We start from the raw sequence: 126774 nt of genomic DNA, 5'->3' as shown, positions 1-126774 counted from the left end.
AGGAGAAAAGGTCAGCCTCAAGGGAGTGTCTCCAAACTAGATCAAAGGTCTCCAGAAGAAGGCAAAGTTTTTTTTAAATTAAAAAAAGTTTTTATTAATTTGTATTGGGTTACAAAAGTACATACGGCATCTATGCTTTCAGTTCAGAGTTCTTTCTACAGATAATTCATATTCCGTGTGAGACACTGGTGTTAGACAGTATAAAGTTGTAGGAGAAGAAAGAGAGGTGAGGAGAGAGAGCGGTGGGGGGGGGGAGAACTTTCATTCTTCTACATAGTGTATGTGTAAGTTTTTTTTGTCAGTGTCACATGGGTAGGTTCTATTTCTATTCATTTATTTGTTTTTGTTGGCGGCGAGAGGCATTGGTGGGGGGGCAGGGCATGATTAGCTGCCCTTACAGTACAGTGGTACCTCAGGTTAAGTACTTAATTCGTTCCAGAGATCCGTACTTAACCTGAAACTGTTCTTAACCTGAAGTACCACTTTAGCTAATGGGGCCTCCTGCTGCCGCCACGCTGCTGGAGCAAGATTTCTGTTCTCATCCTGAAGCAAAGTTCTTAACCTGAAGCACTATTTTTGGCTTAGCGGAGTCTGTAACCTGAAGCGTATGTAATCTGAGGTACCACTGTAGTTGACTGTAATGAGTTTTGTTTGAGTGTGTGAAGGGGAGGGGGTTGTTGGGTCAACTTAGTCATATTGATTCATATACTGTTGGTGGGTTTCTCTTGTTGTCTTGTTGGGCTGTGTATGTAATAAAGGGGAGCCACACTGGGGTGAAGTCGTCCTCTTTTGTTTGTCTCCATGCTGAGAAAACAGCAAAGCTGAGGTTCACATTTAAATGTAGAAATGTATCTTGGATTCGTGTGTTATGCATATCCAATATACATAGAAATTTGAATTCTGCATTGTCTCGCACAAAAATCTTTAAACTACGCAGTTTGAATTGGTTGAGTCAGCATTTCTCATAGATATATTCCAGTGGTCCCCCCAATTTCCAATTTTCATGGGCCTTTACACCTCTAGTCAGGGGCTAAGGAGAAGGAGCTCCCAGGACTCAAACCTACACTGCAAATGTCAGAGAGCAGGCTAGTTTCAGCAAGCCATTGTCATATCTATGGTCTGAAGGTGACTTTGTTTGAAACCAACCCGAATTGTGGGTTCCACAATTCTCGTGGACATCCGATCAAGCTGCATGTTGGAAGATTCAGGAGAGATAAAAGAAAGAACTTCTACACACAAGCATAGTTAAACTGTGGAACTCACTTCCACAGGGGGCAATGACGGCCATCAAACTTTGAGCTCTTCAAATGAGGATTAGACAAATTCATGGATGAGAGTGACATCAATGGCTACTAACCATAACTGCTATGCTCTGCCTCAGTACTGGAAATGGTGATTCTTCTGAAAACCAGTGGCTGGAAACCACAAGACGGGAGACTACTGTACTCTTGTGTTCATGTCCTGTCTGCGGTTTCCTACAAATATCTAGGTAGCCACAGTGAGAACAAGATGCTGGACTAGATGGGCCATTGGCCTGATTCAACAGGCTCTTCTTATGTTTAGAAGCATAAAAACAAAAAGCTTCTAAGCTCCCATCTCCTCCCACCATGTGGGTGAAGAGTGAGGAGGGGGAAAGCACACAAGCCCAGGAAGGAGGCATGGGTAATTCACATAGCAGCTAAACAATGGTTTGGTGTTACACCTAAAGGCAGCCAGAGATGATTCTGCAGTTTAGGTGATTGCATACATTCCACTTGAAATGCTTCGCTTCAGTGATGTATCATAGCAGGATAATGAATGAATGAATGTTAGGTTAGTTAGTTAGTTAGTTAGTTAGTTATATTTATTTATTTATTTATTTTATTTTATTTTATTTTATTTTATTTTATTTATGTATTACCTGCCCTTCATCCTAGGGTGTGTTACAGCACTATAAAATAAAACATTAAAACCAGTTTAAAGCAAATTTAGTTATTTCTATTTTGGAATAGGAAATAAATCAATCCATCTGCTTTTGATGAAAACTATACCGGCACGCTGTCCCTCAGCTGAAGAGTCTGGTAGCAAAATATTGAATAAAACATTTCTAGGAATACTTTGCCATGTGCTAAACTGAGCACCTGCTGGAAGAGTTTAACAAATTTCCTCGACATGGTTATAAATGAGTAGGCTTCTTGCATAAATACATATATGTATTTGTGTAGATTTAGCAATTAGGAAACTCTTTCGTTCATTTCATGATTCACGTGTTCGCAAACAAGTAATTAAAGAGGTTGACAAATCCTAATGATTAAGCATGGATAAGTTCAGCTATAACAAGAGTTGCATCGTTCTATTTAAATATTTCCCCTTTACCTTAGGCTTTCATTTCCTCTTTCTTGCATAATGCTTTGATTCATGACTTAATAATTTCCCTGGCACCCTTCTCTGACATAATTATATTGAAAAAGAGGATATCAAGCATTAAAGTGAATTGGGAACATACAGATTAAGGTTTGACAGATGTTGGATCCAAAGAGAAAGTTGCTACATGCCGCAGGATAAAAAACCTCAAGGATGGGCCACACACAGTGGGATTGAAATGTTTAATTCAGCAGAGATTATTACAATATAAGCATTTCTAAACACCTGCAGCTTCTTGACTTTCAAAGCAGCAGAGCCTGGGTTCAGTATGATAAACAAACTGATATTGTTTATATATCATGCTAATAAAAGGCAACACATTAAATACTTCCTTGCACAATGTACACTTAACAGCAGGAAGTCATTGCCCCAATATTTATTTTAAAGTATTTATATGCTGCCTTTATGAATAAAAAATCATCTAGGGCAGATTATGTTTTATTATTTATCTATTAATTACCTGTCCTTTACCCTAAGGTCAAAGGGCGGGTTACAGCATTAAAACACAATATTAACAACAAATTAAAACAAATTGCAACCATAAAAATAACATGGGTCCTAAAAACATATACCTTGTATGTCAAAACAATATAGCATTCTCCAAAAGCTATATTTATTGGAGATACCAGATGTAATTCTGTGGAGAGGCAGTTCCACAGTTTAAGGCCGTCACACCCCCCCCCCCCCGCCAGATCTGAGGACAGAGGAACTACCAAGAGGGCCCCTGCTGTGCTCTCTTATTTTAAAACAATAGTATATCAACTAACCTAATAAAATACCTTCCACAAAACCTCCTAAAGAACAATAAAACAATTTCTAGTTCATAAATGCATGGTTCATAACAATATTGGCCAGAATCCAGAGAGCCACTTTCGGAGCTGTTAATAGCTTCACATGCCTACTGGCATTTTTGGCTGCTTTTCCTTTGTCTAGCAAAACCTATCACTCCATACCGCAAACTGTTTCTAACAGGTTCAAAAGCACTTTGTCATGTGACATGAAGGCCGATTGCTTCTGTCCAACAAACACTGGTTCAAACCTCCCATGGGAGTACAAAGTTAAGTTTCAGAGAGCTTTAGATCCTAGCTATTGCATGTAGTCGCTTTTTCATCTCAACAGGAACAAAACAAAACAAAAAAAAAGCACAGAAACAAAAGGAAACACTAAACATTCTTCATGATTGAAGTATTAAGCCACAAGTATTTTTGTGTTTTTTAAATACCATATTGTTCGTGTATAAGACGCCCTCCATTTTGGGGGAATCAAAATTAAGAAAATACACTATGCACTTACACTATGCCCTATCTGTGTATAAGACGGCCCCTTATTTTAAACTTCAAAGATGTAGGGGAAAATATAATCTTATACACAGAAAAATACGGTACATTAATACGCATATTAGCAACTCTTCACATTTGCAGCATTCAAATAGTAATGAAAACATGAGTTTCCACATTGTACCAATGCTATAATAAGTTTCTAACATGTTCTGTATTTACTTCCCTACTGCCACTGTAAAAAAGAAGCTGAGCCAGCTTTTCCAGAAGTTTGTACTTCTTCCTTCTATACATTTAATGCAACATTCAGTTTCAAAATAATTAAGATCACCTTTTTATATTAGCTTAAAATATTCTTCTGCAGACAGAAAAACCATCATTCCTAAATGTCCAAACTCTTTTCATTATGTCTAAAAGAACTATCATTGAATTGTGTAACCCACTATGAATGACTTTCTTAATAGCATTCTTAAAAAATACTATCATCACCACTGGGCATAGTCATCATGTGATTGTACTACAGCATTTGCCATCTTTCCATTCAGGCATTTACCGTGAAACAATTTGACACTGCTGTGGCTCTCGCAGTACATTGTTAAACATATTTCTAGAACAATGGAAGGGAGACCAGTTTAACACTTTAGCTCTGCTGTAACAATTCTAACACGGATTAAAAAATAAATAAATTATAGCACACATGCAAGGGATTTTCCATCCTTCATAAAACTGGTCAAGTTAATGTTTGCTTTTCGAAAGAGGTCATAATGTATTGCTGAAGTCGAACAATTCAACATTGTGATTTATTTATTCCTCCCAAAACAATAACAGGTTGCTGAGTAACGCAACACAACAAAGGCTGATTAGGTGTCCCAGGCAATAGTCTTCAATTCTGAATGTGTCTGTTCTTGCTCAAAAGCTGTTTCTCATACTTTAGGTGTTTATGTTACAGATAGGTAGCCGTGTTGGTCTGCCATAGTCAAAACAAAAAAAAATCCTTCCAGTAGCACCTTAACTTAGTTGGTCTTTAAGGTCTTTAAGGTGCTACTGGAAGGAATTTTTTTGTTTAGGTGTTTATGAAAGTGTTCCTGGATGACACTGAATATCTGGAGCCACTTCAATCTGGGTTTAGACCTGGTTTCAGGACTGAATTGGACTTGGTCACCCTAATGAATGATCGGGAGAGGGACAGGAGTACAACCTTGTTACTCCTACTTGATTTATCATCAATTTTTGATACCACTTACCGTCATGGTATCCTTCTGGATCAAGTGATTAGATTGAGTATCAGAGGTACTGTACTACAGTGGTTCTGTCCCTATCTGTATGGTTGAGTCCAGAGAGTAGTGTTTGGGTAATGCTCTGGCAGGGCATAATTTTGTCCAAAGTGTTATTTAAACATCTGTGTGACGCTATTGGGAGCCAGGGTGGATAAAAATCAATGATTATTTTTTTTAATCAGTTTTTTAAAATTTAAAAATTTAAATCTGCTTTTTTTTATTTAAATCAGATTTGTAAAGTGCTTTTGGAGGAAAAATCTTTCTAAAGATAGTTTTCTATTTAAGTTACATTATAGTCCAAAAGCTATTCATCAGGAAATAAGGATTTGTTTTAAGTTTTTCATGTGTGCTAAAACTCAGTCTAAGTTTTTTATTTGAAAAAGTTTAACCACACCAGTTAACAAACATGGATACATATGCTATAATGTTATTGTTTTAGTTAAATAAGTTGTTTAAATTGTTATCAAGGAAATGATTATTTTTCTCCTTCCAATAAAGTACAGCAGAAAAGTGGTCCAAATATAAAGTTAACTTATTAAACCTCACAATAATTGCATAATTATCTGTCTATGTATTTCTAATAGTATAACAAAATCAGCAATTTTTGATATAACTGTAAAAACTACTCTGAAAAATTATTATTCAAAAATTGAAACCTTCATCTGGTTGTAAATATATTAAGATTACACCAGCAAGAATGAGTCTTTCTGGGAAAAAAAAGATTTAAATCAAGTCTTACTGACTAGTGATTTAAATCAATTTGATTTAAATCAAATCCACCCTGCTGGGAGCTGTCATTAGGAATTTTGGAGCATGGTGGCATCAGTATGCTGATGACACACAGTTGTGTTTCTCCATAACATCTGTATCAGGAGAGGCTATACAGGCCCTGGATCAATGCATTAATGCAGTGCTTGACTGGAGAAGGACCAGTAAACTGAGTTTAAACCCTGCGAAGGTGGAGGCTTTGTGGGTGAGATGGTTCCTGTGCCCAGTATAGGCCAGTTGCCTCTTCTGGACAGGGTTAAAGGTAAAGGTAAAGGTACCCCTGCCCGTACAAGCCAGTCTTGACAGACTCTGGGGTTGTGCGCCCATCTCACTCAAGAGGCCAGGGGCCAGCGCTGTCCGGAGACACTTCCGGGTCACGTGGCCAGCGTGACATCGCTGCTCTGGCGAGCCAGAGCCGCACACGGAAATGCCGTTTACCTTCCCGCTGGTAAGCGGTCCCTATTTATCTACTTGCACCCGGAGGTGCTTTCGAACTGGTAGGTTGGCAGGCGCTGGGACCGAGCAGCGGGAGCGCACCCCGCCGCAGGGTTTCGAACTGCCGACCTTTCGATCGGCAAGTCCTAGGCGCTGAGGCTTTAACCCACAGCGCCACCTGCGTCCCCTGGACAGGGTTGCACTCCCACTAAAGGAGGTGGCGTATGGTTTGGGTCTATTCCTGGAGACATCTTGTATCTTTTGAGGCCAAAGTAACATCTGCAACAAGGATTGTCTCTTACTAGTTTCGTGTGGTATGCCAGCCATGGTTGTATATGGATTGAGATAACAACGGGCTTATACCAAACCAAGCAATTGTATATAATTTATTCTCATGTTTTATACATATGAAATGTAATAAATAATTAAAATACAATCTATGGCCTTTTAAACTGTGTATGTGGGTTATTGTTTTTGCTCGTTTATTATGCTAAATATTTTTGTGTTTTTATATTGTAAACGACCCTTGAGCTTCGGATGGAGGTATAGAAATTTAGTAACAATTTTTCACTGATAGGGTTATCAGTTCCCAAGTTACTCTGCTGCTCCCAAGTTTCTGCAATGATCTACGCCCCTCAGCAAGGATTCAGGTGAGAGCCAGTGTGGTGTAGTGGTTAAGAGCAGTAGTCTTGTAATCTGGTGAACTGGGTTCGCGTCTCCGCTCCTCCACATGCAGCTGCTGGGTGACCTTGGGCCAGTCACACTTCTCTGAAGTCTCTCAGCCCCACTCACCTCACAGAGTGTTTGTTGTGGGGGAGGAAGGGAAAGGAGAATGTTAGCCGCTTTGAGACTCCTTAAAAAGGGAGTGAAAGGCGGGGTATCAAATCCAAACTCTTATTTCTTCTTAAAAAAGGAACTACTGCAGGAGAACCTGTAACTTTAAATAAGTCTGTATATGATGGGCAGCAACAGCATTGGTATGTGAGAGAGAAATCAATATTGTCATTTCCATCAGCAGGATAAAGCATACTTACAGTGGTGGCTATTTCTTAATTTTGTGTTATGCCACACTCTCCATACAGGCATTTTGTGTTATACCATGCCTCTCATGGCCTATTCTGTGACTAGTGCCCCCAGCACATACTCAAAATTCACAATGTGTACACTAGTCCAAAAGGTTGGTATTTCAGTAAACTAATGAATTTTGTTCTAACTTTTTTCCAAAGTCCACATCCAATCTTATTAGCTTATCACTGCCGAAATCATTAATATAGACCATGGGTAGGCAACCTAGGGCCCGGGGGCCAGATCCAGCCTACGGATGGTCCGGGAATCAGCGTGTTTTTACATAAGTAGATTTTATTTAAAATGCATCTCTGGGGCATAGGAATTCGTTCATTCCCCCCCTCCAAAATATAGTCCAGCCCCCCACAAGGTCTGAGGGACAGTGGACTGGCCCCCTGCTGAAAAAGTTTGCTGACCCCTGATATAAACCAAAGGACAGAAGTATTTAAATGCTATATTTAGCATACAGCATATGACACTTTGTTGTTCTTAATTTTTGACACTTCACATTTTATAAAGTTCATATAATAAAATAAGAAGAAACATGATAAAAATGTTTCATGATTCTTTCTGGATGTTGGAAACTGAAACCTAGATTTAAAAAATGAACAATGAAAACTTATAAAAATATAGTTTTCTGTCAAACAATTTGCTAACACCACAATGAGCTCTGCAATGTGTGTTATAATATGTTTCTATATAGACATTTTATGGGATGTAGAAACATATTTCAGAATAAAGATTGAACAAGGTTATTATTTCAGCAAAGAAGAAAACTGTTTCAGTGCCTCTTATTTTTATTAGAAAAATATTTTGTAAAATCAGTACAAAAGATTAGAAGTTGATTGCCAACAGCTGAAATTTTCTTTAAAGATCAGGATAATAGATACTAGATACTAAATACTAATGTTTAAAACATGCAAATGTTTGCCATAAGGCACAGTGTAGACAGGCACACAATGTAGGCACACAGTGTAGACAGGAGGATTCCCCCCTCCTGTTCAGGTGGGAACAGATGTTTACAAATAGTCACCTTTATCCAGCAGCAGCAATTTATGCACTGAACACAAACTCCAACATATGGATCTGCTGTTACATTGGATAGTAAGCTGTTGTGTGGGCAATGAAAGACTGAAATGACCCCCCCTTTCCACCTGAGATTATTAGTTCTATCAGCAGTTCAGTTCTAAATATTTGGCAAGGATAAATTTCACCAAGAAAAAGATATCAGCACCAATTTTCAAACCCAAAAACAAACCTCAAAGTGAAAACATTGCTTCATTTGCAGTAGCACTCCTGTTTTATGTCATACCTAGCTTGTTTGACTATAAACCTTTTTATCAGGCTGTAGCCACCTCCTTTCCCAAAGGTAAGGAAACTAATCCCCTTCTTCTACAATTAAGCACAAACAATATGATATTTTGGGGAAAATAAATAACTATTGTCTGAACAAGAGGTTATGGTACACTCAAAATGCATTAGACATGCCATTCAATTGCTGTACTTTTTTCAAATAAAACTATTTTCTTTAGCTTCCTTTGCGGTTCATCTGCTTTTTAGGCAGTATGCAGTTGCCCTTCTTCAGCTTCCTCCTTTCATATACAGTGGTTCCTCGGGTTAAGTACTTAATTCGTTCCGGAGGTCCATTCTTAACCTGAAACTGTTCTTAACCTGAAGCACCACATTAGCTAATGGGGCCTCCCGCTGCTGCCGTGCCGCCGCGTGATTTCTGTTCTCATCCTGAAGCAAAGTTCTTAACCTGAGGTAATATTTCTGGGTTAGTGGAGTCTGTAACCTGAAGCGTATGTAACCCGAGGTACCACTGTATTTTGCATCACGTCCATAAGGGCAGTCGTCACTATAAAACTCATCTTTGTCCTTGAGTGAGAGAACTTGAGAGCTGCGCATAGCAGAGAACAGGGCTTTCTGAATTTAAACATCATAAAATTGTCGATTTGGAAGGGACCACGAAAGTCATCTAGTCCAACCCTCTGCAATGCAAAAATCTTTTGCCCATGCTCAGGGGCAAAAGAAGAGTCTCATGAATGACTGTATCCCAGCAGTCATTCATTATTTTTTGAAGGTTGTGGCACAATTTGACAGGGGTTTGATCCATCAACTTTACTAATACAAATTGATTATTTTGCTGCAAGGCAAAAGTAGGCCCCTGAATGACTGCTTCAGTTATTTAAACATTCCATGATTAAGAGCTACAGAGAAAGTTTCTGAGTAAGGTAGTAGACAGAAAGGTTAGTACAGTGGTACTTTGGGTTAAGAAGTTAATTCGTTCTGGAGGTCCATTCTTAACCTGAAACTGTTCTTAACCTGAAGCACCACTTTAGCTAATGGGGCCTCCCGCTGCCGCCGCGCCGCCGGAGCACAATTTCTGTTCTCATCCTGAAGCAAAGTTCTTAACCCGAGGTACTATTTCTGGGTTAGCGGAGTCTGTAACCTGAAGTGTCTGTAACCTGAGGTACCACTGTATTTTTAAATAGTAAAAAATGTATTTACTGGTTTGTGAAACTGACCCAAAGGATTGTAACAACAACAGAAAGAACTGGGCAAGGAGGAGGAGCTGCTCAAACAATGGAACCTGGCGAGCAGAACTTTGGGCAACAGGTTTCTGTTTCCAAATCCCATTGTACAAAAATGGTGCTCAACACAAAGGAATGAAAATTTCTGTACTTAGCACTTGGCGCTGAATATGAGAGTTCCCAACACTTCACTGGGAACCATGTTCACAGAGAACTGGGAAATCAGCCCTCTTAGCCTTAAGAGCATTACTTACTTGGGAAGTAAGAGTGACTCTTCAGCCTTTCAAAGAGGGAATAAGCCTGACAGTACTGATAATTTGTTAAGCAGTTAGGAATGTGTGTGTTATGTGCACACACCAGCAAGCAGGCAGGCTGTTACATAAACCTAATTATCACAATCGTACTTTCAGACACAACAGATTCACATTTACAAGAAGCCAACATCCAAATTAAAAGCAAAAAAATAATCAAGCAGCAAAAGGAAACACTCAAATTGCATTTATATATGATCAAGGAGCAGGAACATAAAAGTACAAAATTTACATAAATGAAGTAAAAGCTTAAAATTTGTTCAAGATAACGGCCTGTCTCACACACAATGCTAAAATATGTGGGGAAAAGGAAGGAGTCCAAGTACAGTGGAACCTCGGGTTGCAAACGTGATCCATGCAGGAGGCACGTTCGCAACCCGCAGCGCCGCGTCTGCGCGTGACGTGATTCGGCACTTCTGCACATGTGTAAAGCACGATTTAGTGATTCTGCACGAGCGCCGAAACTCAGAAGTAACGTTCCGGTACTCCTGGGTTTGGCGCGTCCGTAACCTGAAAACGCGCAACCCACTGCATTCACAACCCAAAGTATGACTAAAGCCTTGGGTTTAAGCACTCATTCTTCCCTTCCCTTCCTATGGGCCTGAAAGAAGGAATATATTCTAGCATATACTTTTTGTTTCCATTAACCCAGACTTCTTGTTAATAGCAAATGAAAAACTTGTTTAAAATGCTGGTTAGTTAAACAAGCCAGCTTCATAATGGTTTGAAGATGGCTTGTTTCAAAAACTTATCATAGTTTTAATCCACAGTCTCTGATTCTCAATGGCAAACGCAGATTATCTGGAAACCAAAGTCCCCTCAGCTGCATGAGGGGAGGGGAGAGGCACAGAAAGCCAAGGCTTTGTTCAATCTTGTTCCAGCTTGTGCAAATAGCAGTAAACCATGGTTTAGCATTATGTGCCAGTCAGCCCAGTAATAAAATTTCACAAGATTTAAAAATTCATTTCACAGCAGAATGTTTATACAATTATGGCAATAAATAAATATAAAAAACCACTGAACTAAAACCTTACAAATAAAGTCCCCCTAAGCATTCCAATTCATAACTTTGTCATAATCTTGAATTCTCTGTTTTATGTGAGAAAGCTTTTTCTTTAGATATTCACAACGTTCTTTTTTCTCAAGAAATGTGGGATCCTGCAATACAGAGAATAAACAGATCAGTAATTTATTTTGTGGAAGCCTGCAGAGGTAGGTGGGTCAAGTCACAAAGGGCAATTTCAATAAATCTCATGAAGTGTTATTTTGTTTTGCTGGGTTTATTTTATATTTTGTCAGCAAACCTTAACATTTGAGATGGGGAAGCAATACATTTAAATGTATACATGCAATGAATATTTTTTAAAAAAAAATCCAATGCCAGAATAATGAAAACTTAAATCTAGGGCAAGTTCTTATCCTGGAAGGTCATGTTAACCACATTGTGGATGGAAACTAGTATTTGAATGGAAACCCACTTATGACTTTCAGCCTTGTTAATGGAACTGCCTGCTAGAACTGAGTGATACCCCCTCTTTTTCTGATGCCCCTTCCTCAAATTCTCTCTCAAAATCCACCTTTTATGTGAAGACTTTTAAGCAAAGTCCTCATCTCCAACCCAAACAAAGCTGAAGTACGTGCAACTAATATGGACACATGGTCTCCCTGTTGACCCTCCCCTTCATTCTTATTCCCTACCTCTCTGCCCTTTGCCTTCCTTATGCCAAAAATTGCTATGTAAAACAACTCAGGGCAGGGGTATTTTTGTTACTGCTCTGTTAAAACATTATGCACATTAACAATCAGTAATTACATAAATAAGTAGATATGAGAACTCACATTCTTTTTCTTTCTATACTGTTGCAAAACATTTGCAATTCTGTCATGTTCCTGTAGAGGGGGAAAAACAGCATTTCAAAATATCATGTCTATTATATCCACAAATAACATATTAATTTTCTTCTGTCCTAATATTTTTTTATGTAACCATAGTACAAGTTCAGAATACCATTTCTAGAGAGGTCATCTGCTTTGCTAGGTTGAAACTGCAGGAGCTGAACAACAGCAAAACCCTATAACAACTAAGCTATATTAATCCTAAATATTGCTACTTCAGTTCAAAAATTGGTGGTCCTTCTGGTTTTGAAGGGAATGGGACAAAAGGGAGCATGTGGTGGTTACTAGTAATCTACTGTATTTTTCGCCCCATAGGGCGCACCTAGGTTTTTTTTTGGGGGGGAATAAAGGGGAAAAAATTATTCCCCCCCCCAAGCATGGGGCGGGGGAAGCCTGAGCTTCCCCCACCCCAGCCCCCAGAACAGGCTGCTGTCCGCAGGGATGTAGGCAGCTCTCCTGTGCAGAGCTGCGCGAAGCCCGAAGCCTGGGGCGTGCTGAGCTCAGTGCACCCCAGGCTTCGGGATGCAGGCAGCTCTCCGCAAGCCGTAGGAGCCCGGCGGGAACTCCCGCGGGCTCCCAAGGCTTGTGGAGAGCTGCCTGAAGCCTGGAGAGCGAGAGGGGTCAGTGCACACCGACCCCTCTCGCTCTCCAGGCTTCAGCGAAAGCCTGCATCCACCCCATAGGACGCACACACATTTCCGCTTCATTTTTGGAGGGGGGAAAGTGCGTCCTATAGGGCGAAAAATACGGTAATAATTCCACAGCTAGATGACTGACAGTAAACTACCAAGTGCTTTTCGCTGCTATCTCAAGCAACAATTTTCTGCAGCAACCAACTAAAATGTCTTTGGCTTGCTAAATGTAAAGGATTGTGGTGATCCAATGTCTAGGTTGCCATGTGACTCCAGCCAAAACTGCTTATAAATGCAATTTTTAAATCCATGCTCAATTATGGTAAGTACTTACAAGAGTGTTTCCAGGCTGCTGAGGAAGTTTCTGCATCAACGCATCTAGTTCATCAAATTTCTTTAAGACTGCATGAACCTCAGCAGAAAGCTCTTTATATTCAGAAAACTGATCATTAAACACAGCTTTATATCGGTCTCTTTCCTCATCTGAACGAATTGCTGGGTATTTCCTGTAAGAAACTATAATTAGTCCTACAGGATCAACCATCTATGTAAGCTTCAAATGTATGCATTATGGATTTTTGAAAAGACAAGAAAACCTTGTAAAAGTGTATTGCCACATGAAAATTGTGACTCAAATTAGAAAAGACTACAACTATCTTAGATTACCTCCCACCCTCTGTAGAGTACAACTTGGTTTGTTTAGTCAAATCCCAAACAATTTCATTGGTTATAACCTGGATGGCAGGCTAATTGCAGACTCTGCTTTAGAATAGAGGTTTCGGCTTGGCAATATGTCAACAATAAAATTGTTATTGGCACTTGATACTAAGTGATTCAAACTCAAACGTTCAAAGAGAACATTTTTTTAATTAACAGAAATCAATATGTGAAGTCTCCTTTGCATGATGTAATTTGAAATGCTTTATAGCTAAAAACTATGCACTCAAAATCAATATCTGCAAGAACAGAATGGAACCACTGCTGTACAAGGCATTGATTTCCTGATATAGTTCTAATATGAAAATATAATTAGGTGGTTAAAAGTCAGCAATAATATAGAAACAAACCTTTTTCCACCAAGCACAAAGTCACCTAATTTAAGCCATGGTTAAACCAAAAAGTCCTTCATTATTCATGGTTTCCTGTTTCATCCAAACTGGAAAATGATGATTACCGTCTTCAGAACATGCCATGTTATCACACCAACTTCAAACCAATGTTTAATATCCTGACTTGTTCCAAAGCAAGTAAATGTAATTCCCTAGTTTGGATGAAATGAAAAATTATGACTAGCTGAAGACTTCCTGGTTTGTTTGCCAACGCTGTGAAGGCAGGAGCAAAAGGCTCACATCTCATTTCGTTCATATATTATTAAGCCAAGATGTGATCATCTGTAGTCGGTCATTGGGATTTATCACTCCAAGAGAAAGCTTCAAAAGGAAGGTTGCAGAGAGACTCACGCTAAGTAGTCTGGCATCACTATAGGTTTAGGAATATGTCCTGCAGGTATATGGCCATTGAGTAGTTCAGGTTTCAGTTCCACAGACTTGAAGTTCTTTGCGTTTGTTGCTACTTTGGGACTGCCATCTTCATACTATGTAAAATGGATATTAACAGTCAATAACAGTCAGTAAATCCACTTTAAACAGCACTAATTTAGCATGGAGTAGAGTGATCAGAAATAAGAGTGCAATTCTATCACATACACCTCATCCCCAGGTTGATGGGAGAGGCTTATGATAGTTGCCTCTCTGGTGGCCCCTGTTGTCAGCGTGTCTCAACCTTTACCTATTTTATCCGAATTCTTGTTGAAACTAAAGTAGTTCAGGCCCTGAAAGTACCCAGCATTTGAATATAGGAAAAAAAGTGTTGTTCTTACCATCCTTTTGGGGGCAAAAGATTGCGTCGTTATCATCTAATAAAAAACCAAAAACATCATCATTAAGTGTGCAAATGTAGACAATAAAAGCCTTAACATGCAGACATCGGGGGCGGAAAAAAAGGCAAAAAGAGATTGCGCTTCTCCCTAAATACAACCAGTGGAAAGAGGTGCATACTGTTTCTATCCTTCCTTGGAACCTCACCGGTAGTGTCTGCTGATATAGTTCCTCTTCATCTTTCTTTGAAAATGTCCCAGCTATTCTGGATTTTCAGGAAAAATGAAGGAGAAGAAGCTCTGTCCTGCTCTTCTTTCCCCTTCTGACAGAATTAGGGAAGAGGAAAGGACCAAAAGATTCCCCTGTCTGTTTTTGGTGCTAGGCCATCTGGAAGCAGCAATGGTATATTTTGACTCTCCTTTGAAAGTAGGAAGCAGAGAAACTTGGGAGGAGGAGGTGCTCTCAGATCCTGGAATGTTGCAAGGCAGCAAAGTTTAATCTCTGGTCAAAAGCACCGATATATGTCTCCACAAGACAATGTAGTATCAGTGTAGTTAGCACTGCTGAAGGTATGCTAACAAGTATTGTTTTTGATTAGGTGCATACGCAAGCAAACTCCATCTATTATACTGACATTATGTGGTCACATACACAGAACAGAAGCAAGTACAACAGTAAGGAGACATAACATCTACATAGTGGGCTGGTTCAGATGTATTTATCTTAGCTGATTAAGCCAAATTCTGCACAAGACTTGTGCCTGGGTCTCTGTTTCATGTTGCCCCTCCCTTCCTCCTTTTTTTGGCATGCCATAATTCAACAATCAATTCAACTTGTTTTTATTATTGCTGGCCTTGGCGGGGTATAAATAAAAATTATTCTTATTATTAACAATCCCTGGATTAGGGAAATATGGATTTCCTTTGCTTTCCAATAGTTTCCAATAGAAGCAGGCAGTTTATTTCAGTCCTGGTTATCGAAGTTTCCTCCTTGTACTGCAACAGGATTTTTTTGGTTACTTTGTTTACTTACACAAAGGAGGGATGGGGTAGCAAGGGGACAAAAGACACAAGCACATGGTTTTAGGACACCTTGGCTTTAGTAAATTGAGATTTATGTGTCTGATCCAGGCCAGTGAATAAATGACAGTACCTACCAGTATTTTACAAACTAAATGTATGGTAGGAACAACTGTTTTCTACAGAACTTACCTCTTGTTGCATAAGCTCTCGCTGTTTCCGTGCACTTTCATGCCTCCATAGTTTTAGGCAAACGATTGCGCCAACAAGATAGATTATCATTGTTACAAACAAGAAGATAATTGCAGCTGTCTGCCCCCCTTCTATACGGCAAAACATTGCGTTCATTGGCGTATTAAATAATGGGTAGTAGCAAAGTCCTCCTCTGTTAGCATCGTTCACATAGACTATCGCAGCTGACATATACAAAATAAACAAGGCAACATTAATTCCAAACTCGGTTAAAGGCCACCAGTGGGAATCTAGAAGAATTGTCCTGTAATACATGGACATACCAAGTACTAGAATTATAACAGTCACTATCCAAACAAGTGCTGCAAGAACAAGAACGAAAGGGGTTTTAGGCCCACTGTAGTAATAGCCTCCATACATGCTGCTTCCCCCTCCATATCCATACATGCTGCTTGCCCCATGTGGCTGAGAGTAGCCATACAAGTTGTACCACTCATTGTCCTTGTGAATGTAAGCTGTAACACAGGCAAACACAGCTGCACCCAACAGCAGTTCGGCAACTCCGAGGATCCTGAGCAAGCCGGCCCAAGATTTCATGTAAGAGTATCTCAGATTAAAGGCTTCTACTTTCTCACTGTATGCTAGAACAGTTTGTGTGTGCCTGTCTAGGGAGCCGTAGGGATCTTGTGGAAGCATAGCTTCAGCTTCTTTCCGTGAATTGTAGGTTCCCCCCGATCCTCCATAAGGATCCTGGTATGAGCTTGGAACTGAAGTATTGCCTGGCTTCACCGGAGTAAGTGTTGGAGATGATGGTGGAGAGCATTTAGCTCCACCAGAAATTGCAGCTACTGGCTTATTCCATTCAGGGCCGTCTCTTTTCCCTTTGAAGAAGTTTTTCCACGAGTCTGGAATGAATTTTCTCACTGGTTTAAGATCAGAGGCTCCAGCAGTTTCTTCGCTGTCACTTGGATAAAATTCAGGGCCAAAGGGTGGCTGTAGTGGAAGAGGTGGTGGCAAGGGATCTGTGTTAAGTATGTGTCCAGCATCTTGAAAATCCCTTTCAGCATCTTCTTCTGAAGAATAATCCACATTCACTTCATCATAATGGACTGACCGACTGTGTTGTCCTGGTCTGCGCTCTGACGATGCATTCCTTGAAGACATTTGTGGTCCTTTCCCCTGTTTCAGAAATCAAAAGAGTGAAAAGATTCCTTTTCATTTCCTGGTTTCACATATACTGTGCTTGACAAAAGGAAAAGCAAACTGAATTCCTGCTTTGAGAGTCTGCAAAAAAAAACAAACCCCAACATCTTCTAAAGTCCTTAAATCTTCTAAAGAAAACAGCTGATATATTTTTCTTCTTCTATCATTATAATTTAAAAAAAACCAAACCAAACCAAGCCTTTTAATCGGTTTTTGACTGGACTTCTAAACCAAAACCAAGGCATGTGAATCTATTAACAGAGTACCTTTGACTACATGAAGAATGCTAGCACTATACACAGGATTAAGAGTTAAGGCTTCCCGAGCAGAGGGCAAAACGTTAACTATACTCACAGTTCCACCATCTTACAGAAAATCATAAATATGTGTGCACAGGAAGCAGGAGTCACGCACATAACGGGTATCAGCGTCAAGCCACCTAAGAAAACAATGGCTAGCTAGTCGGTTACACCATTACCCCACCCCTTTCCCTTGTTTTCCCTATACACAAGGAGGCCCAGCTTCGCCAGAAACTTTGCTGCGTGCAGCCAAAAGAAAACTACGCCCCGCGTCTCTCACCTACATTTATGAGGGTCGCAGCCTTCAAGCTGCGCTTCCGCGATTCCAGCTCGGCGCCCACTTACCTGGGAGTAAGTCTCTCTCAGTGGCTTCACAAGGGGACTTCTTTCTGAGCAGCCAGATATTGGAGCGCACTGGACGCCTCTCAGAAATGGGAACTCCCGGACTCTTCAAGTCCCGCTTTTCGCCCGGGCACTTTTCTCCCAAGGCTCAACCAACGACCACAGCACCTTCCTGCCGCCGCCGCCTCACTCGCAACCACACCTCGCGGGCGCCCTGCGCTCCCACAACCACCGGGAGCGGAACCAAGAAGGCGCCTTTTTCTTTCTGGCGCAGCGCAGCCTCACCGCGCTCAGCCTTTCTTTACGCAGCTTTCCTGCCCCAGAAGAGACTTGCAAGCTGGCTTCAGGCGGGGAAGGAATGCGCAAAAATCCCGGGAATGACGAGGTTCCTTCTTCCGCCTTCCCGGCGAGGTTTCTTTCCCTCAGCGGCTCTACCAAAGAGAACCGTCCCCTCCCGCGCGTCATGCGCTCATGTCCTAGTCGCGAGTGAGGCGCAGCCTACCTGCCCGCCCGTCCGCTCCAGGTAGAGCGGCTCTCCTGCTAGGCTGCCCCCACCGGCTGAAATGGTTGCTGCTTCCGCTTGACGAAGATTTTGCTCCACGCGAGAGGCGCTTCCCCGCCCCCCAATCTTTTGTATCCCCCACCCACCGCCTGGAAGGTCTAGAGTGGGCCCTCAACTCAAGTCTCCAACCTGTTAACCCCTACAAAGTTGAAGTCAATTCATTGACCAGCTGGGCGAATTTATGGGAGAGTAAATACCACAGTTTTGTTTAGACTTGCAGATTATGCAACTGGGCAAAGAAGCAGGCACTGTATGGTGGGGGCAGGGAGATAGCCTTTTAAAGGTCCTTTGGGCCAGTTGCACTTTTTGGATGCAGTTGAAATGACTTGTGGCCCAAAGGCAAGTTTGTCTAACACACGCTGTACCCGCTTCAGTTTTATAAACATCAAAAAATCACAAAGCATACAAGGAATTCAGAAATTTATTTACATCTTAAATAATACACAGCCCAGAACTTAAATGCTTTGTACAGGTTTTCTATCACTGCAGGTAAAGGTTACTTTTGTGAAATTCTAACAAAACTATTGACAGTGTCCCTCCAAATATCTGTAAGAGGCATGTAAATCAGTGCATTTGTCTCATAATACTGATTTCCACACCACCTCTCGGACTGGGACCAAAATTTTGAACTGAAGTGCACACCATCGAAGCTTTACAGTGTAGAGTCAAATAGGACTGGCGAAATCCAGTACTCAGATATCTTGTGTATCATTTATTTCTCTGGAAATGAAGCTGCGTGAAACTCTGGCAAAGTAGTAATAGCTCAAAAAAATAAGTTGAAGTTATCAGTAGTAGCACTCTCAGTACAGTTGGCTAAGACTGCTTATAAAATATGAAACCTAAAATTATGTTAAACACTATCACAGCTTTGGGGTTGCCATTTCACACCGTCTAGTCACTGTCATATTCCTCTATGATTAGTTCATTTTCCTCTATGATTGCTTGTGCTAAAATTGGCTGAGGTTGACTGGCTGGTAGTTCATTTCCACTAGATTGGCTGGAAGGAAGAGGACTTTCATATGGTTCATTTTTCTCACTGGTTTTGTTTTTCTCCATTTGGGTAAGCACATTTGTGGACTGCATCTCAGCAAAATCCCCTTCATCGTCACTGTCTAGGACCTGTATTGCCGAGTCTTTATCAGTAAGAGCTTCAAGCTTCAACCTGTTGTGGAATGAAAGTAATAAAAGTTCAGAAACATTTTATGCTTTTGCAGAGAATTACTGAGGAATTCAGGTATGCAAATAACAGATAAAAACTAACATCTGTTTCGCCTTTTCTCTCATTGCCTTTCGAAGTTAAGCTTATAAAGCTGCATTCTTAAAGTGAGCAACAGGTAGGTGTGTGGACACACGAGAAGAAAATAGTTTTGTATGCCTAGTTTGTAATACACCTAAAAAAACCTTACAGTCCAGATTTCCAAACTGTGTGTATTGACAGAGGATTACATGATTTGCTGTACCACTTTCTTCCTGTTGACTTTCACAACAGATTGTGACCCCTTAAAAACTACTGAAAAGGAGGAGAGATTGCAAATGCCTAGTTGCTATTAGCCCAGTTTTTGCATTTAAACACAGAAAGCACAGTTAGTTGCCTTATAGGACAAATCTCACAGTGTATAATTGTAAATTTAAAACCAACATGAGGTTTTACACTTCTTAGTAATATCTCATATATGCAGACTATTCCCTCTCCCAACATAGCCCAGGGTATGGCCTTGAAGACATATAAGGCCTCCACTTTGCTGAAGGCAAGCAGGTCTGGGCAGTATATGGATGGGAGACTGCCTGAAAACTGTACATATTCTGGTTTGGGTTGCATGTAGAAAGCTAGGATATAAATAATAAAAGAATAAATAATAAAACACATAGAGTCCTTGATATGGTCAGAGTGACATATCAAGTTGATTGTTACTTTTCCCACCTTATAGATTGAGAAATAACCAATGTAGTCAAAGTGCTATATGAAAGTATATACTGATATATCGAGCAAACATATTCCAATTTGCGAAAGAGCCACAGCAGGCATTTACCTTCCAAAGTGTTTCTTTAAAGGAAGCCTTCCAATGTCCTGAATAAAAGTAATCTGAGCTGAGAAAGAATACACAAAAAATATTCCTTAGAATTGTGTTAGAACTTGAATTTGTTGTGTATCCAGAGTACACAATCCCATTTTAAGCTAAGACTGTTTTGCAATACTTCCTCCACTCCTGATTTAGACCAGAGATAGATAGATAGATAGATAGATAGATAGATAGATAGATAGATAATATTAACATACCATCTAGGGTTTGCTTAATCATTACATTATTTTCCATGGCCAAAGGCTTTTCTGCTCTAAAGCTTCACCCTCCATATCCCAATCAATACATTTGTCATGCTGCTGTAGGAAAAACTGAATGAGTGCAATTTTAGCAACTGCCCTTGCTCCTAAAAAATGAGCGTCTATAGAAGCCCTTTGGCCCAAGTATGCAAACATGCTACAGGCAGCACAATGAGAAAAACAATGTTGAAGCAATAGGGCAAAGCATCAGATGCAGTTGTGCTGACACAAACGCTTAGAGAACTGACATTACAGAGCATGATCAACATCTCCCATGTGGTGTTAAACCAAGGTTAAGAGTAAATTATCAGTACTAACTGCTTACCATCAGAGTTTGGCTAAGAACTTCCAATACATTTTCTGAAAAAAAGAGTTTGTTTGTTTTTTTAAAAAGTACCTTGGTTTCTCATTGGATTTGTCAGCATGGCAAGATAAGGTAACAGCTGGGTCTGAAGGCACAATGGTGGTAAACAGAAACTTGAAAAGAGGGATTTTGCAGCACTGCAGTTTTCCTGAAACTATAAGGAGGCAGAACGAAGAAGTCTAATAGTAAAATATATTATCTACAGTTAAAGCACAAAATTTCTCTTCCCTCTCTCTACCAATTATAAATATCAGGAGGTTATTTTGCCAGAACTTCCATGCCTTAGAAACCCAACATTAAAACAAGCATGCAGCACTATCCAGGAAATAACTATTGAGATCTGGTGTGATACATCACCTAGACAGCTGCAGGAGCTTAAAGCATCAAGTTATTTCTTTCCATTTTGATTTTCCTATTTATTTTTTTCTGGAGATAGCATAAATTGAAGGTCTGTCCATTTTTACTCGAAGCTGCTACACTAACAATCCAAGAGGTACACTTCTTTATTCCTAACCATGTTACAGAGTATGTTGAAATGTATTTTTCCCAGACCAAATGCTAGTTTGTGGTAGCCGCTAAATATATTTCTTCTTAGGTTGTTTGTGTAGTCAAACTGGTCCTAGATGACACTGCAGGAATGATTCATCTAAGATATTTTCCTTGGCTAGATGGCACAAGGCAATCCTTTAATTAAAACTTAAACTGAAACCTTAATCTTATTAAATAACTCTTTAATCTTGTAATGAATATGCTTATCAAAAACATGCAAGCTAAGGCAATCTTACAGCATTATTAACCTATACCACAAATCAGATGAGAATGAGACTAAGAAAGCTGAACTTAACTTACTGTTTCTATTTTATGTTATGATTTGCAATAAATGTAAAACGTTTTACAATAAATGTTGAAATAAAAAATATCATTTCAAAATAATTACCTTTTTGTTTATTAGGAACCACTGTGGTTTATGAAGGGGTCGAAAGCCCATTCCTCCTTTGCTTTGAGCAGAGGCTCTGGATCTGTTTGAATGCATTACGCCCCTTGTGGCTATGGATGCACTATATTCCCGGAGTGTAGGTCTTGCCTACAGGAAATGATAAAAACAAGATCAAGGTGAAAGGGGAACATTTCTGGCAGTCAAGTTTTCACCTAGTTGCAACTGAGCATTTATTTGAGGTAAGTATTTTAAATTCCCAGGTTTTTCTAAATTGGTTAAAATCATTTGATGATTTGAACTTATCAGTTTCATATGGTGAATAATGAGCAATGCAACCCCCTCACACTTGCAACAGCTGGTATTTTTCCATGCCATGTAGTCTGTTGGTTCAAACACACGGGAGCAAATTTAAAGGATGTCTGTTGGATTGTGTCATGGATATCCACTCCTGCTTCCTCTCCTCTACCCATAGCCCCTCACAACTCCAAGATAGACTCTAGGGGTCCCCCAATCTTCCAGAGCAAATTTGGTATGTGCATTAGAGGCTGTAGGGATGAGGAAAGGGAGATCAGCTGGGTGTCATTTATAAAAAAAGTATCTGAGACACGACAACTTTATCCAGACTATAGAAAGACTAGCTAGAAAATGGCACATGCTTTCTTCGGAACAATTGTTTGGTAAGGCAAAGCATGAACAGTAAGCTTTAAAGTTACATAAAACACACTCATACAAGAACAACAAGTCTAAGGGAGTGCACTAGGTAAATGTTGATGTCTGTTACAATTCTAAGCAGGGTGGGAGGTTATTGGTTTGTCTTTATTTTATGCATTTTGTTTTCATTTTGCGTTTTTATGTTGTGAACTGCCCCATGATCTTCAGATGAAGGGCGGTATTATTAATTCATAATAAGTAATAATAAGCAGAAACAGTTATGGTAATATATGAAACACAGAACCTACAAATTTAGCACACCCACTGAGGAATGGTGAAGCCATTCACTTTCCTTGGTTCAAAATGTTTATTTTTCCCTCCTCTGACATTTATTCTGAAGCCTTCATATTTCTATGTTTTGTTACTTTAACCTATTGTTACTTTTTAAAACTTACATCCCAGTTACTGCAAAGGAAGTCAGCAGTACTCAAATATTCACTGGCTCTCACAAGATCATCTATATCAGAGAAAAAGTCTATGTAGTTTTGATGAAGGTATAAATTAAATAAGTCCCCAGGCATGTGTGACTTTTCTACGACATCCTAAATAAAGGAGAACATACAGAATTAAAGTTATGCATCAGGAGGAAATGAGTTAGCATTATGACATATTAAGAATATCACTGTTACATCTACCACTTACATAGGATAACTAGCAGTATTTTTTCACTCAATTAATAGTAAACAGTAAATGTATTTACCTCAGGATGAACAAGCAAGGGATTTCGTTCATATTCTGTTAAATGAACAGGTAACCGAGGAAATTCCAAATCTGTTGCTGGTTCTCCTGTAAAAATAACACACACTACAGCTACATACAGTGCTACCTCGGTTTAAGAACCTAATTCGTTCTGGAGGCCTGTTCTTAACCTGAAGCACCACTTTAGCTAATGGGGCCTCCAGCTGCTGCTGCGCCGCCAGAGCACGATTTCTGTTCTCATCCTGAAGCAAAGTTCTTAACCCGAGGTAATATTTCTGGGTTAGTGGAGTCTGTAACCTGAAGCGTATGTAACCTGAAGCGTATGTAACCCGAGGTACCACTGTATAAGTTTGCATTAAATATGAGAAGCATAGAGTATTTGGATATGGAGACAGGTTACTGACCAGAGATGAGGGGATTGTCTACAACTCAAACTTGGCTAGTACTGGTTCACATGGCTTACAGCACACATAGACGTCCATGTGACCAAGGCTCCTGGTAGTGTGTGCAAGTTTTAATTGCATGGAAGCCTGCGCATGAGCTGGTATTCATGTTCAGTTTATGCCAAGGCATGGATCTATAGGACAGGGCTTGCTCCCAATAATTGTGCAATGCCCTCTGCTCACAATTCATATGTGACAGATTCCAGTTAGAAAAAACAATAGCTACTCATTCTTTATATTGTCTTAAGAGTCAGAAAAGTAAATGAATCAGTTGTTGGCAAATGTAGAAGCTGTCAATAATTGACATGACAATTCTTCCCCTCACACAAATAGAGTTAAGAATAATAGGTTAACGTGTTCTTACTTTTGCAGTAAAGTATTTTCCCCAAGGCATGGAACAGAAAGATGGAGGAATCTTTGGCGCCAACAGCTTGTAACTCCTGGTTACCAAATTTCTTTTTCTTCTTTACTTTAGATAATGTATCATATTTTAATGTGGAATTCCCCTTTTTCTGCGACAGAAAGTTGTTCTCTGATGAGCAGTCTGGTAATCAAAAACCAACAAAAGAACAAAGTGGTAGACTGTAAAACATGAAATCCAGATTTTTTTATTCAATAGAAAAATAAGGTTCGCTCATTATTTCACAAGCGGAGAGTTGTCTTTTCTGTTAATCTTTGGATCAGCACCACAGTATAAAAGCCCCATTTAACAACCAAGAGACATTCAATTCTTGTCTTGCATTGATAGCGTTCCCGCAAAGCTACCCCAACAGTGTTAAAATAAAAATGATTTCCACAAAACACAAACTTATATAAGCAGAAAAAGTTCCATACTTGCCTCTTAAAGAAGAAAACTGAAGGTTATTTATTGCACTCCTAATATCACCTGAACATCCTTTGCAAATCAACTCTAATGAAGATATGTCAGGGACATCGGTTTTTTCTCCATTCTGCAAAGAAAAGCAAAAGCATCTGTAAGGTCTTTAGTCTGCACAACAAGACTACTATTAGTTTGTGAGAGCCAGTGTGGTGTAGTGGTTAAGAGCGGTAGTCTCGTAATCTGGGGACCTGGGTTCGCGTCTCCGCTGCTCCACATGCAGCTGCTGGGTGACCTTGGGCCAGTCACACTTCTTTGAAGTCTCTCAGCCCCACTCACCTCACAGAGTGTTTGTTGTGGGGGAGGAAGGGAAAGGAGAATGTTAGCCGCTTTGAGACTTCTTTGGGTAGTGATAAAGCAGGATATCAAATCCAAACTTCTTTGTAGATAAACATTGGCCATAAGCTTTATATGATTTTATTAAACTGATGTTTGCAGCATCAAGTAACCTAAGAGATTAGACTTCCATTAGTTCTCACCTCTTTGCTCTCTCAATCAGTGTGCCACCTGGTATTAGTAATACTCAGAACACATTCACGGGTTTCCTTACTCAATGGTGGAACAATGCTGCATATGATACTATTATTTACATTTCTAAGTCACCTGTTAACTGAGCATAAACACATATCCATACACTACTAAACTCCTACAGCTCCTCTGATAGTAAAACAAATTACAAGTGCTATGTGTGGGGAAGCCATTTGTATACATCCATGTATTTCTGAGCTTCTTGTTTTTGTTTTATTTTACCTGTACTTTCCGTCAAAGGAGTTCAGAACACTGTATACGGTTGCCCACTACAGATCTGTGAGGTAGGGTAGTCTGAAAAATGCTGACAGACCTCAGTCATTTGGCAGCCACGTCTCAAACACAAGCCACGTTAAAAGTTATTCTATTTTTTTGGAAGGAGCAGACTAAATAACTCTCTCAATTGATACCTTCAGCTAACCTTTACAATATGACCATATTGCAACTGTCCCAGTGCTGCTTTAATTTGACCTACCGTCTTGAACTCTGCTCCAGCTATTCGATTTAGAACTTTCATCATCATCGTTGGAGCCACGGGGTTAAAACTGAGGAAATTAATGAGGCAGATGGTCAATATATATTTAATAATGAATCCTCAGTTGCAACCAATGCACTCAATGATCATTTTACCTAATGTTAGCTATATGTAGTTCCTCCTGAATCTCCTTTGGAAATAGAGACCTTTGGTTGCTGGCTCCACTGAAGGCATCTGATATTATAAACACAAGAGGACATCTGCTTGTCCGCACAAACCTTCTAAAATGAAAAATGAAAAGAGAAAGTCCCAAGTTTAAAGGCAAGTGTTGATCTACGGTATTTTTCGCCCCATAGGACGCACCGGCCCATAGGACGCACCTAGTTTTTTGGGGGGGAAATAAAGGAAAAAACTTTTATTTCCCCCCCAGGTGCGCTGTGCTAATCCCGAAGCTTGGGGCGTGCTGAGCTCAGTGCGCCCCAAGCTTCTGGGTGCCGGCAAGGTCTCCGCTAGCCGTGGGAGAGCTGCGCGGCTTTCCCAGGGCTAGCGGAGCGCTGCGCTAATCCCAAAGCTTGGGGAGAGCGGAGCTCAGCGCGCCCCAAGCTTCTGGGTGCCGGCAAGGTCTCCGCTAGCCGTGGGAGAGCTGCGCGGCTTTCCCACGGCCAGCGGAGCGCTGCGCTAATCCCGAAGCTTGGGGAGAGCGGAGTTCAGCGCGCCCCAAGCTTCTGGGTGCCGGCATGGTCTCCGCTAGCCCTGGGAGAGCCGCGCGGCTCTCCCAGGGCTAGCGGAGTGCTACGCTAATCCCAAAGCTTGCGGCGTGCTGAGTTCAGCGCGCCCCAAGCTTCTGGGTGCCGGCAAGGTCTCTGCTAGCTGTGGGAGAGCCGCGCGGCTCTCCCACGGCTAGAGGAGCGCTGCGCTAATCCCGAAGCTTGGGGAGAGCGGAGGTGAGCGCGCCCCAAGCTTCTGGGTGCTGGCAAGGTCTCTGCTAGCCCTGGGAGAGCTGTGCGGCTCTCCCACGGCTAGTGGAGTGCTACGCTAATCCCAAAGCTTGCGGCGTGCTGAGTTCAGCGCGCCCCAAGCTTCTGGGTGCCGGCAAGGTCTCCGCTAGCTGTGGGAGAGCCGCGCGGCTCTCCCACGGCTAGAGGAGCGCTGCGCTAATCCCGAAGCTTGAGGAGAGCGGAGTTCAGCGCGCCCCAAGCTTCTGGGTGCTGGCAAGGTCTCTGCTAGCCCTGGGAGAGCTGTGCGGCTCTCCCACGGCTAGAGGAGCGCTGCGCTAATCCCAAAGCTTGCGGCGTGCTGAGTTCAGCGCGCCCCAAGCTTCTGGGTGCCGGCAAGGTCTCCGCTAGCTGTGGGAGAGCCGCGCGGCTCTCCCACGGCTAGAGGAGCGCTGCGCTAATCCCGAAGCTTGGGGAGAGCGGAGTTCAGCGCGCCCCAAGCTTCTGGGTGCTGGCAAGGTCTCTGCTAGCCCTGGGAGAGCTGTGCGGCTCTCCCACGGCTAGAGGAGCGCTGCGCTAATCCCAAAGCTTGCGGCGTGCTGAGTTCAGCGCGCCCCAAGCTTCTGGGTGCCGGCAAGGTCTCCGCTAGCTGTGGGAGAGCCGCGCGGCTCTCCCACGGCTAGAGGAGCGCTGCGCTAATCCCGAAGCTTGGGGAGAGCGGAGTTCAGCGCGCCCCAAGCTTCTGGGTGCTGGCAAGGTCTCCGCTAGCCCTGGGAGAGCTGCGCGGCTCTCCCACGGCTAGCGGAGCGCTGCGCTAATCCCGAAGCTTGGGGAGAGCGGAGTTCAGCGCGCCCCAAGCTTCTGGGTGCTGGCAAGGTCTCTGCTAGCCCTCGGAGAGCTGTGCGGCTCTCCCACGGCTAGCGGAGCGCTGCGCTAATCCCGAAGCTTGGGGAGAGCGGAGTTCAGCGCGCCCCAAGCTTCTGGGTGCTGGCAAGGTCTCTGTTAGCCCTGGGAGAGCTGCGCGGCTCTCCCACGGCTAGCGGAGCGCTGCGCTAATCCCGAAGCTTGGGGAGAGCGGAGTTCAGCGCGCCCCAAGCTTCTGGGTGCTGGCAAGGTCTCCGCTAGCCCTGGGAGAGCTGCGCGGCTCTCCCACGGCTAGCGGAGCGCTGCGCTAATTCCGAAGCTTGGGGAGAGCGGAGTTCAGCGCGCCCCAAGCTTCTGGGTGCCGGCATGGTCTCCGCTAGCCCTGGGAGAGCCGCGCGGCTCTCCCATGGCTAGCGGAGTGCTACGCTAATCCCAAAGCTTGCGGCGTGCTGAGTTCAGCGCGCCCCAAGCTTCTGGGTGCCGGCAAGGTCTCCGCTAGCTGTGGGAGAGCCACGCGGCTCTCCCACGGCTAGAGGAGCGCTGCGCTAATCCCGAAGCTTGGGGCGTGCGGAGCTCAGCGCGCCCCAAGCTTCTGCGTGCCGGCAAGGTCTCCGCTAGCCTTCGGAGAGCTGGGTCTCCCACGGCTAGTGGATAGCTTCCTGAAGCCTGGAGAGCGAGAGGGGTCGGTGCGCACCGACCCCCCCTCGCTCTCCAGGCTTCAGGGAAAGCCTGCATTCGCCCCATAGGAAGCACACACATTTCCCCTTCATTTTTGGAGGGGAAAAAGTGCGTCATATAGGGCGAAAAATACGGTAGATATCAATCTGTAGGAGTCTATTCTAGCAATAAGCAACTAGAAGCCTCTGGCCCAAGAATGCCTCCCACCTCAAAATGTTTACATTCCACCCCCAGACACAAAAAATTCAGAATAAATTGAATGATGTGAAGGTTTCCATTTGTGTTCGTGGAATTTTATAGCACTTCAGCCGTATTCCTCAAAGTGGCCCTTTGATAAAACAAACTGCTAACCATGGCTTTATACTCACCTCAAGATTTCATGTAAACAGCTATGGTCACGGTAAAAATGGTTTGGCATATCCTATAAAAACCAAATACAATACTGTTATTCCAGCTTTTTTCCATTATCATTGGAGTTACACTGTTCAAACTGTTCAAACTGTTAAGAGAAGTCTTATGTCATGACAAATGCAGCTAATCCTCTCCTTACCTTATATTAGCGCTTCACAATATTCCTATTTTAGCATCTCTGTAGCATTAATATTGTGGGTGACCATTAAGACTATAATATGAGTCATATGCTTATTTTACTTGACATTTATAATAACAAACTGTTTACATTAAAGTGCTACTTTAGATAAACCCAAATGTTCCTGTGCTCTTAGTAGGCTCACTGTGACAAAATTTTCAAATCATTCCGTGAATCACCCCATACGATTATACTAACTCCTATCTTGCATTATTTACTTATTTATATACTGCTTAATATTCAAAATCCCTAAGCAGTTTACATAAAACAGAGTCCTTTAAAATACAAGAAAAATATATATAAGGTTTTAACTTGAATTAGTCAGTCAACTATTTTTACTCACTTCCACAAGAATAAGTCTTCTGTCAGTTTCCATGGATTGTCCAACCATCTGAAGACTGGCATATTTGTTTGCTCTTAATAGAAACTCTTGAAAGAGAGCTGTCTGGCTCTGATAAGGAAGTATCTGAAAATCAGACTCTGAACAGGAGAGTTTATTTTACAGTGTATACCTTATAAATAACAATAATATGAACATGAAGATTCAGTATCCTAGGACCCATCTGCTTTGAATTTGGTGTTTTAGAGCAACAGGCCATTTTTTGCCTGCTGACAAATAGCACAGGCTAAAATCCACCAAAGGTGTAGATTACGGGAACTGGATGGGTGGTACAAGTATACCACATCTTTGAAGAAAAAGAGTGCAGATATGATCTTTATAGTTTCTATTTTCCATCAGCGGATAAAGGTATCTGCCTTAACTTAGAAATCCCATCCACCTTCATTTTAAGAGCTTCAGTTGTTGTACAAATCAGTATACTCTACAGAAAAAGCAGCTCTGCAAGCTTAAGAACCAATTTACTGAGGGGGGAAAGGCCAGCCCCACTGTTCCCTTCCCATTACTGCAAAACTATCAGTTTTGAATTGTGAAAATGTTTGAAACCATGGGGTGAAAAGAGGGTCTACTAGTGAAGATCTGAGTATGTATCTAAAGTATCACACTATTAAGTAGAAATGAGACTCATTAATTCCAATGAAACTTAGAACAATTTGATGGACATCAGATTGTGATATTATGACAAATACACAAACCTACCAAATATATTCTAACTGCTTGACTCAAAAAGTCTTCAATTAAATGCTTACCATGGCTCAAAGAATCTATGACGTCGTCTTTCTTGAAGTCTAGTGATACAGGATTTATCCATTCTTGCACTTGAATGCCAAGATCTTTGGCTAATATTTCCACAGTTGCAGACTTGCCACATCCTGGAGGACCAGTTAATAATAAAATAGAGCCTTCCTACAAGACACCATATAATAAACCAACTTGCTATATTAGAAGGAAAAAGCAGGATAAATTGTTAATTCCCCCCCTCCCCACACTTTCTGTTAGCACAGTTTCTGTTGTTAAATTACAAATTACAATCCCAATGATTCACTATTTCACCACACTTATACAAGTGTAAAATTAATTGCTTATTAGGTAATCATATATACTGCAAAGAATTGGAAGCAGCAATAAAATGCTACCAAAACAAAATATTTGGCAAATTCTGTTACTACCCCTAATACTAGTTTTTATTTGAATTAGGACGACAAAAAAAAAAAAAAGCTAACAGCAGTTTGGATCCCATCCATATCCGCCACACACACACACACAAACAAAAACCTGTGTGGAAGGGAACTTGCCAGCAATGCTCTTCTGAAAACACTTGTGCAAGAGGAAGAATATATGCAGACTTTTCCCATGCAATGATTTAGCTCCAAGTATAACACTGCAAACGTCGGCACCTTTTAATTCATCCCTGTATGCCCCTCTGTTAACATACCAGAGTATCGCAGCATTTCTCAGGTCACAATGCAGCAAAGTCCACCAGGCAATGTGGAAAAACTTAACATGCATGCAGAATAACTTTTTTGAGTGACATGCAACTAGTTTTCATTTGGAGCAGACCCATTTGAATTACTGAACATGGCTAAGTTGCATCCAAAAATTTCAGGGTGCCTACTCTGAGCCAAGCTTACTCCTTGCCATTCACTCCTCTCAAAAGAAGCTGTAGCTCAGTGGTAAAGCATTGGCTTTGCATGAAGCAGCTCCCAGGTTCAATAATCGGCATCTCTAGGTAGAGCTGGGAATATCAGCCTCAAAATCAGGAGAACTGCTGCCAACAGACAGTACTGAGCTACATGGAAAACCAACTGTCTGATTGGTATGGATCTACTTATGTTCCTCTCCCCAGGTTGCAAAGAAGCAAACAGTTAAATGCATATCTAGCAGTTCAGAAAAGGAAGGGGAAAGGCCATCAAATGATGCCTATTTCCCTATGGTATGTCAGTCCACATGTCAAAAAGCTACAGTTTATGTTAACTTTGTTTTCAAGTGCACCGTATTATATTTCCTAAGAATTTATTTTGCTGCTACAAACTTCTAGAAAATTACTGTGCCAAATCTCAAAAGCAGATTACTGCTGCAAAATGAAATATCATGCAGGATTTGTGTTATTTTCTCACCTCATCTCTGAAGAAAATATAATCTGTTGAACATTTCCCAGTAGGAGTCTTAAGTTACACAAAGCCTTCAAAACAAACTTAGTGGCAGGTAAAGCTACTAAGTAAATATATGCTACCTGTCTGAGTGGCCTTTGAAATGTGTGATCTTTTAACCATGCTTCAACTTCTTCAATTTTCTTCTTGTGTATGGCAAGCTCATTCTAATGAGAAAAAGAATTAATAATATATAGTTCAGGCAAATAATTTTACAGTAGAATTAAATACTGCGAAAGAACACTGATGTAGCATATCCTCTTGGTACCTGTAACAAGTTAATTATTAGTGTAAGCAGAATAAAAATGGTTCTATTTTCACTGTGTTTCCGTAACTGGCCTGGCTCAGTTTGTCTTCCAAACTGGGATTCATTTTGGCCAGAATTCAGGCTATTAGGGTTCCAGCTATCTGGTGTCCATCTCCAAGCCCCGAAGTGTGGAGATTACATCACACACAGCAGAGTTCAGGGCCTGAGATTCAGCAGCAGCCTTCAGACTGCAAATAGTTCCACAGCCTACTAAACTAACTAAAACAGGCTTCCTCAACCTCAGCCCTCCAGATGTTTGGAGACTTCAATTCCCATCATCCCTGACCACTGGTCCTGCTAGCTAGGGATCATGGGAGTTGTAGGCCAAAAACATCTGGAGGGCTGAGGCTGAGGCTGAGGCAGCCTGAGCTAAAATAAGGGGCATCTGCAGGAAGGGTCTGAAAGCTACCACAAGACCTCTGTCCTAATGAACTGGAATGTGATTACAGTACATAATTGCCACATATCGGAGCCAAGGGACTAGATCTGCATTAATTTTCAAGGCATTCAAAGGACATCCAACATATTTCTAGAAACGACCATACGTGGACAGAAGTCTTGCTCACATCTCTGTTTATTAAGCTGAAAGATGATCATCTAGACATAGTCAATATCATGACTCAATAACAAGTGCAAAAATATTCCATTGCTACTGCATAATATTCCAAACACTTGCTGACCATTTAAAAAGATCTATTTTAAATGAACAAATTTCCAAATGCACTTCAAATCAAAACATATATCTTATACTTTTCTATTAACCAAGTATACCTATGTTCTATCAACTTAATAAATCTATGAAACACTAACTATTTTTCCTTTTGGACACACCACTTCAGCAATACACATAGCTATTTGTTGTTTTTAAAGGAATTTTAAACTAAACTTTACCTGAGTTTTCGGTTTGTATTTATCCACCCAAGATTCGTTTTGGCCATGGTTTTGTTTTGAGAGTTTATATTTATATTGCTCATCTATAGAAAGTGGCTTTCTTTTTTTTCTTTCAGTCTTACAACTTTCTATCGGAGAGCAACGCTCTTTTTTCTTCCGACTGTGTTTGGTATCTGTTGATGGCTTCTTATGAAGAATTTCGGATGACAGAATTGTATCCTTACAGAAATCACTAAAAGATGGCTCCACCCAATCAGTCACCTGACAAAATATAAGTAAACAAAAGTTATTGCATGGTAGAAATGATTAATTCTTAAACCAACTAATATTTTACAGTAGGGTAGTCCAAGGTCTTAATAACAACAACTTTGTCATACTATTGGAAAGCACCCTTTCAACTTTTAAGATCTAATTGAACATTCAGTAACTTTGTTTTAATACAAGAAAGGGAGTCTGGAATCAGCATAAAATTATGAAAATAGTATGTCTTAAGTTTATATATATATATTTAGCCATGGTGTGTTCAACAGTTTTTATTTCCAGTAACTATACTTTGTCTGGAACATTTAACTGTGATTTCCAAACTACCATTGGCTGATGTTGTGAAAAGTGATAATAAAGGAAGCAATCCTTCTCTACATGAGTATAACAACTGTGCATAAAAGAATAATACAATCCAAAGTCTTTAATATTTTAAAGTAATCACTCACTTTGACTTCAGCAATCTTTCTTTTTGAATATTTTTTTGACATCATCAACCTTTGTAGTTTCCATCCGAAGCATATGACCAGCAGCCCTTTAAATTAAATGACCTAAAAAAGCGTAAAATATTTATGTAAACAAACTTTGCACAAATAGAATTTTAAAATGTCCAACTAGGCAAAACATCCAACTAGGGCTGCCTTGCAAATAATTAGATGAGGGGATAGCCCCAGGGAAGGAAGCTGCTATTTTCCTCCAAATGTGCTGTTTTTCCAAGTAAAGGTTCATTCCTAACCCTGGCCACTGCTCAACCAGTCTGTATGGAATGCCAGGCCACTTCTTCACACAGGGCCTTTTGGGTCTTCCTGCTGGATTTCAGTGGCAGAGATCTTACCGGCTTCCACTTTATCCACCCCCTTCCCAGACTGGTGCAAAAGGGATTGGGATTGTTTCTACCAACTCATGGTGGTGGAGAAAAACCTCAGAAACTAATTAGCAGCATGACTGTGAAACATATTCCTGCAATAATTTTTAAATATAGTGGTACTAGTACGTCAGGCAGTAGTAGGCAGATTTCAGTAACCTGTCACAGACAACTATAGGTTTCATCTATACAGCAGGCAAAAACATCAGAACTGGATATTCAGTCACAAATTTAAGCTGTCATACCATCCCCAAAGGCTACACAATATAAAGAGTACACTCACACACACAGACAGTTGTCCAAAAATATAAGCACGCTGGTGTTTGAGTTAAAACCATCCTCAAGGCAGCTTATGACATGAAAAGATTTGCATAATTACAAACATAACGGAAGTCATAAATAAAACACATCAAAAAGTACACAACCAAATTAAAACAATTTCCACACGAATCATAACATGATCTAGAAATAAAGATACAAAAATCAGCATCAGTATTATTATTTATTCAACTTCTACAGTACGAGCAACCAAAGAAACCTCCAAACTCTACCCCAGCCGAAGAGTCTGTTCAGCAGCTTTTGTAGCTGGGGTCAGTCAGGGACCCGCCCACCAAGGCCAGGTGGGAAAATAACGGCCACCAAGGCACGGAGGCAGATCTTCCAGGGCGAAAGGGAAGGCAGCCCAGCCGAACTCAGCGGGACTTACTTCTGACCGGACATGCTTCGGACTGCGCCGCTCCTTCAGGGATGTCCAGCCGAGGGACTTGTGGAGCGGCTCTGCCCGACTGTGTTGCGCTGACCCTTCTCCGCCGCTTCTGTAGCCCAGGCAGCGCCTTACTCGCCCTTCTCCATCACCAGGGAGACCTGCCGCGGTCCCGTAATACCCGCCGGAGGCGCCTTTCTCCTCCTGGGACTCAGGCTGCCTCCATTCAGGCTGGGGGCTTCCCACGCATGTGGGCGCCCAGCTGATGGCGAAACGCTAAGGCCTCACCCTCTGGCCCCAAAGAAAAGCCAAAAGCTCGCCGAAACGTACGTATGTATGTATGTATGTATGTATGTATGTATGTATGTCATGCGTGATTCTTACCTTACAGAGTCGCCTTCCTATTTACCAGAAGACGGGCGGAAGAAAGGGGGCCCCTGTGACGTTGTTATTATGCGCTGACTCGGGCAGAGTTGGGAAAGGTCCCCGCGAAGGATGAACACGTGTCTTCGTGACGCCTTTCCAGGCACTTGGATCGTCCCCCAAGCGAACATGAGGAGACCAAATATTCTTCTCACGGGTAAGAGCAAAACGGGTTGTGTTTGTATCTCATGCAAGTGCTTTAGAAACATAAGGTCCCGGGTCCAGTTTCTAGTGTTCTCGGATGAAGGCAACCAGTAACAAGGCTGGGAAAGATTCCCGTCTCAAATCCTATCCTGGAAAGCTGTGTGTTTGGGTCGACTCGGTGCGAGGCAGCTTCATGGGTTTTAACCTGATTGTGTGCCTCGGGAAATGTCACTTTTACCCTCCTATTTCTACTTCAAATATGAGGCCTGGGCTAACATGCAAGCAAACTATGTGATCGAATGGGCTATAACATTGTTTTGAATGCTGCTCCGTGTTTGTTTGTTTTATATAACATGCAAATACAAAACTTGTTCTTTGCCACATGCCATACAAGCTGATTGTAGACAATTTTTAATATAGAGAAGCGTTCAAAGTGTGATGCACACGCCTGCAGGATATTTTTTAAAATGGAAAGTCTTTGGCTATCTTGCGTGAACTAGGCCTGTCTGGGCCTTTAGTAGCAGTTTTCGTGTGGAGTTGATTACAGTACAGTGGTACCTCGTGTTACATATGCTTCAGGTTACATACGCTTCAGGTTACAGACTCCGCTAACCCAGAAATAGTACTTGAGTTTAAGAACTTTACTTCAGGATGAGAACAGAAATCGTGCTCCGGTGGCACGGCAGCAGCAGGAGGCCCCATTAGCTAAAGTGGTGCTTCAGATTAAGAACAGTTTCAGGTTAAGAACAGACCTCTGGAATGAATTAAGTACAGGTACCGCTGTATATGTTATTAGTTGCTACTATTGATTACTGTTTTGTTATGGCATATGCTGCTTTGTAGGTACGCCTGGTGTTGGGAAAACTACCCTAGGCAAAGAGATCGCTGCAAGAACAGATTTTACTTACATTAATGTGGGTGATTTGGCCAAAGAAGGTGAGTTTTTATTTTACAGAACTTAACACTTGAAAGTTGATGTAGAATTCGTATTCAAGTTATATACTGGTATGTAGGTATAGTTTCCCCTTCATGGATCACTGCCTTGCCGTGGCGAAGGGGCTTGAAGAACTCAGAGAAGCTATGAACTATGCCGAGCAGGGCACCCAAGATGAACGGGTCATAGTGGAGAGTTTTGACCAAACGTGATCCACCTGGAGGAGGAACCGGCAAGCCACTCCAGTATCCCTGCCAAGAAAACTCCATGGACAAAGACAACAGGCATATAAAAGATATGACGCTGGAAGATGAGCCCCTCAGGTCGGAAGGCGTCCAACATGCTACTGGGGAAGAGCGGAGGGCAAGTACAAGTAGATCCAGAGCTGATGAAGCGGCTGGGCCAAAGCCGAAAGGACGCTCAGTTGCGGATATGCCTGGAAGCGAAAGGAAAGTCCAATGCTGTAAAGAAAAATATTGCATAGGAACCTGGAATGTAAGAACCATGAACCTGGGTAAGTTGGAGGTGGTCAAAAATGAGATGGCAAGAATAAATATTGACATCCTGGGCATCAGTGAACTAAAATGGACGGGAATGGGTGAATTCAGTTCGGATGACCATCATATCTACTACTGTGGGCAAGAAACCCATAAAAGAAATGGAGTGGCCCTCATAGTCAACAAAAGAGTGGTGAAAGCTGTACTGGGATGCAATCTCAAAAATGATAGAATGATCTCGATACGAATCCAAGGCAGACCTTTTAACATCACAGTAATCCAAGTTTATGCACCAACTACTTGTGCTGAAGAAACTGAAATTGACCAATTCTATGAAGACTTACAAGACCTTATAGAAGTGACACCAAATAAGGATGTTCTTCTCATTATAGGGGATTGGAATGCTAAAGTAGGGAGTCAAGAGATAAAAGGAACAACTGGCAAGTTTGGCCTTGGAGATCAAAACGAAGCAGGGCAAAGGCTAATAGAGTTCTGTCAAGAGAACAAGCTGGTCATCACAAACACGCTTTTCCAGCAACACAAGAGACGACTCTACACATGGACATCACCAGATGGGCAGCATCGAAATCAGATTGATTATATTCTCTGCAGCCAAAGATGGAGAAGCTCTATACAGTCAGCAAAAACAAGACCTGGAGCTGACTGTGGCTCAGATCATCAGCTTCTTATAGCAAAATTCAAGCTTAAACTGAAGAAAGTAGGAAAAACCACTGGGCCGGTAAGATACAATCTAAGTCAAATCCCTTATGAATACACAGTGGAAGTGAGGAACAGGTTTAAGGATTTAGATTTGGTGGACAGAATGCCTGAAGAACTATGGATGGAGGCTCGTAACATTATACAGGAGGCAGCAACGAAAACCATCCCAATGAAAAGGAAATGCAAGAAAGCAAAGTGGCTGTCCAATGAGGCCTTACAAATAGCGGGGGAGAGAAGGCAAGCAAAATGCGAGGGAGATAGAGAAAGATACAGGAAATTGAATGCAGATTTCCAAAGAATAGCAAGGAGAGACAAGAAGACCTTCTTAAACAAGCAATGCAAAGAAATAGAGGAAAGCAATAGAATGGGAAGAACCAGAGATCTGTTCAAGAAAATTGGAGATATGAAAGGAACATTTCGTACAAAGATTTCCACAATAAAGGACAAAAGTGGAAAGGACCTAACAGAAGCAGAAGACATCAAGAAGAGGTGGCAAGAATACACAGAGGAATTATACCAGAAAGAAATGGATGTCTCGTATACCCCAGGTAGTGTGGTTGCTGACCTTGAGCCAGACATCCTGGAAAGTGAAGTCAAAAAGCACTGCAAATAACAAGGCCAGTGGAAGTGATGGCATTCCAGCTGAACTATTTAAAATTTTAAAAGATGATGCTGTTAAGGTGCTACACTCAATATGCCAGCAAGTTTGGAAAACTCAGCAGTGGCCAGAGGATTGGAGAAGATCAGTCTACATCCCAATCCCAAAGAAGGGCAGTGCCAAAGAATGCTCCAACTACCGCACAATTGCACTCATTTCACATGCTAGCAAGGTTATGCTTAAAATTCTACAAGGAAGGCTCAAGCAGTATGTGGACCGAGAACTCCCAGAAGTGCAAGCTGGATTTAGAAGAGGCAGAGGAACCAGAGACCAAATTGCAAACACGCGCTGGATTATGGAGAAAGCTAGAGAGTTCCAGAAAGACATCTACTTCTGCTTCATTGACTATGCAAAAGCTTTTGACTGTGTCGACCACGGCAAACTATGGCAAGTTCTTAAAGAAATGGGAGTGCCAGATCACCTCATCTGTCTCCTGAGAAATCTCTATGTGGGACAAGAAGCTACAGTTAGAACTGGATATGGAACAACTGATTGGTTCAAAATTGGGAAAGGAGTACGACAAGGCTGTATTTTGTCTCCCTGCTTATTTAACTTATATGCAGAATTCATCATGCGAAAGGCTGGGCTGGATGAATCCCTAGCCGGAATTAAGATTGCCGGAAGAAATATCAACAACCTCAGATATGCAGATGACACAACCTTGATGGCAGAAAGTGAGGAGGAATTAAAGAACCTTTTAATGAGGGTGAAAGAGGAGAGCGCAAAATATGGCCTGAAGCTCAACATCAAAAAAACGAAGATCATGGCCACTGGTCCCATCACCTCCTGGCAAATAGAAGGGGAAGAAATGGAGGTAGTGAGAGATTTTACTTTCTTGGGCTCAATGATCACTGCAGATGGTGACAGCAGCCACGAAATTAAAAGACGCCTGCTTCTTGGGAGAAGGGCAATGACAGGCCTAGACAGCATCTTGAGAAGTAGAGACATCACCTTGCCAACAAAGGTTCGTATAGTTAAAGCTATGGTTTTCCCAGTAGTGATGTATGGAAGTGAGAGCTGGACCATAAAGAAGGCTGATCGCCGAAGAATTGATGCTTTTGAATTATGGTGCTGGAGGAGACTCTTGAGAGTCCCATGGACTGCAAGAAGATCAAACCTCTCCATACTGAAGGAAATCAACCCTGAGTGCTCACTGGAAGGACAGATTGTGAAGCTGAGGCTCCAGTACTTTGGCCACCTCATGAGAAGAGAAGACTCCCTGGAGAAGACCCTGATGTTGGGAAAGATGGAGGGCACAAGGAGAAGGGGGCGACAGAGGACGAGATGGTTGGATAGTGTTTTCGAGGTTACCAGCATGAGTTTGAGCAAACTGCGGGAGGCAGTGGAGGACAGAGGTGCCTGGCGTTCTCTGGTCCATGGGGTCACGAAGAGTCGGACACGACTAAACGACTAAACAACAACAACAACAGGTATAGTTTAGATATATGTGGTAGAGTTCAATGTTGTGCTATTATGAACATTCTCTCTATGCAAGCATTTCAGCTCATCATATGGAACAACCCCACCCCTCTCTCCTGACTCTCCCGGCCCCTTCCTGCCCAAACCAATTCTGGGAGGCATTCAGTGGGAGAAGAGGGAGAAAGCTCCATTGCATAAGCAGTAGTCCTTGCACAGAGTTTCTGCTGACAGGATGCCGAGATGAATCCTATCCATAGCTATAATGCTAAAGGGAATAAATTCTGTTTATAGACATGCTTGTTAAAAAAAAACTTTTAAACATACGTCTAAAATGCATAGAGTAAGCCTCATTGGACTTAGGAACTTATTTCTGAATAAAACCCATAATATTGGGCTGCGCACAGGTTTTTGAGAGACATATCTTAAAAAAGCAATTGACAGCAAACCATTGGAAACATTTTTTGTATTCTTACCATTTCTTCCTCATTATACAGGGGAGCTATACGAAGGATTTGATGAGGAATATGGATGTCCAATTTTAGATGAAGACAGGGTACGTTTACATTTAAAAACTAGCACAGTTGTGGGTTTTATTTTGTTACTAAGAATACATTTATAAGTTTATTTTATATGAATTCTCTTTTAGGTAGTTGATGAACTGGAAGAGAAGATGAGTGATGGCGGTGTAATAGTTGATTATCACAGCTGTGACTTCTTTCCTGAACGTTGGTTTAATATAGTATTTGTGCTTCGAACTGAAAACTCAGTCTTGTATAACAGATTGGAAAGCAGGTAAAATCAGTGCTACAAAATAGATGCAGTACCAGATTTGGTTTAGGATGAAGCCTCTTGTTAGTACATAGTCTTGTCTCTGTTTTTTAACCTAAAATGTGCTCCCAAATTATCTCAAGTGTTTTTGTCTTATCTTATTTTATTTTTTTAGAGGATACAAAGGAAAAAAGCTTCAAGACAACCTTCAATGTGAAATTTTTCAGATCATTTATGAAGAAGCCATGTCATCGTATAAGGAAGACATTGTTCATCAGTTGCCCAGCAACATTCCAGAGGACATGGAGAACAACTTAGATCAGATTATACAGTGGATCGAACAGTGGATGAAAGACAACAACTAGTAATTTAATATATAATATTAATAGACCAAACAGTCTTAGAAATAACTTAATTCAATAGCACTGGCTGACTGGTTCTTGTCAGTTACACTTGCTGTTTCAGTCATTGAGGAAACAGTAACAGTTACTTTTCTGTGAAAATAAAATTGGAGATAAATGAAATTCAGCAGATTTATGCTGCACTAATTATAGCTGGATTCATATGAGTGCAGAAACTGGACATAAGTTACAGACTTGGAAACTTTAAAAAACATGACATTCTGTGTCTTAAGATTCTTTTTGAAGATTTGGTTGACAAGGTTAATAACAAACTGCACTGGCTTGTTTAGGTGTTAGCATCTCAATTGCTGTGCAACTTCCTTTTTTTTTTGGTAATACGTTGAATTGTTCTGTGGAGGTTTTAATTTTTTAATGGTGGGGCTTGGTTTGTGACAATGTTCCAGGTTATTAAGTTATCGACATGCAATGTCCTTTAATATATTTGTGTGTGTATATATATTTCATTTACTAGCTCATAGTAAATGTTATCAGTCTTTCAAGCCTAAAAGCTTTCCCGGTGAAGTTACTTCTAATGCTATGGGAATATTGACCTGTCGTTGCAAATGTAATACATTGACTATACACAGTGCAACCTGAAGTGCAACCACAGGTCATGTTATTGATGTGAACACACATGCCAGTTCCACATAATAGGAAGCCCTATTTGGATAGCAGCTTCCCATAGCATGTATGTGTGTCAGATCTATGTTTTGTCTGTTGACTACCACAACGCATGTGCAAAATACACAGTACCAAGTGAAAGGTAGGTAGAAAATTGGTTATGCATGAATAAAGTATTAAGTCTGTTTGTAAGTATGTTTATTAGTGTCTCTTCTTTGTGTTAAAATATTTAGCTCCAGAGGTCTGATCTTTGAAATTTATAATGAAATTATAAAAATTGCAAAGGACACTGATTAGTATCTTAATAGGAAGCACATCTTCCTGTTGTCAGTTGGGAAAGGCCCACTTTGATTGCCCTGGTAGTTTTGTGGTAATTCAGCATATATAAAGCACTGATGTTTTCTTTTCTGGAACTAAAAAGGTTTAAAGGTATTCTTGAAAAGGAGCCTCCTTCTGTAGGAATAGGAGACTCCTACTGAATTTAAGCATATACTAACTTAAATGCAGCACCAGTACTTAAGATACTCCTAGCTGCACATTCTATGGTATAATGTAAATTACACAGTCATTCAGTGTGTATAGTACAACTGACACTTATGGCGGATACATATTGTCATGGCAGTGAACATGATAGGACTTTCCCGTTCTCCTCTTCCTCTTCACGCTTCCAGAAGGTTCCCCAATTGTCCAGAGTAGATTTTGAGGGGCATCAGTGTACAGGTCAGGGGGAAAGTCGCATTGCACAAGTGGCTGTCACTGTTGGGTGTTGCCCTTATCCATGGAGCATTTGATTTGTGCCTCTTATAACGTCATTGTATGTTTGTGTTTTGTATATATGAAAATGAAAATCCTCAAGTTTGCCATTTTCCTAACTAAGCTACTTTGACTTGAAACTTTTATTATTTACTAAATAACTATTGGAAATGACTTTGTACTTAATATAATTTTGATTTATGGGGAAATGGGTCTATAGTTTTGTAAGTTTCTTAATAAAAAGGAGTGCATTTAATGGTAAACATTTAGCTTTGCATTTATATACAGGTATGTCTATTAAAGTGCCTTCTATGATATGCTGTAAGCAATTTCTTTTAATGAATGTTTAAATACGTTGTTTCTATTCAACTTTTGTAGTAGCTCTTGCTGTGTTCAATAAATTTGCTTGTATTGATGACCAGTTAAGAAAACCATTTAACTTCAGACATGTATTGCAGCTAAATCTGTATCACACTCATCCTTTCCTGTTTGTCAAAGCTTAATAATCCTATAGTGCAATAGAGGATTTTGACATGTAGTAGCTACCTATGTATGTGGGAAGACCCTTCATGAAGTGGTAGAGCTCATACTTTGTTTAAGGCCAGAGGTTTAATAAAAAGGTTCCATGGTGGCAGGTCATCTATCTATCTATCTATCTATCTATCTATCTATCTATCTATCTATCTATCATCTATCTATCTATCTATCTTAATTTATCCTTTTTCAAATAAAATAAAAATAATTGTACATTTTCCAATTAACATTCAATTAGTATTACTTCCCCTCCACCACTCCATGGTTTCCCCAAGTATTGTAATATTGATGCATATTCTAATTATTCTATAACTTATCTCCTCCATAATATTCTCCTATATGTATTTTACTGCTGTTATTACTCCAAACCTACTTACGTTTTAACATGTTTACAATTTTTTTTTAATAAGCTGCAAACATGTTCCAGTCCTCCTTTAAAAGCTCATCTTGATCTCTAATTTTACTAGTTAAGCTTGCTAGTTGGCAGTTGAAACTGAAGGAATATGCTCAATCTTATAGGTCATTTATAAAATCTTGAGCTGTTGTCACTACATACTGATCTAGATGGACTAAAGATCTAATGGTGTAAGGCAGCTTCATACCATTAATTGCCTGAATTTAGATAATCTCCCTTAATTTTTTTTGCATGAGATTGCATTGTATGCACCTTTCAAATGCTTATTCGGAACCACCGTTCAAGGCACAACATGCAGATGAAAATGCCTGATAAAAAGCTCTTGAGGTGCCCTCTAGATATTGAAGCCTCTGACTCCCATCAGTCCCAGCTAGCATTTCCTGTAAGGGAAGATGAGAATTTCAGGATTGCACTGTACGGTGGTACCTGTGGTTACGAACTTAATTCGTTCCGGAGGTCCGTTCTTAACCTGAGGCACGCTTTTGCTAATGGGGCCTCCCACTGCGCGTGCGCTTCTGGCGCACGATTTCCATTCGCATCCTGGGGCAAAGTTCGCAACCAGGAGCAGCTACTTCCGGGTTAGCAGAGCTCGTAACCTGAAGCGTTCGTAACCAGAGGTACTGTACCGTGGTATTGGCACCAGTGCTGGATTTACGTATAAGCTAAGCAAGCTATAGCTTAGGGCCCCACTCTCTTGGGGGCCCCCCAAAAAAATAAAGGGAAAAAACCTGGATGTACTGGTACATTTCCAAAATATAAGATAAAATACTAAAACAAAACCTACATACAGCAACAGTGTTTTGTGTTGTGTAGGTCCATAAATTACCATATAGCATATATTCAACACAAAAAACATCAACAATTTGTTGTTGACAAAGGACAGCTGGACATACAAAGGGCCCCATCAAACCTAAATGCGACCCTGATTGGCACTGTATTGGACAGGAACATAGACACCAAATATGCCTCTCTGGGGAGGGTATTCCATGAGGACCTCCCAGGTAAACCACTTGCTGTTGGACTATGACCTGGGAGGCTGGGGTTCAAATCCCCACTCAGCCATGAAGCCCACTAGGGCTGACCTTGGGCCAGTCGCTGCCTTCACAGGGTGTTTGTTGTGAGGATAAAATGGGGAGAACCTTGTACTCCCCTTTGAGCTCCTTGGAGGAAAAAAGTATAAAAATGCAATGAAATAAATACACCCCCCCCCCCAAAAAAAACCACTGCCTCGCAGCAGACGGGTATAACTTAGTGTCAGGTACCATTTCTTCCTGCTGCAACGGCACAGAGGCTTGTGGGCGGCGCCTTAAAAACTAATGGGCCAGTTAGATGGATATTTGCAACAAGCTTATTATCTTACCGTGCCCACTCTTGACTCTGCAGGTTCCTCCTCTAGCTGCGGGAAAGGGAGGGCTAGTTGGGGTAGGCGGGCAGGTGAAGCCCTGCCCCGGAGGGAGGCCGGGAGGAACTGAGGGACGGACCGGGAAGGGCGACGGCTGGACTGGAGGGAAGGAGGAAGCCCTGCTCGCCTCGCCGGCCAGGTGGGTCTGCGGCGGGCTTGGCTTGTGCGCGGAGGCCCGCAGCTCCGGAAAGCCCGGCCCCGTGGGAGAGGGAAAGGGGGGCCGAGCCGTGGGGCGTCGGGGTTCTGTGCATGTGGCGCGAAGGGAAGCCCCGGAGGCTCGTGCTACGCGCTCTTTCGTGAAAGGAAATAAATAAAAAAAATTTAAAAATTGTCCTTAGAGACCAACTAAGTTTGTTCTGGGTGTAAGCTTTCGTGTGCATGCACACTTCTTCGTAAAGCTTCGCGTTCTCTTTTTAGTCAGAATTCGCGTTGGCGGGAGCTGCGTGCGCTCAGCTCAGGCGCCCTCTGAGATTTTGCGTTGCCCCTGCAACTCCGACGGGGAGCTTTCCTTGCTTTTCTTTCCTGTGCCTTTTAATATTGGTGGCAAAGGGAGACCTTCAGCAGACCACAGTTTTGCCCTGTATGGAGACGCCAGTGATGCTCAAAGCTGCACCTGTTGAATGTTGGTTGGGCATGCAGCTTTTTAAAGAAAAGGGGGGGGGGGACAGAAAAGAAAGCCCTGCTTAAGGTGTTGTCATAATTGATAGATAGAATCACAGAGTTGGATGGGACCCTGAGAATCATCTCGTCTAACCCCCTGCAATGCAGGAATATGTAGCTGTCCCTTAGGCAAGATCGAACACGCAACCTTGACATTGTCAGCATCACACTCTAGTCAACTGAGCTACCCATGAAAGAGATAATGAGAGGATAAGTTCTTTATTCTGGGAAGCCCTAAAATAAGTAAAGGGGACCCATTGTATGATAAGGTATGTTCTGTAATCTTGGGTCCATGCATTTCCGGCTTTTCTGCCAGCTACAACTGTACATAAATATGAAGAATCTTATAACTGTGTATATTATAAATATAAAATGCCTGTTGCTGTATAGTTATGCAGCAGTAAGGGGTGTTTTGCAATACAGTGGTACCTCGGGTTACATACGCTTCAGGTTACATACATAGTACCTCGGGTTAAGAACTTTGCTTCAGGATGAGAACAGAAAGCGTGCTCCGCCGGCACAGCAGCAGCAGGAGGAGGCCCCATTAGCTAAAGTGGTGCTTCAGGTTAAGAACAGTTTCAGGTTAAGAACAGACCTCCGGACCGAATTAAGTACTTAACCCAAGGTACCACTGTATTGGATTTACCATGGAATGTTAAGACATCAGGAAGCCGCCTTATAATGAGTCAGACAATGGGTCCATCTAACTCAACATTGTCTGCACTGATTGGGAGCAATTCAGGATTTCAAAGAAGCCTCTCTCCCAGCCCTACCTAGAGATGCTGGGGATGAAGCCTGGGATCTTTTGCATGGAAAGCAGATGCTCTATCACTGAGCCACAGCCACTTACCTGCTAGCTATATAAGTAAAGGTAAAAGGACCCCTGACCATTAGGTCTAGTCGCAGACAACTCTAGGGTTGCAGCGCTCATCTTACAATATAGGCCGAGGAAATTGGCGTTTGTCCCTAGACAGCTTCTGGGTCATGTGGCCAGCATGACTAAGCCGCTTCTGGTGAACCAGAGCAGCTCACGGAAACGCCTTTTACCTTCCCGCCAGAGCTGTACCTATTTATCTACTTGCACTTTTGGTGTGCTTTCGAACTGCTAGGTTGGCAGGAGCTGGGACCGAGCAATGGGAGCTCACCCTGTCATGGGGATTCGAACTGCCAACCTTCTGATCGGCAATCCCTAGGCTCTGTGGTTTATACCTGCAGATAAATATGCTTTGCTCATTGTGTACTTAATAAATATAAAATGCTTGTTGTTTCAAATATAAAACTAACTGTGTGGCATTCTAATGAGAAATGAGCAGTGCTTAATGCTTTTTGTTGATACAAGTGTGGTTCTGATAACCCTATGGTTGCAGGTTTGATCCCCGTATGGGACAGCTGTATATTCCTGCACTGCAAGGGGTTGGAGTGGATGATCCTCCAGGTCCCTTCGAACTCTACAATTCTATGATTCTGTGATTCTATGTTTCTAGATTCAGGTGGCAGCCGTGTTGGTCTGAGGCAGGCAAAATAAATTTTAAAAATTTAAAAATTGTCCAGTAGCACCTTAGAGACCAACTACTACATGTTAATGAACTAGCTTCCTTCCCTGGCACCCCAAATTAAGTGTGCCTAAATTGTAAGCATTATGGGACAATGTATACACAATGTTACTCATGACCTTGGTTCATACTGTGATATTTACACGGATGTGTAGAAGACAAGCTCTTCCTATCACTATATTTATGTCTAAATCAGTCTCTAAAGGGTAGGTGAACAGAAGTTCCATTTTATTTTCTTAAAAACAAGCAGCACACATTCAAAATGGTTTACTAAAGTTAAATGCCCGTGTGCAAAAAAAGCATAAGAAGACATTTTTAATGAAGAGAGGGTTTTCTATAAATGCTTCCTCTTAACATTATTTGCTATAAAAAAAAAAGTATTCAGAGTTCCTTTGTGAGGATGTTATAAATGGCTGGATTTTATTAAAGAGAACTAGGAAAGCAATAACATAGTGTAATATGCACGTCTCATACAAGAACTCAATTCCACATAGGTCTTGATGTGACTTTTGCAGTTGTTGGATTGTAAGTTAAACAATGCTTTCTTTTTTATTACATTTTAAAGTAAACAAAGTGGCTGGGTGTGTTTATGGTCCTGCCAGCAAGGCATAAGATTACACTGATATGCTTTTAAGTTCTTGGAATCTTATTTTGCAGTCGTGCTTTGAAATCAGTACTAACAATACATGTGTTTAATTTGCAGGAAATGCTTCCTGTAATTAGTAATCTTTTCGACAAGAAGCATGGGTTATTTAGGAAAATCTTAGTACAGTGTAAAAAAACTATTTGCTGCTCTCTAGAAATGGCGGAAGTGGCTTTTAAAGAAACCGAGACATCTTTAGTTTTGTTATAACATAATTATTCGTTTTTATTAATTTATTTTCCAGCACAACTTTCCCTGACGTGTTTGTGTTTAAACAAAGCTTTTGTATTTAAACAAAGGCACTGCTAGCTTGAAATAAGAAGCTATTTGTGTTGCCAATGAGTGAAGCAGTGTCATTGCAGAACAAACTGGGTATGACCTCAGAAGGTGAAGATGATGACATGGCATGTGGAGATTTGGGAAATGGACTCATTAGAAGGCAAAGTGATATGTATGAATCAGAAAGCTTCAGCGCACACCCAGGTATGCCTAGAAGAGGTTCAGCAAGGAAAAGCTTCAGTCCGTTTATGCTGCCAAAAAAAGGAGAAGAATGTGATGCAACAGTTTTTCGTTGCTCAAGGTGTAACAGTTTGAATGACACGTCAGTAAAAAGAATGGGAATCAATGCATTTCGTAGCTGCAACCGACAAAACAGCTCTGGTAAGGTTTTAGTTCAATCCAAACTTTTGGACCATTTAGTATTCTTCATACAGCACGTAAATGTTGCTATTAAGATACTTAATTCATAAACATCTCCAGAACCATGTAAGTACCACAGAACAACAAATATAGAGCAGCAGGCGAAACAGTTTATTGCACTACTAAAATGCTGGTTTCAAATTTTCAGTTATACTGAGCTTTTCACCTATTCCTGTAGGTGTTCAAAACAAAAATAAGGAATGTAAGATATATGTATGATGGATAGTGTTGACCCAGTTGTGTGTGCTTAAGCATGTTGACTTAAACAGAAGCTATAATAACTGAATTCAAAATATTAGACCTTGCATGTCTACTGTTTTACGAGTTTTCCTGTAAAAAATGAGAGATTCCAGTGTATCACAAGAGAGGAGAGGAGGCAGCATTTAAGGCTTTATATAAGTTGTAAACAGTGCTGTACAGGGGACTGGTGTATCAGTCAGCACACTAAGCACTTATTTGTTGACTCAGCCATTTGGGTGCTAGGCTTCTAATGATGTAGCCCAGCTTGTAGATTCCAAGCATGAAAGAGATTAATGTAGTCTCATTTTTCTCCAATGCCGCAGTGTACAGTAGCATCTCACTGGATTGTAACATGAGTGAGAGTCCATTTTTGAGAGGAAACTCGTTTTTCAAATATTCAAAACAATAACTGGATGTTGCTGAGGAAATACAATTTCCTTCTCCCAGAAAACTATTGCTTCCAGCGCAAGTTGGAGTTCTGTATGGATTATGACTATGCAAGTGTTGCAGGCAGTTATTTTGAAATTTGTCCTTTGAGTATTGCATTCCCTTGTTCCTTTTTAAAAGAGGTCAGCTGCTCTCTGATGTTTCACTTTCTTGCTTTGCCTTTTGGTGAACTCCCCTCCCCACCCAGTTTTACTTTTATTTTATTTTATTTTATTTTAAGGAATCTCCATTAGAGTGCATGTGTCCCAAGTTTTTCTTTTGTTTATACATCTCTTGAAACATAGCTCCACGCATGCATGGAGACATGGGTGGCTCATCCTGTTTTGCCACCTGAGTGAGGTAAACCGGAAATTGCCGCCTCCTGCCCCATCTGCTGAATGGGCTCAGCCCTCACCACTTCTGCTGCTAGAACACTGCAGCTCTCACCAAATTTGGTGGGAGCCAAGCTGTTCCGCAAAGCGTTCTCTGCAAACTACAATGCCTCCCTCTTGCCAGTGGTGTGTGTGTGTGTGTGTGTGTGTGTGCGCGTGTGGAAGCAGTAGTTTGGACAGAGAGCCATCTCTTTTTTCTTCATTGCCTGAGTCGAGTGCTTTACCGCACCTCAAGCTGGACAGCTCAACATGGAGACAAACAAATGTGTGGTTAGCCATTAAATAAGTTAGTGTTGATTTAACTTTACCTTTTGATCTAAAGTTCTTTTGCATCCTTTCCCCCCCCCTCCGCCATTGGGAGATGCCCACTGTAGGTTTTTTCTCTCCTTCCAACAATCAGATGCTATTGCTTGAAACTTAAGAAGTGGTCTATTAAATGCTTATTACATAAAAGTGCAAGGGGAGGGCAAATTACCATAGTTTTGAGAAACAGCTGGTGCTTTTCAAGTTGTTTTTTTAATGTTTTTAAAAAGCACTTAAAAATAAGCATGCCATCCTATTAGTTTCAAACCAGGACACTTTTTCTATTATGAATGCACACAGAATCTAACTCTGAGGCATCAAATGAAGAATTAATACAACACCTTCAAGAAGCTGAAGAGGTAAGTGCCTGTCTTGGCAAGACTTAATTTGGAACCTTATTTTTCTCATTACAGTGGTGCCCCGCAAGACGAATGCCTCGCAAGACGGAAAACCCGCCAGACGAAAGGGTTTTCCGTTTTGGAGATGCTTTGCAAAACGAATTTCCTATGGGCTTGCTTCGCAAGACGAAAATGTCTTGCGAGTTCCTGCGGGGTTTTTTCCCTTCCCCCCCCCCTTTTTCCCAAGCTGCTAAGCCGCTTAACAGCTGATCCGCTAAGCCGCTTATCAGCTGATCCGCTAAGCCGCTAATAGCACTAATCCGCTAAGCCGCTAATGGGCTTGCTTCGCAAGACGAAGAGACTCGCGGAACGGATTCTTTTCGTCTTGCGAGGCACCACTGTAATAGGATGTTCCTAGACCCAGAAACAATAGCAAATATGGGGCATGGTGTTGAGAGAATAGTAGAAGTCCAGCTTCACCCATATGTGGAGAAAGTGGATTTTCTGGATCCATTTCGGTCTGGCTTTAGGCCTGGTTATGGCACTGAAGCCACCTTGGTTGCCTTGCTTGATGGTTTAAGCAGGAGCCTCTCCTGCTGGCCAGGGAACCCTCCAGAACAGTGTGGGAGATGGTGTGGAGATGGGGCTGCAGCCTGAGGGAGAAATCCTTCCAATCACACAAGCGGGTGTACCATCCACACATAGCAGAAAGTCTCTGTATGATGCCAATATTTTTGTTTACTCAACGTGACTTTATTCATACCCAGGAGATAGAAGTTTTAAGAGTTGAATTGGAAGCATCTCAAAGACAACTTGAAGGCAAAGAGCAAGCACTAAAAATTCTGCAGAGCATGGTAACTTACTAATATATATGAATTTACATTAAATTGGTAATGTAGCGTTTTTCAAATTGTACATGTACTGTTATGCAAATGAGACAGCTGTTCTTCACTGTTAATGGTTTTATTACTTAAGTTGGTGACCGGTTCCTTAATTGATGCAGAGGCAGTTTTAGGGTAGCGGGACCAGTTCAGATGCACTGGGTTCTGCGCTGCAGGGGGACCATAACAGTGTCGTGTGAGAGGCAGTGGGGAGCCTCTGAAATTTGAGAGCTCAAAGTCTGCCACTGATTGAGACATATGTTTTCACTTTTAGTATGATCTGCGAGACATATTATGCGAGACATAATAGTTCAGCTTTTAAAATTTTTATTTCTCAGGCAGTGCTGGATAAAGCCACTTGTCATACTAAAGCGGTGTTTAAAAAAACAGAGCAGCAGAAGAGAGCTTTAGAAAAGGTAAGACTATACCTTATTCTTTCTCTGAAGAGGGGCAAAAATAGCTGAGATGTGTATGGGATTGCAGCCCTAAAGCAAAAATCCAAAACATACTTGATTTCAATGGACTAAGCATGCTTAAGACTACAACCCTTACGGGGCAAAAAGGTCCACTGAACACTGCAATTTACTTCTCAGTAAATACGCATGGCACTGCACTGCACATCTTTGTTGAATTGTCTTTTATTTACAATATTTTATTTAGTATAGTTGTAATAGTTTGCTGGAATACTTATTGGAAAAGATGTGTCTGGATAATTCGGAGATTTCAGAGCACAGAGTTTTTATTCCATGGGAAGAACTGTTTGATTCTTCTCTTTTAGCGAACACTGTGCCCACAGATTTTCAAGTTTTTCTCCACAGTAGTGAAAACTAGAAAATCGATTTTCACATTAATGCAGTAGACTGATGGCATGAATGTGTGGATACATAGAACATTCCTAGACATTTTGTCTTTCATCAGTAGTTATCTAAAGTTGCTCTCAGTATTTTTAGACAAACAATTGGCTGCAGTCCTAGATTTCATCAGGAAAAGTGAACAGGAGAGCACTAAGTCCACAGTCAGGGGTGTTTGGAATGTACTTACCGCCCAGCAGAACAGGCAAGCTGGCTTGTGGTTGGCTTTTTGAACCAGGTAATTACTTGCAATAAATTATTTCCAAACATTGCCAGTTGTGCACTGGCTGTTTCTTGCCAAGTTAAGGCAAAATTATATGACCTTGGAGAATAAATTTGAGCAGTGTGGTTATGGGATGTAGGAGGGAATTCGATCCATCCTCACAACACTAAGAGTATAATGTTCAAATTATGGAATATTGTCCTGCTTTCTTCTAATATTAACATTTTACTGTTTATAGGAAATAAATGTTCTACAGTGGGAAATAAAAATTAATCAGGAGAAATTCAAAAATACAGAAGAGTCTTGGGCAGAAAAATATGACAGGTATATATACCAAAGTAATACCTTAGTTTTGCAATATATAGAAGCATATGTTTGAGGTATGATTTAAAAACATGTCATTTGTTGCCATTGTCAACAGAATTTATTGTGAAAATGCTGCACTTAAGGAAACACTGAAATTGAAAACGGATGAAGTTAAAACACTAAAGTCTGAAAATGAGTGTAAGTATGCTCCACCTTTTTCAGTTCTTTGCCTTTTAAAGAAATTGTTTCTCGACTTCATCTTAGATGCAAAAAAGCAAAGACTAATCTTTTTTGAAAAGTGTACTGTGTTCAGTTTAACTTTCTATGATGCAGAATATATTAGTCCAATATTTATTGTTTTTAGCCAAAGGCCATTGCATTGTAAGTCACAAAAGAAACAAGATATTCCAAGAGTAAGTTAAACAAATGTATTTTCAAAAATGCAAGTTGTTAAAACAGATAATTGTAAAGTTATTCAAATCATTTAGACATAATGTCTTAGTCTTAAACTTTTGTTTGTACTCTTGAAAGGATTTCAACATCATGTCGTGCTTAGAAGCATAAGGTTGAAATAATGCATTCTTACCCACTGAATATGCTGGAATTTAGGATTTTGCATGTTGCATTGATGCAGTTAGCAATAAGATTAGCATTGTCATGTACTCACCTAGGTAGCCTAGGTGAGGTGGCAAGCAGCTGAAAGTCACCTATTGAGCTTCATAGCTGAGAAGGGATTTCAGCCTGAATCTCCTTACTCCTAATCTGTCACTCTAAGCAGCTACACCATTACTGGCTCTCAATGTTTAATATTGCCTCTGGCAACACTTATTGACACATTATTTCAGCATAGTTTAGTAAACCACAGCTTTGAACCTGCTTCAAATGCAGAACTCTGTGTGAGACTGATTCTTACTGATGGCGAGCAGGATCTCGTCACCATAATATATGAGATTATAAAACTAGTGCTTTGTAAAAAGCCTTTTCCTCCTTAGTGTGTAATCTCAACCAATTCCACAAAATCTGAGACTAGGGAAGCTTCTAACATAAACTTGTGGGCGAGCTTGAGCTCTTTGTTCAGAAATTAATCTCCTTTATTTTGTGTATACCCCACAAGTTAGTAAATGAATAATCAAACCCTATTAAATTTGAAAATTATGTAAGGGAGGATTTGAAGCAAAAGAAGCTGATTGGAAATTTCACAAACGGTTTCCTTGCTCAATATTTAATTTTACAGTTTTGGAACAACAGCACTTGGAGATTCTCGCTGTCCTAGATACAAAACAGCGGAAGATTGTTCAGGAGAACATGTCCCTTAGCAAGAGTGGTTTTACAGAGATAACAGGACTTGAGGTGTGTATATTAAAATTGCTTTGTTTGAGTCTTTTGCTGATACCAGTTACTTTGAGAATGAAGTGGAAGGGCAGAGGCTTCAGTTCTTTCGACTTCAGTTCTTTCGGCTACTATTTTCCCTCCTCCATTTGGACTTGGGATCTTATCCAGTTCATGAAATACCATTGCTCGCTCCCTCTTTCTTCCTAGACCAGTCTGCCCCAAGCTGATCTTCTACAAATTTTTTTCGAGCTGTGAAAAGGAGAAATTGAAAATAGACAAGCCCAGGAGTTCATAATGAGTTTGATACTGATTTTAGTTACAGTAATGGAATGTTGGGGCTGGGTGGGGGATAGGTGAGAGGTGATTTTTCGTTGATCCCCACCTACACTACCTGATAATCTTCCCATGAGAGTTGGAGGATACTCTGGAAGAAGGTGCATGAGGCAGAAGGGGAATCAGAGAAAATCGTCTCTACCTTTCATGAATGGGAGCTTCTATTAGATTGTAGTAACTTCTGGAAATGGAAGCAGTCCTTCTGTTCTAAAGGGCCGCTCTGGATCCAAGCCAGTAATATGACTTGTATGAAGATGTATAAGTCTACCCTTATTCTGTGTTTTGTAAAAAAAAAAAATCAATAATGGAATGGTGTGCATTTGAATTTGAAGCTGGCAGTACTTGGAGCCTGCGCTTGCAGTGGTCTTGAGGGAGAGCCATGCTCCTGTGCAAAAATGTCAGCGGCGACTCGAAAACAACTGCTTCAGCTCAAACAAGAGGTATTTATGCTTGGACTGAAAGTAGCATTGTTGCCCCTTTTAATGAAGATGTGTAGAAGGCACTTGCCATGTGTGAAATTGTTCAAAATGATGTAAGCTTAAAAATATAGAGTTTAGGCAGCTGATTTGTCAATGCATTTTCCTTTTTATGATGACAGATATCTAAAACTTGTATTATTATTATTATTATTATTATTTATATATGTACTGTATACATATTAGCGGCTCAGTGCATAAGAGTATATTTAGACAAGGGTAGCCTATGAAAACAAAATGGGATGGATCCAAAGATGGATCTTTCTTGCTCAAATTTAAGGGTCAGCAAACTTTCAGCATGGGGCCAGTCCACTGCCCCTAGACCTTATGGGGGGCCGGACTATATTTGGGGGGGGGGTAATAATGCAAGAGCACCACGAGCCCCGGTGGCTGCTTACCTGTGTCTTGCAAGCGGCAGGGGCTGGTGGTGGTAGCAGAGGCATAGGGACGATGAGTGGCACGCGAAAGGGCTCCGGAGAGGGGCTGCTTAAAATGGCGGCCGCTCAAGCGCTGCTGCTGCTGGCACCAACAAAACCCAGCCCCCTTCCTCCTCTAGGCAGGGCAGGGAGGAGCCAGGAGGAGAGAGAAGACTCAGAGAGAAGACTCTGGAAGTGTCCCAAAAAGTTGCCTAGGTTTGGTAGCCAATAATTGTTTATAGAAGTCTGTCTGTCTCTGCTTTCTTGGATCTGTTCCACACAGAGAAAAAGTATGGGTGTGTTTGCTGCCTAAGCAGGAGGATTTTATAGGGAGCAGTAGTAGGTGATACTTATTTTTGCAGCAACTCTAGTACTCTTTACCATTGATTCTGCATCCGAGCACAAGGTGTAGCCCAGTTCCATGGTAAACAAAGAACAAAGTGCCTCTCTGTGTGGACAGCCACTTTTATTATTGTTTTTGTTGTTAAATGTCAATCCTGTGGCAGAGTATACTAGAGGTTTTCCCAGTCAATTGTTATAATTAAATTTTCTGGTCACCTAGTGACAGTGTGTGTATAGCTCTACTTCATTTGGGGAAGCAGTTGCCATACCAATGTACTGGGACTGAATGACTAAAAAAGCTCCAAAATGTGGATTCATTCACTCTTTTTTTGAACGTCATCTGAACCTTCTCTCAATCTTAAAAAACAACAACCTAGTTTGATCTTCTGAAGAAGAGTAAAGAAGAAGCATATATTATGGCAGATGCCTTCAGAATTGCATTTGAGCAGCAGCTGATGCGGAGGAGGGACCAGGCTCTGGGACTCGCACAGATGAATAAGATCTGCAGAAAAGACAAGAAACGATTCAACTGGAAAAACATAAAAGACGATGGTAATTTTCTCCATGCTGCATGATTCTAAGTGGTACTGAAAGCAGCCCGGAATTTGCAGTTTTTGTTTTGAATAAAACCTATTCGAATAAACCTAAAACCTACTGTTTGACATCATACATTTGCTGACCTGAATTTCATAGCAGCTAACCATTCTGCATGCATACAGAGTAGCAAAGCAGTCCCTACCAAGAGAATTTAAGGCTGGTTCATGCATGTTAATTGCTTGATTACTGCTCATCTCATGAAGAGCAGTAGATCAATGAGCCATCACAGATAACATCATCAAAGAGAGAACTTTTATATATCACCTCAGAACACAATGGTCTTGTTCAAACATCACAGCCAAAGTTCAGGATATCTTATTTGAAACCTTCTGAATCTCACTTATTCATTATCTGGGGAAAAGTCTTTACAGGGAGGCAGCTATGAAAAATTATGGAGTAATCTCTCCAAACTGGTGGTGGTGGTGTTAAATATGCTGGATTACGTCCAATAAAATAAATGTCAAGTTAAAAGACCATAGGAAGCATTTTTCTGGCACATGTATAATTTGCATGTGGTGATATTCAATATGATAAAAGTGTGATCTTATGATTGCAATCTGCTTTGAAAAATGAATATTTTGAATGATGGGAGAGGATTCATCCACCAGTGAGTGAACTAAAGTAATGAACAGTTTGTTTCCTTTTTGGAGTTCATATAATTTTCTCCCAGTTTATTGCAATTTCTCCTCCCACTTTCAAGCACCTGCATACATTTCTTCTCTTCTCACCCCTGTATTATTGCCTTTCTGGTGCTGATAGGATATTGGAGCTTAATAGTAGAGTAGGGGTAGCCAACCTTTGGAGCGCCAATCATCCCTGGCCTTTGGTTTTGCCAAGTGGGATTAATGGGAGTCCGAGCCCAACAATATTTGGAGGGCACCGCATTGGCTATCCCTGTAACAGACTATGAATAACTATTTTAGAATGAGGATTCAAAACATGTTATCTAAGATCAGCATATTTTGGCCTTCATTACTAGCACTCCACTGTTCTCCGTTTATTCACTTTAACTGCAGAACATTTTGCTCTATTCTTTTTCTTCTATCTGTGCTGGTTATTATTTTGTCTATTAAAAGTGTAGCAGTCACCACCAAAAAGCATGTGTATTTTTGGAAGCTGGATTATAGATGTACGCCAATTATTTTCATTTGGTAACAGCCTCAGTTTTCCAGTGGTATATTTGTTTTAGGCTTAATTTTATTTGGACTTTAAAAAGGTGGTTGTTGTTCAGAATGTCTCAAAGGTCAGAACTTAAATGTGAATGTTATTTTTCCCCCTCAGGTGCTTTCACATTTCAAGGGAATAGGAAAAGCTTGGGGCGAAAGTTGACGGGCATGCTTGCTTCTGGTGCTGACAGCAAGAAAATAGAAGAATTGGATAATCCACAGGAAATCATTAGGATGCTGATAGACTTGGTTGGTAACTTGTATGGCTTCATAGAGGGCATTATTAATGGTGTTCTTTTATCTCTGTAAAAATAAATATTTTTTATTTCATTTTTTAATTGATTTTTACAGCTGAATGATAAGGAGGAAGCGTTGGCCCATCAAAGAAAAGTTAGTTATATGCTTGCTCGTGCCCTAGAAGAGAAAGAAGATAGTTTGCAGCGGAATAAGGAAAGCGAATTTTCAGAAGAGCTTGCTCTTAGCAGTAATCAGTGCAAAGATGATTCAGAGCCCCCAAAGTCAGCTCTTCCTGTGTGTTCGAGTTGCCAGACACGCGGTGCTCAAGATTGCTCCTGCTCTATTTCCCACACATCTCCCACCAGAATGCTGAACTGTACGTCTAAAAGTTCTTGTTCCCCAACACTTGAAGAAAATTATGTGCATTTGGCAGAGGAAGCAGCTGATCAAAACTGAAAATACTGACTGCTCTACAGGGGAGGGTAGAGCCTAGAAGGCGGTGGGTGATGACAGAGGCAACACACCTCTTTAATGCTCAAGACTGATTTAAGATTCATATGCGCTTGCGTGGATGGGCTTTCAATTGACTTCCAGGTCCTTCATCACTGTGATACATAGAAGTCAACAGGCAGAAGTTCTTGTGTGTCAACAGAGCCTCTGGGTTGGGTTGTAATTCTGTCATCATAATTCAGGGAACCTTTTTATTAGAGTGATTTTAAGCAGTTTTCACCAATTAAATTAAAATAATTGCAAAAAAATCTAAATGTGTTTTATACACTTAATGTAGATATTTGTAAATAGTTTGCTTGTACGTAATGCCTGTGTATTTTATGCTATGATGGAATTGGGGGCAGATGTATTTTTGAAAGCACTATTTCACGATCGAATGAACAAATTTATATGCTATGGGAATGTTTACTGTAAGATAAAGAGATTCTGGGTTGTGTATCCACATACATACATAAGGACTAGATCCACTAAAATCAGTAGACTTTTAAGTCCATTAATTTCAGTGGGTCAGTTTTGATGTATGGTTTAGCATTGGGTACAACTTTTTTCTCTGCTGATCATAAATTAATGGATTCCCTGCTATTTTAAAAATTAAGTACCGGTAATGTCATTTATAATTTAACAGTGTGTCAAAACTATGGGCAGTATTCAACTAAATAAAAGTGAAAATGCAAGGATTAGAACTAGTGTAAGGAGATGACTCCCCTCATGTACATCCCACTGCCCCCAAATTTACTCTGGAGCCTTGGGGAACTTTCAGAACAGATTGGGGGGCAGAGGAGGGGGGAGATTTTGTTGTACAAGGATAAATCCTGTGCTGACAGAACAGTCTCCTCAGCCCTCATACACCCCTCATTTTGACATAGTCACATGTATTAAGGAGAACAAATCCCTCCCCCAACTGGGAAAGGGTAACATTTTTACATGCTAGGGACTTTAAAGTGGCCTTAATTTAAGACAGGGGTAGGCAACCTAAGGCCCATGGGCTGGATCCGGCCCAATCACCACCTAAATCAGGCCTCCGGACGGACCCAATATGGAAGCCAATTGGCCAAAATATTGGGAAATATTAGAAAAAGATGGAAATAACTGGAAATTGCAGAGTATGGAAAAAATGAAGGATAAAGTGCGAGACTGGTTACATTACGCTCAGATTAAAGAAGTTTTTAAAAATGACAAAAAGCTAGGGTTCCAGGTGGAGAAATCGAAGTTGGAAACTGAACTGTTAGAACCTAAGACTAAGGTACTTTCAAGAATGTATAACTTGCTGTTGAAATGGAACACACAAGACGAAATGGTTAAATCGGCTATGATAAAGTGGGCACAGGACATTGGGCATAACATTATGTTTGAGGAATGGGAAAGGTTGTGGACCACTGGGCTAAACTTTACTGCATGTAATGCTTTGAAAGAAAATATAATGAAAATGATATACAGATGGTACATGACCCCAGTTAAGCTTGCCAAAATATACCACTCGTCTGACAATAAATGTTGGAAATGTAAAGAAAATGAAGGAACATTCTTTCACCTCTGGTGGACTTGCCCTAAAGTGAAGGCCTTCTGGGAAATGATATATAATGAACTGAAAAAGGTATTTAAGTATACTTTCATTAAGAAACCAGAGGCCTTCCTTCTGGGTATTGTCGGCCAGAAGGTGTCAAAGAAGGACAGAACTTTCTTTATGTATGCAACAACGGCAGCAAGGATACTCATCACAAAGAACTGGAAAACTCAAGATCTACCCACGTTGGAAGAATGGCAGATGCAGCTGATGGACTATATGCAGCTGGCGGAAATGACTGGCAGAATTCGAGACCTGGGAGAAGAAAGGATTGAAGAAGACTGGAAGAAATTTAAGATTTATTTACAAAATTATTGTAATTTGATGGAATGCTAAGAAGGATGCTTGATTATAAACAATTGGCCATCACTAAATTAGATGAGTATTATTAGACTATATTGTAATGATTGGTTATAAGATTACAAATAAGATGGTAATTTGCTTGAAAAATTTTATGAACAATGTAAGTGCGAGCGGATGACGCGAGGAAGTCCAAAGTTGTTATGAAATTTTGTAAAGACACAAACAATGCTGTTTTTCATTTTTGTATCTCTTTTATTAAAAAAACCTAATAAAAATTTTGAAAAAAAAATAAATAAATCAGGCCTCCGGACGGTCTGGTAACCAGCATGTTTTTACATGAGTAGAATGTGTTCTTTTATTTAAAATGCATCTCTGGGTTATTTGTGGAGCCTCCCTGGTGTTTTTACATGAGTAGAATGTGTGCTTTTATTTCAAATGCATCTCTGGGTTATTTGTGAGGCATAGGAATTTGTTCATTCCCCCCCCCCCCAATATAGTTCGGCCCCCCACATGGTCTGAGGGATGGTGGACTGGCCCACGGCTGGAAAAGGTTGCTGACCCCTGATTTAAGATACTAGCTATAATGTTAAGTCAACCACACATTTAGATAACGAAACACATTTAACACTTCAGAATGGATAAACCCACAGCTTTTGGCAGTTGTACCAATCAAGTTTTTGAAGCCAATTTTCACCGTAAAAGCTGCTGCATGCTCCCTTGTACACAGCAGTCTTAATTTTGAAGCTAGATTTGTTTTCTTTTGGAGCCTAAAGCTCTGGTCTCCTGCTGCCATTTTAATCTGGACTAACAAGCACATTTAGATGTAATTAGAGCAGCTGTAGATCTTAAAGCCAAGGACCGGTTCCAATTTGTCCCTGTAACTGTGGCAAACAAACTACAGGGAAAGCTCTTCGGCAGCAGCCAAATGTTGTGAACTAAACAAAATGTCTTGTTTGTCTTCACTCATTATTTGTATGTGCTGAGAGGATACAAAAGGGGGGGGGGACCCACCCAGAATAATACTCTCCTTATCGCTGGCGAGTGTGAAAACTTACAGAGGATTTCTCAAAAAAAAAAAAGCAGGTGTCTGCATAAATTACTTGTTGTATAATGAAAAGCGAATGGTGATACTCTCCCTTTCAGGGCCCATCTGCTGCAAACTGTGGTGCAACAACAGAAACAAAGGCCACGTTCTCACAAACAGGAGCAACCTGTTCCTCCACTTAATCACTTCAGGCTGGGGGGAGGGAGGGAGGGGGCCATAATAGCCCTTCTACTTATGGTAACTGTTCTGCAATGTTTCTAAGGAGGGACAGTCAGCCATATGCATCTGTAGTGGCACAGGATGCTGCCAGAATATTAGTATTTTGCAGAAGGGATTTAAGTTCAGACTTGGTTATCATTCAAAAATCGTAGAGTTGGAAGGGATCCTGGGAATCATCCAGTCCCCCTTGCAGTGCAGGAATGCCAACTAAATGACAGATGGCCACCTAACATCTTATTAAAAACCTCCAAGGAAGGAGAGTCCACCACCTCTTCTGGGAGTCTGTTTCCACTGCTAAACAGCTCTTACTGTCAGACAGTTCTTTGAACTCTCAAGTAGGGCAATTCGACTTCCTCCTAAATTATGTTGCATTTTTTTTATAAAAAAAAAAAACCTGCTCTGCACAGTCCCAGTTGCCTTAGATAAGCACTCTAGTACTCTAAACCCCTAATTTTCAGCTCCTGTGCTTTATTACAATCTTCAGACTACATATGGCATAACACCTTCAGTTTATCAATATAGGTTGATTTGCACTTTTTACTGTACCCACTTAAAACATTTTTATTTAGGCAAGCCTATTCAAACGTTGATGTGTTTTACTGTTAATTTTAATTATTTTAAAATGTTTTAAATTGTTTATGTTTTATTTATAATTTTTATTTTTATTGTCTTTATGACAATCAAACTATAATTTTTGTTAGAGAAATAAATTCAAATTATTGACATATATTTGCTGGCAATTAAAACTGATTATGACCTTGAAATACTGCACTGTGCATCTTAAAAACAAAATTAAGTTTTCTATTGCACATGAGTGTAACCTGCAAACAGATGGTTTCTTCATCGCCTGATGTTATTTTACCAAAAGCCATTAAAAGCAAATAAATATTTTCACAAACTTTAACATAATTCTGACTATTAGATTATCAAGCCTGAAGGCTTAGGATGTCCTGCTGTAAACAAAAACAATTATTTGGGAGAAGTGATTAAGTAATTAGGCATGACTCCCTTTCAACACTTCAGTCATACAGAAATGCAAACAGTTTAAAGCCGAATATTAATGAATTATATTTACACTCCCAAGCTGAGAGTTTGCCTAAATATTCTGTAATATTTCGGTATGTTGAAGAAGTAATATTTGCTACAGTTTGTTCAGAACACAATATATTTATTTAGAATTACCGGTATGTTTCGCAGCACTGAACATGAGTGCCTGCTGGATCAGGCCGATGGCCCATCTAGTCCAGCATTCTGTTCTCAAAGTGGCCAACCAGATGCCTATGGGAAACCCGCAAACAAGACCTGAGTGTAACAGCATTCTGCCCACTTGGGATTCTTACCACCTGCTACTACTGAGACATATGCCTCCCAAAAGTGGATACAGGACATAGACATCATGGCTAGTTGCTCTTGATAACCTTATTCTCTGTGCATTTGTCTAATCCTTTTTTTGTGGGAGCAAATTCCATAGTGCTATGTCCTAAATCTTCCAACATTCAGCTTAACTTGAGTGATCAAGGTAATTAATAGGGTGTGTCTTCAGCTTTAGGAGGACAGCTGTGCAACAAAGATGCCAGGAATACCAATGTAAGGAGGAAGTACAATAAGCCCGCAACTTCCGTGCATTTAACTTGTGCACATTAAGCTTTATGCGTGTAACAAAAAATAAAAAGGGGGCGGGGTTCCAAGAAAAATGACTTTGTCAATTCCACCCACCATTGAACCAAATGTGTTTTGACTATGCACGGCTTTGGCTTTAGGCGTGGCAAGCCCCACGTAAGTTGCAAGCTTACTGTACCTCCTCAGCTTAGTGGCTGCCTCAGAGAAAAGTCCACTCCTTAGCTATCAGGCTTAAGCTGATATGAGGATAGTGATTATGTTGCTTATATGTTACAAGGAAATGATGCATTTTGAATGACAGCTAATAAATGTAGTTATAAAACAAATATGTGTCAATGGCTCAGTAGCCAATAAAAGCCCAACTCTAATGTGCAGGGACGGCTGTGGCTTTTGAGTGGTCAGCTACATGTACTCTGCACATTCTCAAAGGCACTTTCCCCTTTAAAATAGCTCCATGCGATCCCGAGCGTCCAAAGGACCTTCAAAGCCTCACTTTCTGATCGCTCCTGCTTTTCTTAAGAGCTTGACGTTTCACCGCCGGATACCAAAGTCCATTTAAAAGATTAAAAAGGATCACAATAGGGGAAGGCAAGGACTTTGAAGGGAGGACAGTAGACGGAGGCGTCCTGTACTGCTGCTTTAATTATAGTAACCTTTCCCAAATTTGGCATCCCTACATAAAAAAGAAGCCTATTCAAACATTCTGCAGAACCAAGCGTCCTCTTCCCTTCTCCTTTTTCGGTGCAACTTTACCTCCCAAGCAGAGCAAATGCAAGCGGCTACTACCTCAATCCGGATGGTCTGGGGAATCACCCGAACCTTTTGACTTGACCTCCGAAGCGCGGAGGAGGAGGAGGAGAGAAGAAAAACAGCCTAGCAACTGCGCAAGCGCACTTGACTCCATCCCGGAGATTGGTAGCAAGAAGAGACTTGAGGGAAGGCGGAGAGAGAGAAAGAGGCAGAGCGCGAGGGCAGCGCATGCGCACGGAGACCTGAAGAAGAAAGAGAACAGTCCTCGCCCCCCCCCACTTTCTCGGGGAAAGACCAAAAAAAAAAGTCTGCGCGAAAGTCCCGCCGCGCTTCGCGGGGCTCGTATTAAGCTGGCAGGGGCGCCCATGAGGTGAGCGGGGTGTGTGTGTGTGTGTTGTTGCTTCCTGGTGTGGGGGCGTGCCTGCGCCGGGTTTCGGCCTCAGAAGAGGGTCGGGCGCCCAATTATTATTTTTTGTCCCTCATATGTGTGTGGGGGGGGGGGCGCCTGTGGGCCTCCATTCCTCTCAGGTATTCTGTGACAACGAGAGACACGGTTTGGGGTTCCGGTGTGGACGAGGCATCTCTTCAAGCAATGCTCTGGCTGCTCGCCACCCCACAGATTTCCCCCTCTCCCCGTTTGGGGGCAGGAGCGAGGGGGGCTAAAGCGGCGGGTAGGGAAGACCCGCCTGCTCTATCGTCTTATAAAGGGAAGGATCGGCACCCCGGGGTGTCCTGCCCTCCCTGGCTGGGCGAGAGAGTGGGTTCCTCTCTCCTCCTGCAACCCTCTTCCTTGCTTGGCATCTTCACGTTTTGTTGCCTCTCCAAAGAGTTTCAGGCTCCACTTTCCGTCTGGCGCCTGGAGAGATTGGAAATATCAACATCAAACACCCCCCCATGCTTTCTCCCCCCCCTTCCCCGGTCTTGGTTGGAATAATCCCGTGCGATTATAATAAATCTCCAGAAGTTTTGTCCGCCCCGGTGTGCTTTTTATGGTTTGTGGAGCCACCGTAGTAAACAATCCGGCGCAGGAGGTTGAATCTGGCTCAAGGTTGAAATGCCAATATAATGCAAGAGAATTCGCATGTGACGGCTTGTGTGTGTTTTTCTTTCCCCGCTCCTATATGTGAAGGAAGATAATCATGTGAGAAGTCAAGCTGATATGACGACACCATAGCGAGCGAGGGTGGGTTTGTTGCACCAAAATCTCTGCTTTTCCGTGTGCAGGGACCTTCTCAGAGCACAAGCAAGTGAAGCCCCAGGGTGTCTCCCTAGCTTGTCTCTGCACTTGTCTCTGCACAAGAGTTAGGAACGTTTTCTTCCCAGTTAAAAAATGACTTGACTTCTTGCAACTAAGTCTACACCAGCTGTAGCATTTTTACCCTATGTTTTAGTTGACATGAGATCAGCAGCAAGACAGAAATATTTAGAATGTTAATGATCTTTATGTGCTGTATACTTGACAGTTTTGTCATAGGTTGCTTTAGGATTAGCTTTCTTATCAAGAATTTCAAAGTGCTTACCAAGTACTTGGTTTGCAAGTCATGGTTTGTCACATGATTTTTGAGTGATCAAATTGACAGTGTTTGTCCACAGCTTGTTTTTCATTACTCTTCACCTCTCAATGAACCATCTTAAAAGACTTTTTTGGGTTAGATACTGACTAATTATGTTATCAGGTTTTAAATTATAATTTCCATTTCCTGAAATTATATTGGTTTTTAAGTTCTATATAAAAAGTGTTAAGATTTTAAAGTAAGCTGGCTTGCCCCGAAATGATGCTGTGATATAATTCCATGTCCAAAGGAAATCCTTTCAGTAAAATGGGAAGGAAATTCTATATTTGATCAAGGCAGAGAGAGGGGAGAATCTTGTGATATCAGCAGTGACTCTTCACTGACCAGCTTTGGAGACACATCCTAGTCACAGTGTCTACCAGGCTAAGGCTATTTATGCTGTTTTATATTTGTTAGTGTTGATGCTAAATAAATATTTGAAAAGTTTTTCCAATAACCAAAAGTAGTTGAACTGAAATATGTGATGGAGTGTACTTAGCGTGCCTTAAATGTTATATTCAAGCCACTTCATAGGTTTACTTGGAAATTATATTTATTGGAATATCTATAAATATTGTAAATGAGGATGACTGATTAGCCTACTAGCTTTATATTATTTAGATTTTAAGGGAGGAAATTAGTTTTAACTTAAGAGCTTTGAGCATAAATATATGCTTCCTACAAAGTACCTGAAATAACTTGATTAACTTTGATTTTATTATATTTCATTATATCCATTCCAGTTGCCCAATTTGACTTGTACTCTTCTTATTTGTTATTCTGATTGCATCTAGGCTAGACTACTGTAATGTGCTGCATGGGGTCTGCTTTTGAAGAATGTTCAGCTGATCAGTTTGTAGCTGCCCCATTACTTCTGAAAGGTCATGCAGTCTGGGCATTTAACACTGATTCTGCACCACCTTCACTGGCTGCAAGTGGGCTTCCAGGTCCAATTTAAAATATTAGTTGTTACCTGTAAGGTACTAGATGGCTTGGAACCAAGTTATCTTAAGGATGGTCTGCACATGTATAAGCCCACTCAGCCCTTGAGGTTGACCTGCTACTAAGGTCCCTTCACAAGAGGGGGGGGGGCACAAAAGTTAGGGGCTCAGTCGTGGTTCTGTTGTGGAACTTCCTCCCGTGGGAAGTACATTTGGCTGCCTCCTAGGCTGGTTTTAAACAGGATCTGTAGTTCTGGTGTTAACATCTGTTTTTATGGCAGTCTGTTTTTAATGTACTTTTAACCATTGGTGTTATTTTACAACTGACTTTGTAATGAATTGTTCTTATTTTATTTTATTTGAATTATTACCCATTTTATGATGACTTTATGCTGTAAAGTGCTTTGAAAGGCAGCGTAAAATATCTAAATAAAAAAATGTTACTAATTTATTTTACGAAGCTATGCATTTCTAAAATGGAATTTGTTTTAGAAAATCCCGCATCACGGGAGTTGTACAATTCACAGTCAAAGGATTGTGTAAGTCTGAAATGCTTTGGATCAGGGACGCCAACTCCAGGAGGCTGAGCTCTTTTGGCCCTCGCCCAATGTTTGGGGGTTGAGGAAGCCAAGTGGGTCTTCCCTGGCCAGCTCATTCTCTTCCTGTTGTGGAAGGCTGCTGAGTGCTCCTCCCAAAACATCATGTGACATTGCCGTAGCACACTTGACACACCCCCAGTCTTTGGCACAAGCTGGCACCTTTGCTTGGGATTGTGACTTTATGCAAGTTTTGTAATGGAGCTAGTCAGATATACCATGGTTAAGGAAGAGTGCTCAGTTCACCTATAATGCCAAGCCATAGTTAAAACAAGTTTATAAGCATAAAACAAGGTTATAAGCAAAAAGACCTATGGCTTCAGATAATACAGGTGAAACTCGGAAAATTAGAATATTGTGGAAAAGTTCATTTATTTCAGTAATTCAACTTAAAAGGTGAAACTAATATATGAGATAGACTCATGACATGCAAAGCGAGATATGTCAAGCCTTTATTTGTTATAATTGTGATGTTTATGGCATACAGTTTGCTAGCAGTAAAAGCAAACCAAAACATAGTTAAGTTGCTGGACTCGCACAACTCTAAGCCACGGTTTAATCAGGCCTTGATTTCTTCTTTTTCAGCAGCCTAATTTGATAGAAGCATACAACCACCTTTTTACTGTTGCTGTTTTAAAGAATTGGTAGTCAGAAATTTCTTAAAATCTACTACAAATTGTTCATGATCTACCAGTAGACTTGCCCTTGCTTAATTCAATGTATTCTACATAGGCGCAAGAGGAGAAAACTCTTACCAGATTCAGCCTTAGAATGGACAGTTACTTCAAAGCAGCAGTCTCAGATTTGGACAAGCTACTTGATGAATTTGAGCAGAATACTGGTTAGTTTTTATTTCATGCTTCTATTTTGTGTGAGAGAACAGCATGCTTAAAGTGGATTGCAATGAAGGACACCACTGGTGTATATGGTGCTTTACAGGACCTCATTCACCATATTACTGTGTTCCTGCTCCCAAGGAGTTTACAGTCTAAAACAGACAATGGGGAGGTGTGGGGAGACAAAGGACAGGAAGAATGTGGGCCAAAAAAAAAAGCCTTTTATTAATATTTGTTTTTGATGCCGTAGGAATGAGTGAGCTTGTGCATGTGTGTGTGTGTGTGAGAGAGAGAGAGAGAGGTGTAATTAATTTCTAACAATTTTTTTTTCCAGATGAACTTGAAAACAACAAAATTGTAAATCCACATGATTCCAAATCTCACTTTCTTTCTTCAGAATTAGATTACCAGCAGCCAAAATTCCTGGGACCAAATGTGCAAGAAAATATTAGCAGTTGTACCACATCAACTGAGCTCTCATTGTCTAGTCAGACTACAAATGTAGCAAACTTTGAACTGAACACTGAACAGAATGAGAAAAATGTCACTGGGTTAGATCTTCTGTCTATGGTGGATGGTGGTTCTTCAGATAAAAATCAATCTTCTTGCCTTGGGCGATGTAGCATACCCGTCTGTGATCTTATCAGTGACACAGGTAATTTGAGCCATGTAAAAAATAATTCAGAGTGTATTCAAAAGTTGCAGCCAGGTGACTTTCAGACCAATACAAGCTCGCTTACTGGTTTTGATTTATCATTGGTAACAGCCAATGCTTGTAACTTGTCTGTTGATTATAGTGCGGATTCTGGCACACATCAACTGACTGATGAAGATACAACGCTGTATAATAAGGAAGATGGCACAACAGAAAAACAGAGCCAAGTGACGCTAAAGACAGACAGCCTTTCTGAAGCAAATGTAGTGGAATCTGGTGGGGCTCAAGAAAAGATGGGAACTTTGGGTAACAATGAAGTAGTTGATCAGATAGAACAAACTACAGGCCTTGAGAGAGTATCAGCTTTAATAGCCCAACTAACGCCAACTGTACAAAGTTCCAAAGATGAGCTAATGTGTGAAAAGCTGCCTTGTGAGTTGTTAGTAGATGAAAATAGTGCAGAAAGTGAAACGATACATGGAGAAAGTGGCAAGCAAACTATTTCAAAAGAAGATAAGGTTGAATCTGAAACCTCTAACCTGCCAAAGACACATGGCTTGAATAACACCAGCTTAATATTGCCTAAAGAAGAGACTTTATGTGCCTCCCCACTTCAAATTGATAATATGTTAGTATTGGATAAAACACCCACCCCTGTGGAAAATATCTCTAGTGCAGAAGAGGAAACCAGTGCAACTGCAAACATAGTTTCAACATCAGAGGTCTCTGAAGATGTACAGACTTCATTGTCCTGTCTTCCACTTGCTGTTTCTATATGTGGGTCACTAGTTTCAACTGATGACACAAGTGGAAAAACTGCTCAGAGTGAAGCAGCAGATGTCATTAGTGATGTAACTGTGCACACAGAAAAATATAACAATGGCCTTTCTAAAGAAGAATTGTTTCACAGAATAGAAGCTTCTGAACAAGATGGAAATCTAAACAAACCCATTCAGTGCTGTCTAGAGAAGCCTGCCTTTACAGATAGCGAGAATGTGGGTTTTGACACCATTACTAGTAAATGTGATCTTTTCCAATACCAAGACTCTGCTGCTACTTCTAGTTCTTCTTTGGTTACTGAAACATGCAGCAGTGTTTTGCCCATTGACATTGGTGATAGAGCTTCAATTGATCTAGCTATCGAAGAAGACATTATTGGAAGTGATATGCTCATTAGTGATGCTGAACTTGATGCCTTCTTAACTGAGCATTGTTCTGAAGTGAGCCATTCAAAGCCTCTGGAAGAAGATACTGATGATGGACTGTCGGAATCTGATGTGCTTTATGATAACTTAATAGATGTTAACAAACTGAATGTCAGAAGTGATAGTTTACAAGTAGAAACGGAATTTAAGAAGAGGGAAGCTTCTGTCAATAACAATTGTATAGTTTCCAATTCTGAACCTAGATTGGGGATTCTGGTGGGAAAAGGAACACAGCCAGTTCAACAAGAGACTTCAGATCACATAAGTGAAACTGCAGGGGAAATTTCAGACCTCGCAAGCAGCCAACAGATGATGCACAGTGGAGGTGCAAGGCCAAAACAGTTGCAAAACTTTTCACCAAAATCCAAACTCTCTTCTGAGCTTAGCAGTCCAAATAAACTTGAGAGGGAGCCCCAAGTGATAAATTCCACAATCTCAAATACCTCTCTCTCAGGTACTAAAACCTGTTCTGAGTCAAACTTCAGATTTAATAATGCTGACACACAAAGCTGCTTGGAAAACAAAGGTAGTGTCTCACCTGTGATCTCGGAACCTGCTCAAGTAGTAGAACAAGCTGTAGTCCCAGGAGACAAGCAGCCATCCTGGGTTCCTGATTCAGAAGCACCAAACTGCATGAACTGTCAAGCCAAGTTCACATTTACAAAAAGAAGACACCATTGTCGTGCTTGTGGGAAAGTAAGTAATCTAAACCCATTTTTAAATATCTATCCTGGTCCATATGTCTGCTCATCATAGAAGTTAGAAATAAGTATTTATCCTTCTAGGTTAGCATTTGCTTTTATTAACACCATTCCCATCCTTCCTCTCCCCCAAAACTGGCTTAGTTGGGATGGAAACAGGCACTATTAAGTGCTATCAGCCTAAAGTTTTAGTAATTGAAAATGCAGTCAAGCAGGCTTCAGATCCTGGTAACTGAACAAATAATATATAGAAGGAAAGAAAGACACAATCTGTATTCTAGATAATCATTAAGGTTTGCACACAATCTTTAGTTTGCAAGTAAAAGTGGAAAATGTTGATCAAAAGCAGCATATAAATGTCCCAGTACTTGCTACCCAGTGTAGTCTTGAAAATCCAGCCTGTGCTGGGGAGAGAGAAAACTGTGTTATCTGAGCACAGCTTGCCCTGCCATATATTAAAAGCTAAATGCGGGGGGAGACCATAGACTGGTAGAAACATAAGAAGGTCCCTGCTGGATATGGCCAAATGCCCCATCTGGTCCAACACACTGTTCTCATAGTGGGCAACCAGTGGTATGGTATCCAAGATTCTGTAGGATTTCGTCTCTAATGTAATCTTTGACCACCACCTCCAGTACTCCCTTCAATATCCTTCCTATAAAGTTTGCATCCATAGATGAGTGCCTCAATAGTTGTTTTCATTCCACAAAGTTTCTGTTATACCCACTATATCTGTCCTCTCAAACCAATCACTCCAACTCACCCATCTTGGCCCCAAGGCCTTGAGAATTACTAGAAAAACAGTTTCTGTCCCAACATTATCTGTGGTACTTGCATTTTAGTCTGTGTTGCTTTGTGCTCTCTGAATTGCTGTTATGTGCCCCATAACTCTTGATGCCTAGTTTTATACTCCTCCATTTAAATGATAATAAACCTTTTCACCTTCATTCTGGGTGAAGGTTTGTTCCAAACGCGACCCTCCTTGGCTCCTGTCAGTTTCACCCCACAATCAGTTTGAAAATTGTTCATGATTTTAACAGCTTGGTTGCATCCTGGTTAAGTGGAGCCCATCCAGGTTTGATTTGTCCCAAAGGTTCCCTCCTGTTTAATAAATCTAAACCCCTTCTCCTGACACTTCTGTCTCATTCATGCATTGAGATTACACAACTGTTCCTATCTAGCTGCCCCTGTGTGTGGCACAGGTATTATTTCAGATAAAACTACTTTGAAGGTCCTGGCTTTCAACATTCTATCTAGCAAAATTGATTTTGCTTCCAGGACCTTCCAACTACATTTCCCCACGTCATTGGTGCTAGCATGCAGTACTACTGCTGACCTCTCTCCAGCACTATATAGCAGGCTGACTAGATTACAAATTGCATCTACACACCCTTTGCTATGTTCTTAATGATTGCATCACCCAGATCCAAAATCCTTCTCACCCCAGCCCTTCAGGATGAGTGTGCTCAGCACAAGAATATACCTTTTTAAAAAGTAATCCCCATTCATTCTTGGCTTGGCTTTTGAAAGTTGGATGAAAATAGAGCTGAGCTCTCAAAATGAAGCGTGACCAAGCCAATTGACAGATTTTGCCAGAGTTAAGAAATCCTATTTTCTGACTACACATGTATGAAATTTGTTGTAGTATTTTATAATGACTAGGCACTATGAACTTGCTCAAGGCAATTCATTACCTTTGAAAATATATTTGGAAGTTGATCTAGGCAGGTTTTGGTTCAAGATAAGCTCTGTACAATCTGATCTCTTTTCCTAGACCAGAACATAAAAGAGATTTCTCCCCCCCCAAAAAAAAAAAAGTGTCTTCCATTCCTTCCCCTTCCCATGGGCTGAGTGGCAAATTTGAAGCTATTCCACTTTATACTTTACAGCAGCACCTCTGTAGTCAGATGCAAATAATGGATGGCTCACTATATGGGTTGAGTATGGATTTGACTCTAGGGAACTTGTTCATAGTATAGCATTTCTCTTGGTGCACTACAGTGATTCAGAATTGTTCAGAGATCAGAGTAAGGCAATTCATGCTTCAGTTTTTGTTTGTTCCTGAGTTGGGCATAAATAGATTCTACACAAATGTAAGGTTTGTTGTTGTGTTTTTTTTTTATAAAAAAACCTCTCCACTAGATGTCAGTGTTGTGCTATAGAGTTAATTTACAGTATTGTGATCTATGTAGGGGACACTGGTTAAACCACAGAGCCTAGGGCTTGCCGATCAGAAGGTTAGCGGTTTGAATCCCCACAATGGGGTGAGCCCCCGTCGCTCGGTCCCAGCTCCTGAAACCTAGCAGTTCAAAAGCATGTCAAAGTGCAAGTGGGAAGGTAAATGGTGTTTCCATGCGCTGCTCTGGTTTTACCAGAAGCGGCTTAGTCATGCTGGCCACATGACCCAGAAGCTGTATTCTGGCTCCCTCAGCCAGTAAAGCGAGATGAGCACCGCAACCCCAGAGTCGTCCGCAACTGGACCTAACGGTCAGGGGTTACCTTTATGTTGCAAAAACTGCACTTTGGAAAGACAGGTACTAAAACTGCAAAATAAGATTGTTCATATAGTATTAATTCCCCCACCCATTTGTGTCTTGTCTAATTAGTAATATGTTATTTTAACTATTTTTTAGATTCATCATATTAATATATCTGCTGTTCTAATCTAGGTTTTTTGTACAGCCTGTTGTAATCGGAAATGCAAACTTCAGTATCTGGATAAAGAAGCAAGAGTCTGCATAAGCTGCTATGAGTCCATTAACAAAGGTAAAAATGATTTAATAAAATTAGGAGGAAGAGAAAAGGTAACTGGACTAACTCCTGAGTATTGAAACAGTCTTCCTAATATGAACAATATTTCTATTATAAATTGTGCTCAGAAACATTTGTAATATGTCTGAACACTGCATAGGATGAAGTTAACAGGAGTTGCATTCATATGTTATATTTAGAAATTTTTAAAAGAAATAATTTTTAAGAGTGATTAATATATTGGTCATACTGCCTCTTAGAACATAAGAATAATTATGCTTGATGAGGCAATTATCTATCTGGTTTGGTATTGTGACAATGGCCAACCAAGTGTCCTATGGAATTTCCCAAGAAGGAAATTCTGTTGCTTTTTTCTGGCTGCTGATAGTTGGAGAGAGAATGAGTCTGTATACATTTTCTTTGCTTCCCTATTTACCCCCCCCCCCCGGCAACCTCATAGATTGCTGTGAAAATTAACCTACACCTACCTGATACTGATGCCCTTGCCTTTGCTTTCTATAGCAGTTTTGCACTGTATTGCCTAGTCTGCATAGGTCTCATTCTTGTGCTCTGTAGGCCTTATTGGAATGATCTATGCAATTTAACATGTTGGGCTGTACACAGAGACATCCTTATGCAAATATTTGAGTATAAGATACCAACATCAAGAAGGGTAGTATGATACAGATAAATTCCTATGCGTAGTGAGGAAATAACCTGTATAGAACTACTGACTGTGTTTTTCAAGTCCAGTAAATGTTGCCGTCCTAGTTAAAATGATACTGGGTGTGATCCTAAACTCACCTTGGGGTATCTCTCAGGACCCCTCAAGCCTGTGTGTGAGAAAAAGGGAGGAGAAAGGAGAAATATCCTACATTTGTGACATTTAAACTTTTTAAATTTTGTTTGTTAGCACAGGCACTAGAAAGGATGATGAGCCCAACGGGTCTTGTGCCCAATTCTGGTACCTCTGAATATTCAACTGTTTCACCTCTGCAGGAAGCACAGACAACCGGTACACCTAATTTTCCTTCTGTTTCATTACCCACGTCTGTATTTAAACAGCCAAATGGTGATGGTAACCTGAAGGACTAAATTTACTATCGGGGCCTCTCTAGACAATTATAGGATAGCACAACAAACTTGCAGCTGGTGTTCACTTGTGTGGGATATGCATACTCTGTTTGTGTTTGGTTTTCAACACTCAAACCATGATATGTTTGGGGGTGAGGGACAGGGAACAGGAAATGAAATTTCTTGCTAGCAGTGTTGCTGCAATTTGAAGTGATGTCAGCAAAGTGATGACTGATAAAGAGTGACCTATGCTATGTTTTAACCTGAACTTGCAGAGGAGAGAATTTTTATTTTGAGGCAAAAATGTCAATAAGCCCCTTGTTGGATTATCTCACATCTTTAACACAATGTCTCCAGACTTTGCCTTGAGACATAACCTGGAAAAGGTGAAGAGAGCTCCTCTAGGCTAGTCTTGAGACAAGTCTTCCATGCAAGCCTCTTTATTTGCACACCTGTGTACATCTTTTTCTAGATAGTTTTGTGCATCAATAGTTAAATTTACTAACTGCAGAAACCTCATGTTTTGGTATATTTGTGTTGAGATATACAACTGTTCATCTGATCTTTTCTACTTCATCATAATCATATTCATAATCACCAGAATAAAAAGAAAACCTAGAAGGCACAAAGATCTCACTCAACCCACCTCACTAAAAAAATAAGCAAGGAAGATGCCACATATATACCTAATATCCTCCAAATTAAGTGTCAAATGCCTGGGTAAAAATAAACCTTCCTTCTTGACAGCTAAAGTAGATAAAGATGATGCAAGGCATGCCTCTCTGGGGAGATGATTCCACAAGCGGGAAACCATTACTGAAACAGACAGTACTTGTGTTCCTCCACTCCATGCCTCCCTTGGAGTAGACATACAGAGAAGGACTTCAGATGACAATTGCAGAGTCTGGCTTGCTTCGTGTGGGGAGAGGAAGTCCTTGAGATACTGGCTGAAAACCAACATCTTGAATTGAGCCCATAAACTAATTGGTGGCCAATGCAGTCATGGTAGCATTGGTTTTATATGTTCAGACTGCCTCATGGAAGGCACTTTGTGCTACTGAGGCCACTTGAGCCTTGCCTCAAGTGACAGTAATGGATGCAGAAATACCCACAAACTACACACTTTCTTCAGAGTGTGACCCTACCCAGAACAGGCCAGTTCCCATCCAACTGTTCTAGGAAACAGTGCCTCAGTCTTACCTGGATAAAGCTTCAGTTTATTGACTTTCATTAAGTCTCCATTCCATTATTGAGGGAAGACATTGATTGCTATGTGTTGTAGTAATGATTCTAAGTGGACTGCTATTGTGGTCAGGGCAGGGCAGGGCTTTTTTGGAAGTGTTAGGTGGTTTTGTTTTATAAAAAATAAGTAAGGGATCCTCATTTATTTCTCCTTCTCCTTGTAGGGTTGTGCCCTAAAGAACAGAAAAGAGTTTGGTTTGCAGACGGTATTTTGCCTAATGGGGAAGTTGCTGACACAACAAAATTGTCATCTGGAGTCAGAAGATCCCCACAGGAACCATATCCCGTAAGCCACAATTTATCATAAATTGCTACTATGTGTTCTTAAAAATAAGAAGTGGACATTTTCCATCCTGGTTTCTGCATGTTAGAATACCCTTCCCTCTGCCATATATGAAGCATCATCCGTCTATTGCTTCAAATGTCTGTAAGAAGAATGCACCCTGTTATTACTGAATTCCTGTTTTATTATACTGTTTTACTGATTTTCATGATGATTCTGTTTTATAACATTTTTATTGTGTTTAAAAATAGGTGATATATTGTTTTATTGCTAAATGGCTATGTAACAATGCTCTTTTCATTTTTTTCTGTTTGAAATGCTTGTACAGATTTCACACTGTTGAATTAAGTGAATGTTCAATCTAACTGAATAACTTTTTTCATAGGTTGAAAGTTCAACAAATGACACTGTTTGTGCAACTGATATCAAACCAAAGGATGAAATGCATATTGCTGGACAAACTGAGAACTTCAGTTCTCCTCCTTCTTTTGTTCCAGAAGAAGATATTTTGTCTCCCGTAGGACAACCTGAGTTGTCATGTAATTCTGACTGTCTGATTCCTGCGATTGCTGAATTCCCCACTATCGTTGAACCAGTAAAGCACCCTGTTCCTGCCACAACAAATGAAGCTAGTGATGTAACTGTTAGTCCATTAGATTACAGGATGCTTTGTGGTGTTGAAAACTGTGTTAGCAAGGAGATCAGCCTTATTCCTGAGGATAATGGGTTGCCTCCTCTTCTGCTTGCAAGAGGAGAAAAAGGAGAAGGTGAGTTTCCTCTGCCCAAGTAGTTTTCCTGGGAAACGTGTGTTTTCTAAAAATGGGAAAGTTTCTCAGTGTAATGTGCTACGTTGCATTGATTTTGCAATTTAGAAGTGTATAATAATATTGAGAATCATAAGATATTAATAAAATCAATTAAAAGGTAAATGTATAACATTGAAATTAAGATATAAAGAAATAATATTGTCCTTATTGGCACATAATGTAGCTGCTTTGCTCCTCCTCTGTTCTGCTGTTGTGCTGAGCTAAATCATGGTTTAGCTTAGCATGTCATCAGAACTGGGGTTTGTTGCTTAGCTCTCCAGACAAATCATGAACTATAAATCATGGGACAAACTTTAGTCTGCAGCTCGTTTTACTGGAGAAAGCTAAGCCATAATCCCAGACTAAGACAAACCATGGCTTCTCACAAAGCAGCTGCAGGATGAATGGGGAGAAGTAGAGTCTGCAATCTCTTCTCTGGGAGCTTGCATGGCTGCTTGTTTACAATAAGCCATGGTCTGTCTTGGCATTATGTGCTGACTGTGCCATCAAATCCAGATATGCTCACATCTACTGCTGGACTGTTTTTCTGATTAAAGTGTTATATTTTACAATGAGAAATTGCTTTCCTCCTGCTCGCTGTAAGAAAATACCTTCTGTTGAACTAATAATGTTCTAAATTTCCTTTAGAATCCTTAATAGAAGAACATCCTTCTCATAAGCAAGTCACTTTACTACTTGAAGAACCTAATCCACTAACATTCATCCTGAATGCAAATCTTCTTGTGAATGTCAAGATACTGCCTTGTAAGTGGTACACAAGGAAAATGGCATGTAAATGTGTTTGTTTGCTGCTATGAAATATGAACCAACCTGTAGGCTTAAATCTTTAGTTTTACTTGAGGCTTTTTTCCCGTTACTCTTGCCTTCTACCTTTTAAAGTTATTTTGGAACTAGGTATCACAAAACTCATTCTCCCCCCCCCCTTTTTTTTTTTTATTGGAGCATGACCCCGGACATATTTTAACACTTGCCCAGGGGGGATGTCATGTATAAATTTGAAGTGTTCTAGGCATTTTTGGTAGGAATACATTGAATTGGTAGTGATACATTGAATTAAACAATTATTGGTTGAAGTTGGATTATACTACCTTTCAAATTCTTCATTAGGCTGAAGTAAGTAATTATCACATCAATAAAAGTTAACACCTTTCTATTTTGAATCTTTGTGGCTAATATAGCAACCATCTCTAAACAAGGACTTTTAAATTTTATAAAATCTTATAAAAGTCAAGTAAATCGTTCAATACAGATGGTGCTATACAACTGTCATATTCAGAAAAGACCCATTGAAATAAATGGAAATACTTCAGTGAGTTTACACTTCCCTAACATTGAATATAGCCTAGACTTCCTAACGTTAGTGTCTTAGTTACTATGCAGAAATATATATATATATTTAATATCCTGCATTTAACAATAAAATATTCTACTGCTTAATTTTATTTTATTTTTCTCAATAAGATTCTTCAGAAAGGTGCTGGTACTTCTCAACCAATGGACTGCATGGTTTGGGGCAGGCAGAAATTATTATACTGTTACCTTGTTTGCCAAATGAAGATAATGTTCCTGAAGAAATATTCAAATTATTTATTAATATATATAAGGATGCCATGAAAGGTATGAAACTTTGCTATAATTTGAAAGCAGTACATATCAGACTTCATGAAATACTTCCTTTTCAGTACAGTCATACCTTGGTTCTCAAATTTAATCCATTTCAGGAGTCCTTTCGACTCCCGAAAAGGTTCGAAAACCAAGGCATGGCTTCTGATTGGCTGCAGGAGCTTCCTGCAGCCAATCAGAAGCTGCATCGGACGTTTGGCTTCCAAAAAAACATGCACAAACTAGAACACTTCCGGGTTTGCAACATTTGACAACTAAGGTGTTTGACTACCAAGGTACCACTGTATTCATCTTAATGGTGTTATATTGTTCAAATAATAAGAACTGACCCAATGTTCTTTGCTGAGCTGCTCAAAAAATGACAGGCATTTCAGGGAAATTTTCCACCCTTAGTTGCTGATCTCATTTTGGGGAGTCTCTTTCCCACCTCTCTATTTCCATTAATAATCCAATTCTGTTGCAGCCCCTGCCAGCTGTTCAGGATGGTCCCCTAATTCTCATGAGTGACTTGTTCGGATGTGTTATGTCATGGTGCTATAGGTGGTGGGGGCAGTAGTGTCGGGAATCCAAGCACAATCCTATTATCTGGATTCAGCATATGGTCCTTATAATAACAAATTGATATTGCTATTACCCACCCTTCACCATAATATTAATTCAATATTAAAAACAGTTTAAAACAAATTACAGTCAAAATAATACAGGATGAGTCCTGAAAATATGTATCCTGGGTGTCAAAGGCTAGGGTAAAGACATGTGACTCCAGCACATGACAGAAACTATATAATGAAGATGCCAGGCACATCTCTGGGAATGAAATTCCTCCACTGATGAACAGCCATGGAGAGTGCCCCCTCCCAGGCCACCACCACCCCCGATTTCTGAGGCTGATGGAACTACAAAGAGTGCCCCTTCTGCTGATTTTAACACCTGTATGAAAGGAGGTGATCTTTCAGATATTTGGGGCCAGAGTCATTTGTCTTATTTTGCCCTAGAAGCTATTATTATGTCCATGGATCAGGAGTGTGCTTTTATGATGATTTTGACTATATGTATTCTTTTAACCAGGAAAATTCATAGGAAATTTGGAAAATATTACTTTCACTGAAGGCTTTCTTGGAAGCAAGGAGAATGGTGGATTCCTATTTGTTACACCAACTTTTCAGAAACTGGATGATCTCATACTACCCCAAAATCCTTTTTTATGTGGTATTCTTATTCAGAAGCAAGAGGTGCCATGGGCAAAGGTGTTTCCAATTCGCTTAATGTTGAGATTAGGAGCAGAATATGGAGGTGAGTTTCATTCACATATTATTTCATATACTTAGATCAGTGCTTTAATCTGATCCATTGTGTATTGACATCAAGTCTTTGACCTCAATGTGGTTGCGAATGTCAGTTTCATTTATTCATCTTCCTATGGGTCTTTTTGATAGCACATTTCAGTATTGTATGAGTAAAGATGTAAAGGCTATCTGGGGGGTGGGGATTAAGAGGAAAATGCAAGGACTATTTTCCAGTGGAAAAACTGGAAATTTGAGGAACCACTGAAGAAAACATATGAAATATTTTCTCTTTTGGAATGAATGAAGTGTTTTCCACTCACTGAAAATGTGTGGTATGAAAGTTTCTGTGTAGTACAAATCTGTAGCATTGGTTAGCGATGAATGCTGTGTAGACTACAGACATATACAACACAATCTAAAATACATTTCTGACCTTAGAATGTGCTGCCATCTTCATAACAAGAATGTGCTGCTTGCTACCTCCCAGTGACTATTGAATCTAGTACAGAGATATTACATGTAAATGTCCTGCATCTGCTATCCTGGCCATTCTATTATGTTCTTAGCTTTCTCTTTGGATATTTCTTCAGCTAATTCAGTACAGGATCTTATTTAGAGGCTTCTGGACCTCCTGTACAGTTCGCTAAGAGAAGAGTATAAATGATTTATGTGATGTCAATTTCCATGGGTTGAGTTTAGAAAGACATGCCAGAAAGATTGAAAGCAATCTCTTTCTGAAATTAAAGAAATTCATTGCCAAGACATTGCCTTATAGTGCAAATCTATATGCCCCTATTTATTATTTCTTTTACTAATTCTCTCCCCTCACCATTTTGCACTTCAATTACATTTGGAAGTACATGTGAATGGCTGGGGACAGTTATAGCTGTAAACATCATGTATGAATCATTCATTTTTTAAATAGCATACTTTCCCTGCTCATAAATGCAACACGGGACTTCCACTGATCACCACCACCGCATTGAGGGACTAGTCACATCCACACCCGTCTTCATCTGTTTTGCAAACAATTCCAGGTAGAACACCTCCATGTTGCATTACAAACTAGTTTTGAAAGTATCCTGATTTTCAAAATGGTTTGCTGTATAACATCAGAGGCTGCTGTTTGAGAACAAAAGACAAAACACCCATGAGTATATTGGACTACCTTTGCAGTGTTTGGATCCCAGCAATTTTATATATATATATATATATATATATATATATATATATATATATATATAAATAATATAAATACTGGTTCCAGTAACCATAATGTGTCAACTTCTAAAGTGATTGGGTTATTTAGAAATTATTCTGTTATGCATGTTTCTTACTTTCTCCCTTTTCTCTTGCTAGTGTACCCAACTCCTTTGACAAGTATTAGACATAGGAAGTCATTGTTTGGAGAAATAGGACACACAGTCATGAATTTACTTGTTGTGAGTATATGCTTTTGCTTGTATTTCATTCTTGCCCTGTTGCTGATACTAAAATTGCATCGTCAGAAATGAAATCAAGATCTCAGTATTATTTAATGCTGCCTAAGTATCTGTTGACAGTTAACTATAGGAAACTATCAGTAAGATAAATTTCAGAATCTAGAATTGGATGATACCTTTAGAACAACCAAAATGTCACAAAATAATGAGAAAATTAAAATTCTCCCTAAGTTCATCAGGCTAAATGTTAAGTGAAGCAGTGGGGCAAGAGTGGAAGAACTATTGTTATTAAAACTATAAAGTCTTCATTGGCTTAAGATGGAGTATTGGAAGAGGTAGCAGGCTTTTAACAGATTAAGCTCTCCTAGGCTACTAAGCTTTGCAGGTTTCAGGTTACACCTAGGAATGCTTGGATGAAGAAACATACAATGGTAGATTTTTCATTTTTGAAAATAAAATCCAGCAGTTAATTCGGTCTGTCATTAGCCTTAAGCAAAACTATCAAGTTCCTTGTTGTAGTGAACAGCAGAAAAGTTAATAAGGACCATTTGTATACTAGCTTAACCACATTTTGGGTGGTTTGCTAGGTAAACAAACAACAGCATTGCAGAGCTGAATTGAATAGATTTATTTGGTGGCCAGAGGAAATGTGTTCTGGCTCCATGTTCCCATGACAAATGTGTACAGTATCAGGAACTATTGCAGAGGCAATTGTTAAGCACATTTCCTGTCCATCACTTACCCCTTGCGTTTTGTTCCTCCTGTCGCTGTTTTCAGTGGAACTGGGGTCTACTGGCTTGAGCTGTAAACAGAATGTGTCATTTTGTCCTATGAAAGTTACATACATGTTAATTAAATGTTGGAAGTATAACATAGAAAGGTATCTGGTGGGCTTTATTCACACTTGGTGGGCATGTGAGTATTATTTTGTAACTTTACAAAAAGTGTAATTTTATGCATCTGCCTAGTTATGCTATTTTTTTAATTCTCATGCTTATTATTTAATCATTTCTATACTGCACAACTTGTATACAAAAATAGAATGGGTTAGCTGACTATAATTAGCAGGTAGTATGTTCTCTAACTTTGTTTTCTCAAACTGGTTCAGTTTACCTTGTGGGTAACTGGTTATTGTAATAAGTGAGTCAAAGAAGATAATAGTTCACATTTAATACATTTTTTGGTATACATGTTTTATCGATAGCTTGGTACAGTACTAGATTTTGGGTAATTCCTTTATATTCAACAGTCGGTAGTCATGAGACATGCATACCATTGAAAATTAAATGTATAAATTAATCAACTTTCTATTGCATTGCAGGATCTTCGGAATTATCAATATACATTGCATACAATAGATAATTTATTTATTCATATGGAAATGGGTAGAAGCTACATTAAAATACCTCTGAGGAGATATAATGAGGTAAGAACAATTTGTCATAAGGGCTGGAGCAGATGTAATAAAAAATTGGCAAAAATTTATATACAGACTACATAGTACCAGTGTGGCATCATGACTGATATTGGATTTAGACTACGGAGGCCCAGGTTCAAATCTCCACTTAGCCATGAAGGTTGCTGAGTGATCTTGGGATAGTAATTAAATCCTAACTATCATGAATTGCTATCTTTAGGGAAAGGGCAGGATAAAATAGAGTAAAGCATGTAAATGTTTCAGCCTGCGAATTTATTAACATCTTAATATGTAAGAATTAGCTGTTTGAATAAGAAACATTTGTAGGCCCTATAATAGGATTTTCTCCATTTACAGTGGTACCTCGGGTTAAGTACTTAATTCGTTCCGGAGGTCCGTTCTTAACCTGAAACTGTTCTTAACCTGAAGCACCACTTTAGCTAATGGGGCCTCCCGCTGCTGCTGCGCCACTGGAGCACGATTTCTGTTCTCATCCTGAAGCAAATTTCTTAACCTGAAGCACTATTTCTGGCTTAGCGGAGTCTGTAACCTGAAGTGTATGTAACCTGAAGCATATGTAACCCGAGGTACCACTGTACATGTGTTGTACTCTGGGTCCTAAGCAGTATTTCCCCAGGTTTTGTGAGGCTAAACTTATGTGCTCTACAGCCAAACTCACAGCAATTGTAGGAAAAGGGGCTCGTGGGTAGGACATTATACAAAGTATTTAAGTGGCTGCTTTGGCCTTCTGAAGCACCTGTAGTGTGCTAAGGAGGAAGTGCTGAATTTGAGAAAATAAAGAATGGTCAAGGTTATGTGAAGGTCAGTAACATTTTATCAGAATCTCACTTCCAGCCTGATCCTATCCATGTGTACTCATAAATAAGTTCTATGGTGTTCGACTGCACTTATTTCTAGATAGGGACATAGCTTAGGGACATAGGGACATACTTAGGGACATGGCTTCAACCTTGGAGTTAGAAGAAGCAGCAAGGATTCATGTTCACACACACACACACACACACACACACACACACTGACTCTCTCTTAATGACATTTCTGTAATTACAGGTGATGAAAGTCATAAATACTTCTAATGAGCATGTCATTAGCATTGGAGCCAGTTTTAGTGCTGAAGCAGATTCTCATTTAGTCTGTATACAGAATGATGATGGAGCCTATCAGACACAAGCAAACAGTGCTACCGGACAGCCTAGGAAAAGTAAGTGTCTTCCTCAGTATTGTGTCCATTGGAGCATGTGGTCAGTTTTTTAGTCTGGTATGTGAGTGTCACGGGCTGGCTGGACACTGTTTTTCTAGTATAACACAGAATGTAAATACCTACTCAAATTATGTTTAAAATACTTCTAAGTTTGTATGAGCAATTGACATATATGATGTTTGTTTAGTTACAGGTGCAAGCTTTGTTGTGTTCAATGGAGCCCTAAAAACATCTTCTGGATTCCTTGCGAAATCTAGTATTGTTGAAGGTACGTGGTGTTTGTTTGTTTGTTTGTTTGTTTGTTTGTTTGTTTGTTTGCAGTCATGTCAGAGATGAAGGAGGAGTCCCTGAGGCAGAGATGTGTCAGCATTGTACTCATGTTCCCAAGAGTGTTGTATGGCTAAGTTGTTTTTTTGCAAAAGTTCTGTAGCTCCATTGTATTTCTCACTAAAGTTGCCCTTGTGAGTTTAGTGTGCATGACAAAAAAACAGAGTCCAATGCTGCATATCCTGTCCTCTGCACCTTTTTCTCCCCCAGTTCCCCTCTTCTGCTGAAGTTGTGGGGGCATTGTGTGTGCCAGGTGTCATGCTGGAGCAGAGATGCAGTGAGGGCATGATAGTGAATTAGAATCCTAAAAGGTACTCCCAAAGGTCTAGTCCAGGCCTCCTTTGGAGGCAGAAAAGCCACTACTATAGCAGTCCAGCCTCCTTGAATTGGTGTAGGATACAGCTGAAGTGTGCTCCTTCCCTGTTCCACTCACAACTCTGCTCCTTTTTCAGCTGTTCCACAGGTGTTTCTTTGCCAGCAGAATGGCTCTGCTGAAACATGTACTGCAAGTGTATCATTATTGTGGTGATGTATTTGGTGTCCTACCATCAAAACTGGGCTTCAGCTGAATCTTTTACCCTGATGGATCTCAGGCACAGGATTTTGCCCATTGCTGTAATAAAATAATTTGGTTTTGTGTTTATTAAAGTAATTGTTTTTCTTTATAGATGGAATAATGGTTCAAATAACTCCAGAGATTATGGATGGCTTGCGTCAAGCTTTAAGGGGGAAAAAGGACTTTAGAATTACGTGTGGCAAAGTCGACTCTGGAGATCTGAGGGAATATGTAGAAATTTGTTGGGTAGAAAATGAAGAAAAAACAAATGTGAGGTATGATGTTTTTATAAAAGTCAAAATGTGTGTTAATATTTTTCTGCAAAATGTCACCAGTTATTTGAAAAATAAAAGGTCTGACATTGACAACTATTTGCATAATCCTCCTATATACAGATTTTTTTTCTAACATCTTTTGGTCATGCTTTATTTAAAAAATTAATTTATCTGAAGGTCTGTAGATTAGTCAGTCTCTCGGAGCTGCCCTATGAACATTTTAAATATTTTATGAATTTAGATATTATGGACATTTATTATTTTATGTGGAAGCAAGCATGAATAAGGAGGTGGAAGAGAAATACAGAAAATGTTAAGATGCACAGTGAGACTGAATGTTTAGCAAAAGTGCTGTGTAGGAAATTTGGGTGATGACACAGTACTATTGCAACCGCCCTAGAACATGCACACATAGCTGGTCACATGCTGCAGATCAGAGGAACCGTCCAGGAGTCCAGTTTGAACAAGGTGAATTCAGTAATTGATGTTTTTCACTTGCAACATTCTGTGGATTCAGAATTGGTGGTAAACAGTGACTTGAATTAAGTTATTATTAAATGTGTTTCTATGTTGCTTCAGAATTGAAGTTCTCTAGGTGGCCTACATAAAAAATTGTAAAAAGCCTGAAAGAATAAAAAAGACAATTGCCTTTGCTCTTGTGTATTTTGGGTCCTTCTTGCAAATGGTTGGCCACTGTGAGAGCAGGGTGCTGGACTAGATGGGCATTCAACATTCCGCTCAGCTAGTGCTTAAGCAGCTGCTTGGATTTCAGACTTACATTTTTGCTCCATCCGATCTCAAATTCAGGATGGTTGACAGTAGTAGATACAATTCTATATAATGTGACATGCTACATTAATTTCTATTTGGGCTGGCTTCCAGTAACATATTATGTAGTGAAAGAGTCTGACTGGTGCAATTAATGCAGTATTAATCTTGCTTCATAGAGTTACAAGCCCAATAGATGGGAAATCAATGGAAGGAGTTCCAAGCGAAAAAATTGTCCAAGAAGAATATTTTGAAATGGACAATAAACTTGTAAAGTGTACAGAAGTAAGTTAATGCTGCTGTTCTAAAAATAACAAATATTTGCTACAATATTAAATGAAGCTTTTGAAACATTGAAAAGGTATCTGTGTGTGAACGAGATACAAGATTGCTGAATTCTTCATGCTACATATCCTTACCCCCAATTCCCACCAGTGTTTCAAATGCTGATTATTTCTTTACTTTCGAAAGCTGTAAGTATATTTATGAAACATTGTCTCTTTCGTACTTAGTCCAGTTAAATTACAGTTTATTTTCTGTATAAAATACCCTTATTAATCTTTATTAAAATAGTAATCCATTAGTTTACTTAATACATGAGATTTGTTATGTTTTTGCAGTTACTCAGAAAAGCACCAGATTATTACTTGGCCATGAGACATGGAAGCTGAAACTTTTTTCAGCCACTAGTATTTTGACTGATGAAAGGCAGCACGCCTGCCTTTTCACCTTGTTCTGAAAGAACATATGCAAGGGATCCCCCAGGCTTGTCTCACCAGGCACGAAGAGATCATTTTGTAGTGATCTCTACCTCATAAGGAAGTTGATACCCAGGAAGGTTCTTCAGTATGATGGAGTATGTGGTGTATGTAAAGAAAGACCAGCTGTATTTTGTATTGCTCTTCTTTATGGTTGTAAATCAGAAAATTTATATTAAAAAAGAAAAAAGATTTACCATAAAACAAAAGCTTTTGGAAGGATATTTTATCCATTTACTCTTTCAGAAACATTTTTACTTGTCTGTTCTTAGGTTTGAGTACTTAAGAAGTGAGTAGAAGTTGGGTTTGGGATATTAAAAAAAAAGAACCACTCTAGAATCTTCATCTGCATCCTACTTTGTAGGATAAGGATCACTTAGGTTCAGACATTGAATTCTTTTAGACTTATATTCCCTTTCAGCCCAATACTTTGGTTTATACAGTGGTACCTCGGGTTAAGTACTTAATTCGTTCTGGAGGTCTGTTCTTAACCTGAAACCGTTCTTAACCTGAAGCACCACTTTAGCTAATGGGGCCTCCTGCTGCTGCCGCGCCGCTGGAGCATGATTTCTGTTCTCATCCTGAAGCAAAGTTCTTAACCCGAGGTACTATTTCTGGGTTAGCGGAGTCTGTAACCTGAAGCGTATGTAACCTGAAGCGTATGTAACCCAAGGTACCACTGTACTGGCTTTGCATCTACTCTATTGTTAGGCAAACTCTTGCTAATAGCAGCATAAATGTCTGAGTTAGGGAATGGGACAGATAGTCTGGGAATTAGGGGTGGGAGGAAGTACGACTTAGAGCTAACAGTTGGAATTGGCCTTTTGGGAAAGGTATTTGTTTCTGCTTCCATATTTCAGAATGTTTATCTGCATTTTGAATACATTTTTATTCTCCAATAGTTGGATGATTTCACACATTTTGTTTTATTTTATTTTTTAAATTCCTGCATCTATCTTGTCCCTTTGCAAATTCTAGTGAACACCATTGATCCAACATACCTATCATTGAATGTTATCGCTGCTGCAGTAGTCATTTTAATTTTAGTGAGAAAAAGTCTGCTATTTAGGGAAGAAGTCACTATAGCTAACTGTTCTCTAATTACATTTCAGGTGTTCTATCTCTTAAAGGCCAGTGAGGTATCCAGTCATGCTCATCAATTTGCTAAAGAAATTGCATTGGCTTCTTGTATGGCCCTTCGCCAACATCTCAAAACCCTGAAAAGTCATGGAATGAACAAGATAGGCCTGAGAGTCTCCATGGATACCGATAGGGTAACTTTTTAAAAGCTTCAGCTATCTATCTATATATGTGGTGCTCATATAGACATTTGGGAACTCTGTATTGAATATGCCCTATATGAACTTGGGGAAAATGGAACAAATGTGGTATAAAAATGTCTTCATGTTAATTAATATCAGCTAATTATTTTCTTTCCGCCATTGTCCCAGCTCACTCCACTTTCTCTCCTTCACTTTGCTTTTGGTTCAGCTGCTGATCTAAGCCTTGAAAATATACAGAGCTGAAAGAGAAAGTGGGAAAGATTATCATTATTCCAACTTATATTTCAAGGGGGCAAGAGGAAAAGGTTTCCACCCTTATTGGTCATGGCAAAGGGATAGTAAAGGGAGCTGAGACATGTAGTGGACATTGGAGATGACCTCGGCATATGAGGTATCCAGAGGAATAGCAATTTGGGTTTGTCCCAGTAATAACTTAAATCAGTGAGTTGGGCAAGTTTTTCTTTTGATCCATTGGGGAGCTGTGAGAGTGCCCCCACCCATACAAATTCAGTTCCAGCAGTGGACACCTTGTGGAACTTAGTGGAATGATTTGGGAAAGGTTGATTTGGGAAAGGTTGATTCCTTTGTTGTTATTTCTTTTTTAAATGTTAAATTATGATTGTAAACTGCCTGAAGATTTTTGAATAGGATATATATATCTAATTAATGTGTTGCTGTCTATATTGTTTGTTATGGTAAATCAAACACGTTTTTATTTTATTTTAGGTGGAATACCAGGCAGGATCTGGAGGCAAGCTTCTTCCCCAGCATTACCTAAATGATCTGGATAGTGCTTTGATCCCAGTAATTCATGGTGGGACATCAAATGCTACAAATCTACCAATGGAAATGGAATTAATATTTTTCATCACTGAATCTCTCTTAATATAACAGGCGTGTATGTTATACTGCAGTGGACTGAATTGCTAGCAGTGACCAATACCAAAGCAGTTAGATTACACTATGGATGAAATATTCAGGTTTTATTTTTTTAAAAGCCAATGATTTAGTAACACATCTTTAATAATATTTTACCTTTTTAAAATGTGAGCATGTTCCTCCTTAATGTCAACATGAAATATCATTTTAAAAACCTGACCATTATCTAACGTTCTGAAAGTTTACACTTAATACAGCCCAGTAAAAGGCAAGAAAGGATTAAAACTAGCTTGTGTGTGCAAAATACTGAAGGATATCCATCTATCATTTGCAGATGTTTTAGGTGGTTTTTAAAATTAGATGCAAGTCTGATAGGCTATTCTTAAATAGTTTTGGGTTTGTTTGTTTTTGTTTGTTTGTTTGTTTGTTTGTTTGTTTTAAAAAAGATAAGTGTAAGCTAAAGTGTTTGGGATATGTTTGAACAGATCAATATTACCTATAAACACAGCATGTTTCTTACCATTGTGATAATTTTATAACTCTGATTTTTTTTTAATGGTATGTTTTTGAAGTGTATAATGATGCACTTTTGCAAAATTTGTCAGCTCTCATGGAATTACTTTTTTGAATGGCTAACTTTGTTATATGTTTATAATGAATTTATTGAACATAAAGATGAATACCCTTTATATTAAATACCTAATCTTTTTTCTTCTATGCTCAGATGTACAGTTTCTTGGTTTTTCCAAGAATGAGTAAGAAGCCAGATGACCCTTAAAGTAGTCATCCTGTAGCAGTAAATCAGGCATAAAGTCTGTCTGTGCGCCATTCTCTGATTTTTGAGACCTCTTGGTATCCCTGTTTATTTTCAGGGAGAACAATGTATTAAGTGTGAATTTTCATGAACGGTTTCCTGTATACAGTACTTATTTTTATACTGGGGTATTTGCATTAAATAAGCATTTATATATGAGGATAATTGATATTAGTACCTGAGAACTCTAAATACATTTTGATAATGCCTGCATAATGTTCCTGTTTGTTATGCACAGAAGTAAATTGTGTGTGCCTATGTGTATGTTTGATTAAAGTATTAGACTGAATTTATTGCATTCTAATTGTATCTAGATGCCTTCTTGACATTCACTGGGGTATATTATGTTGTATCAAAATACAGCTTATAAACTAAAATGTTTGCCAGTTTATGTTATGGTGGCACAGGATTTTTGGAGACGTTGAGAAATTGCTGGCCATTAGACTATTATCATTGAACCAATGCACTCCTTTCTATTCAGAATTAAAATTCTGTGGACAAGCTAAAGTTTACAGTAACATTCATTATAATACCATATCTAGGTTCTTGTATCGGTGAACAGAGGAAGACAGCTGCAGCAAAGAATGCTAAGTGTTTCAAATATTGACCCATCATATGTAACCATGGCTTGTACAACATTATATTGTGTAAAAGCAATTGTAACCCATTTTGTCATAATAGCTTTATGTTCTCTTGGAAATTGATCCTTTCAGTTTATAGATAACAAATAGCATTTTATAAACACTTGTTTTAGAACAATATTATTAGGCCTTATAAAATGTATAAATATTATTAAAATCTTCATGAATGAAGCTGACAAGTATTTAACAAATGACAGAACAATATTTTAAAAGCCGTGATATATTGCTTAAAGGTCCCTTTCTTTCAGTTGCTTATTAAAGTTGAACTTTATCTGTTCCCAAATCTACTATTTAAAGTTCCTCAGAGTAACCATGAAGATTTCTGCCTCTGTTTTAAAAGTGAACATGTTAAGCTTATTGACTTTGGTACATTCTGGCCATAAAAAAAATGTGTGTGGTCTTATTTATAGTATTACAGACCATGTACTTAAGATACAACTTGCTAAATAACCTGCTATAAGAAACTGATTTTCAGTGTTCTCAAATGCACAGTAGAGAAATAAAGACTGGGATTTCAACTTATGTGTGCCCTAACTACTTCTGTTTGTGTTTCTCAGACAATATTCTCATGCTACATAGCAAGTTGCTTTAGAGGCAAATTGTGGGGGTTGAAAAAAGACAAGTAAAAATACCACTGAGAATGCCAGGTGCTTGGATATGCACAAAGTAGTTCTTCAGATATTGGCAAAATATGTGTGTTTCACATATTGAATAAATTGTCAATTGAGAAGGAAACTGGAGGTATTTCTGGTCCTGTTAGTCTTTAAGGGTTATCTGTACAATATTTCTAGAATAAAACACAGAAGTATTTTAAGATGTTTGTTGTGACACTTCACTACAATTAAGTTGAACTACTTGTCTTTTTATTATAATATCCAGCCACAATATCCTGAAGGGAAAACAATAAAAAATAGAATTTGAGCAAAAAATGCTAATTCACATTAAAATGGTTTAATAAACAAGTACATTTTGTGTTTAATGCCTTAATAAGGTAAAATACAAATGCTATTGCACAAATTTAACTTTAATGATCTCTTATAAATCACTAGCAGCTTTTAGACTACCATTACTGTCATAGTACTAGAAACAATCTTACCCCCTTTCTTCCCTTTCCCCTTGGTACCACTGCTTGCTGACTCCGTCCTCTTCCTCCTTTTTAAGTTCAGGCAATTGCCCGATCTATACTGCCTCTTCCTTTGAACATGATCATATAGGAAATTGTCAGGGAACTGCCATCGGAGGGACAGGTGGTGGACAGGCTCCAGGAGAATAGGAGAGAATCTGCAGCAGAGGAAGGAACCAGCAGGGGGAGTGCAGGAGTCACAGCGGAGGGGAGGCTCTGGGATACTTCTAGTGAGAATAGCGAAGAGGTAACAAGACCCCCGTTAGGAACTCCCACCCTTCGCCGGAAACTGTCACGCAGAGAGTCACGAAGGCGCATGTCCGTCAAACAGCTTTTATGTTGGCGTAAATTCCGTAGACGCCCACTGTCAGATTCTACCAGCGACTGACGGAGTCATGCTTTGGGGGCTCCGTTAGTGCCTCGGTTTGGATGACCAGCCAAACCCCAGAGGGATCAAGCTTTTACGCACAAGCAGCTCACTATCCCATCACAGCAATCTGACAGTCTTTGAAAGCAGCTTGTGCAAGCAGAGGGCATCATGAGCGAACCAGCCGGAACCGGAGGAGCAGGAGCTGGAGCTGGAGCAGGTCCAAGCCTGGAAGAAAGGTACAGGGCGTTGGAGGTCCAGCTGGCGCTGCAAACGGCGAGGCTCGAGGAGAGGAGGGCTCAAGATGCGGATAAAGGGAAAACCACCCCACTTGCCAGACGGGTGCCTGGATTGGTGCAGAAATTTGGGGGGGATCCCAGGAACTATCAAGCCTTTAGGACAGAGATGCAATATGCTCTCAATCTACTGTTTGATGACTTCCCCGATGAGAACTCTAGAGTGGCGTACGTGATTGGCCATCTAGAGGGAGGGGCGAAGGACTGGGTTCGGCCCCTGATGGCAGCCAATAATGAAATCTTAAAGGACACTATGAAGTTTTTTCGCGCCATGGACTTGATGTTTTCCAGCGAGATCGAGCAGGGGGTGGTGCGCAGACAGTTAATGGCGTGTAAACAGGGGAGCCGATCTGTACGTGAGTACTGGACTGAGTTCACCATGCTGATTCATAGACTAGGGTGGGACCTTGCTAGTGAACCTATTCAAATGCTGTTTGAAGAAGGTCTCTCTCCGGCAGTGAAAGATGAACTTTCCCGGGCGCCTAGGGCGGAGTCTATGGATCAGCTGACTAAATCAGCGCTGTCCATAGGAGCACGCCAGGAGGCTAGAGCTATGGAAAAGCGGGAAGGAAAGGGGGAACGTTGGAAGGACTTCCGCATTCCAGAGATTCCGGAGCAGCCTTTCCCACCAGCAGAGCCGATGGAACTTGGAACAGCGCGCGCGCGCGCAGTTTCAAACACCAGTGAAGGGCGGAAGAAGGAGGGAAAGAGCGGCAAGAGATGCTATCTCTGCCAACAGCCAGGTCACTTTGCCAGAGTCTGTCCGCAAAGGAAGGAATGGCAAGGGATGGCGGGAACTGTTGGGGGGAAGGAGGAAGAAGAAATCACGGAGCAAGTAAAAGCCAACGCCTGGTTGCCAACATCAGGGCACAGCAGCCAGGCCAGGGAGTAGTGAATGTGCCCACGCCGGAACCTCCAAGACCAGCGCTTGTGATAGAGGTGTTGCTGGAACTGGCAAACGGACACCCACTGAAGATAAAAGCGCTATTGGATTCAGGTAGCTCATGTAATTTCATGAGTAAGGAGTTTGCAGCTGAACACCAGATACAGACTATCCCATTAAGTAAGCCTTTGCAGGTTACCACGATTGATGGGAGGGAGCTGTTGGGAGGAGAAGTGAACCAACAAACTGTACCAATGATAATGAGGGTGGCAAGACACACAGAACTGATAGCGTTTAACGTAGCCACCTTGGGAGGAGCTCCTATTATATTGGGAATGAGCTGGCTGGCACTACACGATCCGCTAGTAGGCTGGCATCAGAGAGTAGTTTCCTTTGGATCAGCACATTGCCTAGAACACTGCAAGGAGGGAGAGGCTCAGGCAGGGGCCAGGGCCACTCTAGCAGGGATGGAAGTGATGGACAAGGGGAGGGTGCCACCACAATACGCTGACTTGATTGACGTATTCAGCGAAAAAGAAGCAGATAAACTGCCCCCGCACAGACCCTTTGACTGTCAAATTAACTTACTCCCAGGAGCACAATTGCCAGTGGGCAAGCTGTATGCAATGTCAGACAGTGAGATGCAGGAGTTAAGGGAGTTCATTGACAAGAACCTCAAGCGAGGTTTCATCAGAGAGTCACGAGCGGTGGGGGGCAGCCCAGTGTTCTTTGTGGACAAAAAAAACACGGGCAAGCCCAGGCTTGTATGTGATTTCAGGGCCCTAAATGCAGTGTCAGAACCAGTGACTTTCCCTATGCCTAGAATTGATGACATTCTAACACGGGTGAGAAAAGGGAAAATTTTTACCAAGCTGGACCTTAGGGGGGCATATAACTTGATACGTGTGAGAAAGGGGGATGAGTGGAAGACCACTATGTTCACCCCCTTGGGGGCTTTTGAGTACCGGGTTATGCCTTTCGGATTACAAGCGGGCTCCGCCTGCTTTCAATCATTCATGAATCACGTCCTGGGGCCACTGCTCTACAAGAACTGCGTAGCGTTCTTAGATGACGTCCTGGTGTACTCAGAGAATGAGGAGCAGCATGTGCGAGATGTAAGAGAGGTACTGAGCAAGCTGCGAGAAAACCGGCTGTGGGTGAAACTGGAGAAGTGTCAGTTTCATACCAGGGAGGTGGAATTCCTGGGGTACCGGTTGTCTGACAAGGGATTGGCCATGGATCCCAGCAAGGTTCAAGCGGTACTGGAATGGAAAACACCAAAGACCAAGAAGGACGTGCAAAGGTTCCTGGGCTTCGGAAACTTCTATAGGAAGTTCATCAAAAACTTTGCCCATTTAACAGCGCCCATCACGGATTGTCTTAGTAGCAAAAAGAAATTTGTTTGGACGGAAGAAGCGCAGCGGGCGTTCGAACGTTTAAAGCAGGCGTTTGCGTCGGAAGAGCAACTTTTGCACGTGGATCTACAACAACCAATGAGAGTGGAGACTGACGCGTCAGACCGAGCGGTGGGGGCCGTTCTTCTCCAGCCGGGAAAAGATACGTCTGAATGGAGACCGTGTGCATTCTTCTCGCGGAAGTTGAACAAATCCGAGAGGAACTACACAGTATACGACCGAGAACTGCTCGCCATTCATGAAGCATTCCGGAAATGGCGGCACTTGCTGATTGGGGCGCAGCACAAGGTTCAAGTCCGAACTGACCACAAAAATCTGGAATACTGGAGAACAGCCCGAGTGCTGAACCAGAGACAAGTGCGATGGGCCCAGGAGTTCTCCAAATTCCACTTTGAGATTCGTTACGTGCCCGGCTCCGAGAACGTGAGGGCGGACGCTCTTTCCAGGAAACCTGAGTACTTAGAGGGGGAGGGAGCGCCTGAGGCAAGGCATGTAATCCCTGAAGACCGCTGGGTGTGTGGGGCGGCATTGGTGGGGCAGAGGGAACTGATAGAGGGTACTGAGAACGATTAATACGCCCAAGAGAAACTCAGAGAGCTCAGGAGGACAGAGGAGAACACAGGGGGGTTTGAAGAAAAGAACGGGGCATTGTATTACAAAGGGGCACTGTACATACCCGATGGGGAACTGAGGGGCAGAGTACTCAAGCAGTTGCATGACAGCCCCACAGCGGGACATTTTGGACAGCACAAAACCATGTGGTTGGTTACCAGGGAGTTTTGGTGGCCCAAGGTGAGGGAGGACGTACGGGAATATGTCAGGGGTTGCGACAGGTGCCAGCGAGCGAAAGGAGAGAGGGTGGCGCCAGCGGGGCTATTACAACCCTTACCCACGCCAGAAAGGCCATGGGAGGCAGTATCCATAGATTTTATGACGGACCTGCCAAAATCCAAAGGCAAAACAGCTGTCATGGTGGTGGTAGATCTATTAACCAAGATGTGTCATTTTATAGCTTGTTCACATGCGGTCACAGCGGAGGAAACCGCCAAGTTGTTTGTAGAACATATTTTTAGGTTGCATGGCGCCCCCTTGAGGGTTTTGAGCGACAGAGGGAAACAATTTACTTCCAGGTTCTGGAGGAAACTTATGAGCTTACTGCACGTAGAACTCAATTTCTCAACTGCCCGGCACCCAGAAACAAATGGGCAAGCGGAAAGGGCAAACGGGATTTTACAACAATACCTGAGGTGTTATGTAAAAGACAGAGAAAATGATTGGGTGGATAAGTTACCTCTAGCAGAATTTGCCTACAACAACGCGGAGAACGTGTCCACAGGGATGAGTCCCTTTCTGGCAAATTATGGGTGTCACCCCCGGGCATTCCCAGGAGAGGGAGGGGAGAGGTGGAGCGTGCCGGCGGCGGAATATTTTTTTGAAGAGATGGAAGCGATCCACCGTCAGCTTCAACTTAACTTAGAGAAAGCCAAGGAAGAATATAAGAAGCAAGCAGACAGAAATAGGAGGGAAGGTGAAACTATAAGGGTGGGAGACCGGGTGTGGTTATCCACCCAAGGACTACCGTTCAAGGGCGGGAGTAAGAAATTGAGACCCAAAAGATTGGGACCCTTTGAGGTCATACAGCAGGTCAACCCAGTAGCATTCAAACTCAGGCTGCCCAGTCACATGAAATTACACCCAGTATTTCACAGGTCATTACTGTCGCCGTACCGAGAGGGACGTGAGTGGGGGGAGCGTGAGAGAGAGGCCACCCAAACGCCCGTGATAGAAGAGAGAGAGCGCGACATGAACGTGGCAGGAATCATTGATTCCAGGTGGAAGGGGAATCAGGTGGAATATCTGGTAGAATGGGAGGGGGAAGTAGAGTCGGAAAACACTTGGGTACCAGCAGAGGTAGTCAATGACGAGGTCTTAATAGAAACATTTCATCAGCGTTTCCCAAGAAAACCGCAACCCGTGGCACGATTTAGAAGGGAACACTTTGGGACCACCGATGAGGAAGGAGAGTTTGAAGGGTTCCCAGAGTCAGGGGTGGGTGAGGAAGCCGACTCCGACGAAGAAGAGGAAGACGGGGAGAGAGACGGTACGCCGTGGCTAGAAGTGTTTGAATCCTCGGACGACGAGGAGAGTTCCTTCAGGGGCTTTCCGCCCTCACCGCCAGTGGGAGAGGAGGCGGGAGGGGGTGAAGGGGGCCCTGGGGGGGAGGTGAATGTCAGGGAACTGCCATCGGAGGGACAGGTGGTGGACAGGCTCCAGGAGAATAGGAGAGAATCTGCAGCAGAGGAAGGAACCAGCAGGGGGAGTGCAGGAGTCACAGCGGAGGGGAGGCTCTGGGATACTTCTAGTGAGAATAGCGAAGAGGTAACAAGACCCCCGTTAGGAACTCCCACCCTTCGCCGGAAACTGTCACGCAGAGAGTCACGAAGGCGCATGTCCGTCAAACAGCTTTTATGTTGGCGTAAATTCCGTAGACGCCCACTGTCAGATTCTACCAGCGACTGACGGAGTCATGCTTTGGGGGCTCCGTTAGTGCCTCGGTTTGGATGACCAGCCAAACCCCAGAGGGATCAAGCTTTTACGCACAAGCAGCTCACTATCCCATCACAGAAATGTTGTCTCTTTACACCAGCAATTTTTGTGCAAGTAATTTATGTCCCTTGAAGAATGATTTAATGTTATAAGATACATTGTGAAATTTATGCTCATACTTGTTCTTACCTGTTTTGTTTGTGTTGATAGACCTCAAGGGAATGAAAAAAATTGCATGTTTTTGTATTGTAAACCACCTTGTGATCCTCCAATGAAGGGTGTTTTTGAAATGTTGTTATACCTTCATTCATGGCCATATCTTGCAGTTAGCTGCAGATCCTTTATTTATGCTTTAAGGTCCTTTTCTATTCCCGAGTATACTTTTGCTTACCTCCTCACATTTCCATTTCCCTACATCTTCTGCTTGGCTAGGGCTGCACCCACTGGCGGAGGAAGAGGAGTGCGGGGGGAGCACACCATCCCCAGCAATGCGATCCTGGTTGGGTGCCATCCCGGCTGCCTCCCACCCACACTGGGCGCCATTCCCCCACAGGCGGTGTGCCACGCCCCCAGGACACGTGCCACACCCCTGTGGGCAGCGCACCACGCCCCCTGGATGCACACCACACCCCTGCGGCTGGCGTGCCACGCCCCCGGGATGCGTGCCAGCCTCGTCCCCCACCTGCTCTCTGCTGCCCCCCCCAGTGCTGGAGCATGAAACTCCACCACTGGCTGCGCCAATCAATCTTTATTGCCCTTTCCAAATAACTTCTCACAGCCTTATCTATTGGATTTGGCAAGCCTGTTAACCCTCCTCCCTATACTTAAACAAGTACAGTGGTACCTTGGTACTCGAATGGCTTGGCCCCCGAACACCACAAACCCAGAAGTGAGTGTTCCGGTTTGCGAACGTTTTCAGAAACTGGACATCCGATGCAGCTTCCGATTGAGTTTAGGAAGCTCCTACAGCCAATCAAAAGCCACGCCTTGGTTTTTGAATGGTTTCGAGAGTCAAATGGACTCCCAGAACGGATTAAGTTTGAGAACCAAGGTACCACTAAATGTGTAGGGATTGGATGGGTAGCTCTCCTACAGTTAAAGGAGCCAGTCCTATCCTTCACTTCTATGCAAGTAATCCACTACATTAGCGCTACTGCCTTCTAAGTACTATCTGTGCCCTTCAGTATCCTGACAAAACTTACTTGGAGTAGCTGTGTGTTTAATAGGCCAAAATGCAGCCCTTAGCTTCTTGTCCCCCAAGCAGTAATGTCATCAGTGTTTGTAAAAAAAAAAAAAAGGAGGAAAAGGTTCTGACCTCCCTATGTCTCTTCAGCCTGGTCCTCGGGCCCTTGTCTGCATAAAAGAGTCCACGAGAATATCCTTGCAGAGTTTTATTCTCAAAAATCTTTGTGCAAAACACGACTGAATACACACCAGCACCAACCAACCCAAACACCAGCCTCAGCAACAAACTAACATTTTTCACTTATATATACAACTTGCTGCAAGCCACTGAGTCATGTTGACCCAGCTTTATTCCCATTAAAGAAACAGCGGCCATTTTAGCCGTGACATTGTTTAAGAACTAAACTCTTACTGCTCTTGCTTTTGCAGGGTGCTTTTGTGCAGGTTGGCACTTAAAGGAAACATGTAGTAATACTTACAGCTGTATGAGCAGCATTTTAAGGAGAAACATGGGATATATACTTATAAATACCTTTGCTACACCAAAGGTATTTGTGGGACACGCTCCTAGCTGCTTGCATGGGTGTAGCCAGGATTTTTGTGGGGGTGGGGTTGGGCCTTTTGTTAGGGTGGGGGGTGTGGGAGAAACTGTTTGCTATTGATTTTTATTGATTTGGGGGGGCAGCTGCCCCTCCCTGCTCCCCCTTGGCTATGCCCATGGGTGCTTTGGGCTCCAAATAGAGTATTCTGGGGATCTTAACGTAGCACACAGCTTGCCCACTTAGAAATACGCTGCCTCTTTTGTGCCCCCTCTGCACATATGGACTTCCCAACCTTCGTCCCAGTGCATTGTTAAAACCAAAAGGGGCAATATCGAGGCGGCAGTGGAGCGCGAGACTGAAAAATTTAATCCCAAGGCGGCAGATTCGGAGGGCATCCTGAGATGGGACTCTGTCTCACGTCCACTCGGCGGAAGGATATGTTGGCGCCGTGCCGCTCGACGTAGGCGCTCTCGAGGCCTGGAAGTATCTTGGCAGCTTCCCTCCTCCCGCTACCGCCGAACATGGAAGCGCGCGAGCCGGGTAAGGTCCGTGCGCCGCCCCTCGTAGAGAGTCTTGCGCGCTCGCTGGAGCTGAGGGGGGAGAGAGAGGCTCCAGCAGCCCTTCTTCCCTCCTCATAGTCGGCTTGGTGCCGCCCGGTTGAGCGCCGGTAGACCGTCGTCTGGCTCCCAATTATTTAATACATTAACAACAAAAATCACCCTTCCATTTCACTGCTGATTTTTTTTTTTTTAAGTGCGGCCGAGCGGGGGGAGGAGGCGTTGTAGAAACCGGTTTTTTTCTGTATGGAGAAAAAACTCACGTTCCTCGGTGGGAAGTGCAAATATTTCGGATTTTGAGGGGGGTTTCCGGTAGAAAAATAGCCAAAGGAGATTCCCAAAGCTCTGACCTCCGCACACCCGTGATGTACAAAGTGAGGTCAAGCATTCGTATCCGTTACAAAAAGAGAAACAACATGAAGCCAAAGAGAGAGAAGGGAAGCAACGGCTGGTGGTGTCCATTTTGAAACATGAAAAAAAGCGCTACCAGGGTTAAACTAGGGCAGTCTTTCCTCCTGCTTGTTAACCTGCAGGTATTCTGGACGCCGATTTCCATTAGGTCCAGCAAACGTGGCCAGTGGTAAAATAGGGGAACAGTGTGGTATAGTGGTTAGAGCGCTGGTTCAGGAGACCAGGGTTCAAATTCTGACTCGGCCATTGAAGTTCACTGGGCGACCTTGGGGCCACTCTCTCTGAGCCTCACTTAAACTCACAGGCATGTGTAGATAAAATGGGGAGGAGAAGTATGTATGTTGCCTTGAACTCCTTGGAGGAAAGGTGGGATATAAATACAGTAAAGGCAAGGTCAGACACCTGATCTATACTGTCTATACTGACTGGTGCTTCAGGGTTTCAGACAGGACATTCCCAGGATTGAACCTGGAACTTGCCACTGAGCTATGGCAATTCCCCAAAGTGATGTTGAGGGTTGTAGTCCAATAATATTTGGAGGGCAACGGATTGGGAAAGGCTGAAATAGAAACTTCCACATGTTTTTGAGTGAAGATTTCCTTCCAGCCACCATGCATTGTGATTTCTCTTTCTCCTTTTTTGCATGCACATGCTTGGTTGGTTGCTTCTTGGGTGCACCTGCTAGAATGAGGAGCAGGGCAGGTGTGCCAGCGCAAATATTAACCTTTTGTTCTCTATACATAAATCACTGCTCACCTCTGTGGTCAGCTTGTGTGGGTAAGTGTAACATCTGTTGTGGAGACTTGACTGGAAGACTGAAAAAAGCTATTTTGATTATTAGAGAGGAATAAATCAAGAGGATGCTGTTTTTCTAATCAGAGAAGCAATTGCTGCAATGTTACATACAAGACCCTGTGTCAGATAGTTTAATTGAAACACAGACAGAGAAAGAAATGGAGTGTCTTCAGAAATTAAACACATTACCACCTCTTAAGGTTATTGATTTGTTTTGAGGGCTATGTTGCTAATGCTTCCACAGCTTTTTTATGATATAAAACTGAAGAGCAATTTGCCTTTGTTCTTCCATTTGTTGACAAACCCATGCCTCTGTCGACAAAAGCAAAACCTGCCACTTACTGGATTGGATTAATCTCTTACAACTTCTGATCTGGATGGTTGGTGGATCTCTTGTTCCATGCACATATACCTCACATAGTGCTACATTGGGCCTTCTAGGTAGTGGTGCCCACCCTATGGAATGCTCTCCCATCAGATTTCAAGGAGTAAATAACTATACAACTTTTAGAAGACATCTGAAGGCAACCATGTATAGGGAAGTTTTTATACCCCAGCTGGACAGGGTATAAATAATAAATAAATATTAATATTATTAATGTTTGATGTTTTATTATGTTTTTATATACCGTAGGTTGAAAGCCGCCCAGAGTGGCTGGGGCAACTCAGTAAGATGGGTGGTGTACAAATAATAATTTCTTGTTGTTAATTTCCACACATGGGGAAATCTCAGTATCATCTACACTGACTGGCAGCAACTCTCTAATACTTTAGGCATGGCACTCTCCCAGCTCTACCTGGAGATGCCAAGGATTACACCTGGGACCTTCTGCATGCAAAGCAGATGCTGTGCCACTGAGCTGTAGACCTTCCCCTTCAAAAGTTCCACTTTACTATGATTCCTAGAAGACCCTGCTCCCTGCCTTGCAGGCCTTTTCCCACCTGGTCTGGGAGGGTGAGGCCCTGATTGACTACAAAAGCTGCTGAATTCTTGGGCTGGCAGTGTTTAGGGGCTTTCGTTGAGGTGTGGGATAGTTGCTGCTATTGATATTATTTTTTTAATTGTTTACAACTACTGTTGTTTGTAATTATGTGGGTTTTTTGTATGTTGTAAGCAGCCTTGAGTGTGGTTTTAAGTTTGGAAAGGTGACATACAAATGAAATGAAGGACTGACTGATTAGCCTTTATGTTCAAATCTTTCCTTTATTGTCAATAATAGCTTATTTTATTCCTACTTTAATGCTAGATATTATTTCTGTTTCACATTAGTTGTCTCTATTCCCACACACGCACGGCTTAATAAGCTTTTGTAAGCTGTCTAACATTGACATTTATTCCTCCAATGTTCTCAACATAGGGTGTTGGAGTGAAAATATATTGGATTATTTCCTGAATGCCAAACAAATTAAAACAAGAGATGGAGCTGAAATCATCTGGTACCATAGAGCAAATAATAAGTTACAAATGACAGAGGCGATACAGAGTAAGTATTTGCTGGACAATATATTTGAAAACAGACCAACTGTTAACTGAGAATATGATAAAAGTGGATTATTTTAGTTTCACAATGTATCATGGAAGCACTTCTGAGGCCAGAGTTCAATTACCAGAGCGTTGCATGTGGTTTGTTAGAATAATAGTTTGTTTCTTTTGTGATCATCAAATCAGAGAGCTACTCAGTTGCCTGGCAGCCATGCCACTTAAGAAATGCATTTCTAGCCCTTATGTTTTGAGACAATATGTGAAAAATATGAGTGCATCATAAGCTTTATGCAACATTTTCTGAAGGCATTCCATTGTGGCTGCAATTATTTATTATATAACACCCTTTAAGCAAATTTCCAAGATGGGAAAGGCAGAGAACCTTATGGCACGAGCCCATCCTAAACAGTGGAGAAGAGATTGCATGGAGTGATGGTGGTAAAATATTTGAACCCCCAGTCTAGGTATGTGACAACAGTGGTGGAAAACCAATGTCCTTCAAGATGTTGCTAGAGTATACCTCTTGTCATCCCATTGGCCATGGTAACTGGGGCTGATGGTAGCTGAAGTCCAGCAACATTTAGAGGGGTCACAGGTATCCTACCTGCTCGGCTACAGGTAGAGGCGTACCTAGGTTCCCTTTGCGCCCTTGGCAAGGAGATATATTGGTGCCCCCATCTCCACAAAAAAAGCATGATGTATTTAAATAATCACAAAAGACTTAAACTGGGGGCTTAACAGCAAATTCTATAAATGTCTACTCATGAGTACATATCACCAAGTTCAATGGGGCTTACTCTGAAGAAACTGGGTACACAGGACTGCAGCCTAAATCTGGCACGCCAGAGGCAGGAACTTCTGAGAATGACTCACTTCCCTTTTAGTGCAGAAAGGCACTAACTTGGAGGTTGCACACTTTACTCAGAAGTAAGCAGCACTTAAGTTGATGGCTTTTGCTCTCTGGGATAAGCATGCAGCAGCACACACACTGGAAATCAGTTAAGGTAAGAAAGAAACCAGGGATATTAGATATTTGAAGATGGCTATCATATCTTCTCTAAGTCCCTCTTTACCAGGCTAAACATACCAAATGCCCTCAACCATTTTTCATTATGCTTGGTTTCCAGGCACTTCAACATCTTGGTTGCCCTCCACTGCACATGTTCCAGCTTGTCAGTATCCTCCTTAAATTGTGGCTCCAATAACTGGACACAGTACTCCAGGTGTGTGACCAAGGCAGAATAGAGCAGGACTGTTACTTCCATTGATCAGGACACTGTAACTCTGCTGATGTAGCCAATAATAGCAATAGCTTTTTTTTGCTGCTACATCACACTGTGGACTCATGTTAAACTTGGGGCCTACTAAGACCCCTAGATCATTTTCACATGCAAACCAGGTGCCCCCCATCTTATATTTGTGTAGCTGGTTCTTCCTGCTGAAGTGTAGAACCTTGTATTTGTCCCTTAGTTTGGGCCAATCTGTTGACGTCATATTGAATCCTGATTCTGTCCTGCAACATTAGTTACCCCTCCCATTTTGGTGTCATCTGCAGTGGCGTAGCGTGGGGGGTGCAGGGGGGGCCGGCCGCACCGGGCGCAACATCTGGGGGTTAGGGTTAGGGGGCGCAAATTCATGGGTTAGGGGGCGCAAATTACTTGCCTTGCCCTGGGTGCTGACAACCCATGCTACGCCACTGGTCATCTGCATATTTGATGAGCATCCCCTCAATACCTTCAGGTGCAAGTCTCTCCTTGTCCTGCCCTACTCCAGAATTCCCTTTTTGTGGGGACATACCATTTTAAATTACACCAGTTTAAGTTCTGGCTGAGTCCCAGTTGAGCAAGGTTGAGGGACTTGCTCCAGCACAGCCCCAGCTGCATTCAAGATTTGCCAGATCAACATTTGTTCATTTTGGCAGATCCTGGGTTGGAATTGCACTGTAAGTCTATAACCCTAATCCCATTGACCTGGGAATAGGACCCATTTAATCCAATGGGACTTGCTTTGGAGTAGATATGGTTAGGACTGGAGCCTAAATTGTTTGCCTTAAAAAGCACAAACATGAGAAATTAATTAAGTAGCTTCTGTGGAGTACAAAATAAGGCGAAGAATGCAATTAGTGTGCTTTTCAATTTACTGCCCACTCACAAATTAACTTGTCAACTGTTTTTTAAAGCAAAGATTCTTAAGCTTAATGTTTTAAGCTAGATACTTCTATTCCAGCAAACAACCGTACTCTATAGTGTGAAATATTTGTATTTATGAATATATTTAAAATAACACTGACAAGTCTATCTAAGTGAATGCAATAGTCCTGGTTTTCCCAAGCCTCCCAGATGAGCTATGTGAACAGAGATATGAATCTATGTTTCCACTGTCTGTGTCTAGTGATCTCCTTCAAGTGGATTAAACTGACTCTTGATACATAAATGTTAGATAGCAATACAATTTATCCATGACAAATTTAAATGTCACAACACTGCTTGTTTTACTGTTTCTGTTCATGTTTTTTTAAACAAACAGGTCCAGCTCACATGATAGAGGCTGATGTTCTTCTTTGTGAAGAAGAGGGAAGTGGTGAGCCCATCATGGCTCATCCACCTGAAACCAGTAGTGATAACACATTAAAGGAATGGCTGAATGAAATTAAAAACACTAGCAAGGGCATCAAGCTTGATTTTAAAAGGTATTTGGAATATATATAGATACATGTTTGTAAGATTAAGGGTGCAGTCCTAAATGCACACATGCTTACTAAGAAGTAAGTTCCATTGAGCTTAGTGAGACTGTCTTCCCAGTAAACTTGCGTAGAACTGCACAAGTACAATTCTACAGTAATTAACAGTAATTATAACATTAGATATAGCCAACAGCAATATCTCTTAAGTTTTAAAGCATTTTAGGATACAATAAAATAAAGCATTTTGCTTAGGTTAAACATTTCCCCCTGCAAAATTCCTCAGTTCCCACCTTTCCCATTTTCATGTGATCTGCAGCCTCAGGTTTAGTCCATTGCATTTTCTCTTAATATAATTTATACCTTATCCTTCTTATTCAATACAGTACAACAAGGCAGCTTACAAAAACTATAATAACAGATAAAAGCAAGACCAGCGAGACATTAAGAAATGGTCACATGCAGCTAGAATATATGATGTTACAATGCAGCTGTTATAGATATTAGAATAGAGCTCGAACCATAAAGCATCACACTATATTTAATGATGCTTAATTTAACATGTATTTGGTACAAAAGTATTAATCACTTTACAGTCTGTGTTATCATGGTTAATTTGCTGAGCTGGAATTTCATGGTGTAAGAATCTTTAGAAGCTGACAATAAAGAGCATTATATGAATCAATCCTAGTGTTACAGATAAGCGAGTAACGCTGTGGTCTAAACCACTGAGCCTTAGGCTTGCTGATCAAAAGGTTGGCGGTTCGAATCCCCATAACAGGGTGAGCTCCCATTGCTCGGTCCCAGCTCCTGCCAACCTAGCAGTTTGAAAGCACACCAAAAGTGCAAGTAGATTAATAGGTACCACTCTGGCGGGAAGGTAAAGGGTGTTTCCTTGCGCTGCTCTGGTGTCAGTGTTCCATGGCGCCAGAAGTGGCTTAGTCATGCTGACCACATGACCCAGAAAAACTGTCTGCGGAGCGGACAAACGCCAGCTCCCTCGGCCTGTAAAGCGAGATGCAACCCTCTGCAACCCCAGAGTCGCTCATAACTGGACTTAACTGTCAGGAGTTCCTTTACCTTTACTAAGATGTATTCAGATTACTTGTTGTTCTGTCTTTACAGCCTAGCAGCTGTTAATCCATCAATGAAGCTTCTTGGAGACATAAAACTCAGGCAACCGGTTTGGATTAATGCAGACATTCTTCCCGGACCAAATGGAAGTAATTGTGTAGTAGATGCAAAGGGGTTTCTAGACACTGTGATAACATTTTTTCCAGATGTAACTTTGTCATTAGGATGGACAACTGGGTGGATTAATCTAAAATGCAATAAAGGTAAGAATAAATATTGGAATGCTTCGCAAGAATTCATCCACCTAATACTATGCAAGATACAAAATCATGCAGTTAATTTACCTAACAGTATGCATTCTAGGAAATTATGTCAAGCTGTTATCATTGACATAGTTTATATTTTATATTTCATTTTGTGTTTCCTTGTACTTGGTCATCTTAGTTGTCTATCTGCTCCTTTCAGGTTTGGGACCTCTGGTGCTGTGATGCTTCCCCCCGCCATTAAATAAAATTAGGAAAGCTGCTCTGTGTGTACAAAAGAATAAGCATGCAGAGCTGCCCGCTTAAATTAGGTGGAAGTAACTTACTGTGAATTACTGTAACATATGAAGTGTGCCTGGGTCATGTTAAAATCCAGGACTGTTATCTTCCATGCGCCTGTACACACAACACATTATGAAACCTGTTTTCCCAGCTATTTGAAAATAAATGTTGTTCTAGGTTTGTATGCTCTGAAGTCAACAGGAATTTGAGTCTGGATTTAAGATTTCTGAGCCCATTTCACAGCTTGGTGCTCATTGTCTCTCCCCCTGGTGCCTGGTTCCTGAAAAATTATTTCTGATCATTAATATTTTGTGGTTGTAACTTTAAAAAACCCATGCATGCTGCTGAGATGGCAAAATAAGTTATTGAAAGAATTATGTGTTTTGTTATTATTATTTTTTAGGCTATAGTTTAGCAATGGTGCAAGAGATGGCCAAGATATGTAGAGATCTTACTCAGCCAATAACATTTCCTGTTCGAGCTGCTTTGGTCCGTCAGTCAATACCTGAACTACTGTGGTTATTACAGCAGTCAAACAGGTATAGTTAACATCAATGGGGTGATTTGGAGATTGGAGACCAACTGGGAGCTTGGGGTGGCATGTAACAGTATGTTCATTGTCCATTGAGCATTTCTCCCTCATAGAACTGAATGGAAAGCTTCTGTACACCAATAGCTTAGCATTAATGCTAGTTAACTACCCATTCATTTTTTAAATCAGTGTGTCAGGTATATAGTTCAACATTTAAGTATTAAAGAGAAGGGTCGTGGCTCAATTGTAGAACAATTTGCTTTGCATGCAGAAGTTCTTGGGTTCAGTCCCTGGTTTCTCAAGGTAAGGATGAAAATTGCCCCCATCTGAAACCCTGGAGAGTGAGTGTAGACAGTAGGCTAGATGGGCGAAGGGGCAGACTTGGCATAAGGCAGCTTCTTGTGTTGGTATTATTAATGATGGACATACTTGAACAAAAAACAATGAGCTTGTGCACATATGCTTAAAAACTGTTGACAGAATAGAATGATTGTATAAGGCAACTTCAATATATGCAAAAAATACCTGGTATTTTTTTCTGACATTGTTGGAATTCCCCAGTTTGGACATAAAAAGGAACTTGGACTTAATGCAAGTCAGCCATGATGCTGGTGTGCTAGAAGAAGGAGCTGTGCAATGATGTTGAGAAAATATTAGCAGAGGCACTTCTATCATTTTAATAATGGATTCTGCCTATCTTAAATTTTAATATTAATGTTATTTGCTTAAGTTTTATGTAGACTTCTATAAAATTAAACCAAAGTTTTGGTGACTTTCATTCCAGATACACTCTGACAATTTGGACAGGAAAACATGATGACTATTCCGTAGAAGATCTGCTCTTCATCAGAGAGAGCTTTGATAAAAGTAGAGTTTTTTATGATATCTTAGAACCACAAAAGTCTGAGTTTAGAAAGGCCATAGGAATGCAAATTGCGGCATAAAGAGAACAGACTGTGATCGGAGTTCATGTTTATGGAACGGGGCTTTCCCATATTCCGCTTCTCTTTGCCGTACTCCTTGCTCACCCAATCTGCTTCTGGGGGTTGGGAATTCTTGGGATGGTATGGGAGTTGAGAGAGTTAGACCTGGACATTAAATAGAACTTTTACCATGGCTTTCCAGAAGTAGTTGTACTCTAACTCCCATATTCCCTGACCACTGGTCATGCTTGCTGCGCTGATGGGAATTGGGAATCAAACAAAATATTTGGAGGACCAAAAGCTCCCCATCTCTGTCCTAATCTATGCAAAAAAGTTCCTGTTCTGGATACCATAGTGCCACTATCCCATGGGCACACAAAGTGTAATATACTTGAACAAGTATTTTTATTCATTCTATTATTTATTTCATAGTTTTTGTACCCAGCTCTTCCACTGGAGCAAACACAACCTACAGTATAAAGAGTACTATAATCTAAAAACAAAATAAAATCATACATCCATTATAAAACAGCAGTACTTAGCCTCACCATAAAGAAGGCTGATCGCCGAAGAATTGATGCTTTTGAATTATGGTGCTGGAGGAGACTCTTGAGAGTCCCATGGACTGCAAGAAGATCAAACCTCTCCATACTGAAGGAAATCAACCCTGAGTGCTCACTGGAAGGACAGATTGTGAAGCTGAGGCTCCAGTACTTTGGCCACCTCATGAGAAGAGAAGACTCCCTGGAGAAGACCCTGATGTTGGGAAAGATGGAGGGCACAAGGAGAAGGGGACGGCAGAGGACGAGATGGTTGGATAGTGTTTTCGAGGTTACCAGCATGAGTTTGAGCAAACTGCGGGAGGCAGTGGAGGACAGAGGTGCCTGGCGTTCTCTGGTCCATGGGGTCACGAAGAGTCGGACACGACTAAACAACAACAACAACACTTAGCCTCAACTCCAACTAGCAGCAACATCATCTGGTTTTAGTTTGATTCTGCTTCAGATTAATGTTTCATTGAAAGCAACTGCCACTTCAGTACATAATTCTCGAACATGTATTCCCTTTTAGTCTTCAGTGCTCAGGTCCCATGCTTTTTAAACTTTTATAGAAGGCAAATTCACATCCACCCACTTAAAATGTCATTTTTTCCCCCTTACCTGGATGTTAAGCTTATTGTGTTTTCTTCATTATCCACCTATTTGTAATCACAGAGCCTTTGGTTACAGTTTGAGTAGATTTATTTCTGTACTTTCCATAAACCTACTTTATGTTATCTCATAGAGCTCCCATACAAAGCTGGGCTGTTGTGCTTGGAAACTGAATAATGTTATCCTTATGGGTGCATGTTATTTGCTTTATATTACCAGCATTTGTGTGCACTAGAAAATACATAAATGAAACTGTAATCGTTCTAAAATGATTTGATGTTGCAGAAATCTCTTTCCTCAGACTCAATAAAACTGTTTTTGAAATTACCAGCATGTCTTCGATACAGTTTCTCCTACATTGTTAAAAGACAGCTACTTATTTCTGTAATAACTTTATTAACATTTAAAGCAAAATTATACAAATAACTTGTGGGAGTTAGATTTAGAAAGTTTGGTTGTTTCTTTGATAAGCTGACAAATGCAAGAAAGCTTCCCAACACAAGACTTTTACAAGCTGAGTTCTATGGCACTTCATAGACTAGTAAACTAATCATGGCATAAGCTTTGGAGGATAAGAGTTCACTTTATCAGAAGGAGATTCTAATTCATGAACATTTAAGGATCTTTAAGTAAAGAATAACCTTTCAAAATTCTTGTTAGGGCAATACCTTTTTTTAGGCTAACCAAAATGTCACCAAACAGTGTGCAAGCTTTTAAATTATCCTGACCTCTTTTTCAGGTTGTTATAAACAAATGGAGATGGCTGAGAGAAATTGGCTGGTGGTGGAGCCATGGAATCTGCGTCCTGTCACAGACTCAAGACAGAATGCAGGCAAAACTGTGCCCAAGGAACGGTGCTGGGGTTTTTCCTTAGGGGCAACCACCTCGTGCCCTGCATTCCCGTCCCCCCACACCCTACACCTGCAACGATGGTCAGCAGCCCAGTTCCTGGCTGGCCCTTCTAATTCCCACCCCAGAAAGCTCTCCACATCCTTTCCTGGAGCATGGCAGGGAGGGTGCAGGTGCACAAAAAGAAAAAAAGAAAGAAATGAACCATTGAGGAGAGAAAGGAGAGAAGCTGTCACCACTAAAGCAGCAGCATAATGGGGGAAAGCCAGGGTGGTGGTGATAGGAGGAGCGCCACCACATAGAGGAAGTGGGCAGAGATAGTGGGGAGGTTAAGGCAATGGGATGGGGCGCACACTGGTTTGGCCCAGGCCCCATTGGACAGCTGTGGTGGTCGGAGGTAGCAGCAGATATTATGATTAGGCTCTGCTAGGTGAAATGCAGGTTTTAGGTTGGCCCAAAGGCTTCTGAGAAGAATGAACATACAATGGTCCCACCAAACTTGGGAAGTTATTTTTAAAATATTAAGTAGGCAAAGCACACCAGCTCTTTGGTAGGTGGAAAACAGGAATTTGTTTTTGTCACAGTCCACTGTAAATAGAAAGCTAAAATGTAACTCATGTCTGTAGAATATATCATCTCATAAAAAGTTACAAGTTACAACCTAGTGCATAGAGGAAGAGTAACAAAAGCTTAGAGAAATTGTCAGACTGCACAAATAAATGATTGTACAGTGGTACCTCGGTTTACGAACTTAATCGGTTCCGGAAGTCCGTTCTTAAACTGAAACTGTTCTTAAATCGAGGCACACTTTCCTTTATGAGGCCTCCCACTGCCAATGCCCTTCCACCGTTCAGCTTCCGTTCATAAACAGAGGTAAAGTTCGCAAACCGGGACACTACTTCCAGTTTTGCAGAGTTTGTAAACTGAAAAGTTCATAAGCAGGGCTGTTGTTAAACTGAGGTACCACTGTAGTGGGAAATAGCTTTGCAGTGGAAGAAACACCACTGTTGCTTTGTTTTCAACCTATGAATTAATTCAGTGCATTTTGGATTCCATATTGGCAGGATTGCTAATACATCAGCTTCTGTGATAAGTCATTACATTTTGCTTAAACTGGTATGACGTCAACTCTATGATTCTATGAGGATAAAATCAGATAGATGATAGATCTATAGAAGATGATAGCTGTAACATGTATAGAACTACCGTATTTTTTGCTCTATAAGACTCACTTTTTCCCTCCTAAAAAGTAAGGGGAAATGTGTGTGCGTCTTATGGAGCGAATGCAGGCTGCGCAGCTATCCCAGAAGCCAGAACAGCAAGAGGGATTGTTGCTTTCACGGCGCAGTGATCCCTCTTCCTGTTCTGGCTTGTGAGATTCAGAATATTTTTTTTCTTGTTTTCCTCCTCCAAAAACTAGGTGCGTCTTGTGGTCTGGTGCGTCTTATAGAGCGAAAAATACGGTAAATCTTGCCAGACCAGATTAGCATTATGCTCAGGTCATCAAGGAAAACCATTCCAAAAGATCTAGTGCTGAATCTCTGTATGTCTCAATAGTTGCATTGTTTCCATACATTGCTCAGCTTGCCTGTATACAATGCAAGGAAATCCACAGTGTGAGCATTAAGGAATATGCCAAACTAATTCCCCATTACATCTTAAAATTCTGGATGGGTTTTGAAGCTTAGAATCACAACTGAAAAGGAAACTCATACTGTTTCATTTTGAAATGCATTTGATAAATTCTGTGGCAATTTCCAACCTACATTTGCTTCTCTGCAAGGTGAATTTTTCTTTCAAAGAGAACAATTCTCCCATCTCTTTTTATGACAGTGGTTTTGATACTGGAAAACTCATTATTCCCTTAATCCTTTTTCTTATAACCTGAAATGTCAAACCCTTGGATGACATTGAACTGCCCACATTTGCATCTGTTTACAGTGTTCAGGGAGCAGACTGGAATGAGTCAAGGTAAGCTCTTTTCTCTTAAACATATGCCTATCCATTTGAAAATGCACATACTTCTACATAAATGTTGGGAGGGGGCGGTTAGGCAGTAGAGAACCCACGTATGAATTCATATCAAATACATGATTTACATGTGGAATTACAGGTTTATCACAAAACATCAAACAATTCAAAAGGATATACAATTTTGAATTTATAAAAATAAATTACATATAAATAAAAGCATGAGAAAGTTTCCTGAAAGCTACTGGTACTACATTTCAGTCTTTGTAAGGAAGTTATTTTACAAAATTTATCAGATACAGGTATATAAATTTTGTACAAAATGGGGGGGACCGGGACCAAAGAGATGTTTACTTCAAGCACTCTATGATACGTGCATGAAGGGGAAAGGTAAAGTTGCCCCCTGTTGTCCACACATTCAGCAGACCATTTTAAAAGGAGCCCATGTGCTGCAGCTGTACACATGTCTGGTCCTTGGTCAAATAAAACCCCAATCAGGTAGTCTCCTTTGCCACAATCCACTCAACATGTGGACGCCAGGGGTAAGATTGTCGTATCTACACATACTGTGCATCTGGAGAACTTGCAGGTTAACAGCACTCAAATGAGGCAACTGGTATGACATGAAAACATTTACTTATCATGATTAGATCAGCATGATCTATTCTATTAGTGAGAGAGAAAACAAACTAAAGTGGAGCATTTAAGACTGCTTCAGATATAAAATAACTTCCCAAACAAAAATAATTTCCAGTGCATATGTTTCTACCTTGATTATGAAAAATATAGATTATAACAATGATTTTCATTTCAAGGAGGGTACTGTTTTGTGTTTGCAAGGCGACTTAGGGCGCCTGGTCAATATTTTCTCAAAATCATGTTTCTTTGAAAGCTTGGGCTGCATACTCCAAAACCAAGTAGATGCAACAGAAACAATCTCAAGTCTATACTCATCTTTCTGAGACTTAATATGGAACTTACCAGCTGAATGTAAAAATTATTTAAGTTGCTAACTTTTAAGAGGGGTTATGAGCCACTACTGAGTTTTCCTGCCAGACCAAATGCTTTTATTTGGGTTGGGCACCGGGTTTGGTGGTACACCCCTTAGGGAAAATTCTTGCTCAATGCCAGAAGTTTCACTAGCTTCCTGGTACCATTCTTAGTCTATCTGCTCATTGTAGCTACCGCTTTTATCTATTACTTCCTTATTTTCAACTGTGGGTGCCATGCACTAGGGCGTTCTTATAAATGTTGGTGGCAAGTGCAGGTATCTATGAGGTCTGGCATTATTTGTATGTTTTTGTGCTGTGAGTAGCTTCTCAATCCCAGCATGTAAACAGCTGAACTATACAAGTGTGTCATCAGCAGTCATAGGACTGCCTCAGCCCATGACACCCACAGCTGGAAGTCAAGACAGATTGACTCACATCTGTGGCTGCATAATGGGACATATGTCAGTGAACAAATATGAATACACCATGGAAGAACAGTCAGCCTAACTGAAATTAATGGCTGTGGGTGTCATTTTCCAATATCAGTAGTTTCCAAAAAATACCCGTTGAAGCTTATGATTTGCCTTTGTCGTTTCATAATTTGTCAGGAGTCAACAATTATTTTAATATACACAATTCATCTTTTTTAAAAAAAATAAGGGGCATTCTTGAGCCGTGATATCTGTTATAGCCTTGTTTTCAAAGTAGGAACATGGAATGCAGTGTTTAAAAAAGTACACACAGTAACTAGACATCTTAGCTACACTCAATTCTTGCTATGTTTTGGGTCATATGGATGCAGTGAAAGGGTTGTCAGAGGCAATCCAGTGCTTCCACTGTTACACCCACACCATCCCAGCTCAGCCCTAGTTCCATTTAGCAGCACTAATGATGGTGTCAGGAGGACAGCTCCCCCCATCACACACACTGCTACAGCTTTTATCTAGGCTGAACCTATATTGTTTAATTGGTTGTTATTATTTAAATTAAATTTCTGACACACCCTTCCTTCCAAATGAACACAGGGCAGCAAAGTAGCAAAGCAATACATTTACAAATAATTTTAAAAACCCCCACACATTTTAAAACAATTAAAACTGTCTTAATTAGTGCAATAAAGGCTCAAATTAGAATTTGCAGCCCTATGTCTGATAGCTTCTTTGCTTTAAAATTTGCCTCAAATACAATTTTTACTGTCTTCCATTTTGGTACCAGTTGATATTTGATGGTTCAGCTCCCCATTATTGCTAAGCCAAAGGCCATTGCCAATCATTCAGGGGTACAATAGGAAAAAAAACACAGAACACTGCTCAAAATATTATAAATATCACAATGCGTTGCAATATCAGATCTTTTCCAATAATAAAAAAGCTATTAAACTCATTAGAGAAATGAGTCATAATTATAAATGCTCATTTATAATTCATTCAGCACTACTATCTGGAATGCTTTACTCTACTTTATTAGGAAGCAAAGGAAGCAGATTTGCCTGGGATAAGAAGCACCACTAACCTTACAACCTCCCCCATTTTGTTCAATAGTGCTGTTGTTTTCTGCTATGGGTTCTATGGAGAACAGGGATGGAGGTTCATTCATGGCTTCCCTCCTCAATCACCCTGTTCTTTTTGAGATGGCAGACATGGGGGGAAATATATACCTGAACCTTTTTTGAATATTAATTCCCACAATAACTCCTCATCTGCAAGAAGGTAAGAAAACAGAATGGTGGTGAGGTTGGAACACAAGAACATGAGATAGCATGGGATGCTGGGTAAAGCACTGTTTTGGAGACAGCCTTGGAGTTGGTGGAAATAACAGGTGAAGAGGCTATAAGTGAGAACCTGGATACTGAGAAGAATCTGTTTATAACAGAAACATTTTATAGCTGCATATTAATTAGTATAGAATAGCTGTCTTCTTTACTATGGATCTACTGTCTTTGTATAAGCGAGTAAGCCAAAGCACTACTAGCCACCCTGAACAGAATATTGTTAATTATTCAGGGCTTTCAGTCAATAACATTTACTTTCTGATTAGATCAGAAATTACTGAAAGATTAAAGACACAAAACATTTTTAAGTAACAACATAGTGCCAGTTATCAGCGAACACAGAAATCTGATAAATGTTTCACAGGAACTGTTCCAGTACAAAACACTAATGCTGACATTTACAATATCAGCACTCTTTACCACTCCAATAAAACGCAAGTAAACAACAGAGCTGCTTTTCATAGCAAATGTCTGTAGGATGTGAAAGATCTGGAGCAAAGATAAAAAAAACACCTGCCCCAATTTAGCAAGGTCTATGCTGCATGAGGAATATAATTAATAATAATAATTAATAAATAATAATAATAATACTTTATTACTTATACCCCACCCTTCTGGCTGGGCAGCTCCCAACATAACATAAAAAACACAGTGAGACATCAAACATTAAAAACTTCCCGATACAGGGCTGTCTTCAGAAAGCCATGTAATTATTTATTTGACATCTGATGGGAGGGTGCTCACAGGGCAGGTGCGACTACCAAGAAGACCCTCTGTCTGCTTCCCTGTAACTTTACTTCAGTGAGGGAACCACCAGAAGGCCCTCAGAACTGGACCTCAGTGTCCAGGCTGAATGATGGGGGTGGAGACACTCTTTCAGGTATGTTGAATTGGATTTGTGTTTTAATGCACATCCCCATTTAGAGGCACCAGAAGCTACGTAAACCAAAACTGGGGACAGGTGGGCTGTGTAACTGCATTCAAAGGGGAGAAAAGTGAGATCATTATGCCTTTACCACACTTGAATTGTAACAATAACTACTGGAGGTCTATAGCCAGTGTTTTGGCTAGTTTTTCTAACACACTCCCATCCCCAAAGCCAGTCCACCCATGAGGCAAGGTGAGGCAACCACCTCAGATGGTAGGATCCAGAAGTGATGTAGATCTTTATTCCCCACTTGTTCCTGATGTTGAATGGGGAAGTGCCATTTTACAGTTTGCCTCAGGTGCCAAAATGTCTTGGATCAGCCCTTCCTGTCCCATAAACAATGGATCATGGGAGGAATCTCTCCCACAGTCCCAAACAGAAATACTGTCTCTCTCACCATTTTTTTCTGTTACCTTTTGACTCGTCTCTACCCTAGCTGACATTTTGGTGGCAGCTTCTTTTTCATAATCCCAGACTACATAGTCCCTGCCAACGTGCACATCAAAGAAACTTGTCTGCCAGGCACTCCACGATAACGCCCAGTTTTGCCAAGATCCTGTTTTAATGATCCATGCATGCACACACAAGTACACACAGTTGGAGAGAAGTCACATGAGAATTAATTGCATACAATCAGTTGTCATTGCAAAGAGCAGCTTGCTAATTCAGAAGAGGTAGATGACAGCAGCAAAAGTAATGGGGAGGGGACTCACCTTCCCTTCTTTGTCTCATGCCGTTGCTGCTTCTCTCTGTCTTCCCCAGTGCCTTTGAGACTTTAAGGGAGAAAGGGAAGGAACAAATGCAGGACCTGGTGGAGGAGATATCTCTAAGTGCACAAAACAATACATTTAACAGCCTCAATATGTTTTGATTAAACTCTGTGTCAGGGATACTGTAAAACAATAATGCTTTATGTTCTCAAATAACACTTTGAGAACACTTTCTGATTACAGCACCCTGAAAAAGATTTTAATTGAAACATAATAAGTATAATAAATTACTGTTTGGTGCACGTAGAGCTTCCTTTCGTCCCACTTTTCCCCTCATAGTGAATCCTCACCCTAACGACTATATTATTTAGGCATCTATCACAAAAGATTCCCACAATCCACCGAATCCTATAAATTCAAGAATGTGGCCAGAGGGGAAGAAAGTGTTTGGGGATTAAAAAACCAAAAAAGCAGCAAAAGCTAGAGTTTAATGCAGTAAAATGACACCAGTATATCTTCATTACTTCCATGGTTGCTCCTCTGCCTCAAAATGTATTAAATACTCAAGATGAACAAACAACAAAAGCTTCCAAAATTTAAACAGAAAAACATTCACTCTGCAAAACTGGAGATGTTTGTTGGATTTTACAGCAGCTCTTCCATCTGTTATAAATTGGATGCAATACTTTTCTAAAATGTTGTGTTTTCTATTGTTCGTATGTGTCCTGACTTTCCCCCCTAGTTGTTACTAAAGCTTTATACTTTTCCTTCATTCAATTCATTCACTTCTCTTCAGATGTTTGCAATCTTTCAAGAGAGGATACATTAATGTAAGAATAATAGACACTAGACATAATCCAGCACAGAATTAGGCATGACTAAACCTTTTGAAATCAATGGGCTTGAACACATTCCCACAATGTACTGGGTTGTTCCCATTGTATAGCTGAACTGTCTGTTGCACAATATAGGATTTAGTTCTGTAACAGCTGTTTAAAAATATTCACACACTGTAGATAAGGCATTAGTAAACTTGCTGTAAGAGACTGGGCCTAGTATTTGCAAACCCTAGAATGCCTTATCAGAAAATTCTGGTTTGTATTATCTATGCAGACAATGGAGAACCATATTCATTGTTTTCTCCATAGTAAGTTACAATGAAGATAGCAATATTTTGCAATTATTCCTCGGCAACTAACCAGAACATTTTTTGCAGCTCAACCTCAAGGCTGATGTTCAATGAAGAGTCGGGGAGGGGGTGTTGCTACAGTCCAGTCCAGCCACTCTCACATTCCAAAATAATACTTGTTAGTGTGTACAAGTTGTATGCCACTGTTCCCCAGTAATCAACTAAAAATTTACCAGCTGTTTGATCTGTTCAGTTTGTAATGATTGCCTCCTTGTCAAGAGTGTTTTACTTTTGAAGTCTTTGGGGTAAATGGGTGCTGTTGGAATTAGGGTTTTTTGTCCACAAGAAACCACTGTATTAATCTTACAGATATCAGGGATTGGGGGATGAGGGTTCACATTTAAAGGGGGAAGAAAACAAGGTCTGGTCAGGGCAGTGTGATCTGAACCCCGCCTCTCTAAAATGGCATGATTTCTCCTGCTCAAAAAACTGGGAGGCATGTTTTCTATTAATTCTCTGGAACTCAGTGACAACGATGGAGACGGGGAGAGCAGCTTTTTCTTCCCTAGAAGCGATTTGCTGTCTTCAGTAAGAGGGCTTAAGCTAGTTGTTAGCTGTGAATCGGAACTGTAGTGATTTGCCCCCAGATTTCTTCTTTGAACAATGTTTTTCAAGGTGGAAACAAAGGTCATTTGGGCGGAATCTGGATTCTGGTCTACAGGAGCTTCGCTCTGATCTGCTGCAGCTTCGCCCCTATTGTGGTAAGTCTCACCAAAGAGTGACTGAGAATTTATCTCATCATACGACATTTTTCTTGAGGCAGTTTGTTCAAAGTTTTTCAAGAAATTAAGAGTATCCTTTATATCAATGCTGTGGTGTCTGGTGATAAATCTCTTGGACAGGGCCAGGCTGTTGATTTTAAAACACAATTCTTCCTCTGGAGTTATGTCCTGAAGCTCTTCTTGTAAAGGGGATATTTGATTCTGATCAAAAAGTGAGGAGGAAGGCTTCATCCAAGGATCAGAATATACGTGCTGCATCTGAGGTCCTGTGTGTGCCAAGTTGGGTTTTCTTGAAGGAGAATGTGGTTCAGGGACATCTTCCTTTCTTCCAGGATGGTTAGGTTCTTTAAAGTTAAAGAGACCCTTTTCTGTCTCCTTTGAATTTGACTGTGGTGAGGGAGATGTTTTGATTTCTACATCTGATGGGGAAGTGCAAGAACTTGAAGAATGGGCTTCATCAGTGTCAGGAGGAGGAACATTTAAGTACTGCTTAATTCTTTGCCTCCCAGATGGAGACCTGTCTTTCGTAATAATTATGACTTCTTTCCCCCTTGCTTTGCAAGCATCTAGGAGAACTTTGAGGGTTTCCTTGTCCTCTGAATTCACTGAGTAAACAAGAACTGAATTGCCAGAATGGTCTTGCAGACTTATGTCTGCTCCACTTTTAAGCAGTAAAGAAACCACTTCAGGACCAGCCTTCTGCAAGCAAGCATGCATTAAGGCTGTCTTCCCAGTTTTGTCCTGTATGTTCGGATCTGCCTTATTCTCCAGGAGGTACTTCACCATTTTGACTTTGCTAACACTCTGATGGTCCACATGCTTTGTCTTACAAGCAATCATTAAAGGGGTCTCACCACGGTCATTGCTTTCATTAATGTAGGCCCCACCTTCTAACAACAGCCTTGTGAGACGAAGTCTGCTTTGATAGACCGCTTTTATCAGAGAGTTTCCATCAGGTGAAAGCTCTATGACTTCTTCCATCTTCTCTGTTTTTGAAGACTGCAGCTGTTGGAAATGTTGCCTAATTTGGAGACAAACAGGAAAGATAATTAAGAATCTAATATATATTTTCATTTAGTAACAGGAAGATAAAAAAATGGGAGCCTCTATTAAACAGAACATTCTAATTTTGCAATACACACACACACACACACACACACACACACACACCCCTGTCTGCATGAAACAGTGCATATACCTTGTATTCCTCAAGCTTACCTCGCACTAAAGGCTGAAATAATGCATTATATGTACTTAACAAAACTCTGACAGGAAAAACAGCTTTGGAATACTGTATAGTTATTTAGATTGGAGAAGTATCAGGAAGGAGGTTGCTTAAATCTTTCTTTACTGGATACTTTCCCATTGCAACTCCAGCTCTCATACTAAAAAAAATGAATATATAAATTAGTACTCCACTTTGGCCTGAGTCATACCCAGAGATTGCTTTCTTATCTGATAATTGTTTCCATTAGTCTTGTGAATTATGTTAAAACTGACAGGAAGGCATGGAAGAATAAGGAAACTCAGAGAGGATGCATTGAGTGTTTCTAGTATGTTTGTTTATGGTCAGCAAGTTGCGTACTAAAGGACCACTTAAGTAGGGAGTGGGGGCGAAGGGCCATGCTACCACACATCACAGCCCAAAGGTGCTTTAACAACAGGTTCTCATTGTAATCACCACCCCATACCTCTTGGTTGGTTAGTATGCCAGCTTAGTATGCATCCTTACTCTTTTGTGAGGCTTCAGTCCTATCTAAGAGTAAGCCCAATTGAAACCAGAAGAACATACTTCTGTAAAGCTTGAGTTGAGAGAAGCTGAGTAGTGGTTAGAGTGTTGGACTAGGACTTGGGAGACCACTCAGCCATGGATGTTCATAGGAATATAAGAAACCACCTTATACCAAGTCAGCTCATTGGTCTATTGAGCTTGGCATCATCTACATTGACTAGCAGCAGCCCTCCAGCATTTCAAACCCTTCCTGGAGATTGGACCTGGTACTGAACTACAGCCCTTCCTAAGCTCATTGGGTTACCTTGGGTCAGTCATTGCCTCTCTGCCTGGCCTATGCAGGGTTGTTATGAGGATAAATGAGGAGGGAGAACTTTGAGCTCCTCGGAAGAAAGGTGGGACAAAAATGTAAAAAATAAATATACCCTGTATGCTCTAAGACACGCATACCAGGGAGTGTTGTTGTTGTTGTTGTTGTTTAGTTGTGTCCGACTCTTCGTGACCCCATGGAACAGAGCACACCAGGCAAACTCATGCTGGTCAAACTCATGCTGGTAGCTTCGAGAACACTGTCCAACCATCTCGTCCTCTGTCGTCCCCTTCTCCTTGTGCCCTCCATCTTTCCCAACATCAGGGTCTTTTCCATGGGGTCTTCTCTTCTCATGAGGTGGCCAAAGTATTGGAGCCTCAGCTTCAGGATCTGTCCTTCCAGTGAGCACTCAGGGCTGATTTCCTTAAGAATGGATAGGTTTGATCTTCTTGCGGTCCATGGGACTCTCAAGAGTCTCTTCCAGCACCAGAATTCAAAAGTATCAATTCTTCGGCAATCAGCCTTCTTTATGGTACAGCTCTCACTTCCATACATATAGCTCATAGCTTCTCTGAGTTATTCAAGCCCCTTCACCACGGCAAGGCAGTGATCCATGAAGGGGATACCAGGGAGTAAGTCCCATCAAATATGCAGCCCAAATCTATGCATACTTACTGACAGTGGTGCCAACATGAATAAAATATTGAGGAGGGGGCAAGTAAGCCCTGTCCTGCATAATCAACACAGCGCAGTGAGTGACCCCCTCTAATATTTTATTGGGTGGCTGAAGGGACCTCCTATCTAAGTGGGGCTTACTCCCAGGTGAGTGTGCATAATATTGCAGCCTTCCTGGACTTTCCTTATCATTAAATACATATCACTACTAAACTGTGTTCACCATACAAGGTTAGTTTTTTTAAAAAAATAGCACTGATCTTTCTATTGTCTTAGGAAATAAAAATTCAGAGGCACTCTTTTACAGAAAATAAATTCTCCACCCAATTTGCAACCTGGCAAAACAGTCAGCCTTGCTCAGTACCACACAACAGTCTGCTCCATTTCACCGCTGCATCCCATAAACAATAAAAAGTAATTTCGTTTTGGTTAAATTTAACTGCTAATTGGAACACTGCAATTTGTATGCTCTTCTGCTTCTTCTTCCGCGGTGCAAAAAACAACAACCCAGCCACACACTGAAGTAACTCCATTCATTTTAGTCCAGAGTATTTGCGATTTTTAAATATTTCGGAAGTGCGTGATTGCAAAAACGGAACTGGGAATCCGAACACTGCTAGTAAAGAAACGGTGTCGGACTGCACACTTTTGCAAGCCATCAGCGAGCCTATTCCAGACTATATGCCTACTTAGGAGCCAGCACTACTGAAGTCAATGGGTCGTCCTTCCAAATAAGTGAGCCTAGGACCCTAGGTTAACAGCCGGCAGGCAATGTACAAGGACACGGATTTCACCCCTTACTCCCTGTTGCCTGCCCCCTTTGCACGCCCTTGGGAAACCCCTCACTCTCGGCAAAGCTGTGCAGAGTCGCCAGGCGCGCTCGCCAAAACGCAGCGGCGGCGCCCCCACGCCAAGGCACCGCTGGGTGAGGCAAGTTGTTCTGCCCTCAGGGAGGAAGGCAAGCGGCCCGGGGTCAAGCCACCGCTCTCCAAGTCTCCCCTCCGCCCGCTTTACCTGCTCGAGGAGCCGGCAGCTGAGGGACGCCGAGCGGGAGAGCTGCTTTCTCTAGCGCAGGGGGCTCCTCTCTGCGCAGGAATTCAGGTCTTCTTAGTTCTCCAGCGGTGGCTGCCGCTTGAAGCAATAGAGGGGAGTGAGGGGGAAGAAACGCCTCCGCTCGGCTGGCAGGCAGCGCCCCTGCTCTGGAGAGGAGGCTGTCAGTAGCGCTGGGGCGGCTTCGCCCACCTCTTGGGCGCTCCACCCACGCGCTGCTGAGCTCGGGCTCTAAGGACCCGCTGCCTCTCCGCGGCCCCCGGTTGTCCAAGGGCGTCTGTTGCCTGCTCGTCCGCGCGGAACTAGCCAAGGTGGGCTTGCTCGCTGCTCTTGCAGAAGGCGGGAAGCCAGCGGAGGCGGCGGTAGCGCGCGCGCGCTCTGTCCCTCCTCAGGGAAGATCGCGAGGCAGAGTCTGCTCCACGCATCCAGTCGGATTTGCGGCGTGCAGCCAACGCCTACGTTTGCTGGAAAGCAGGTCTCCCTGGAGTAAGTGGAGAGCGCACTCCCGAGGACACGTGTAGAAGACGACTGCGGCCTCTTAGGTTTTACATCTCCCCACCCCACCCCCGGGCCCCAGAGGTCTTTTAGGAGCTGCGTGCCAGGCAGAAGTTCAACAGGTGCAGACTTCCCCTCGGACGCAGAGATGGCGAGAAGAAAGTTGCACCTGTTGAGTTTCTGCCGGGCAGAAAACTGTCAAAGGCAGCTTCTCCCACTTTGAGTGTCTTTGCCTTTCTAGTTTGTAAGGTTGGTGGCAGGTCCTGTCTCCTTCCTTCCCCCCCATTGTTGTGAGACAGTTTGAGAGACAACATTTGTTTGGAAAGCGGGATAAAACACATAGATAATAAAGTACTACTAATAAAGCTTTTGTCAAGAAAAAGCTGGCCATTGTGCTCTGCTTTAGACCACTTGCCCAAACATTAAAATTCATGGGTTGGATCAGAACATGGAGACAGAACTCTGCTGAAATCATCACTTTACCGACACACACACACACCAACCTGCATTTGTAAATGGATGTGGTTGTGTGTATGAGACAGGTGGGTGGGTACTATTCTTACCATTTGTATGCTGCAGCCAACAATTTACCCCCAAGAATAAGGTTTTCTTTCCATGCTAGAAGGTGCAGCTGCCTAGTGATATTTTGACCAGTCTTCCATTAAATTGTCTATTTCTTTTTCACTGGTTATAAGATTGACAGGTGCATAATGCAATCCTCTCACAGGAGGGAGAACTACTTCGGAACCCATGGTTGGATGGGAAACACTTGTTGCAAAGTGTCCTCATGGCAAAATCCCTCTATCATATTTGGTAAAGGTGAAACACCTTGCCAGTATGTGATATCCCTGCATTGCTCGTTACAATTTAATCTTCTCCTTTCCTTGCTTATTGAAATGTCTGAATCTATCTTGAAATATACAAGAGAGACGAAAGGTTACTGCAGCAGATGCTCACAGGCTGCTTGGTGTGCATGTTAAGCTGCAGGCACTAGGAGAGTTACAGATAGCTGTGTCTGTACAAAAAAGGGCTCCGACCTGACTTGAAAACCACCTTTTTTTACTTAAGGATCATTAATGTGGTTGCCCATCTCCCCTGTCCTGTCTGCGGTGTTTGTTGAAATGATCTAATCTTTTCAGCATCCAGCTAGAGACTCTTTGTTTAGTAGTTTCTGCTTTTGCTGCTGGGGACAGACTATCACCAGCATATAACTCCAGTGCTTAAAAGCCTGCACTGGCTGTCTACACATGACTGGTCTAGGTTCAAGTTTATTGAATTAATTTACAAGGCTCTTAAAAACTTGGGGTCCAGGATAGCTTAGCAACTGCGTGATGCCTTATATCTCTACCCAATCACTGAGGTCTTTGGGGAAGTTGCTATAGTGGCTACTAATGGCTTAGATGCATGTTTTGCATCCACCAAGGGCTGTGTTCAGTATTGTGGGCCCAATTTCATGGAACTCCCATTCAGCTGAGATCAGACCCCACTCCGTTGGATGTCTGATGCCTATTGAAGACTGCTTTATTGCAGCAGACTTATAAAGTTATTTCTGATTGCATAGTTAAGTTTTTAACTGATTTTATTTATATTGTATTTGCTGAGCTATCATTTAAGAGACACATAGCTGGCAATTTCCCCCCTTTTTTAAGGGAAATTCCCTTATTCCGAATAGGATTCCTCGCAAGCAAATGGAAAAGTTGACAGCTATGAAAAGACAGTTTTAATTAAGTGGCATATAAATTGTCTAAATATGCCCTCTTGTCTCCTAGTCTGCTCTTCGACCTGCAGAATAAGGTGGCTGGATTTGCAAAACCATTTCTTGTGTATAAAGAAGCATGAAGTTGAATTCCCAACCCAAGCTCTTCCTAAGGCCCAAAGTCAGATATGCATACCATTTCAGTAGGCTTATTTATTAGTAATCACCTGAGCAAGCAAGAGTGGTGCTTGCAACCTCCAGGAAAACAGAATCAGGGAAACATCAGGCATGACTCAAGGAGGCCTAGAGATAATAGAGAATGGCCAATTACAGCAGAGCTTAATATTCCATGTATGCTAAGAGGAAGTTATCCCAGCTGCTGGATGAAGCAGGCAATTTTCTCAGCTGTTCAGAGTAATCCCTGATGTTCTGTATGCTTTGCCTGGGTCTTTAGAATCTCCACAACTAACAGTATTATCTGATTTACTGTTCTTGCACTGTGGTGATTGATTCCAAGAAAACCTCTTGGAGAGTGAGGCAATCTGAGGTGCTACTGTGTTGGACTAACAGTGGGTGAGCACCACTTAAATAAATCACTACTCCCCTTTGCCCACACTGCAGAGCACCAAGCATGCAAAAGAGAGCTTGCCCTCTAATAAACATCACTTGTTATTTCCATCTACTCCAATCCTTCAGTTCTTTTTTTTCCTCTAGTGCTGCTACTGGCCCTTGATACAGAAGCTGATAATTTCTGTTTGGAACGGTGTGTCATTATTAGTCATCTGCTTCCTGCAATGAAAGAAGTTAGCTTGCCCCTCAGCATGATGTTGCATGATCAATGTAACAAAATAAGTCTTCACTTCCAACATTCCCACTTACCCAGGGAATCTTCATTATTTAACCCTATCCAACTACAGTGGTACCTCTAAATATGAACGGGATCTGTTCCGGAGCCCCGTTCGCATCCTGAAGTAAATGTAAGACACGACTGCGCGTGTGCGGGTCACGTTTCGCTGCTTCCGCACATGCTCATGACGTCATTTTGAGTGTCTACGCATGCGTGAGCGGTGAAATCCAGAAGTAACGCGCTCCGTTACTTCCGGGTCGCCGTGGAGCTCAACCCAAAAATACTTAACTTGAAGCTACTTCAATCCGAGGTATGACTGTATAGTTTCTTTCACCTACCAACGACAATTCACCATTTACAATGGCCTGTGCAACCACATTTCTCTTGCAACATACTGAACTACTGTGGAACAATGATATGCACCAATTCATGCTCTTTTTATGGCTCACTAGGTTACTCTGTGTGTGCCCTCTCACTGGCTGTCAGGGACTGGACAGTGGAGGAGTGGTGGAGACCGCCTCCCCAGCCTGAACCTTCCAGAAAAGAGGAAGACCGTATAGATTTACAACAGTGGTTTGCGGGAGGTCGTAGCTCAGAGGCAGATGAAGAACAAAGTTGGGAAAGAATGGCAGAGGAGGAGGAGGAGGAGGCAGAGCCGGAGCAGCTGGCTGATATGTTATCACTAGAAAACATTCCAGACCCCCCTTCTCCCAGAACCTGGCGGGCACTGAAAGTAGGAGAGCAAAGAACTCGGAGACAAATGACCCTAAGCGGCCACTGCAAGGTGAGTGGTGCTGTTGATGATTGAGGAAGTGGAGAGAAAGGTATGTGTGTGTGGAGATTTACTCGGAGCAACACCGTTACTCCAAGAGGCTGCATTTCTAAGCCTCTCTCTGTGAATATTGAATAAAAGACATTGGTAAGAACTTCCATTGTCTCATCTATTCCTGGCACCTACCATGGGGGGATCAGATTCCCTGATGCCTGACACTGGCCAGAGGAACAGTGGAATCTCCTTTCTTGTAACTTGAAGCCATTGGTTAGCGTCCTACAGAGCAGGAGAAAACAAGCTTGCTCCATCTTGCATGTGACAGCCCTTAAGAAATTTGAAGATGGCTATCATATCTCCTCTCAGTCTCCTCTTTACCAGGCTAAATAAACACAGCTTCTTCACCCATTCCTCATAAGGCTTGGCTTCCAGACTCTTGACCATATTGGTTGCCCTCCTCTGCACACATCCCAGCTTGTCAACATCCTTCTTAAATTGTGGGCTTCCCACTGGCATCTGGTCAGCCACTGTGAGAACAAGATGCTGGATTAGTTGGGCCACTGGTGTGATCCAGGAGGGCTTTTCCTTTCTTATCAGTCATTTTAGAGGTGTCTGACATTTCCTGCATACTTTTATCCAAAAACCCAGTTTCTCAGGACCCTTATTCCGTAGCGTGTGAATATAATGTTTAACTCAGCCCTAACAGTTGAATAATTGTTACAAACAAAAATAGTTTGAAGGCAAATCATACCATGTTACCATGACTCTGAGCTCACTACCTGAATAAGGCACAGATATAAACAAAGATAACAAAGAAGCCCACAGTATGAAAACATCCAAGGACACTTATGCCATCTCATCCTCTGTCTCGCTTCCTCCTTTCTTCACATACCACCCACATTACTAATACTGTTTCTTTATTGAACAGCCTGGGAAATGAATACGCAACACACCCACTCTTTTGGAAAGGTTACCACTCTTCTTTGGCCTGTTGTTGCTGGGATTATGTAAGGCATGTAGGTGGCATATACACTTCTGGATATTTTATCAAGGTTGCTGGTGGGGACAGCATTACTGCCATGGAATAAAGTAGCTCTCCTACACATTTGCTTAATCTGCCTGCCATATTTATGCCACGCTAATTAAATAATGGGAGAAGCTTCAGAGAAGGCTTTTGTATGAAGGAGACATCTGTGAATCAATGCCTTAATATGCTGCAGATTCCCAATTTTAAAAGTGATGGGAAAAACTGATTGCTCAGATTGAAAATGCCAGTCATTCTCTCTCTTTGAGCATTTTGGCAGTACCAGTAGTTCTGCATTGCCACCCAGGCTTAGTCCTTGGTAGAGTCGTCCTTAAAAACCAGAAAGTGTTCAACATGACAGAACAGCTAGACTCGCAGGGGTCAGCAAACTTTTTCCACAGGGGGGCGGTCCACTGTCCCTCAGACCTTGTGGGGGGCTGGACTATATATATTTTAAAAAATTAACGAATTCCTATGCCCCACAAATAACCCAGAGATGCATTTTAAATAAAAGCACACATTCTACTCATGTAAAAACATGCTGATTCCCGGACAGTCCACGGGGCGGATTTAGAAGGCGATTGGGCCGGATCTGGCCCCCGGGCCTTAGCTTGCCTACCCATGAGCTAGAGGGCATCATGCCACACAAAACAGTTGTCAATATTGCCATGACATATTTGTGTGCTTACATGAAACAGGACTATAGTGACATTGGTCTTTTAGTGATACTCATTTAGAAAATATACTGTACATGCACAGAATAAGTTATAAAGCTTCTTTTTAATTGCAGAAGTGAATGCGATGCCAATATTAAGATGTTTTAGCTGCCTATAGTAAACCCTTCCTATAGGCGGAAATAATATTCTATCTATTCAGATTTCCTACCCTCAACAATGGGTTCAAATCGTGGCTGACAAATAGCAGTGTGCATATTTAAAGTAATAAAAAAGTTAAGAAATTGGAAGGCGTTTTCATTAGCATTTCATCTTGGATGGACAGACATTTTAAGTGTTTTATTTATATTAGCCTCACTTTATCCTTTTGGGCTGTGTGCACTGTAGTACTGCTACTAAATAATGTTGAAGATTAAAATATTAGATACCACAGAAATGGGCAGCTAATTTTAATCAATGATAGGAGAAAATGCTGCGCCACGTTACAAAACACCCCACTCTGTGTGATTGCATGTCCTTTTAGTTTTTTAAGTTAAAGATAAAACTACACATGTGTCAATACTTTTAAGATTACCATCTGTTTTGAAAGGCTTGTATTTTAAACCCACCTAAGAGCATATGCTCAAGTTTTAATGCCAAAAATGTTTTTACAGCAGTATTCAATCAGAGAAGCCATGGTCTGAAACAGTAAACAAGGAACAATTATTTCTTTTATCTACAGGAATAGGAAATACTGAATTTAGGAACGAGAGAGCAAATGTGTTGTCTCTACTTACGGTAAGTAGCCAGAGAGTTTAAAGGAAATTTGATCTACAATACTGCTTTATGTTTTCTGTTATTCAAGAAGTGAGAAGTTTGTAGAAACTTTTTATACCGCAATTTTTAACTCACATTAGGCTTGGACCAAAGACATTTCCACCACTACACTAGCAGAACAGGCACCGTATCCAGTGCATGCTCAGTCAAGGAGAGGAGGAGAAAAGCAAAGCAGAGAGCCAGAAACTACAGTGTAAAAATGGTAGACATGCCCCCAGCGTCCATGAAAACTGCCAGTGCACACCAGTCGCAAGATTGCTGGACCACAGATAGGCTGTTCATATATGTATGCGGTCAAATGAACTAGCACCTACCCCTGCACCACCATGCAAGGCAATGCCACAGAATCCCATTCCATCCCAGCCAGCATAACCCAATTATGTCAAGTCCCCAAATGCACTAACAGGCAGGAGTTCAAATTCCCTTATGTTCGTTACAGCCCGTTTTAGAGCACAGCACACAAAGGGGAGGAATGAGAGTCTACACCACACAGCAGTCTGAAAAGGAAAGACATGTGTGCAGGGGCTGCCAGCTCACCGAGGTTCCTATGCCTTGGACTTGGTAAATAGCAGGGTAGCATGTGTAGTGAACATTGTGGCACCAATTCCATGTTAGGAACACCTCTACCTGTTACATAGCTGTCTCCCTCTTGGAGCTTGCTAAGATACAGGGAACTGCTTGGAAAAAGGTTAACAACTCCACGGGGGGGAAACCAGGAGCATGGACAAGGATGAGTGATGGATCCTGTATTTCTGGGGCAGCAGCTTGGGGAAAGCAAAGCAGCAAGAATAAATAGTTAGCTAGAGTACATAGTTGTTACCATGTGTTATCATCTACACATACATAATAAAGGTGCACCCAAATGACACATTTGGATATTTAACCAAGGG

The 126774-nt window shown here is 41.3% G+C and overlaps 7 protein-coding genes and 2 long non-coding RNA genes across 14 annotated transcripts; 4 read left to right on the top strand and 5 right to left on the bottom strand.

The window, feature by feature from the left end:
* Positions 1 to 8004: 8004 nt before the first annotated feature.
* On the bottom strand, positions 8005 to 16850 carry MARVELD2 (MARVEL domain containing 2; the record flags this gene model as incomplete). Its single annotated transcript, XM_083703230.1, has 6 exons — positions 8005 to 11228; positions 11910 to 11960; positions 12933 to 13104; positions 14059 to 14192; positions 14478 to 14513; positions 15687 to 16850. The coding sequence occupies 6 exons, from the start codon at positions 16848 to 16850 to the stop codon at positions 11118 to 11120; spliced, it is 1668 nt and encodes a 555-aa protein (XP_083559356.1). The 3' UTR covers positions 8005 to 11117.
* A 1645-nt stretch (positions 16851 to 18495) lies between these two features.
* RAD17 (RAD17 checkpoint clamp loader component) lies at positions 18496 to 34126 on the bottom strand. Its single transcript, XM_083703209.1, has 17 exons — positions 34090 to 34126; positions 32968 to 33069; positions 32258 to 32518; positions 31143 to 31226; positions 29659 to 29815; positions 28856 to 28992; positions 28292 to 28344; positions 25602 to 25727; positions 25447 to 25516; positions 24405 to 24516; positions 23931 to 24110; positions 23125 to 23210; positions 22820 to 22966; positions 21714 to 21860; positions 20810 to 20930; positions 20123 to 20180; positions 18496 to 19254 (listed from the first exon to the last, which is right to left on the bottom strand). The coding sequence occupies exons 2-17, from the start codon at positions 33010 to 33012 to the stop codon at positions 18984 to 18986; spliced, it is 2055 nt and encodes a 684-aa protein (XP_083559335.1). The 5' UTR covers positions 33013 to 33069; positions 34090 to 34126; the 3' UTR covers positions 18496 to 18983.
* Positions 34127 to 34530: 404 nt separating this feature from the next.
* Positions 34531 to 41855, top strand: AK6 (adenylate kinase 6). The gene is made up of 5 exons (XM_083703350.1): positions 34531 to 34666; positions 35497 to 35589; positions 39376 to 39434; positions 39528 to 39673; positions 39825 to 41855. The coding sequence occupies exons 1-5, from the start codon at positions 34582 to 34584 to the stop codon at positions 40012 to 40014; spliced, it is 573 nt and encodes a 190-aa protein (XP_083559476.1). The 5' UTR covers positions 34531 to 34581; the 3' UTR covers positions 40015 to 41855.
* Positions 41856 to 43757: 1902 nt separating this feature from the next.
* On the top strand, positions 43758 to 56975 carry CCDC125 (coiled-coil domain containing 125). 3 transcript variants are annotated; one of them, XM_083703236.1, is made up of 12 exons: positions 43758 to 43914; positions 46994 to 47291; positions 48992 to 49050; positions 49797 to 49883; positions 50249 to 50326; positions 51223 to 51308; positions 51406 to 51488; positions 52525 to 52640; positions 53288 to 53395; positions 54567 to 54741; positions 56068 to 56201; positions 56304 to 56975. In XM_083703236.1, the coding sequence occupies exons 2-12, from the start codon at positions 47006 to 47008 to the stop codon at positions 56643 to 56645; spliced, it is 1554 nt and encodes a 517-aa protein (XP_083559362.1). In that variant the 5' UTR covers positions 43758 to 43914; positions 46994 to 47005; the 3' UTR covers positions 56646 to 56975. The 3 variants fall into 3 exon arrangements, with proteins under 3 accessions (XP_083559362.1, XP_083559360.1, XP_083559361.1); XM_083703234.1 differs by having other exon boundaries at positions 46931 to 47291; XM_083703235.1 differs by having other exon boundaries at positions 46876 to 47291.
* A 4930-nt stretch (positions 56976 to 61905) lies between these two features.
* Positions 61906 to 87812, top strand: ZFYVE16 (zinc finger FYVE-type containing 16). Of its 4 annotated transcripts, none has more exons than XM_083703113.1 (19): positions 62405 to 62570; positions 63330 to 63383; positions 66023 to 66131; positions 66461 to 68682; positions 71357 to 71453; positions 72352 to 72453; positions 73919 to 74040; positions 74423 to 74804; positions 75492 to 75608; positions 76326 to 76481; positions 77556 to 77780; positions 79133 to 79215; positions 80537 to 80641; positions 81704 to 81854; positions 82042 to 82122; positions 82850 to 83012; positions 83960 to 84065; positions 85651 to 85812; positions 86548 to 87812. In XM_083703113.1, exons 3-19 carry the CDS (start codon positions 66062 to 66064, stop codon positions 86710 to 86712), a joined length of 4509 nt encoding a protein of 1502 aa, XP_083559239.1. In that variant the 5' UTR covers positions 62405 to 62570; positions 63330 to 63383; positions 66023 to 66061; the 3' UTR covers positions 86713 to 87812. The 4 variants fall into 4 exon arrangements, with proteins under 4 accessions (XP_083559238.1, XP_083559241.1, XP_083559239.1 ...); XM_083703114.1 differs by having other exon boundaries at positions 63330 to 65622; positions 65778 to 66131; XM_083703112.1 differs by lacking the exon at positions 63330 to 63383 and having other exon boundaries at positions 61906 to 62570.
* On the bottom strand, positions 87048 to 95214 carry LOC310827407. Its single transcript, XR_014556355.1, has 2 exons — positions 94852 to 95214; positions 87048 to 89349 (listed from the first exon to the last, which is right to left on the bottom strand). It is a non-coding gene; the product is annotated as an uncharacterized lncRNA (long non-coding RNA).
* A 2456-nt stretch (positions 95215 to 97670) lies between these two features.
* FAM151B (family with sequence similarity 151 member B) lies at positions 97671 to 112282 on the top strand. The gene is given in 9 exon segments (XM_083703315.1): positions 97671 to 98258; positions 99635 to 99760; positions 102286 to 102448; positions 103565 to 103776; positions 104462 to 104597; positions 105375 to 105457; positions 107404 to 107462; positions 107464 to 107518; positions 109455 to 112282. Coding segments are annotated over 9 exon segments (1152 nt in total). The 5' UTR covers positions 97671 to 98059; the 3' UTR covers positions 109574 to 112282.
* On the bottom strand, positions 105916 to 109457 carry LOC310827370. The gene is made up of 3 exons (XR_014556298.1): positions 108976 to 109457; positions 106466 to 108715; positions 105916 to 106056 (listed from the first exon to the last, which is right to left on the bottom strand). It is a non-coding gene; the product is annotated as an uncharacterized lncRNA (long non-coding RNA).
* Positions 112283 to 114414: 2132 nt separating the features above from the next.
* ANKRD34B (ankyrin repeat domain 34B) lies at positions 114415 to 119812 on the bottom strand. The gene is made up of 2 exons (XM_083703239.1): positions 119528 to 119812; positions 114415 to 116817 (listed from the first exon to the last, which is right to left on the bottom strand). The coding sequence occupies exon 2, from the start codon at positions 116775 to 116777 to the stop codon at positions 115236 to 115238; it is 1542 nt and encodes a 513-aa protein (XP_083559365.1). The 5' UTR covers positions 116778 to 116817; positions 119528 to 119812; the 3' UTR covers positions 114415 to 115235.
* Between the last annotated feature and the right edge of the window lie 6962 nt (positions 119813 to 126774).

Source organism: Podarcis gaigeae (genome assembly GCF_964106915.1).
Source record: "Podarcis gaigeae genome assembly, chromosome: 11".
Lineage (NCBI taxonomy): Eukaryota > Metazoa > Chordata > Lepidosauria > Squamata > Lacertidae > Podarcis > Podarcis gaigeae.
Note: the sequence above shows the minus strand (reverse complement) of the source record. Positions and strands in the feature narration are given on the sequence as shown.

Coding starts and splice junctions, on each gene's coding strand:
- ZFYVE16 (XM_083703112.1), top strand. CDS start 66,062: ATGGACAGTTACTTCAAAGCAGCAGTCTCAGATTTGGACAAGCTACTT. Junction 74,041..74,422: donor CCCCACAGGAACCATATCCC/GTAAGCCACAAT, acceptor CTTTTTTCATAG/GTTGAAAGTTCAACAAATGA. Junction 74,805..75,491: donor AAGAGGAGAAAAAGGAGAAG/GTGAGTTTCCTC, acceptor AATTTCCTTTAG/AATCCTTAATAGAAGAACAT.
- CCDC125 (XM_083703234.1), top strand. CDS start 46,970: ATGAGTGAAGCAGTGTCATTGCAGAACAAACTGGGTATGACCTCAGAA. Junction 51,489..52,524: donor ACTAAAGTCTGAAAATGAGT/GTAAGTATGCTC, acceptor TTAATTTTACAG/TTTTGGAACAACAGCACTTG. Junction 52,641..53,287: donor CAGAGATAACAGGACTTGAG/GTGTGTATATTA, acceptor TTGAATTTGAAG/CTGGCAGTACTTGGAGCCTG.
- AK6 (XM_083703350.1), top strand. CDS start 34,582: ATGAACACGTGTCTTCGTGACGCCTTTCCAGGCACTTGGATCGTCCCC. Junction 34,667..35,496: donor ACCAAATATTCTTCTCACGG/GTAAGAGCAAAA, acceptor GCTGCTTTGTAG/GTACGCCTGGTGTTGGGAAA. Junction 35,590..39,375: donor GGGTGATTTGGCCAAAGAAG/GTGAGTTTTTAT, acceptor CTCATTATACAG/GGGAGCTATACGAAGGATTT.
- ANKRD34B (XM_083703239.1), bottom strand. CDS start 116,777: ATGGAAGAAGTCATAGAGCTTTCACCTGATGGAAACTCTCTGATAAAA.
- RAD17 (XM_083703209.1), bottom strand. CDS start 33,012: ATGATGTCAAAAAAATATTCAAAAAGAAAGATTGCTGAAGTCAAA. Junction 31,227..32,257: donor AATACAAACCGAAAACTCAG/GTAAAGTTTAGT, acceptor TTTTCTCATTAG/AATGAGCTTGCCATACACAA. Junction 20,181..20,809: donor AAATCCAATGAGAAACCAAG/GTACTTTTTAAA, acceptor ATTCTTTCTCAG/CTCAGATTACTTTTATTCAG.